The following is a 144179-nucleotide window of genomic DNA, read 5'->3' as shown; positions in this document are numbered from 1 at the left end:
TGACTGCTGTTGTCCATGTTGTTGCATGGCTTGCTGTAGGTATTCCTCGATGTCTTTATCACCACACAACTCTGTCACCTGACTTACTTCTGGGAAAACGTCAAGATCGATGTCCTCAACAGGAAATCCACAATCTCTTGAATCATATCTGCAAAGTCAGAATATAATTATTAATAGAAATGTGACACATATGTCACAATTACTTGTACTATATTTAGTACAAGTAATTGGAATTGTCTGGGTTTTTTTTTTTTTGCTGGCTATATGACACAGTATAAATGAGCACTATCAGTGACAGCTTATACAGTGTATCACAAATGTGAGTACACCCCTCACATTATATATCTTTTCATGGGATAACACCGACAAAATGACACTTTGACACAATGAAAAGTAGCCTGAGTGCAGCTTAACAGTGTAAATATTATTCTTCCCACAAACTAACTATATACAGCCATTAATGTCTAAACTACTGGCCACTAAAGTGAGTACACCCCTAAATGTCCAAATTGAGCACTGCTTGTCATTTTCCCTCCAAAATATCACGTGACGAGTTATTATGTGTAAGGCGTGCATGGGGAGCAGGTGTGTTAGATTTTGTAGTACAGCTCTCACACTTGAATACCTGCAGAAATGTGAGGGGCAGGGGCAGTTCTAGACAGGGGCCAGTGCCCCTATAGAACTGGTCTTGGCCCCTGTACTAAAGACATATTATATTTCTGAGGATGATAAATGATGACAAAGATACCATGACTGATTGGTCACTTGGACCAGTTGTATTTTTTTACGTTTACGGCTTTACTCTAACAATGATTAAAAAATGAAGCTGCAGGTCTGCAACCTGCAGTTCCACAGCCAAATTTGGCTCTTTGGTTTACTTAATAGATTAAACGATGAAATATTGACCTGTTTAGTTTTGTTCTTCTCAATCATTAGTTCTGTGCCCCCATGAGAAAACACTGGTCCCCCTAATACATTTGGTGTAGAACCACCACTGGTGAGGGATGTACTTACTTTATTTATTTATTTATTTATTTAATCAGGACAGTGCACATTAATGAACAATCATATACTCTTGTACAGATTGTAAATGAGCCAGATTATAGCATAGATGCTAATTTACATCTGTCGTCCTGAGGCAGGAACAATAAAAAAACAACAACACAAGATAACAAAATACAATATCAGTCAAAATACATAGACACATATTCAAACAATGATATTACAAAAAATAAAATTAGTGAGTGCATGACTGAGAACTTTTAAGAAACTGTTTAAGGTGCTTTTTAAATGTGATACACTTTTGTGATACACTGTACATTAACAGCTATAGGTTACTTGTACATAGATCATAGAGGTCCCAACTTGTACTAACAGCACTTCTGCATTATTGTGTAATGCCAAGCATTATTTCTGTTTATGAAGATGTCAATTACCTGTGAGGTAAGAGATAGAGTTCGTTTGGAATCCCACCAGGGCATGATGCAAATCTGCTTGGCCGGATCCTGTGGTTATTCCAGAGATCTTTACATTCATCCATGTCTTTCTGCAGAACTTTGGTGAAGCAGAATCTGAGTAAGCACTGGTGCTCGTGGCTTCCGTTGAAGTTTCCGGAGTCTCTTAAATCTCCAAACAGGTCCATCCAAAACTGAGACCTGAAGATACATTGAATTAGAAACGGTTCTGTTCTTTTTCATATTAAAATGATTAAAAGATTGTCTGTCCTACTCCATGTTCATAACATTGAAAGCATGTGTTAATGTTTCACCGTGTCCCGTCTACGGTGAAGCACCCTCGGTGGACCCAGTTCGTTTTACCCAGTCAGGCGACCCCCACTTACTTATTACCTTGAATGTAGGACGCATAAAACAGACAAGTATGCTTTTAGTTATATTTTATCTACGTAAAGACAGAGAAATAGTTACAGTCACACCAGCGCTGATGGGCCCCTGATCGGCAGGAGGCCTCGAGTGCTCATCACACAGACATTATAAAGGGATCTCGGGACACACCCATACAGGGGCGGTACACATCCGAACTGTGACATCAGCAGGGAAACTGTGTCACCTCCGGGGTGGTATCTGATAGATATGTGCCAATCTTTTGGGTCAGTGCCATCTAAGTGTGCCATGCAGTTCTGTGATAAACAGCTCGTTCCACTTGACCTCGTTGATATCCTAACAGACCCCCTGATGATGTGTCATTATGGCACATCACCAAAGATGATCAACCAGTGGAACGACAGCTCTCAGTCTGTCCCTCTCCCAGAACAGTCGGTCATTCCGTCCAGTCCAAGCAATCCAAGCACGTCAGCTTCCGGCTTCCAGAGTCCATCCATCCGTGTTCTCCATGGCAGTCGATAGTGCGGCTCAGTCTCTGGGGTCACACAATCTCTGCTGGTGTGCCTGAAAGGCACTTTGTAAAAACCAGTCCAGTTGTCCGTTAGCCCCCCCTGTTGGTGTGCCCCAAAGGCACATCACAACGAAAACAGTTCCAAGGAATGGGCCGGACAAACCACAATGGAAACATCTTAGCATCAATCAGCATTAATACTTCATAATTCAGCATTTTTTACTCAACACCACAGTCCAAGCATTTTAACTACAATTTAGGGTTCAACCTCACAAATCCAAGAGTAGCAGTAGGGGGCATCAGAGGGCGGGCTGAGCCTCCAGCAGGAAAACCCCATCTCTCTAAGAAATGGTAAAAAACCCGATAGAGCCCAGTCTAGGGGAATCCCACTCTGGGCCAATCTGAGCGAGAAGACACCCTGTATTGAATCTAAAAATTAGCCTTACCAAGTAATTTATGGATCTGTGATAGCCATCAGATCCTGGTTCTCTATATAACAAAGCAAAAAGATTGCAAGAACTGCAGGTCTAGGTGTGTGTGTCTGTAACAGAGAGTTTTCATTCTTAGTCATAAAACCATAGCGATCAACTTAAGGCAACATCACAGTATAAACGTCATAACACATAAAATCAAACATGGAAGTCAGTCGAAAACAGAAAGGAGAAAAAAAAGAGAAAAAAACAGTTTTGTGATATAAAAAGAGTCTGTACGTCAATAACGCAAGTAAAAAAAAAAACGTCAGGCCAGTCTGAGCACGTGGCAGAGATGAATCTATTCGCGCATAAGTGGTCAGCTCAGAGTTCTCAGGCAACTGCTCCTTCATGGCAAACAGAAAGAAGAAAACGTAAAAAAAATCATAGGTCTCTGGCATGTTACTCCCAAACTTCTTAAGTCCTCTTCTTGTTCCTCAGCATGGACAAAAACGATTTAGTTGGATGGTAAAGAGTGTTCTGTCCTTTTTTAGGCAATAAGAATTTTATCTCCAGTAAAATGCTCTGTTGAGATGGTTGGCAGACACCAGGCCTTGTTTACTGTTGAATAACAGAAACAAGATGTAATTAGTGTTCTTATCAAGACTCCCAATCCTTCTGTCATTTACCTTCTTCAAACACTTTCACATCCAGATATTTCCGTTCACAATTATTGTGCTCTTAGCTTAACCTCCTTTACTGTAATCAGTAGATCTTGCATTACTCTTATATAAAAGGAGAAATCTGAAAGTTCAACATTATCTGCAGCAGCATTTCTCTATAATTGTTTCCCATGTGTGTCTCACCTTACAATGTCCAACAGTTGAAAAGATCTCTGCAATAGCAATTTATCATCATATGTTTCATGGCTACTGTGACACGGTTCATCTCAATTTATCTAGCACACAGAGAATTGTACAAAGACCTTTCAGAAACTTCTTACTGAACCAGCTCTAAAATACTTAACATTTTTCCAAAAAGCCCAACAGAAAAACCCTTAAGTTTGTAAAAGAAAGCTCCACTATATATATTTGCAGAATAATGTTGTGATATTAATCAGAAGCAGCCCTATGTACTTCTTGTCTTATTTTGAAAAGCTCAGCTAAGAGAGAGGAAGTGTGTGCATGCCCCTCGCCCACACGGAGTTGTGATTGGTTGCTATTCAGGAAGTGGGTGTAGCCCAGGGTGAAGTCAGGAAGTAGTTCTGTGAATCAGTTTCAGCTTGACATGCATCAAACCAAAAGACTTGTAGTTGAATGCGCACTTCACTTGACACGAAGAGCAATTCTAACCCCATTAATTCTTGATTTTTTAATCACTTCTGCTTGTTTTAACAGACAGCTTTTTTAAACAACCCTGGTTTTATCGTATGTCCCCCTGTTTGAATCTTGTTTGAAACAAACCTTTAAAATGCAGTATGCTGTGAGCAGTAACTCATTGTTGCTTATCGCCCCCTGACCATGTAAGAAGCTCCATACTGCTCTAGATCTTTAAACCTTTTTCAGTCATTCAACATTAGTTTAATTGATAATACATCCAAGCATAATTATATCCCCAAGTAAATCAACCCTTTAACAAGTATCTAGTTCTTGTTCTCATGTGTTTAGTTTATCCTTGAAAAACTTTAAGCAGACATTACTCCGAGTGATTTTCTTACAGTTTCATTCATTTATTATTATTATCGTTGTGATCTTATATCACCCAGTGATCTATAAATCCTTATTTTATGTTTGCACCGTCTTGTCCCAGCAGATTAAAAATTCCCATTCTAGAATTTGCTTTTTTGTTTCATCAATCACTGTCTGTTGTAATTATTCAAGAAATTGTGCAGTTCCTTTAAACCCCCTTAAATATTGACCACCCATTGGTAAATGATCAGCTTTAAGTTTTGCCCTTTAATAGTTCTTTGTTTAGCCTTAGTATCTGCACCTTAAATTGACAAATAGTGGAATTCTTTGTATAAACACTTCTCTGTGTCCGTATTTGTTTTGGCCTCTATAATTTTGTTCTTTGCATTTTAAGTGTGAACCTGGTCAGGATAGAGAAAGTCATCTCCGATGCTCCTTTTGGCAACCCCAGCAAACCCAAACATAAAATTGTTCACAGTCAGTGTTAGGTTACAGGTAATCCCTGTGGGAACACGACGTCGTTTCCTTGGTCCAACCTGGTTCCAAGCGCCTGGGTCATCGAAACACTCCACCACCTGCGACAAATCTCTGACATTTCCAAACCCCAGCAGCCATTCCTGTGTGTCCCACACCCCCTGTCTGTGAACTGTCTCTCGTCGTAAGCCCAGGCTTTCAGTTTCTCTCCTGTTAAGTGGCCCCCTTTAGAGCCTATTTACCCCAAAGAGTCCAAGAGCGTGTTCTAGGTGCGTTTCCTGAACGCCAACCTCTCCATGTCATGTTCGTGAAACCTTGTAGTTGAATTCCATCACCTGTGAAGCAAAGCAGTCATGCACAGTCCTGTTCAAGATGTTTTCAGCACAGCAGGAGTTTCACTGTTTTGTGCCAATCGCGGCTCTGATGTTCCTCAGAGCCAACCTTCATGCATCGATATCACGTTGAAGCTGTTATCCTCCTATCATCATCTTGTGTCCAGGAGTCACTTCTGCTGTCCTGACCAGATACCAAATGTCCAACTAATCTAATTGACCTCATTACTTTTCTGCATGTACAAGAGGACGATCGTTAGATTATCCTGGTCTAAAAGACCACTAGGTTAATAGATGGCTAAACTATGTTTATGTGGGTTCTTTTCTTCTGGATGTTTTAACATTTAGTTAAAGAACAACTATTGTGCTATTTTGTGTTCAAACAGATAGTTGTTAAGTCTCCTCAAACCTTTTAGGTAACTGCGTACAATTCCAAACTATTTACACTGGTGCTTTAATCCCTAATTTACCCATGTTATTTAGTAGAATAAGGCATTATTCTAAACTTGCAGTTTTATCCATTTAAGTCCTTAACCTTTGTGGTGCTTTATTGATGTCTGCCAGAGTGGCAGATTTTACAGGCATCCTAATTATTTGCTCCTTATTTGCGCCTCTGCTTACTTTAAAACACCCAGTAAATGTTGTGCTCACAACTTCTCCTTCGCTTGAACAAGGTTAAAAGGTTTAGAGTTTATTCTGCTTATATTGAAAAATTAGCTTGCTCACTCGTTCGTTAATTCGTTTATGCTATTAACTGTTGCTGTAATGCTTACTTTAACTTTTTCGCCCACTAGTTTTTTCATGATCATAATTATTTCTCATTGATGTAGATGTATATATATATATTTTTTTCATGTCGTCTAAATTGCATACATTGTTCTTATCCATTTTCCTTTTACGATTAAACGGCCCCTCTATGTATCCCACTTGTTGCTTTAGTCACCAATATTCATACGTTGTCGAACCTGTTTAGGTTTAGCATAATTTCTTAAGCTGCTCCATGCTTTCATCGCGTAACTCAATATTTTGGTGCAAAATGGATGTCTTTTAGCGGTTTCCCCCTATTTCTTCTCATGCATCTTGTGTTATATGGAGCTTATTGTATCTTAAAGCGCCTCTTTGAATCTTATTCAAAACCCCTTGTGGGGTTAATAAAATTCCAAAACATATCTATATATGTTTTAGATGATTTAAATAAAAACTTTGTTAGAAAAGTAAAAGAAAATCCTTCTTATCTTTGCGAACTCTACCAGCTTTGTTTCCAGACCAGTACCACTTGTCCGAATGCGTTTGACCCTCTTATCGCTCGCTAATATCAACTCTGACTTAAAACAATTAACATCCTAGGGGTTTAATAATAATCTTGATTGCTTTTAATCTTTAAGTTTTTCTTCTAAGCGCATCCGCCAATGTGTATGTTTCTAATGTGTGTTTTGTGTTTTAATTATGTGCAGGAAAATCTGATGTGAAATGCAGAAGAGGTGTCTGCCAACTCATCTTTGTTTCGTGTTGCGGTCCATTGAAGGTTATCCAATGCCTCTGTCTTTGCCCCCGCAATTAGTTGTCCATTTTCAGTCCTCATGTCTCAGTTCAGCACCACAACATCGTTCCAGGACGAGCATTGTCCATGAATCTTCTTTCTCCAATCGTTGTGTCTGAAACCACAAGGAATTCTGCCAGCATTTTGCCAATATGGATTTTGTCCAAAATCAAATTGTCTAATACAAGAATTGTCCATCTTCATCCGTAGTGTAGTGTAAATAAGTTGAAAAGAAAAAATCAAAACAAAAATTACAAGAAAACTGTCTCAAAACAAAATCAACCACATCGTTCCCTCTAAAACAAAATTATTCTTGAAGTTCTTCACCTTTACCCCAGATCTTGATCCCTTAAAAATGTATCCAAGCAAAATATTTTACAGACAGTTCAACCTCTTTGTATAAGTTCAATATTAAAAAACATTTCTCTTAACCTTGTAGCATCCCATTCCCCATTAAACCTCTATGCAGCGTCTGTAAAAATCACTGCTTTTTTATCCAAAATTTGATTAAAAACTGGATTAGGCAGGAGTCAAGTACATCACCTTTTTCTCTCCGTCCCCTGGACCACTGTGGCACCGCTTGGTACTAACTTGTCTCTGAGAATGCCTAAGAAAAGAGACTAAAATCTCTCCGTTAGCACATTCCAATTATATATGACCAGGTTTCCTTGCAAGAAAAAGGCAGAAAACAGGATAGAAATGTTAATGTGAGTCAGTAGAGAGGGCAGCAATGGGAAGGGGTACATGAACAATTTCCAAAGCCACCTTCTTACCGCTAGAAGGATACTGAATACTGAATTGTACTTTATAACTAAATTTGCCTTGCCTTGCCTAGAAGGTCTCAATATTACCTGTCATAAGTTTGTTAAACTTAGCATAATTTAGTCACTTTTGTCAATCCCTGCACGTCCATTTTAGATCATGACTTCTTACCATACGGCCTGAAAGAGCTCACTTTCCAGAGTCTTCTGTTGGAACAAAGGTGGCTTTACAGTTTCATCTCACATCATCTGAAAGAAGTAACTCAGAGAAAAACAATTCTGTTAGTGTATTAGGTGACAAAAGAAAACCTGGTCTTTTTAGTGTCTCGGTCTTTTTAGTGTCTTGGTTCTTAATGTGATGTGTCTTGGTTGGTCCAGGGGAGGTAGGAATCTCTCGTTCCTTTTCTTTCAGCGTTTTGTATTAAAACTTCTCATTTTCTTAAACTATCTGCTGAGCAACCTCAAATGTTGTTACTTTTTTGCCGCTGGTGATGCAAAAATTAATGCAAAGGAATCATTTAACAAAGAAATAATCAAAATACACAAAACGATAAAAACCCGAAAGTAAAAAGTCTCCCAAGGAGTGCAATCTGTGTGTTTCAATATCTTATAGCATTGTTTTGATTTCTTTCTAGCCCTTTTGATCATGCAAACTTAGTTATTAATGCTTTTCAATCTTAATTGGTCAAGGGTGAAACTTTAAAGCAACCATTTTCTCTTTCAGGCTTTTGAGCTTCTAGTGTTTTTCTATACATGATAAGAGTTTTCCCCGTAATTCAGCACATTGAGAAGGCTACCCAAAAACAAAGAGATTAGAAGTAGAATCTAACCCTTCACAAGCTGGCTTTATTTTATTTTTTCCCTCTGACATACTTTTCGTGCCCCCAGGCCAGAACACACAGACCCAGCCTTGCCATAAACATTCAGATGTTTACATCATGGTCAGATTTGTTTATCATATCTATTGTCCTGTTTCAGGTTAAACTGACCCTCTGAGGCTTGCCTCAGCTCAGCATAACTAATAACATCAGATGCTTTTGTAACTGGTGACATGCTTAATGTGGCCTTGTGATATCTTGACACTTTTCAAAATTTCTCATTAGTTGCATTCAAATCCCAAGTAAAAAATAAATAAAATAAATGAATAGAAAACCCTTAGGAAAGCAATTCATATTTAGTTCCATACAGTTTGTTCAAAGCACAGTTTTTTCTCATCTATTTAAATCAAAAAAATCATCTATATCTAAACTTCTTTCGCATGGACTGGTTTGTGATGAATTATTATTATAAGAAATGAGATCTCAGTAATTTTAAATTACTTTAGGGCTAAAAAACAAGTGATAGGATCTCAGCCTAAATCTGTAAAACAGTAAACTTAACAAGCTTATGTAAAGCTTATTACCAGTTCCAATTTCTAACAAAGCTGAAATATTTCCGTTCAAGCCATGTTAATCTCTCCGTGTATCAATTTAATTTGGTCCTGATATTTAATGTTAAAAAACAAACTTTGTTATTTAAATCTCTCTTTTACTTTACCTTTTTGTTAACATAGTCCATGCTTAAAAATGTCATTTGAATTACGGAGCTGCAGTTCTCCCAAAACAAATGAACATTCTGAAACCATGAACATTACTTCACACAGACGAACGTTTAGTTACATATGATACACAAATACATACATACAGTAACATAGAACTGATGACATTCAGACAAACAAACACACGCAGGCCTTTACTTCGGACAGGGAGGGAGGGCTGTTCAGATCCGAGCGACGGTTATGGCAGCCTCTTTCAAAATGGCCTGGCGAACCACACGCCCAGCACAACAGCACATCATAATCTTTGGTTGGTCCCTTTCTATGATTTCTGTACTGCTGTGTATCCCTACTGGGCATTTGACCTCATGGAGGACTCTGATACATTTGAAATGAGACATCTGGAGGGAGGGATCCCACAAACTGGTCTGAACCAAACACAGGTGTCGGGGCCATAACCATCTGAGCTTTTGCAACATTCTTCTTCTTCCTCCTTTTACTTTGATTGTCTCTCAGCTGTTTTAGCTGTTCAGCTAAGAGTTGTTGTTCTAACTTCTCTAAATCACTGCTAAGTTGCTTCATGTTCTTTTTATCCATATTCAGCTGATGTACCAAAGCAGCCATCCATTGATCTAAAGGCATATCATAACTCGCAACCATTCTGTCCATGTACATCCTAACAATTTCTGTTTGACCTTCTAACATTGCCTGTTTAAAGAGTTGCTGCAGCGTGACTGATAACGGGCAAGAGCCCGTCTGGTCTTCCCATACTTTCAACATTCTGTTCACATATGCTGAAGCCGTCTCCCCTGCATAACGTGTAGTGTCATTTAAAAGGCCAGAATCCGTACTTACTGGATAAAACGTCCTCAGTGTGCTCCAAAGTTGCCGTGCCACTGGGGCCAAAGGAGCAGCTGCTCCTAGTTCGTCAGTTCCAGCAGAAACTTCAACCGCACGTACCTCATGTGGTTCCAGGTATGCTGATAAGCCGGTCCTCACATCACCAATAGCCAAAACATACCCGCTTAAAATCTTCAAGAATACTTTGATCCAAAGGTGCGCCCCTTTTCTTGGATCGGGGAGCATGTGCCTCAGATGAACGTTGTCTGCACATGAAAGAGGGTTATAAAAAGCTGCATTCACCTGTCCTGTAGCACTGTGAGTCTGAAACAATGGCAGTTGCACACTTTGTTTTGTTGCAGGTAAAGAAAGATCAGTTTCGCTAGAATGCAGGTTACATCTGGGTCTTACGTCACAGCTTATCTGTCCCCCACATAACACCATACCAGGCACCTGCACCGAAGGGTCTGATGAAGTCACCACATTCCTGGACTTGGATAACAGTTCTCCACTTTGGAGAGTTGTGTACTTACCTTCTTGTTTGAAAGAAGATTATTCCCTTAACCCCCTGCAGATTTTCACTCTCTTGTTGTTTGTCGAGGCCTGAGAAGCACATGCTGAAATACAGTTCAGTTAGTTTTATCAAGCCTGCTATTTTGATTTCCTCTTTTTGGTATTTTTCTCGAGCAAACTCACCTGCATCAGCCGTTTCTACTTGTGCTTGGGCTAGTCTATTTTTTAACATTTGCAAATAGTAAGTGCACATTTGGGCTTCTGGTGGTGGGCCTTCTGTATCACCAAAAACCCTGTCTCTCCTCATTTTTTCACACCACTCCTCAAATTGTTTTAAATGGTTTTCAGCATCTTTGTGTGGAAAGCTTGCCATTATGCTCCCTTTTCCTGCCTCCAGCAGTGTTCCTAAAGAACACCCCTGGAGCTAATTTTCTACCTGATTCTCAGCCATTCCAGCACTCACACGTCTTGGCCAACCTGCTGGGACAGCGTCCTGTCCCCGGTCCAATGAGAGCTTATTTTTTATCTCTCAGACACCAAAACTTATTATGTTCCTATATGCCTTATTATTATGTTTTTACACGGCAATTTCAATGAGCCCGTGTACTCAGGATGAGCAGGTTATATGTCACCTGAACAGGTGCACCCTTCACTCTTCACTTCCAATTGGCTCAATGATAGTAACGTGTCTCACACACACGCACACACACTCACACTTTCTGGCCAAGCTTCAGTTAACTCTGTACGTACCTTTTTACTTATCTTCTTGGGCTGTAATTGGACTGCCCCCTTTTTAAAGTTCTTTAAGAGAACTTATGGAACCATCGAAACCAAACAAGTCCAAGTGTTACGCACTCTGTAGGTACCTTTTTACTTACCTTCTTGGGCTGTAATTGGACTGCCCCCTTTTTAAAGTTCTTTAAGAGAACTTATGGAACCATCGAAACCAAAAAAGTCCAAGTGTTACGCGCTCTATGATCTTGTAAAAGCCACGCGTAATGGCGTGCCTGTCAGAATGGCTGCTTTTATGTTAAACACAGAGGAACACGCATTTTCCACCGTGCCTAACAAGGGGACCTTTTAAACCCTAATTCTCCACATTCACAGTATTTTCAGACACCTGGCCAAGGTCTCCCGGACTTTCACCGCTGTGAGCGCACGCAGATCCCAAGTTCTTATCGACACGTTTGCAAACAATTCTCCTCAACTTTTCTCTGCCTTTAGGAGTACAAAAAGTCGGCCCTCCAGGAAGAAAAAGACACTAGGAGATGAATGAAATCTCCTTACCTTATTGTGCGGCCGCAGGCTGTGTATTTTTCTTCCGGAATGACGTCCTGGCCGAAAAACGGAAGGTGTATGCCGCCTTTTGGGTCCGGGTGGAAACACCAATTTGTTAATGTTTCACCGTGTCCCGTCTACGGTGAAGCACCCTCGGTGGACCCAGTTCGTTTTACCCAGTCAGGCGACCCCCACTTACTTATTACCTTGAATGTAGGACGCATAAAACAGACAAGTATGCTTTTAGTTATATTTTATCTACGTAAAGACAGAGAAATAGTTACAGTCACACCAGCGCTGATGGGCCCCTGATCGGCAGGAGGCCTCGAGTGCTCATCACACAAACATTATAAAGGGATCTCGGGACACACCCATACAGGGGCGGTACACATCCAAACTGTGACATCAGCAGGGAAACTGTGTCACCTCCGGGGTGGTATCTGATAGATATGTGCCAATCTTTTGGGTCAGTGCCATCTAAGTGTGCCATGCAGTTCTGTGATAAACAGCTCGTTCCACTTGACTTCGTTGATATCCTAACACATGCTATAAATGTATGTCAAACAATACCGCATCCTACTTTTCCACGTACAAAATAAAACTGTATTGGCTCTGTTACCAAAAAAATTCTAATTTGTAAACAAAACAAACTAAACAAAAAGTCCTATGAAAATAAATGTTTGAGACAAATTCAATATGGCATGTTAACTGGCAATACGACAGCCATGTGACTGGCAACTTCATAGGCACTACCTATGGAGTTGGCATGACAACAACAAACAAACAAGCTTAGAACTAGCTTTTACCTCATCCCTCATCATAGGACAAATCTATCAGTAAAATTCTGTTTATAATAGTATTCATCTCTGTATTTATACAGTAAAAAACAATGTCCTGTACTTATGGAACCATTGTTTATCCTGCAATTGTTGCTATTGCACTTCTGGTTAGACCTAAACTGCATTTCGTTGCCTTGTACCTGTGTAATGACAATAAAGTTGAATCTAATCTAATCCCTAATTTATAAACAATAGAAGTATGTTACATCTATTACTCCGTTACGATTTTGAGTGCTCTACCCACCTCTGTGTAATACTAAAATTAATATCATAAATATGTATTTTCGTACTTAGAGCCGAAACCAGCAAAAGTTGCTTAACTAGCATATAGTTTAGGTGTACGTTACAAAGTCAACAGAACCTTGTTTTTCACACGAAGAGTGTGGACGTAAAGTACGTCCACACTCTTCGTACTTTTAGCTTTCGCTGTACTTCACATTTGGAAAAAACAAATATGTACCCACCTTCCTCTTCTGAAAATAGAACAACCATGAGTCGATGCGTTGATTCCCTGTGGATGATCCGTAACTGTGGCTTGATGACCCAGCATAATAATCCGTACGCGCATGGCGGAGGGTACACTGTATTGCTGCCACAGTCCCGTTCTCTGTGCCGAGGTCTGTTCGTAGTCTCATTGATATCACTCCAAGATTCTTGACACAGTTTATATCATGCTGGGCAATGACAGAAGGATTGTTGTTTGTGTCCCCACAAACAAGCCACATCATTCTTCTCGAAAAACCATCAACGCATCCTGAGATGGTCAAGCCGAATGGCTTCAGTTTGTCATAGCCGTCTACATGCCATATGTAATTGGGTCCCATAGAGTGGTACGTGCGTCTTGTAAATCTCTTGCGAGTCCTCAGAGCGATGCCTTGAGGATTCAGCTGCCTTAGCAGTCTCATTACAACATCACGTTTGACACGCAGGTTGTGTTTTTATTTAACTTGCCACATGGTTCGGTAGCCAAATAATTGCCCTGGTCCTCTCAGCTCGGTCATAATGGCACGCCTCACTTCCAGAAGTGGAGAGTAGTTGCCTCTTCTATGCAGCCCTCCTTCTTTCAAATGAGTCTTTAGTGAACGCATACTAACTGACACTCCGTGGTTGGTCCGGAGCATGTCCAGTATCACGTCATATGTATGTTCTGACTCAAAATACTCTCGAATAGTAGTAGAAAGGTTTGGATCACCAAGAATGTTCATGTTTTAAAAAAACACGTTAAAGCCAGAATAACTTCCGGTTCAAAAGTAAAACGAGCTGTCGTCCAATCAGCGACTTCCTAGGTCTCCCACTGGGACGTACCTCTTCCGTTTTGGTTATGTTGTAGGTGTTTCGTTAATTTTGTAGTGCTTTTGTTAATGTTGTAGGGGTTTCGTTAATGTTGTAGTGCTTTTGTAATTTGTAATTGTGCTTCATTAAAGTTTGTAGTGCTTTCGTTAATGTTGTAGTGCTTTTGTAATTTGTAATTGTGCTTCATTAAAGTTTGTAGTGTTTTCGTTAATGTTGTAGTGCTTTTGTTAATGTTGTAGGGGTTTTGTTAATGTTGTAGTGCTTTTGTAATTTGTAATTGTGCTTCATTAAAGTTTGTAGTGCTTTTGTTAATGTTGTAGTGCTTTTGTTAATGTTCTAGGGGTTTCATTAATGTTGTAGTGCTTTTGTAATTTTTAATTGTGCATCATTAAAGTTTGTAGTGCTTTCGTTAATGTTGTAGTGCTTTGTAATTTGTAATTGTGCTTCATTAAAGTTTGTAGTGCTTTCATTAATGTTGTAGTGCTTTTGTTAATGTTGTAGGGGTTTCGTTAATGTTGTAGGTGTTTCGGTAAATTTGTAGTGCTTTTGTTAATGTTGTAGTGCTTTCGTTAATGTAGTGCTTTTGTTAATGTTGTAGGGGTTTCTTTAATGTTGTAGTGCTTTTGTAATTTGTAATTGTGCTTTATTAAAGTTTGTAGTGCTTTCGTTAATGTTGTAGTGCTTTTGTTAATGTTGTAGTGCTTTTGTTAATGTTGTTGTGCTTTCGTAAATGTTATAGTGCATTGCACTTCAGTGCCACCATAGTTTTAACTGTCATTTTTTGTCACCTCTGAAATTCCAAAACACTTTGCTATTTTCCACACATGTGTAGAGCACCTGTTCTTAAGTAACTTACATCACAAACAAAGCTTTATCACTTAATTACTGGCCGAAAGGTTAGTGGTCCATGTCACTCACAGTTAATATTCTGAAAGTTAAACAAACATATTAAACGTTCCTAAACATAGGAGTTGTAAGTCACAGGGTTGATTTTCCCCTGCGCAGCCGGATAAAACCCACGTATTTGAAGACACTTACTGCAGTAAAGTGTCAGTCATAGTGCGTGTTGCTGTTAACAGTTAAAGTGAAACTACTTAACAGGTTAGCAGTTTGTTGTTTGGCGCTGAGCTAAACTACAGTGTTGTGTTCGTTGTTGTTTAGTGCTAAGCTAAAATACAACGTTCTTATTTGTTGTAGCACCAAACTAGGCTACAGTGTTGTTGTTGTGTAGTGCTAAGCTATGGTTGTTGTGTTGCTATCCATTGCTGGGACAAAGAATGGATAGTAAAGGTTCTTCAGTCAAAGAAGCTGAAGGCTCAGAACCCTCCGTTGGAACGGAGGCCCAAGGTGTCATTAGCTCTTTACTTAAAATGACGCCAGAGGAACAAAATCGTTTGAATCAGTTTGACATAGAGGACAGTGAAAAGAGGATTCAGGAGTTGGTTGATGAGGTCCAGAGCAGGCCAAAGGATAGATTGGTAGCAGATGTCCTAGGTGAGTTCACTGCGCTATACCACCAAAGGTTATTGCTAGAGACTGAGCTGAGTCACAGAGAGACTGAGAGGCGTGTTTTAGCTGAGAAAGGAATCAGAGAGCTAGAACAGGGCAGCTGTCATCTCAAGGAGGAGGAGCGAGAGGAAGATCTCGCTAGCTTACGAACAGAAGGATCTGAGTGTGAGAACCCCAAAGGAAAGCATGGGGGTCACACCTGGAAGACACTGGATGAATTGAGCCCTCAGACGTCTTCTGAACGAAGGGTAAGCGAAGGAGGTCAGGACAGATGTAGCAGTGTGGTACGGAAGGAAGTGCCTAAACAACTTAGGGCGGGAAACAGGACTGATTCGCATGATGTAAATCATGAGACAACACCTGCTTCCCACCTGACCCCTGGCACTGTCTGCTATGATCTTCACCAGGGCGAAGGGAGCACCGTTCCTGGGACTCAGGTGAACCCCACTTCTCTGAACTGCGTCCACAGACAAGAGTTCATGACAGGGAGGGTCTCCCGGCGTCCCACAAACGGCCACCGATGCCAGGTAGGTGGTTAGAACTGGAGCCTCCCTCCTATCGTGGTTACCGCAGGCAGGAGTCATCAGGGGAGGACTCAGATGGACCGGCCCCGATCCCTGAACAGGGACTGCGGATGCATCAGCTCAAGTCTCTGGCCCGAGACATAGAGCTCTACAGAATCCACCATTAATGACTATCTCAGAGAGGTAGAGCGCAGTCTGCTAGACTTATATAATCCCTCTGCTCGGAAAAAGTTGAGACTTATCTCAAAAACCACATCCAGAAGTGTCCATGTTTTCATAGAAAGCCTTCCTCCAGCTACACGTGACCGCTATTCAGCCCTTTGTCAGGCTTTAAGGGAAGAATATTCTGTATTCAGTGACCCAGCCTCTGCGACTCTTGGAGCTTTTGCTATTCAGCAAACCGTCGCTTGAGAGCTGCTTATTTTCAGGGACGACATGCTCCCAGCTTGGAGGAAGACCACACTTTCAAATCTTTGTTCCTCCACAACCTTCATGAAAACGTGCATTATGAAGTTACCATGCATTGTAGAACCAAGAGACTTACCATGCAGGAAATCAGGAAATATGCACAGGTTGCATGGGAAACACGTGTGCGGCCCAACAAAGGAGCCGACAGTGATAAAAAGGGTTGTACAGATTCAGACCGAACCAGAAAAGAGGTTAGGTCTGGAGGGACAGGAGATGCCTCCTTTCAAACCTAAAACTAGATTTGGGTCCAAGAAGCAACATGGTTTTGAGCTGCAGCAGAAGAAAGCTTCTCAGGATAGGAGAGGTCAGCATGACAGCATGGAAGTTGAGAGGTTTATAAAATGGCACAGGCCGGACCCAGCCTGATACGGTAAGCAAACTGACAGGTCGGAAAAGCCGAAAAGCACACATGACAACAAAGGTTGGAACCTGCGCATGGAAGAGTCAATGAGAAAGGAGATGGAGGGGACTTTTCGCAGGTTGCTAGCTGAAACAGTGCGTCAGATTGCGCCGCAGCCGTCCCCGCCATCATCCAATCCTGCTGACCCTCCAGGGAAGCCAGGCCCAAAACCCCCGTCAGCATGACTAGACGTGGACCAGGCTCCCCCCTCTAACAGAGTTTATCTGATTAAGTGGGGGGACCAACCGAAAAATCACCAACAACCTTCTAAAATCCCATCAGCAGGTGATCAGAAAACCCCTTTTCTAAGGTTTCTAGGTGAGCTAAACCATCGTGAAAACGCACAACGCTTATACTGCTCTACAGTTATAGGAGGATGTGTAACTGTGTAACCCCCATAAATGTGTGTAATATTGTCAGTATTATTTTATATTTTGTTTTTATTGGATTTTGTCTGGTAATTTAATGCACCAGCAAATAGGTTTCTATTTTAATTTTGGGTTTCTTTAGCTACCAGAAACGGCCAGTAGGTGGCTTGTGAGTTTACACTCTAGTTTAGACAGCAGAGAAAAAAATAGTAGAAGAAGAAAATGTAGCTGGTTGCAGCCACAGACATGAATACGTAGACGCCGCGTCCTCGGGTGAGAGGCGTGCCGACAGAGCGGCCATCTTAGGTCAGACCTAGCTGCGCTCAGAGAATACAAGTCAATTCAGAAAAATTTACTTTATGTTTTCAGACACTCTGAATCCGGTGAATTCTCACCCGATTTCCAGATAAATCAACTGACTGAAAACGTCACCCCTTTAGGGGCTACATGGGACCAATTGATTGAATTAAATTATTGTCTAACTTAATATATAATTTCAATTTTGTATTGAAAGTAAGCAAACTTCCAGAGCTACGTCCCAGGAAGCCCGACTTTTACTCCACTTATGGGCGCGCAAATAAAAGGATACTAGAAACCAGATCCTGGGGAATTACCTTCCATAAGTAAGATTTTATGATAGATAATCCCCATGCTTTACGGTCACAGTTTTTCCGGCATAAACACAATATGTGCTAATGGGTAGCAGGGATGGAAGTAGAGAAAAGTACATTAAACACCAAAAACAAACAAAATGGTCCTAAATTACTGGATAGACATGATTTGTGGTGGGGGGGGGGGGGGTATTATACAGTTTTTGCTATGATTTTGTAATGTATTTGATTCTTAGATGCGTTAGGTTTTTTGTTGATTTTTTTTCCCACGAGATTGTGGTTTGTAATATATCATTTTTAAATGCTGTTATGAGCACCTCTGCTCTCACTTGTCTGTATATAGTTTTGCTCCTATGTAGATCAGTGCTGTTGTCTGTAGATCAGTGTCTGTGTATATAGCCTATACATACAGTATATATATATATATATATATATTGGAAGAAAAAGAGAGAGATTTATGTGTGTATTGTCAGGATTTGTTCTGATGAACCCGAACACCACCACACACAGAGCTGCGTTTTAAGGAGTTTTATTGAAGGCTTTGAGTAATGGAGATGGAGACCAGAGACTGTACCAGACAGGAGCAGACGAGTGATGGAGAAGATGGCTGACGGTAGAGACACAGTAAAGCTAGAGCAGGCAGTTGGCTGAGCAAGGCGTCAGAGGTAGGGCTCTCAGGCTAGAAGGCGTGAGACTCAGGCAGGCAACAAGGAGTGAATGCAGATGACCCAGCGACGAGGAGCAGACTGAAGAGGGCTTATATAGGAGAGCTGGCAGGTGTATTGAGTCCGGACTTGATTATTGCAGCAGGTGAAACTGATCCAGCATGGAGTGAAGCAGGGCAGAGTGGATGGTGGAAGGATCTGGAACTGTCCATGGTGCAGAAGGGAGACCTGCACCCTGACATGTATAAATTGTGTGTATATTAGATTAATATATAACTGCAAAATATGTAAGTGCATGTACATTTTTCATCCAGTTTGACTTCAATTTAAATAGTTTTGGTTCTGAATAAATATATGTAATCTGTCTGAAAGGTCACGAGCATTGTGAACATATGATTAAAATGAGATCTGAGCTGCCTCCTATTCATTTTGACAGCAGATGTCTGATCTGTGGTCTGACCCAAGATGGCCGCCCTGTAGGCACGTCGGCCCAGCGGCCGGCAGCGTACAATGGGGCGTCTACGTATATGATGTCTATGGTTGCAGCATGTTGTGCTGAGCTATAGAACCCTGAAAAAAGAAAGAGAAGAAAGTACTTTATATGATAAATTCTGTTGAATTCTGGTAACGGTTCACAGAAGAGAAGACAAGTGACCAGGATTCTTGCAGTTAAATCTGTTTCTGCTGTGATTTTCTCCGGTTGTTTTTTTTAGAACCACATTCAACTTGGAACATTGTCCAGCTGCATACCACCTCCAGGAGGTGCTCCAGGTTTTCACCCAAGACCTGGGACTGCTGGATCCCCTGCCCACTTTGCACTGGATTAACATAAGATTTTGGATCCAAATAAACACATGACCATTACATTTGACAAAGACTTGACTGACTGACTTAAATTTAAAGTATTGAACTAAAGAAAGGAACTGAACAATAAGGAATCCGGACTAAAAGAAACACACTGCTTGTTATAATAAGAGTGGACTGTTTAAAAAAAATGTTAAAATAATATTCTGTTTAATTTTTTGTATTAAACAGTCTCTTATTTTTCTTGACCATATGGTTGTTTGTGCTTATTATCCTCCTTTTCGAAGTTAGCAAGATTAATTGTAACTACAACATTTGGAATATAAAATTCTCAACTTATCCATTCGTAAGTTACACAAAATTTGGTTACAACTGCAAATGCTCTTTTAGACACAGGTTCCGAGATCAGTCTGATGTGCTCAGATTTGTTTGATGAGGTGACCAGCTATGGTGTCTCTTGGGAAACTGTTCCAGGTGGAGACCTGTAACGTGGGCATCACCAGCTACACTCAGGATCAGTCATGCATCACCAAACAAGTGTGGTTAGACATCACTTTCCGTGACATGACCTTAGTGCACCCCATCTACATCTGCATGTTAGACACAGAACCATTTCTTGTGGGTCAGGATCTGTTGAACAGGTTAGCTCCACTCATCGACTGCCATCATGGTCATCTTTGGGCCCAAGTGGGGACCCCCAAGCCTCTTACTTCTGGAAGTGTACCGTCCGTCCCTATCCACCAGGTGACCTGCTCAAAAGAGCCCAAAGAACTCTTGGCACCGTTCCTGCCTTCAACAGAGCCGATTTCCAAATCCTCTGACACACCACCGCTTCTCGGCGATCAGAGAACATCTCTCTGCAGCCACACATCCTTCCTTTGCTCACTTAAACACTCTGGGGTTGAACAACAAATGTGCTAATACCACCACAGACTGCAGGTGTACCTATCAGATTAGTCATCCTGAAAGGATAACAATTACAGAGCACGCAGGTTTTCTTTCACCCACTTTCTTACTTCCAGGACTCAAACCTGGTAATCCGGGGCACACCCCTGCTTGAGCTGAACAACCGCTCAGCTTACCTTCTGGTGGAGAATCCAGCCCACATGCCGATCCAAGTGGTGGCGAAGAAACCTCTTGGGGTGCTCATTGAAAGGTCCTTCCACGACTTTGAGCTGAGCATTCCCGTCATTGGAGAACTGCCCTTATGCTTGACCAGCAGACAGGACTCTCCAGACACCGTGTTTACTTTTCCTTCCAACATGATCCAAATCAGGCGACATGAAGCTCTGCCTGCTGGATCGCTTTGTGGTGCAACACTTAAAGCTGAAGGAAACCTGTTGGTGTATGCGATAGCAACCAACCCAACAGAACCAGCACCAAATCAACCAGAGAACTGGGACTCACCCACTGAGTCCTACCCTGGTTTTAAAGCAGAAATCATGCAACAGCTGGAAAAGCTGATGAGCTGACCACTGAAACGGAGAGAACAGCACTTAAGGAGCTGTTTCATGAGTTTCAGTCGATTCTGTCCAAAGATTTTAATGATTGTGGGGTCACAGATTTGCACACGGTACGGATCCCAACAAACCCAAACTCACCCCCTACTTTTGTGCGTCAATACAAAATTCCACTGGCAGCTTATGAGTCGATACAGGAAATCCTCGATAAACTGCTGGAAAAACAGATAATCCGGGAATGTAACTCAACATACAACTCCCCCATCTGGCCGGTGTTAAAAACAACTGGGAAATGGCGTCTGACAATCGACTACCGCGCTCTTAATAAACAAGTGTCTCTTTCGCGTTGGCCTATGATTCATTTAGACCATGAACTAGCGAAGGTGAAAGACGCGCATTTCTTTGGTTGTGGCAAATGGCTTTTGGACAATGAGGGTGGATCAGGCTGACCAGTACAAACTGGCGTTCTCTTTCGGAAGTCGCCAGTACACCTGGAACAGATGCCCGTTTTGGGTACTCTAACTCCCCAGCCAAGTTCAATATCTTTCTCCACAAAGCAAAGTCAGATGCTGCAGCACGCGGAAACCTCATTTATGTTGACGACATCCTTATGAGGAGCCGAACATATGAAGAACATTTGGCAGAACTCAGACACGCCCTAAGACAATTGGCTGCTGCAGGAGCTAAGCTAGCTCTGACCAAAGGCCAGTGGTGTAGGACGAAAGTCGACTATGTGGGTCTAACAGTAGGTCCGAATGGCATTGAACCCCAAGCTAATAGGATCCGAGCCATCCAAGACATAACCGCTCCAGGAAATGTCTCCGAGCTCCGGAGCTTCTTAGGGGTCTGTAACTACTCACGTCAGTTCATTGACGACTATGCCGACATGGCTAAGCCGCTCACTGAACTGCTACGTAAAGACATGCCGTTCAACTGGGGGCTGCCTCAAGAACTGGCATTCTAGCTCTTAAAGCAAAAGCTTGTTTCTGCCCCCTGCCTGGCATACCCAGACAAATACAAAAAGTTTTATCTGGAAGCCAGTTTCTCTTCACAGTGCCTGAGCAGCGCGCTAAAACAGAAATACGCGAGTAAACCGCTGAGCAATGTGGAAGTCAAGTTCTCAGACTGTGAGAAAGCACTTCTATCAACAGTTTGGGCAGTGGAACATTTCCGCAGCTACATCGAAAGGTCAGAAAATGATCATCGAGACATGTCATCAGCCAGCTACCTTCCTGAACAGCGAACGTTTAAGAGAAGGCAGAGTCGCATTGCAAACAGTCGCATTGCAACATGGATGATGGCACTCCAAGGCTACAACATTGAGGTAAAGTACAGCCAGAACAACAGAATGGTGCTGGGGCAGGGGTTGGCGGAGTGCAAACACTGCAAGTGTGACACAGAAGCCATGACCCTCAGCGTTCCAGCCACCATTGGGAGCCCTCCATCAACCCACTGTTACTTCAACGATGTGTCACGGGCTACCAAGAGTCTACAGAGATGGCTGTGCTTACATGCATGAACACCAACTCCGAGCCGGAGTAGGGATCGTCTGGGTGGGACGCAACTCCACCGAACCTAACCACTACCTATTGGGACCCAAAACCAGCCAGTATGCTGAAGTCACAGCAGTGCTCATTACCATCCAGCAGGCACCCGCCATGGATGTGAAACAATTGGTGATCTGCTCCGACTCCAACTATGCTCGGCTCAGTTTTGTATCCCACGTCCCATTGTGGAAAGGAAACGGGATGAAAAACGCCAGAAACAAGGAGGTGAGGCACTCGAAACTCTTCCTGGCGTGTGACCATCTCACCACCAACAAAGACATGGTCGTTTACTGGAAGAAGGTAAAGGGACAATCCCACACTCTGGGAACAGACAAAGACGGAAGCGATGAAGCTGACCATCTGGCCAGATTGGGAGCCAAAAGCGGAACCCCCTGGGAATTCCGAGAAGATGTCAGCTCTCCTCCAGATCCCCAGACCGTCTGCGCCATCACCAGGTGACAGACCAGGGTAAGGCAGGAGAACCCCCAAAACTCTGGGGAAATCCTCTGCCTGGGACGCAAACCAGACGACAAGGACCTGTATATGATGCAGGACCAGGACCCGAGCCTCCACTTCCTCCGAGGTCTGGTGGCTAACGGTCCATCAACAGGAATAACTCCGTCACCAAACGGAGGAACCAAAGAACTGAAGGCGTTCTGCCGCAGCTTACCTCACCTGAAGCTGGAGAAAAACCTATTGGTTTACTCCCAAAACGGAAATGGCCCACCCCGATGGGTTGTTCCGGTGAACCATCGCAGGATCATATTGGCACACGCCCACGACTCACCAGTAAGAGGACACAGAGGCTACAAAGCTACTCTAAAAACTCTCCAACAGGTGGCGTACTGGCCTTCAATGGCACAGGACACTCATGAGTACGTACAGGGTTGTTTGACCTGCTGCCAATTTCAACCTACACGACCGCTCAACCGAGCTCCGCTTCAGCGAAGGGGGGTTACATTTCCGTGGTCACATTTGCAGATTGACTGGATCGGTCCAGTTCTCAAATCGTCAAGAGGTAACAAATATCTTCTGACAATAACATGCGGCTTCACAAAATGGGTCGAATGCTTGCCGGCACCGAATGACACCGCTGTCACCACAGCAGTCCATCTGCTAAATCACGTTTTCAGCCGGTGGGGCCTTCCCCTGTCCATCGACTCGGACAGAGGAACGCATTTCACATCAAACGCTTTTCGACATGTTGGGCGTGGAAGTTAAATTCCACATCCCCTACCACCCACAGTCATCGGGATATCAGTGTTGTAATACTCGAGTCCGAGATTCGAACTCGAGTCAGAGTCATTAGCTAAATTTAGAGACTCGTGACTTGACTTGGACTTGAGCACTGATGACTCGAACTTGGACACGGACTCCTACATTCAGATCATTCTTACTCGGAAATTGAGAAAAAGACTCAACTTTTTTTTATATCATTAGGCTATAATTTTAATATGTCATTAGAATATTATTTGGTGTATGATTTTAATATCTAAATGACGTACCGCGCACGTGACGTCACCATCTCATGAGCAACGCCCCTTGCCGCTAAGGTAGGGCAAATAGTGTGAGAGCGCACGTAGCAACCAGCCATTACACAACAGATACAACGATATGACCGACTTTTCCGCTGTTAAACTTTCACAAGAGGATGTCCAGGTGCCCAGTTTACTGGTAGAACTGTGGAACAACATACCAACATTCAGCTCAAACGATGGCTTGAGTGTCGAGGTCTTAGAAAGACTGAAAAACGGGCCGAGTTGATAGAAAGGTAAGTCAATGTTTTTCTCCCGCTCGGCGTTCATGGCGTCATCGGCCGTTTTTTTTCTGTTTGTAGTCACCGTCTGGGAATTGGTATAAATTGTCTGGCCCGCCGAACAATTTAGTCCGGTCCGGTGGCCATGCATTATCATTATCCAACGGCTGTATCTCCTCGCTGCATCGACCGGTCTGCACCAGACTTTTTGTGTTGTTGCACGTTCCATAACAACAATGTTTAAAAACCATGGTTAGTACTTGCTTAGACTTGGAAAAAGCAGTCGTTTTACCGAGTAAAACCAAGGGTAACTACAGCGAAAGAGTGGAGGAAAACTATTTGCCTTACCTGTACCACGTGATATGACGTCACATTCTAAAAATAGCTCGCTCGCGGAACACCATTATTAGTGCAATGGAATGTTACTGCTTCATGTCATACATCACACATCACGGCATGTTCCTACAAGAACTTGGATCAATAGTGACTCGACTCGGACTTGACTCGGATGAGTAGTGGACTTGACTCGGATTCGACTCAGATTTTTTTTAATGACTTGGACTTGACTCGGACTTGAACACTGGAGACTCGAACCTGGACTCGGACTCGAGGCATAGTGACTTGACTACAACACTGGTCAACAGCCATGGCAGGGACTGGGACATAAAGCTTCCCCTGGTCCTAATGGCCATCCACTCAACCCCACAATGCTCCACAGGGGTGACACCTTTCGAGATGATGACAAGGAGACAAATGACCCTTCCCCTGCATCTCATCTACCAGCCCGAAGATGTCAGTGTGACAACAGCCTACACGGCACACCAGTACGTCACCAATTTAAAAGACCATCTCCGAACGACTTTCGCGTGGGCTCAACAGAACCTAGAAGCCAGCGTGCAAGGTGCCAAAGCCTACTACGATCGGAAAACGTCCCATAGGGAATATGAAATAGGAGACAAGGTTTTCTATTTCCGTTTTACCCAGCCATCCGGTCAGTCCAGGAAGTTTCTTCCAAGCTGGTCCTTTCGAAATCGTTGGAAAACTCTCACCGGTAGCTTACCGGATTAGAATCCCAAAGTCCAGAGTACAAATGGGTTCATGCGAACCAAATTAAACCATCCACCAAACTCTCCTCACAGGGAACGGAGCCTAACTCCGCCCTCGCTGAAGAGAACAATGCATAGCATTAAATAGGACAAGTGCATGTTCAACCAGGGCATTTTAAATGTGCACTAATAGATAAATAACCGCCCATATACAATTTCACGTCTGTACATCAGATCTCTCTGTTGCAGGATGGAGATCATCTGGATGATTATTATCCTTGTCGGATCATCAGTGAGCCAATCGACTAATGTGGTGGAAATGGGACCCCAGATCGATACTGCCCTCCAGGACACGCCCGGGCTCCTTATTACCAACTGTAGATTTTACACTCAAAGAGTTTTTGTGAGACTAGATCCTGGGATGTGTACAGAAAACACGTACAACTCCCTCCACAGCTCAGTGAAGGAAGACCGCGTGGAACTCAGGTCCACGACGTTATAGAACACACCAAACAGGTTACCATCCATATTCTCAGACAACTGCAGAAATTCATGGTAACCGAAGAAGACCTTGGTGGCAGTAAACGCCCTATAAGATTTTTAGGAGGACTGATATATTCCGTAGCCGCGATTGGATCGCTTTTCTCAGTTGGTCTTTCAGCAGCGAATTACGTCAGCTTGAAGACCGTCCAGAGACACGTACAAGAACTAGATGAAGAAATGCCAGAAATCCAACAGAGACTCCTCCTACAACAGACATTGTTAAATATCCAAACCAAAACACTTCAGGGTACAATGGTTACTGTACATCTACACTCTGCACTCCTCAATAACACCATGCATGCTTTGGAAACGCTCACAGAAGTGGTAAAGAATGACATGATGTATACTCAGGTTGTTAGAGATTTAATGCAGGACCTCACTCGAGAGGTTAGTTAATCTGTAAATAGCCTTGCTGAAGGACGGATTCCTCCATACCTGGTACCAGTAGATGTGGTTGAAAAGGTTCTCAAATCTGCCTCTAGTGAAACCCTGCAACCACCACAAACACACCTGGCGTACAGCCTAGGTAGCGCAATTCCAATATTTCTAAATCCTGACAACTTGGAGATAGGATTTATGCTAAACCTTCCCATCATTGAAAGAGCTAACGTGTATAGGCTTAAATCAGTATTGAATGTCAGTTTTTGGCAAGGTGAGACCCACTTACACCTACAAACCCCCTCAATATAGCCTATCATGATGGTGACCCCAAACTTTATTTCGTCCCTAATTTGGATTTGTGTACCAAAACCAAGGACATCCATTGGGTATGTCCAAGCAATCCATTTATCAGAGACGTTACCAATTACCTGTGTGGTATGAATCCCTGAACAAAACTGTCAGGCTAGAATGACCCTTAAAGATGCAGGCTAGAATGACCCTTAAAGATGCAGGTGTGGAAACCAAAATTGAATGGGCTGGTAACCGCTGGCTCGTTAGCACCCCAGAGGCAGAAGCCCTGTTATCTTACGAGCAGCATGACACAGTTACTAGACTACAACTGCCCAACCAAACCATTTTCTGTTCCCCACCTCAAGGTTCTGTAGTCCACATTGGAAACATGGTTCTGCATCACCTTGACGTTGACAAATATGACTCAGAGATTGAAATAATAGATGTCTTTAAGGGATACAATTTCATAATTGATGTCGGCATTGAAAGACAGCTTTTACTTGAAGGCACCCAGCTGATTAAATTCAGTCTCACTCCATCAGAGTTCAGCTCGGTCCCTCTGCTTCGCTTCCCCAGAGCTACAGAGTCGACAGACTCTCACATTTAATCTTTTACCCTGACCTGTTTCTTGGGAGTTTACTGAAATAATATTGAGGCCCTGGGAAATGTTTTTAAAAACACTATCTGCTCCACAAGGCTCTCATAAATTTCCCGTTCTGTCCTGCAGCTGGCACCCTTACTGAAATCGGAATGTACCCATTGTATTCTGAAAAACCTCCCCATCCCAAGTTACTGTGTTAAAGGTTAATATCTGTATAACTTTTAAATACACTATTATCATATAAATGATTATATATTTTCATAACACTATCTAAGGAAACCCAGTAGATTGCATCAAGTCTTGACAAGCACCATTCACTCCTCCTGAAAGAGCATAGATCCACAGGGACAGTCGTCTACATTGTCCATGGCCTTGCAGCAATCCCTCATGAAGCGACAGTAGAGAGGAAAACCCCCCTTCAATGGGAAGCCTACTCTTAAAAGTAGACAGGGTGTCTGCCTCATGGACCAAAACTGGGAGTTGGTTCCACAGGAGAGAGCCTGATCTGCCTCCCGTTCTACTTTTAGAGACTCTAGGAACCACCAGTCTGAGAAAAAGTGCTCTGTTAGGAACATACAGGGTAATCAGAGCTCTGATATATGATGGAGCTTGATTATTAAGGGCTTTATACGTGAGAAGGAGAATTTTAAATTCTGTTCTTGATTTAACAGAAAGCCAATAAAGGGAAGCTAAAACAGGAGAAATATGATCCCTCTTGTTAATTTTCATCAGAACTCTTGCTGCAGTATTTTGGATCAGCTGAATGCTTTGAACTAACCTGACTCCGCCAGATGTATTTCGTTCCGCTTAGCTTCACTCACATACATCTGGGACATCGCCCATTGAAAGTGATTTCTCCAACCAATTTTATGGTCTGGCCAATCAGGACGCAGGGCTGGAGTTTCATAGATGTGACGTAGTGGAGACGCGACCATGACGTGAGACTGTTTTGATAGCAATGGTGGCTCGTCGAGGAAGCAAGCGTTAACATTGATGCTGCTTTTCTTCCGTATTGTCCAATCTACCTAATATTGTTTCTTTAAAAGAACATCAGAGAACGGCTCTGAAGGCTTTTGTTGGTGGAAACCATGTTTTCGCCCCTCTCCCGACCGCATTTGGCAAGTTTTGTTTTCCAGGGCGCGTCCACGGCAGACGCGGACGCGCCCCGGAGCGGTTAGCACGAACCATGTTAGGAGGCCTTTAGTCCTCGACGCAATCGGCCCGGGATCGACTCCGACCCGCGGCGCTTTGCCGCTTGTCTTTCCCCCTCTTCCTATCAGCTCACTGTCAATAAAACGCGTGCATATCCATTTTTTTTTCCTGCATCGCTCTCATCAGCATCACGGGTTAGCTTCGGTGTGAGTGGTTGAAATAGCACGTCGATAAAGATGACAGACAAGTGGCTTATCCAATCATATGCAATAATTTTTTTTAAGGCCCAGCCTTCAATAAAGGCAATTCCTGTGGCGGTGTCCCAGATGTATGTGAGTGAAGCTAGGCGGAACGAAATACATCTGGCGGAGTCAGGTTAGCTTTGAACTGCATTTTGTGGACTTATAGTAAAGAATTACAATAGTTCAGCCTAGAAGTAATAAATGCATGGACTAGTTTTTCAGCGTCACCCCTTGTTTTATGAAATCTTTATTCAGGTTCGGAGGAGATCGGCAACACTCAAATAAAAACACTGTTTCTGTTAGGATAATAGTGCCCATATTTATTATTCCGCACAGAATACAGCAACACAAAACAGCAAGCACTTCTTAAACACTATTTCTGCTGGAATAACTATGTCCTTTATTATTCCCCACAAAATATAGCAAAGTAGCAAGCATTAACAAACACTATTTCTGCTAGAATAACTATGTCCTTCATTATTCCCCACAGAATATAGCAACACAAACAACAAGCACTTCGCACAAGCAAAGTAGCAAGCATCAAAGCCGACAAGCTTTCAAACAGGTGTGATGTTCAACAGATTATCAGAATCAGCTCTTACCATTGACACGGAACTGGGAGCCCTCAGTCCAGGTTAGAGAAAACACACACGTGGTCAGGTGTCCTCAAACCCACGGCAGACTCACCGGGCTGAGGGCAGTCTCCTCTTTATATATGTAACGAGTACTGAAACAACGGCACCTTGGCTATAGATACATTCCTGAAAACAGGAGAGAGATGAGGGCATGGCCTGTCAATATTGAGGATCTTGCAGCAATTTATTAAAATGTTATCTTTTGCAATACATTCCTTACGTTCAGTTTCTTTTCTTATGTTCAACATATTCAGCAGTTCAATGTCCTTTGAACATTCTCAATGAATTTCACTGTCCATGTCAACACAAAAACCACAATGTCTTCTATTCAAAATCCATGACAAAATAAATCTCTTTTCTCCAAAATACATGTTTACTTACTCTTCAGCTTAATGTTTTAACCTATTTATCCAAAAATTAAATTAATTGACAATAGTATTGTCATGATGCAGCCTGAAGACTGCATTCTGAACACTTCCTCGTCCCTTCCTCAGTGCAGTCCTGATTGGGAACACCTGACAGGACTGCAATCAGCCACGGACTCACTCCACCTGCTCTCACCACTATAAGACTCACCTTCAGTTTGTCCTCGTTGCCGATTCGTCTCAGTCTCCTGAACACCATGCCTGTCTCGTTCATGCTCGTCTCCTGGTTCTGTTCCTGTCTGCTCCGGTCTGTTCTCGCCTGCCAGTTTCCTGTACCCCTGCAACCTCCGTCTGGTAAATGACTTTGGCTTCATCATCCACTACCTGCTGTCTCAATAAACCTTGGAAACCAGCTCTGTGTGTGTGTGTGTGCTGTGTCCGGATTCATCCAAGATAAAATCGTGACAGGTATTATTAACCAGCATAATGTTGAGGTTACTTTTAAATTCCCTCAAAGTAATTTACTTCATTTTTAATCATTACAATACTGCATTTTACCCTCCTAAACCTAAACACTTAATGTAGACAAAACTCGTTTTTAACAGTCATCTTTTTTTTCTTCATTTACCCATTTAGCAAAAACACAATTTAAACTAATGGTGGGGACATTACAGACAGCAAAATAAACAATAGACATCGAGGTTACCAATTTAGGTGTATACATTAAACCGAGTGAGTTTTATACTACCATTCAGGTCATGCGTAGTCACTACCCTGTTGAACGGCAAATCTTCACCTCCATGTTTCAAACTTACTTTTAACAAATTCAACATGAGGCTCGTTCGAAAATTACAGCATAAAAACTGTTCACAAACATCCCTAATACACTTCAACATAGCTTATCCCTAATTTCAAAGCATATTTGGATATTTACAAACCTGAAAACAGGAGAGGGATGAGGACACGGCCTGTCAATATTGAGGATCTTGCAGCAATGAGGGAAAGCGCAAGGCAAGACACCTAGACCAGAACCCACCCTCGCCCCCTGCTGGCATGGAGTGGACATTACAAAAATAAATTACAAGAATTTGTATTCAAAATAACAGAATTATTGTCTTTTTACTATTATATTTTCTTTCTACATCAACACAAAATGTGACACTTTTGTGGTCGTCACATATACTTATAAACAAAGAGTCAGATGTGGAGCGAGAATGGCCATTTCTCCCTTCACAGCCGCCCGTTTCCCAAAACATGTTTCCAAAACAAAAACCGTTCACAGCATCTCAGCAGTGTGCAAAGCAAAATAACATGAGCGCAATCGATGTGAGAGATAAAATAACATAGCGCAAATCAGTGTGTGAAGCACAATATAATTGTAGTTTCATATGAAATCAGTTTGGGAATATAAACAAAATAAGGGATACAGAGCGCAAATCTGTGTGTGAAATGAGACATGTTGCACCCAGTTTCCTGTGAACCCAGGTGCGAACAGTCCTTCTGACACATCGTCAGAAATTCCCAACACAAGTTAAAAACAAGTTATAACAAAATAACACGTGTTGTTCTTAGTTTTATGTGAGAAACATAATAACAGGCAAAACTCAGAGCATGAGTATATATGTTGCTCTTACTTTATGTGAACTCAAAAACAAGTACCAGTTCTTCCCATAATATAAGTAAAACAAGTTATATAACTGAGCAGGTCATATAACTTTAAATCAGATTTAAACCAGCCTAATGCTTTCCCCTTAATCCCTACAGTATGTTCCAAGTCTTTCTAGGAGAATAGGACACAAGTCCATTATCTGAGGTCATGAGAATATAATTAGTGACCTTGACAAGAGCTGTTTCAGTGCTATGATGAGCTCTGAAGCCTCACTGAAGCTCTTCAAATAGGTTGTTACTTTGTAAATGTTCAAATAGTTAATTAGAAACTACTTAATCATGAATTTTATATAGGAAAAGAAGATTAGATATAGGTCTGTAATTTATTAACTCATCTTGATCAAGAGAGGTTTAATAACAGCTACTGCCTGTGCTGCATATCCATTTACTAAGGATAGATTAATCTTGTCTAAAATAGGGGCATTGATCAAAGAGAATACCTTCTTAAATAACTTGGTTGGGATTGGGTCTTACATACAAGTAGAAGGTTTAAATGAAGCTAAAATTTTAGATAGCTCAGAAAGCTTTACTGCTTATAAACAGTTCAAACACCAATCAACTTCTAAATATTCCTCCAACGCTGCCTCACTTACTAAGGATGAGGTAATCATGTTTGGGAGAATGCCCATTATTTTATTTTTAATGGAATCAAATTTATTTATGAAGAATCGCGTGAAGTCATTCCTGCTGAGAGCTAAGGGAATGGATGGATCAACAGAGGTATGACTCTGGGTATGTTCGGAAACTGTACTAAAGAGAAATCTTAAATTATTTTTATTCTCCTCTATTAATGATGTAAAATATGCTGCTCTAACTCTGCGAAGGGTCTTTTTATACAACAGTAAACCGTTTTTCCAGATTAGGTAGGATTCCTCAGGGTGTGTAGATCACCATTTTCTCTCCATTTTCCTAACATTGTGCTTCAAAGAACGCAGCTCTAAATTAAATCAGGGAGCCAGCTTCCTGTGAATAATCACCTTTTTTTCAAGGTAGCTACATTGTCTAATGCAAAATGTAACGAAAAGTATAAAAATATAAGTAAGATATTGACAGTAAAATAAACAAATCATTCTCATTTGTCATCAGGTATGGAAGTAACATTCCCTATAAACAATTGGTCCTCTCCATCAACAATGTCTTAGTCAGTTTTTTCTCTGTTCAAACCTAGAGGTATGATCCTGAACTTCTTCAGTTCAGACTAGTGTAGCCCATGTTTACTGCCAGGCTCCTGAATCAATCATTTGAGAGTTCCCAGTGTTCCCAAAACAGAGCGCAGCATTTAGTTTTTTATTTTGGCTAAAGAGCAGCAGCCTGCAAACATGGAAACCAGTAAAAGAAGCAGACCAGATTTTGAACAGAATACATCATATACCTATATTGTGGAAGTAAAAATTCAGTGCAGTTTTACAGCAGCAACTAACTATTGACCCAATGGCTAGTCTCCGTGAAAGGCATTGTGTATGTGTTGTTCGGATTTTAACCACTAAGTTACTTATAGCTCCTTTAAGTCTTTCAAATGTTTCATACAGTAGTTATGAGATACCATCCACCTCTATCAGCCAATTATTCCAGAAGATCATGATCTGGTTTTCCACCCTCCTCTTGTTTCTCCCTGGCAGAGAAAATTGCACGCAAATAAAGTTTTGCATGTCCTGGAGGCTCTCACTTTTAAATTCTCCAACAAAAAGCGGTTTTATTGCCTCATGGTGGTTTTTAATGGCATTGCTGACACTCAATGTGTCAGGACTCAGTCAGCTGAGCCAGGCTGTTCTGGCTCGGCCTCTCTCCGCAGGTGTTTCCAGTTGACTGGTGGGCGGGGCACACACACCGGGATTGGTCCAGCAGCGTCTTGCCACGGTACAAGAACTGCGTGCGGACAGCAGGAGGATGCCAGAATGTTATCAGACTTCAGGCCGCTGTCTCAGTCCCGAGACAGATCTCTTGAGTTATTCGAGTGTTTTTGTGTCTCCCAGGCTTTGGTTCTCTGACTAATTCCTTGAAGATCACCTTGAGAAATTGCCTCTTTGAGTCTCCCTCTAAGTGTACACCTGTCGTCACGAACCCATCTGGTTCCTCCTGCTGTCCTGGACCGAGGGTCGGCGACGCTGCTCGGACCCCCGTTCCTCTCACGCCCCTCATCACTTCGCTGGAGCACCTGCGTCCGTTCCGACATCACACTGAGTCCTTACCGTCCTCCCCAAGTCCGGTTGCCGCGTCCGGTGGTAAGCTCACGCACTTCAGATCGTACCTTCCCCCCCCCCCGAGTCTTTCCTTATCTAACCGTCTTCCCTTCCCTTTCAGCGATTCTTCGGGTCGTGGTCTCGCTGCTCTCCAATCTCCTCGTGGGTCGTCCGACCATCTCTGCTGCCGAGTGGGTTTCTGCATGTGGGCCAAACATAAGACCTATCATGACACAATGTTTGTAACCCATCCATAAATCTGTACAAAGATACTTAAGCTTTATTTAGAAACACAAAATAACCTAAAGCAGTTTAATGTTAGACTGGAGACAGCCCTGCATAACTTACAGTGCACATAATGTTTCTGTACATTTAAAATGCCTTTGGTTCGCCCCTACATTCCTAACAAATATTGGTACCACTTTACAATAAGGCTACCTTTTAATACATGGTTAATATATAGTTTATACATATGTCATTAATTAATCTGTTAACACTATATCTCATTCAAAAGTGTTTATTATGCATCAAGGACATAAAAAGAAACAAAACTGACTGGTTTTGCTTACAAGGCAGTATCTTAGCCTGAAATGTTTAACATAACCAATTCTGGATTAAATATATAGTTGAACAAATTAGGCTCACTATTCGGCAAGAAACTGTTTTCTCTTGCTCACCCTTAATTCATAATAAACTCTGAGCTATAAAGTGTTTACTGCTTAATTAAAGCATGGTGCTGATATCATGACAATCATCAGCAGGCATGCTTTATAAAAGATGTGCAAAGCCTGATTGAGATCCATCCAAAACATTATGTGTTATTTGGAAGTCAGTAGGGCAGGTTATTGATTCAAATTTCAAGAATAGATTTGATTCCAACTCTCAGGATGTGGGGCCACGCCCCCCTGTCAAACTACCGCCACCTGTGGAGAAGAAAAGGCAGGGCCGGCAGCAGCATGACAGGCTCAGGCAGGATCCTGACATGCACAACTTTTTAAATACATTTATGCATCCTTTTTTAACTGTCCAAGCTGACTGTTAATTCAACTTTTTTATATCACGTGACTTAACTGGACATTAAAACACAAATATTTACATCACCTCTAATCCTCAAATAAAACAGCATTTTTGAAAAGTTTTTTGTGTTTTTCATACCTAACTTCTGGCCCGACCTTCATCTGCTGCGAAGCTAAAGTCCATTGAGGTGGTGGTGTCCGCCAAAATATTGAGCATGCACTGTTTCACCCCTTCTTCGTCTTGATTTTTTTATGGAGGTTGCAAATGAACCTGGTGCATTACCACCAACAACCGGAAACGAGTGTGAATAAGGACGATGGTGATGGGACCATAGATGTACCAGAGACACCTGAGCGTCTGAAAAATCTAGTGTTTTCACCTCTGAATGGCAGAATTGATCCTCTTTGCCTAAATTTGTGCTTTGGAATAGAGATTTTGTTGGAAGCTTTGGATGCTGCACATCACTTATTTCCTGATGTTGAACTTTATGACTGTGTCAAAGGTCCCGCTGATTGTGGTGAAGGAGGAAAAGTTTTAAATATTTGACTCATTGAAAATGTGAAGGTGTTTTGCATGCTACTGTTTAATTAGTCACTTTTAGCTTGGCATTTATTAAACAAAGGCAGATGGGTTTACTTCGGAGTTCATTATGTGTTTAAAACGTTGGTGCAATCCAAAAAAGGGATTTATAAAAAAGAGAAAAGAAATATCAGGCAAAAGGTACTCAAAGCAAGCAAAATTATGTATACATGCAGGAATATTATCCCAGTTACTAAGATTTCTTGAATTTACATTCAATTACCCTACAAAAAACTTGTTCCTGTGGTGCTCATTTCCTGTGGTTTCTTTTTTTTTTTTTTTTTTTTACCTCCTGTATGGGTTTATCTAATAGTAAGCTGTTATATAGGAGTTCTCTGAATGTATTTATTTGTAATGAATCAGAGGCAGGGGACCCAGAATTCAGCCAGACCAGCAGAGGTTCAGATCAGGTTCTTTATTAACAAAAATCAAAGACTGGGGCAAAAACCAAAAAGACCTCACAACCAAAAGACGGCACAAAAATAAACAGACTTGCTGGACAGGCAGGGGAACAGACAGAAACAGGATGGCTCAGATCACTGGAGACAAGGAGTCAAAAATCCAAATGCAAACCAATAAACAGAAACTTGCAGGAGGAGACTCACCCATACTCAAACAGACGACCTGGCACTGATGTCTGGTCTCAACAGTTTATATGGAGGTGGAAGCAGGTGAAACCGGTAAGAGGTGATTGCTGCAGGGGTGGAGTTAGGCAGGTGTGCAGAGTAAGTAATTAGACCAGACATCAGTGCAGAGGCTCAAAACAAGAAATAATTCAGAAACCAAACCTAAACTAAGCTGACAGAACAAGACAAAACTCAAAGTAGCCAGAAAACCAAAGACAGGGGAGTAAAATCACATTACCATTCTTTAGGTTGTGTTTTCTTCCTGAAAGTAAGGGTAGCATTTTACTAAGTATGGTGAAGTCTAAACATGGGTGGTTCAATCTCCCCATTTATTTTTAGAGATAAAATATATACGGTTTAAAATTAAATACATAAAGCATGGTTTGGGAGCACTAATGCCTCATGGGGTAGGACATCATCCTGTAACCAGTGGTTTGCTGGTTTTATCCCTCTTTTTGTGTCCTCTAAGTGGACAAGTGTGCAACCTACTGCTCCCTATGCAGAGGGACCCATCCATCCATCCATTTTCTGACCCTCATGGGGTCGCGGGGGTTGCTAGTGCCTATCTCCAGCATTCACCGGGCGAGAGGCGGGGTACACCCAGGACAAACAACCATATTTCTTAAAACTATATTTTCTTTCCACTGTATAATTAAGCACCATCAGACGTTGGGATTGCTAATATCAACAGACGAGAAATTTAGAAATTACACATTTGGTGGTGCTCATTTTAATAGCATTGAAGCACAATTTTGCAGCAAAAGGAGGCGATTGTGTCAAGAACTCTTATTTTGAAATCTCTGTTGAACCAGAAGTAGTGTGAACGTAGTTTTATCATGACCGCATTGACCAGTAAGTGAAGAACAAAGGTGTTTTCATGAGCTAATTGGTGTGAACAGTCAGATTTGAAGGAAGTTATTACTGTTGTGACATTAAAAATAAAAAATAAATAAAGATGAAACAGCCGACCACTGGCAAATGGCACCAGGTGACAGCACAGGCAGACGGCAGCAGTCACCGGCAGCAGTGCATGACGACGTCATGTGACAACATGGCCAGATAACGGGGAGAACGACAGGTTGTAACAGCAGAGGAGATGACGGGGAAGAACGACAGGTTGTAACAGCATAATAAGATCACGTGATGACAGGTTCAACAACATGGTCAAACAACATAACATGAGGACAAAGAGAGCAAGTCATGATATGCATATGATACCTCATGTAGACACAATACATATGCTCACAGCATATGGACACAACATATGGATCTGACATACACACTTTAACCCACTACATATACAGCTTCCATTGCATAGGCACGATACATACACAACTTACATAGACACATAAACACATCACAAGACGAATGAACATATTTGTGGCACAAATGGAACCCCATAGGAGAGGTTCAGCGATACAGAATTCACCAGAGTCAGATTAGATATGAATATGCTGTTACTATTATGTGTTTAACTGTTCACCTGTTCTGTCATGGTTTGAGTTCTGGTTTGACTTCATTTTTCTGTTATTTTCATTTTTCATCTCATGTGGGTTTTGGGGTTTTAGAGTTATTTAGGGGGTTCTTTGTTTTTCTTAGAGTACTTGAGTTTCTATTTTTCTTTTTGTTCACCTCTGTTCTGGGGTTCCAGGTGTGCCTTTAGCCTTCCGGTTTTTGCTTTGGTTATTTCTGTTTTAGAATCCTAGTTTTTTGCCTTGTTCTCTCAGTTTTTGTTCTAGCTTTAGTTATCTAGTGTTACATTAGTTTACCCGTTCATACCCTAGATTCTTTGTTTTGGTTTTTGCATTAGTTTTATAGCTTTGCTTTAATGTCTTGTTCTTTTCCTAGTGTTGTTTTGATTTTTTTTTGGATTTTTTTTTTGCTTCGGTTTTTCTTTTGTTATCCCTACCCTAGTGTGATGTTTCTTATCCAAATAAAGAAACTTGGGTTCGTAACTGAGCTTATTTTATTAGTATAACGAGTCAGGAGGCTACAGGTACACCGTCATATATTCTTCTTCTGTTGATGACTTGCAACACACAGACACACATCCTGAGGGTACATCACATCTGTAGCCATCTGGTGGCAGGAGGTAAAACTGCAACTCTTTAACTTATCACTACATCCCCCTTTTTCTAGAGATGAAAACATTGCACAGACACTATTTTGCCGTCAATCATATAACTAGCAATTTTATCTAGCAATCTTTATACTTATTATGAGCAGTTTGTATCGGTGTATTATTATTTTCTTTTAGCACTCATATATGACTATGAACTCATTTTTTTCTCTTCTTTTCAACTTAACGTTACCTCCTAAACAACATAAACATTAACTCAAATTCCAATGAAAAGGATACAGCGCATAGTCCTTATAGATTCAGCCTGTCAGGTGCTTTGACAGTTCGCGATGACCTTCTCAACACTGGCAAGTCAGTCTCTACGGCTCTCTGATGATCATCCAGCGGTGGATCATCTGATGCGGTGGAGCCTGGATCTCGCAGCGGCTCTTCATCAGCCTGTTCTTGCCAGGTGTCTTGAGTTTTGAGTAGACTCCTTCGATTTCTCCTGAGGACTTGACCATCTTCTGTTTCAACGTTGTAAGATCTTGGACTCACTTCCTCAAGAACAGTTGCTTTCTTGCTCCAGGTGTTGGAATCATGTACTCTTACTGTGTCATGCCTAGCCAGTGGTACTAAGCTCTTTGTTGACTTGTCATAATTTGCTTTTTGTCTCTTTTGTAGAAGTTTTTGTTTTTGTTTCACTTCCTTCTGTTTTTGTTCAGAGGTGTATGGAAGTGTGGTGCGTAGTTTGCGTCCCATAAGAATTTCTGCAGGGGACAGGCCATGCTCAAGAGGCGAAGCTCGATAACTCAGCAGAGCTAAGTATGGATCTGAATGACTTTCTTGTGCTTTCTTGAGCAGCTGCTTGACTATGTGCACACCTTTCTCTGCCTTTCCGTTTGATTGAGCATACAGGGGACTAGAAGTCACATTATGAAAGTCATATTCTTTTGCAAAATCCTGAAACTCTTTGCAGCCATAGGATGGGCCATTGTCACTGTACACAACTTGAGCAATCCCATGCCTGGCAAAGATAGATTTCATGTGCTTAATCACACATGCCACTGACATGTTGGGGAGCAATGCAATCTCTGGATAGTTGGATAGGTAGTCGATTACAAGCAGGTAATTCTTTCCATCCAAGTAGAACAAATCAGTCCCAACTTTTTGCCAGGGCTCGTCTGGTATTTCTGTGATTACCATGGGCTCTTTTGGCTGCTTTGCTTGATGTTTTAGACATGTGGCACATCTTGACACCATTTTGTCTATATCCGCATTTATGCTTAGCCAATAGATTGCACTTTTCCATGCCATGTCCTTCATGTAATCTTTTCAGCATGTCTGGTCTCAGAGACTGAGGAATGACTACTCTGTTCTTTCGCAGCAGCAGTCTTCTTTTATCAGCTGGATGACTCTCTGCAGGATGACATCCTTCTTGGTTTCCTCAGCGATGAGCTTGGATTTCATGTCGGACATGGGCAGTGTCTCAGTGATCAGGTTCACGTGAAGATTCACTTCGTTTTCCGTGGAAACCTCGGCCTGCTCCACCCTCTGTGTGGTTGCCCTAGACAGAGCATCAGCTACCACTATGTGCTTTCCAGGTGTATAAATCAGGTCGAAATCATAGCGCTGTAACTTCATCATGAGCCTTTGAATGCGTGGTGACATTTCACTGAGGTTTTTCTTGATGATGGCTATTAGCGGTTTGTGGTCTGTCTCTGCTACAAACTTTGGCAGGCCATACACATAGCCATGGAACTTCTGGAACCCGTACACCAGCCCCAAACACTCTTTTTCAATTTGAGCGTAGCGGCACTCTGCACTTGTCATCGTTCTCGACGCATAGGCGACAGGCTTCCAGTCTTCTCCACATGCCTGTAGTAGAACAGCTCCAATGCCATCCTTTGATGAGTCGGTGGATATCTTTATCCTTTTTGATGGATCAAAAAACGTCAACACTGGCTCTGTTGTGAGAGTTGTTTTCAGACGGGACCATTCTGCCTCATGTTCAGCTGTCCACTCGAACTCACACCTGTCACGCAGTAGCTCTCTTAAGTGCACAGTCTTGGAGGATAAATTTGGAATGAATTTTCCAATGAAATTTATCATGCCTAATGCACGCAGCACACCTTTTTTGTATTCAGGTCTTGGCATTTCCAGTATTGCTTTAATTTTGCTTTTGTCTGGTTCAACACCGGCTGGTGACAGCTTGTCACCCAGAAAGGTGATTTCCTTCACTCCAAACTGACACTTGGATCTGTTCAGCTTCAGCTGGTACTTTTGGACTCTCTGGAGTACTTTGATGAGCCTTTCATTGTGTTGCTCAAGTGTGGATCCCCATAAAATCAGATCATCAACATATACACGTACACCTTCAATGCCCTCTATGATGTGCTCCATCGTTCTGTGGAATACTTCTGGAGCGGAGCATATGCCAAAAGGCATTCTCTGGAAGCAGTAGCGCCCATACGGTGTATTGAAAGTGCAGTACTTTGTGCTGTCCTCGTGCAGTTTTAACTGCCAGAAGCCTTGAGAGGCGTCCAATTTACTGAAGTATTTGGCACCGGCCATCTCGCTTGTTATCTCATCTCTGGTAGGTGTTTGATAATGTTCTCTTTTTATGTTGTTATTCAGATCTTTTGGGTCCATGCACACACGTAATTCTCCATTCGATTTTCTGACACACACCATCGAATTGACCCATTCAGTGGGCTCTTCCACTTTCTTTATCACACCCAGTGACATCATTCTATCCAGTTCTTGTTTCAGCTTTTCTCGTAGGGGAGCTGGAACGCACCTGGGAGCATGGACGACTGGCTGTGCATCATCCTTCAACTGTATCTTGTAGGTGAATGGTAAAACTCCAAACCCCTTAAAGATGTCTGGGTACTGGTTCACTATTGACTCAACGCTGGTCTGGCTATTAACATTGTTAATACAGTAAACCCTCTTCACTAAGCCTAAATTTTCACATGCAGTGTCACCTAATAATGAGTCATGTCCATCCGGAACAACTACAAACATCAGGTGGTGCTCTTTTCCTTTAACTTGCACTTTCAGTTTGCATGCGCCTTTTATGTCAATGTTATGTCCATTGTAGGCTTTAAGCTTCACTGAGCTGGGGTAGATGCGTGGTTTCACCTTCATTGCTCTGATGTCACACTCACTGATTAAGTTTGCCTTTGCCCCTGTGTCTAACTTCAGCGGAATGACTGCACCGTTTATCTCCAGTGGCACAATCCACTTGTCCTTTTTAGCACAGGCTGCATTTGTGCACTGTTCAATGTCTTTTGGCTGTGCTGCTATGCTATCTTCAGCTTGCGCTACCATCCCGACAAAGAACGAATCAGCAAGCTCTGTTTCCTCCACTGTGTGGACTTGATCACTGCCACTCTGTTTCCCTTTGGAAAAGCATTGCTTAGCAAAGTGATTCTTCCCTTTACATTTGCTACATGTATTGCCACATCTTTTACATGAAAATGTCCCCGTGACATTTTGTTGTTTATTCGTTTTTCTTGATTTCTGCATTTGCTTTACTGCTGCTACGGGCACCGTTGCACTCTCCTGTTCCTTCTGTGCACTAAATGTTTTTGCATGCAGCTTAGCCAGCTCACTGGCGTTGCCAATTTTAATAGCCTCAGCCAACTTTAATTCAGGCTCTCTCAGTAACCTCTCTCTCACTTTTTTATCGTGCACTCCAAACACTATTTGGTCACGAATCATTGAGTCTTTCAGTTCTCCGAAGTTACATGTTCTTGCTTTCAATTTCAAGTCCGTCACAAAAGCATCAAAACTTTCAGTTTGCGATTGCATGCGGGATCGAAACACATACCGTTCGAAGGTCTCGTTCCTCTTTGGTGAACAGTGGTCATCAAACTTTTCCACTACTTTGTCAAACTGATCCTTGTGATCCCTTTCAGCAAACACAAACGTATTAAATACCTCCACAGCCTGAGGTCCCGTGACGGTGAGAAGCAGTGCTATTTTCCGCGCGTCTGGCTTTGTGTCCAGTCGCAGTGCTTGCAGGTACAAGTTGAAACGTTGCTTGAACGTTCGCCATTCACAGTCCACATTTCCCGTCCAATTCAGAGGTTCAGGCGGTTTCACACTTTCCATGACTTCTGTTGAGCCACTCCTGGTGCCATGTGATGTTTCTTATCCAAATAAAGAAACTTGGGTTCGTAACTGAACTTATTTTATTAGTATAACGAGTCAGGAGGCTACAGGTACACCGTCATATATTCTTCTTCTGTTGATGACTTGCAACACACAGACACACATCCTGAGGGTACATCACATCTGTAGCCATCTGGTGGCAGGAGGTAAAACTGCAACTCTTTAACTTATCACTACACCTAGTTCTTCTGGTTTTGCTTTATAGTTTAGTGCATGCCTTTTGTTTTCCAGTTCTTGGTTAGATCCTTATTTTGTATAGCGCTCTTTAGGTCCCAGCGCTCCTTAGGCTTCTTATCCCTGGTTTTGAGCCTTAGGCTCCTTTACTTTGTCTGATTCGTGCTCCCTTAGTTTTTGTCCGAGTTCTTTCATTCCCCAGCGTGTTAGAACGCCCTTCGTATTTGATTCTCTCGGTTCTCTGGCGTGTTAGAACGCCCTCCATCTCCTGATATTTAGATTTCATGGTTCCTGGCGTGCTAGGATGCCCTCTGTTCTTGTTCCCTGGTGTTTAGACGCCCTCTGTTCTTGTTCCCTGGTGTTTAGACGCCCTCTGTTCTTGTTCCCTGGTGTTTTAACGCCCTCTGTTCTTGTTCCCTGGTCTTTAGACGCCCTCTGTTCTTGTTCCCTGGTGTTTAGACGCCCTCTGTTCTAGTTCCCTGGTGTTTAGGTTTCTTGGTTCCCTGGTGTTAGATTCCTGGCGTTTAGATTTAGTGTTCCCTGGTGTTTTAGAAGTTCCTGCTTCCCTTGCGCACCAGCGTTTCCCTTGTGCCCCGGCGATCTCCTTCCTCTCGCCCCGGCGTTTCCCTCACGCCCCGGCGGGTTTCCCCTGGCGTTTCTGTACGCCAGTCGTGCTCCAGCGTGTGTTGTTGAGCCCTGGTGTTTTCAGTACGCCTGTTCTTCCCTTTTGGCGCTGTCGTGCGCCCGTTCCTCCCCTTTGGCACTGTCGTGCGCCCGTTCCTTCCCTTTGGCGTTAGATACGCCCGTTCCTTCCCTTTTGGCGCTGTTGTGCGTCCGTTCCTTCCCTTTGGCGCTGTCGTGCGCCCGTTCCTTCCCTTTGGCGCTGTCGTGCGCCCGTTCCTTCCCTTTGGCGTTAGATACGCCCGTTCCTTCCCTTTTGGCGCTGTCGTGCGCCCGTTCCTTCCCTTTTGGCACTGTCGTGCGCCCGTTCCTTCCCTTTGGCACTGTCGTGCACCTGTTCCTTTCCTTTGACACTAAGTGTGCCCCATCTTTCCCTTTTGGCGCTGTCGTGCACCCGTTCCTTCCCTTTGGCGCTGTCGTGCGCCCGTTCCTTCCCTTTGGCGCTGTCGTGCACCCCATCCTTCCCTTTGGCGTTGTCGTTCGCCTGTTCTTTCCCTCTGGCGTTGTCGTTCGCCTGTTCTTTCCCTCTGGCGTTGTCGTTCGCCTGTTCTTTCCCTCTGGCGTTGTCGGACGCCTGTGCTTTCCCTCTGGCGTTGTCGTACGCCTGTTCTTTCCCTCTGGCTTTGGTTCTCCTGTCGTGCCCGTTTTGCCTTGTGGCGATGTTCGCCTGTCAGCATCGGTTAGATACCTTTTGTTTTTCCTACCAGCATCTGTTAGATGCCCTTTGTTTGGTTTACCAGGGGTTGTTAGAAACCCCTTTTAGTTCGCCCTAGTGGGCAGTTTTGGTTTGATTTTAGCCCACCATCCTACCTTCCCTCCACCCACCCAGGTTAGATCAGCTTGGTTTTGACCCTAGCCCTCCATCCTGCCTTCCCTCCGCCCACCCTGGCTCGGTCACTGTTTAGTTTTGTTTTTGTTTTTTGTTTTTTTTTGTTTTTTTCTTTTCTTTTTAGACCGTCTGGAGACCGGCCTTGAGGGGGGGGTTAATGTCATGGTTGAGTTCTGGTTTGACTTCATTTTTCTGTTATTTTCATTTTTCATCTCATGTGGGTTTGGTTTGACTTTATTTATTGTTAGTTTTCATTGTCATCAGTTATTTTCTGTCATCTTCACCTCCTCTGCAGTTAATCACACCTGCCAGCCACTAATTAGCCAGACTCACTTCACCTGCCAGCCTCCCTACTTCACCTGCCAGCCTCCCTAGTGACATTTACTCACACTATTTTTAGTGTGTTTAATTTTATAGGTTCAATTTTCACAGTACTAAAGTTACAAGACAAGACTCATTGAACGCCCCACAGAGAAAGAGGGGAGCAGGGTTAAGTGTGTCGAGCTAAAAGAGAAATAAAAGTTTCTGCACAAAGACAACTCCCGACATCATCTGAACGAACGATATGGTAACAGCGTTCTTCTTCTTTCCCTTTTTACCAAAGTTGAACATCTGTATTTCAGCATCTAGTGAGTAACACTTGCATCTAGTTGGTTGAAAATAGGCGAAGTCAACTGAATCGCTCATCCTGCCGAATGCCTGCTCCCAACGCAAGAGCTTCAATTTCTGTCGACATCTATCGGCACCTTTCGACATCTACCTGAAATTTTTTGGTCAGAGCGCCCACACAACAAATATTAAGGTCAGGAATTACTGACCTTACTCTCAGCAGATGGATGTAGTTCCGCCGAGCTCCACACGGCGTTAGGGTGGAGGTGTGTGGAGCTCGGCGGAACTAGATCTATCTGGCAAAAGTCAAGTTAAGGAATTACAACACTGTTTTTAAATAAGGTTGGTAAATGCCTCAGCTCACTGATAACCTGGTCATTTTGACAGTGACCGGTGGCGGTATACATTGATTCCAGTGTCAGCAGCATAGATTCGAGCGATGCAGTCTAACCTATGTGTGATTTGCCAGGGGGGATTTACCCCCCCCCCTCTGTTTGTGACGTCACCCTCTCTGGTCATTCATGTTTTATCCCTGGGGTGGGATACATTCCTCCCCCCCTCTGGTCTGAATAAGTAATATTATGGATTTTTAAAAATGTATATAAAGTAAGGCTGTCAAATTTAACGCGTTAACTTTGTTAACCACAACGGCGACATTTTTTTTTTTGTCACCGTTAATTGCGAATCAAAACACACACACACCATTCCCTAATGTTTTTTCCCCGCCGTGCTCTCCGGACTGTGTTTCTTTTATCCTCAGCGCTTTCCGTAGTTTCAAGACCGCTAGAGACTGTAGCAAAACAGACCCGCGCTCACTGTTGTACAGACTGTTTATTTCATGCGACTTTGGGCTTGTTTTATTCAAAAGGCGCTTGTAAATTTCATGAGTCACGGGTTGCGGTTTTTTTGGGACGTTTCTGAAAGTGAAATCGCTTATTTGGGCTCTAAAATTCTGCCTCCCATTCTACTCTAAAAGTAGAATGGGAGGCAGATCCTTTAGCTATCAGGCTCCTCTCCTGTGGAACCAACTCCCAGTTTTGGTCCGTGAGGCAGACACGGGAAAGTTTTTAAGACTAATCTTAAAACTTTCCTTTTTGACAAAGCTTATAGTTAGAGTGGCTCGTGTTACCCTGAGCTATCTCTATAGTTGTGCTGTGATAGGCCTAGGCTGCTGGAGGACATCAGGGTCTAATTTTCTCACTCTACTGATTTCTACTGTTCTTCAGTCTACTGTTCTCCAGTTTTGCATTGTATTACATTGAAATGACTGTCATTATTTCAGCTTTTAACTTTTGCTCTCTCTCTTTTTCTTCATAGTAGGTACACCTGGTCTGGCGTTCTGTTAACTGTGACATCATCCAGAGAAGACGGCTCACCCGCTACTACCATCTAATGTAGAACAGATTACTAGATCAATGTGTGCTTCTGTGCTTTTTTGTCTTCTGTAACCCCAGTCGGTCGAGGCAGATGACCGTTCATACTGAGCCAGGTTCTGCCGGAGGTTTTCCTTCCCGTTAATGGGGAGTTTTTCTTCCCACTGTCGCTTCATGCTTGCTCAGTATGAGGGATTGCAGCAAAGCCATGTACAATGCAGACGACTCTCCCTGTGGCTCTACGGTTCCCCAGGAGTGAATGCTGCTTGTCGGGACTTTGATGCAATCAACTGGTTTCCTTATATAGGACATTTATGACCAATCTGTATAATCTGACCCAATCTGTATAATATGATTGAACTTGATTTTGTAAAGTGCCTTGAGATGACATGTTTCATGATTTGGCGCTATATAAATAAATTTAATTGAATTGAATTAAAATAAGTGACGAAAACAGCGGTTATTAAGAGACCTGCCTGGACTAGACACTTTGTATCCAGCTGAAATATCCCTCCGCCATAGGAGCCGACAGTAGTAAAGGCAGACAGAGCAACTCTGCTCGTATTTTCTGCAGTTTACGGTGCAATAACCGGTGATAACTGCTGAAAGTAGATTACTTGGTGCAGATCACCATTTTGAGCAGACATTGGCTCTGAAGATGAGTTTTTAACATGCTGATTACATTGCAGAAACCCAACCCATAAACCGTACTTTAATGCTCATTAATTTGTTTTCTCTGTATTTGACAAACTAAGGCTGAATTACGTTGCCAAACAAAGGACCTGGAGTTACTAAACAGTTGCTAAACAGTCTCTGCCAAGTTGCAAGCAAAGTGTAAGACTGGAATGACCTGGAAATTTAAAACCTTTTTCCAGGCTTAAACTCTATGAATACGGATATAAACAGCAAGCAAAAATATTGTTCTTTGTGTGAAAGCTCAGAATTAGATGTGTGTGAGAGAGAGTGAAAAAACGAACAATAAAACGTATGACTTTATTAAAATGTAAATGTAATGTTTTTTATTCATTTATATGTATATGCCTAATACCATGTCTATCTTTGTTTAAGAGGCAAAAAAATATATTGGCATGGTATTTATTTACAAATTTATTTACACATTATGTAAACATCAGGGTGTCATGATTAGTAATTTAGCCATTATAGTCCAGAGTTTAACATTTGGCACTAGGATGTTTTCATTCCAATTCTCAAAAATATTGTACAAAAAATATTTTTGTACAAGCATGTATTTTATTAGTGTCATTTATTACAAAATTGTATATTAAAATGCCCAAACAGGCTATTACACTATCAGAAATAAAAGGATAAAACATACAATTAATTTGTAATTAATATCGAGTTAACTATCGACATTATGTGATTAATCGATTCAAATTAAAACTTTTAATCCTTTGACAGCCCTAATCTCCTTCACATTTGTTAGTTTAATTTTTGTTGTCTGTTTTTAAAGAGTATTAATATGTTTTCTGCTCGAAACGGTTAAAGTAAACTAATACCCACTCCCAAAGTATTTTGTCATATTTCGGCCCAAAAAATCAACAGAAAAGGTCAAGAGTAGATGACGGGACAAACAGCCATGGTATTGTTACAGGACGAACTTTGGTGGATGATGAAGATTTGCAGGCAGCGACACAAGACAAGAAGCAGCAGCAGCAGCCGATTTCTCCACCCTCCCGCCCAGGACAGGTTACATGCTGTATTTTTGTGCACCATACAGATGAACCAGGAGGAGGCGGTAATGCAACCTAATGAATAGCAGTAGGCACAAAACACACGAAGAAGACGTACGAGGAGGAGGAAGAGGAGGAGGAAGTAGAAGACGATAGAGGCTCGTTTGTTGCCGAGGCCTGCTGATGTCATACATTGTATTCTTTACTTTATCCGGTCTGTACCTAGAATAAAGTAAGAATACAGACAAATATCGCAAGATGCCTTTGCCTGTGCAAGTGTTTAACTTCCAGGTAAGTAAATGTTCAAAGTTGCGGTTAGATGCCGAAACATGGTTGCGGATAATGCTGAGCTCCAATGTACGCCACTATTCTTCATGCTATGTAACATTCGGATTAAGTTTTATTTATATGTTTTGTAAAACATCCAAATTTTTTGTTACTGCAAGTATAACAACGTGGCGTAAGGGAGATAGTTACTGACTTTTGGTGCTTTGGGTTGAGCTAATTACCTTAAAATGGCAGCTACATTGAAATACTGGGTCATTTTTTTAAACTGTTTTTGCAGCATTCTCGTTGGTATTAAAGATGTTTACAATGTACTGTTCAGACTCTATTTTAAACCCCAAAAAAGAAGCATGAGTAATTTTAGATTTGTGTATATGATATTTCCCTAATAGTATTATTATATCAATAATTACGGCTGCAACGGTTATTCAACATTAATGTCGACAATGAAAAATTGTAGACGCAAATATGAATGCGCCGACCCGTCGTTTAAAAATATATAAACATTGCTGCGGTCTCAAATTTTCACTTTTTGTGGTAAACAGCTTAAATCACATGCAGTTTACTAGGGCTGCAGCAAAAGGCAATCACATGACCTTCTCACATGTCTGCAGCTCCATGCACTAATGGCTGAAAGAAGAAGGCACTGAAGTTAGTAGTTTTGTTAATTACGCGTAATTTTATACAACATTTACTTTTAGATTAAAACCGAAATATAATATAATAAGATAAGAATTCCTTAATTGTCCCGCAGTTTGGAAATTCGGACACTACGGTGGTAAACACAGTTACACACAATTATCAGCAATGACAGAATAAAAAAGCGAGTGTAGCTAATGTGTTTTGGGTGGTTTATAACAGATCTGATGCATGTTCAAGAGCTTTACTTACTTTTATTGCTCTCAAGAAACCATGTCACCCAGTGTTGTGTCGTACTGACCGGTATGCTCATAAAAAATGTGCGCAATGGTCTAACTTCAGCGTATCTTTCACAACTTTCAGTGCGACGGTCCATTACGCTGAAATACGCTAGTGCAAAGCCTGGATCACTTTTTCCCAGAAGGTGGCAGTAGTGTGACAGTTCCAGAGCACAAGCATAGACATTATATACGTAAACGCCTCATTATGTGCTGGATGCATTTTGCGTTCCCGCCATATTGGATGGGTCTCTTAAGATAAGAGATAAGATAGTCTTTATTGATCTCACAATGGAGAAATTCACTCGTCACATCGGCTCATACAAGAAGGTGCAGAGTAGGGAAGGTGCATTCAATTATATACAGTGAATCTTCATATATACAATGGATCAGAAAGAATACCAAAAAAAGGAAAGGAAATAGGAATGGGCATATGATGTCTCATTTACATTCTTAGTGGTCTATATATATATATATATATATATATATATATATATATATATATATATATATATATATATATATATATATATATATATATATATATATATATATATATATATATATATATAAACATATCTATATACTCAAATATATACATATATCTATGCGCCTACTTACATACGCACCTACGCGTATGTATGTGCATATACATTGTATACATTTGTACATACATACATACATGTGGGCTGACTTATGTTCAGGTGATGATAGCAGCAGAAGTCACTACATCAGGATTATTGCACGGGTTGTAGGACAGTGTATTAAATAGATTATTGCACCTTGGTTATTGCACATTAATTGTTACAGTTATGGTCACAGTTGCAGTTACAGTGCAGCATTGTAAAATCTTATAGCAGCAGGAATAAATGACCTGCGGTAGCGCTCCTTTTTACAGACAGGATGTCTAAGTCTTGCACTGAAGGAGCTGCTCAGCTCCTCTACAGTCTGGTGCAGGGGGTGGAAGGTGTTGTCCATGATGGATGTGAACTTGGACAACACCCTCCTCTCAGCTACTTCCTCCACAGAGTGCAGAGGGCAGCCCAGGACAGAAGTGGCCTTCCTCACCAGCTTGTTCAGTCTCTTTCTGTCCCGCTCTGCGCTGCCAGGAGCCCAGCAGACGACAGCGTAGAGGAGGGCTGAGGCCACCACAGAGTCATAAAAGGTCTTAAGCAGAGGCCGGCTCACTCCAAAGGACCTCAGCCTCCTCAGGAGGTGGAGCCGGCTCTGGCCCTTCTTATACAGGGCGTCGGTGTTATGTGTCCAGTCCAGCTTATTGTTGACGTGAACACCCAGGTATTTGAAACTCTCCACAGTTTCTATGTCATGCCCCTGGATGTTCACAGGTGAGTGAGGTGGGGGTCTTCTCCTGAAGTCGATCACCATCTCCTTGGTCTTACTGGTGTTTAAGCACAGATGGTTCTTCTCACACCAGTCCACAAAGTCCATGATGACCGACCGGTACTCCAGCTCGTTCCCCTCAGACACACAGCCCACAATGGCCGAGTCGTCGGAGAACTTCTGAAGGTGGCAGCTGTTTGTGTTGTAGGTGAAGTCTGAGGTGTAGAGGGTGAAGAGAAACGGAGACAGGACGGTGCCCTGGGGGGCCCCGGTGCTGCAGAGTGCCACCTCTGACTGACAGCCGTGCAGCCGCACGTACTGAGGGCGGTCAGTGAGGTAGTCCATGGTCCAGTCAGCCAGATGTTTGTCCACCCCAGCGTCCTCCAGCTTCCCCCTCAGCAGCACCGGCCTGATGGTGTTGAAAGCGCTGGAGAAGTCAAAGAACATGACTCTCACAGCGCTCCAGGTGGGTGAGCGCCCGCTGCAGCAGGTAGATGATGGCATCCTCTACTCCGATGTTGGGCTGGTAGGCAAACTGCAGCGGGTCCAGGGTGGGGCTCACCACAGTGCGCAGGTGAGCTAGGATGAGGCGCTCCATGGTCTTCATCAGGTGGGAGGTCAGGGAGACTGGTCTGAAGTCGGCCGGTTCCCTGGCGTGCGGCGTTTTGGGAACCGGTACCACACAGGAGGTCTTCCACAGGGTGGGCACCACCCCCAGGCTGAGGCTCAGGTTGTAGATGTAGCTGAGGACCTCACAGAGCTCATCTGCACAGGTCCTCAGCAGCCTGGGGGGGATGCCGTCCGGTCCTGAGGCTTTCCTTTGTTTCAGCCTCGTCAGCTGTCCTCTCACCTGCATTGGTGTGACTGTGAGGGGGGAGGAAGGTAGGGCTGAAGGTGTGGATGGGTCAGTCGTTGATCGGAGTGGCGGTGGGGGGGATGGTAGGTCTCTGGAGCGCTGGTGGTTGGAGACATGTGGAGAGTTGAGGGCAAGGAGGGGGCCAGTGTGGGGGGAGTCGAACCGAGTGAAGAATGGGTTCAACTCATCTGCAGTCTTGGTGTCTCCATCTGCAGCCCTGCTGGTCCTCTGCCCTACTGTAGGCTGGCATTGGAGCCTGCAGAAGTAAATGCAGAGGGAGCAACTTTGCCCGTATTATCTGCATCTTACCGTTGCAATAACTGGCAATAATCCACCATTTTGGGCTGAGATTTGTTCCGAGGATGGGTTTTTTACTTGGTGAGAACATTGCAGAATCCCAACCGATAGACCATCATTTCATGCTTATTAATTTGTTATCTCTGTATTTCACAAACTTAGGCTGAATCAAATTCGACTATAAAAATAATCATTAGTTGCAGCCCTAGAGTAGACAACAATGCACCATACTGAAACATTTTGTCATCCAGTCTCAGGGAGAGAAGAAAACACAAGGGGGAAATTGTTTATCGTGAAAGCCCTAGGGCAGCTGCAAAACCAGTTGGGCTTTCTCCATCTTGTTTTGCAAGAACCAATCTCTGCTCAAAATGGTGACCTGCACCGCCTAATCTACTTTCAGCAGTTATCATCAGTTATTACAGCCGTGAACTGCAGAAAATACGGGCACATCGGCTCTTTCTGAGTTTTCTCTCTGCTGCCGTCAGGATGAGCCGCAGTGCGTTATGAGGCGGAGGGATATTACGGCGTCACTTAGTTTAGACCCCAAACAATCGACTTCACTTTCAGAAACAAGCCCAAAAAACCTGCAACCCACAACTCATGAAATTTACAAGTGACTTAAGAAAAAATAAGACCAAAGTTGCATAAAATAAGTGGGTTTTGCAGCAGTGAGCATGCTTTCTAAGTGTGTCGTATCCCTCCGCTGCTCGGTAAACAAATGTTTCAGCAAATTCTACATTAAAAGAAAGAATAACCTACCAAAAATCCTCGCTCTCATGTCATGTTCAAAACATTCTTCTTTGAAATGTTGGCTGCATATGACGTTGTTTCTCTCTGGCCAGAAGTTGGATGGCAAATCCTCTCTCTTCAGGTAGGTATTCCAACAAAAGAACCCGGTGGATCATGAATGGGAAAAGTGAAAAAACAGTTTTTTCCACTTTTACGCGATGTATTGTTACATCCAACTGCCATGCACGTGTGCATTGTTGCTTCAACAATAGCTCTCGCGAATTTCAATGGTGAAGTCCTCTGGAAATCCAAAGTAATTGTTGTTAATCGCAGCTGTTTACAACAGCTCCTATTGATTTAGCTGGTAAAGCGCAGTGCCTCACCGCACAGAGACGTCACAGGATGTTATGTCAGGCTAGCCTGGGTGCCATTCCGAACTTAGTCCCGCCCACAACGTTTGAGGTCGGGAAGTTCGGTCTGGCATTGCTCAAAAGTAGCGCGAGAATGCTCGCCCAATATCTGGCGGGCCAATCAAATTGTCAGGGTGGGCTTTATACGATGATGGACAGATGATCAACAGTAACGTAATCAACCACGTCAACAAAGCGCGCTTGGGTTGAATTCGTTTACCACAACGATGGCTGCCGCTGGAGAGTTGAGGTGTGTAGATTCTGCTATTAGGTCTGTTCTAGAAGATATCGACAGCAAATTAATTTTAAAAGAGGAACAGAGAGACGCGATCAAGGCATTTGTTAAAAAGAAAGATGTTTTTGGCGTCCTTCCTACAGGATTCGGCAAAAGTTTAATTTATCAGCTGGTTCCGTTGGTCAGATGAAGATGGTTCTTCATGCTGGTCTCCTTCGTCGTCTGCCCATTTTTTTTAACACAAGCATGTTGTGTTCCAACCGTGTTATAACGTTCTGACAGGACCGACAAATGCGATGCGATTTATTTGACGTTTTGTAAAGTTGTAATCCTAAACGGAGAACTTGTTCGTATGTGCATTCGCCTTTATTGTTTTTCTGAAAAATGAGGTTTGTGTGTTGAATGACTCCTTGTATCCTTACATTCTTTTTGCAACACCGGCAAAAATCGTTCACGCTCATCTTCTTATTCTAGGCTACTTCTTTTCCAGCGTGCAGTTGAGTTCTGTTGACAACAACTATGCGTCTCCTAACATACGTCACACACTCTGTTGCTCTGATTGGTTGTAGGTCTATCCGATTGAGTGCAGAGGCATTTTTTTTCCTGGTTCGTTCGAAACACGCCCCATAATCACAGCTCCATGGAGCAGTATCAGACTCAAATTTCTAACTAGAATTGAGTATGACTACGTCAGGCTAATGTCAGGTGGCCATTACTACCCATATTTGGGCAGTAATGGCCGCCCCCATACACAGTGATCCAGACGACAATTTATGCTTTTATTGATTAACGCTAAATTCATTAAAATAACCACAAAAATATTTGTTGTAGTTATAGCTAATGAGCCACTGATTTTTCCTTGTTTTTTTTGGGGTTTTTTTATACTTTATTTTTAATTGTTTTTCTTTTATAACAGACAAAGAACAGAACATTACAGCTCAAAAACAAAACAAAACAGTCCGAGCAATTAGTGTAAACAAAGGACACTACATCAGAAAGAAAACTACAAAGAGTACAGACCAGTAAACAACTGAGTAAATGAGAGCGACAAACACATGGTAAGTGTTAAATTGCAATATATTCCGTTTTAGATAAAGATCCCATTTTGCCCAGTATTTCTTACACTTCTCGACAGCCAGTCTTAATGAGAAAGTCAGTTTTTCCATAATGCATATTTCCTTGATAATATCCCTCCAGTCCAGGATCAAAGGGGGGTCCGCACATAACCATTTGCGGGTTATAGCTTTTTTCGCACCTGCCAATAATATTAATAGGAGGTATCTATCTGATTTCCTCAGTCCTTGAGGTAGATTACATAGGTAAGATACAGTGAAATCGTACGTCAAGTTCAGGTCCATGACATTGTTCATTTCTCTTGTGACTTCTGTCCAGTAGGCTGTGATCCTAGTGCAGTCCCAAAAAATATGGAAATGTCCCGCTGACATATTCCCACAGTTCCTCCAGCACTGAGCCCTGTCAGGGTCCATACATTGTTTGCTCTTAATACTAGGTGTAATGAAAAACCGTACCAAGTTCTTCCATGAAAATTCTCGCCATAAATCTGAGCTGGAAGTAACTGTGACAGCATTGCATATATTTAACCAGTCCTCCTCAGTTATTAATATTTTCGCTTCTTTTTCGCTTCCCATCTAGCCTTAATATATGTTGTATGAAGATTTCTTCCCATTTGTAAACATGAGTATAGTCTGGATATCTGTTTCTTTGGAGCATTTCCTTTACATGAATCCAAAAGGATATTAACTAGGCCCAGGTCCTCCTCTCCTACAAACTTTATATTTCTGTCATAGTGGTGTCTTAACTGGAGATATCTGAAAAAGTCCGGTTTTTCCAAATTATAAATTCCCACAAGTTGCTGGTAATCTTTCAGTACATTTCTGTCTAAAATCTTCCAGTAACCCGTTAGGCCAGTATGTGTCCATTGTGTGAATCTCTTATCTATATTTGCAGGTAGGAAATTTGTGTCGTATGCTGGCCACCTCAAAATGCGGGCGCTTCTTTCGATTTTATCGTCTTTAAGTAATTTATACCATGTGTCTAATGGTACTTTTTGCCATGTAGGGATTTGGTCTGCATCTAAAAGTTTTTAATTTGAGATAGGTCTACAAGCAGTGATTGAAGGGGTATCTCACAGTAGGACCGATCTATCTCTTTCCATTTAGCCTCACAAGCAGGATCACACCACCCAATCAGAACCCGCAGCTGAGCTGCTCGATAATAATCTTCCAAGCATGGTAAGCCCAGTCCACCCTTGTCCTTTCTCAATTGTAATGTCTGAAATTTTACTCTCGGTTTTTGTTTACCCCATATAAACTTCGAAATTATCCTGTTCCAATCATTGAATTGCTTGGGGGGTACATAAACAGGGAGTGACTGAAATACGTAAAGAAACCTAAAAGATTAATTTTTATTATATCTATCCGATTGTACATATTCATAGGCAATAATGACCAGCGTTGCAAATCAGCCTTAATTTCTGATGTTAATGAGACATAATTGTATTCGTATAGGGTAGATAAATCTTTGGGTATTTGCACGCCTAAATATTTTATACAAATATTGTATTGGTTAGATAACGTTAGGAAAACATCATCTGCATACAAACATATAATGTGTGCCGTATCGCCAATAGTTATACCTGAAATGTCTTTGTGCTTACCGTACTTGCAATTGCAAGAGCCCTCGGCCCGCACCCACAGGCTCAGAAGTCTCGTGCAAGACCGCGAGAGTCGGTCCTGCTTTACGGCGAGAGCTTCATGTGTTTTTGCCCTGCCATTCACTATATGCACGCGCGAAAGCAACAAAGAACCGCGTGTTAACATCAAATAAACATGCAAGCATATCGAATTTTTATTATTATAATTTTTTTTTTTTATGTTGGCGAGGCGGTAGTGTGAGTTTGGTGAGGCGGCCGCCTCGCCAAGATAGCGCTGCGGGAAACCCTGATGTTCATACTTTCACTGTTAGTCATTGTTTGTACTGCCGTTTTTTAGACTTTTCGTTGCGTTCGCCTGTCTGCTAAGCTCAAAACAACCACGCCTGGCTTCACGGAGAAACCAGAACAGCTGAGCATCTTAATGACAGTGCACTTTTACTTTCGCCCTCTGGGCGGAGCCTCGCTGGAAAATCAACCCCGGTTGCATACTATACCTTTAACGTCCCTCTAACAACAGCTTTTGCTGTGTCCCATAAAATACTTGGAGAAATATCATTTTTGTTATTGTGATCCATGTATTCTTTGAATTCTTTTTCTACAAAGTTATCAAATTTAATATCATTCATTAAACTACTATTGAGCCTCCACAGGATTTTTCCTTGTTGACCGGACTTCTTCAAGTTCTGGGGCTATCAATGGAAAATGGGCTGATGTCAGATTCCATCCGACTGGTCAAATGCATTATTCTCATAGCATTGCTGTGGTCCCATGCTTTAACTGGTAAACAGTCTATTGACTGGAATTTTCTGCATCGACATGGAGAGGGTGAATAGTGCGTTTAGGATGTCCAAGAGAAACCAAACTTGAAGCAAATTGGATACAGATGACAATGGGTACTATCAGTGGCGGCTGGCCCATAGGGGGCTCTCGGGCGCTGCCCTCCCTAGATGTGGAGGGTGAAAGTCAAAATATATATAGATTTTAAAAGTATTATTAATGTCAGTTTTTACTTAATAGTACGTGGCTACATTTAATAAGAATTATTAAAACACTTCTACTAATTGACTCTCATTTAACAGTGCATTTCCACCGACAGAACGTATCATTTCTCTTGTGGGGCTATCACTCAAAGAGCCCCACAAGTGTAGCGAAATAACCAATCGTATACTGTTGCTAGGGAAAATTTATAAATATTCGGCCAATCAGCATCGGCAAAATGAATGGCTTTGGGGCTACTGGAATCTTTGCCCCTGCTACACAGTGATAGGTGTATAGACCAGTTCACGCGTGACGTCACAAGCTACATCCGGGTCACGCTGGTAGGCAAAAACAGTACTGTTTTTGCCTACCAGCGTGACAAAATGGGTGAATTAGAGCGAACTTTTAGTTTATTTTTGGAATCTAAACAATGCCTACGACTTGTTGTGCTCCCGGTTGCACACAGAGGCATTCAAAATTGTCGGATGTACGTTTCTTTCGTTTACTGAAGGACGAAGAAAGAAGAAAGAAATGGATAATTTCAATGAAAAGGATGCAGTCAGACAATCCCAATCAACTGTGGGAGCCATCATACCACAACAGAATTTGCAGTCTACACTTCACCTCTGGTAAATACAACTTAATTTTGCACTAGTCATTGTTCTACCTAAATAATTATATGAATAAAAAATTAGGATATATATTTAAGTCAAGACGTAAACGTTCGTTTCGTAATAATATACGTACATGTATAATGTATGCAAACCCTCTGGCATGAGTCTGTGAAAAGGATTAATAAGACAAAAACACCAAAATAATACTTTGTGAACAATGTTTTTTTTAATTAATTAAATGCTTATTGTGGAATCGTAGTAATTTTCCGACTTTTAATTTGAATGCATGTAATGGGTTAGGCAGGGAAATCTATTGGCCAGCTCCACCAAGATTTTTTTTTTACCAGCCGCCACTGGGTACTATAGAAATGTACGATAATTTCTGGATTATAAGGCGCACTTAAAATCCTTACATTTTCTCAAAAATTGATGGTGCGGCTTTATATATGATTACCATTGTGCTTACTGTCCGATTTTATGTAAAGTCTGTTAAAATGTGTAAGTAGGACTTTGGTTAGCAACGAAGCCACTCCGCTAAATGGATATTTGGAGAATTACGCAAACAACAAAAAAATCAAGTAAGTTAATTCAATATAAAAGTTCTGTTTATTTTGGCCTTATGTTAAAAACAGAGCAGTGTAGTCCCACTCCTTTGTTCTCCCGGCAGAGACGGATAGCTCTCCCTTCTCAGAGGAGAGCGGTGTTGAGGAGGAAACACACTGGATACATTGTGGTGCGTAAGCCCAGTAAAGGAGCATTCGCGAGTCCTACGCTTAGATTAGGTTTTCATTTTAATCAATAAACGTACACCAGAGGTATAGTACGCTTGTACAACATGCATATTCATGGTACGCAACGCCTAAATTAGATTGAAGTTCTAATTTCAGATGCGTAAACGCTCCTGTTTGGCAGGGAATAAATGGGAAAACAAAATCCTGTGTCAAAGTTCACTTCCGAAAGTATCCCAAAATAAAAATGTTAGAAAATAAAGCGCCATAGATGCTGTAGTTGTGACAAGCTAAATGTTGTCAGATATGATCAAGACACTGAATTTTAGGTGATCAAAACAAGATAAATTACCATATATTACTTGTAACTAATTTTTCTTAAATTACTTACCAATGACTCAAATTCTTCTCTCCGCAGAATCACACAGATGTGAAGCGCACTTTGCAGCATCTGGTGTAAATTTACCCTTTTAAAAACATGCCCTTAAGCCGCGTCACTTGCGTTATTTTCTCCTATATTTTCTCCTTAAACGGAGCCAGATTTGATTTCTCTAATGAAAGCTGGGGACGTCTCTGATTTTGCTAGGCACAGAATCTCTGACTGGAGGTTGTTTTGTTTTGTTTGAACTGCTGATGGGGCATGGAAGGTTCCGTTCGGCAAAGCTCTACTATGTCGGGACAGCAGCAAGACCGGGATAAATACTGCTCCATCATGATACACTGAAATCGGGTACAGCTTTCAACGGCATCCAAATGGGATCAGTCACCGGAAATCTGGGACATCTGGCAGGGCAGTCAAAAGTAGCCGGTCAACGGCGGCAAATCGGCATCTATAGCAGCTCTTGCCGCCGCCTACATTTTCCCGATTATACATTTCAAAAATCACCTTTGCATCTGTCTCCACTGAGAGCAACATTAACGAGTGATTGGGTTCCTTGTTCCGACCGAGATGCTACTTTTCCGATCAAAACACAGACCAGTGTTATGAAGTGCATCCCTGTCGAGATATGCATCCCCTGTCGCGGGAGCGCGCCTCGCTCTGTACAACTGAATATCGACGAAGAAAACTGATTAAAATGTGACCAGCGCAGTTACTTGTTCTTAAATTAATAGGCACCAGCAAGGGGGGTTGCTGGTGCCTATCTCCAGCATTCACCGGGTGAGAGGCCGGGTTCACCCTGGACAGGTCGCCAGTCTGTCGCAGGGTGATATGAACAACATTAAATCCAAAGTTTTTATCCGAGGTACGGCTGATTTAGTTGTTGTGGTCTCCTGTCATTCACACACAACAATAAGCTGAGAGAGCCGACGTGAGTTTTGAAACTGCAAAGCTTTGTCTTAAGCGGAAGATCAAACGTGCATCTACACAGCACAGCGTTCATAGACCAGTGTCATACCTTCGCGAGCGTCAGAAAGCTATGGTGCATTCAGGAGCATGGGACATTTCAAACCTACAAGGAAAGAGGCATAAAACGGAATAGAACTTAACTCATACAGTAATGTATTTATCCAGAAACAGCGTTTCTGGATAAATACAAAATGCTGAATGCTCTATAATTGTATTTCTGATACTTTTTGATTATGCACATCTGTTAGCTTTTTATTCTGAAAAATCTATAATGGTACATATAATATAATATTACAGCAGCAAATTATCAAAGTTTTTCAGGGAATGCATTTTGTGTTCGTCTCTAGAATCCTCGCCGTCGCCGATGATATATCGTGTGTGTGATGAGAGCAAGTGAAATTAAACTGAGATAAGAGATTTCGAAAGAGCGATTTGACTAAAATAAATTCAACATGTAAATTCAATTTAAAATTACAACCCTGTATTTTTATCATAAAAATTCGACTTTGTTCGTGAAAAAATGTTACGATCGTTTTTAGAACAGAACTGTGAATAATAATAATAAGATGAATAGACCTCACCTAATCTGATCTGTTTTATGTGGTGCTAGTAATTCAAATTAAACTAATTTTATGCAAATGGAGATTACCGTACCTTGTTAAAACATAATGATAACATCATGTGAAAAAATAATGTTTTAAGAATGATAATAAAAAACAATGGTTGTTTTTGAAGAATTAATCTTTCACATTTTTTGCCTTTTTATTCAATTTGAAACATGCACTCTGACTCTATTGTTTAAATAATCACCTGTCTTGAAAGCTTCCAAAATACATCAGGGAGACTGTATTTTTCAAAATTCTCCCCTCCGGGGCTCGGGCACCGGCATAAGTGCATCCTCCTACCTGATAGTGTGTGGCCTGCTAATGTAAAAAAGTTGGACTGCCCTGATCTGGTCACCCTACTGGAGAGGTGGAGTGATATTACACACTTGGGAAGAATATGTATTGTGCCTTATGGTCCAAAAAATACGGTATACTCGAGTGATTAGCATACAGTACTATATTCTATATACTACCCAGCCCTATCCCCAGCTCATCATATTGCTACCATGTGTTACAGTGTTGAGGGTGATGTGCTGTCTAGGTTTTCCTCCAAACAGCATTTAAGCTGTTGGGCAAAATGTTGACTTTTTAATTCTAACTAGTCACCGTTGTTTGCCGTGTTCCCATCATGCCTTGCAGCAAACCATAAATGGGACTTCTTATGGCTTTAATTTTTTTCATTCTTTCATAAAGGCCAGGGGTCTCATTTATAAAGCTTTGCTTATGCACAAATCTGGGATAAGATTTTGCGTATGTCACTTTAGACACAAAGATTGTAATGTTGTTGTTGTTGTGTTTTTTTAACAAAAACCTAATCATTTTTGAGCTGTAAATTGGAAACTGTCAAACAAAACTAGGGCTGTCATAAACATTTATTTTGGCAATGGATTATTCTATCGATTAGTCGAGTAATCTGATAAAAAAAGATTGACAATCTGACCAGTCTATTTAATAGAAATAAAGGAAGAAAATGCAAATTAGCCAATAATCCATTTCTCTTTTGAATAAAGAGATATATTAGATAAAAATTAAGTGTTCAAGTTAAAAATAGTTGATTTACAGTTGTGATATGTCTCTTCAGGTTTTTAGTGGAACCTGCTTTTAAAATTATTTTCATTCTACAGTGAAGGAGCTCTGCTTTGTTGGTCCAAACATATTTAAACTGCAACCAGATGCTTTGTTTTCTCGTCACTTGTAGATATTTCACAGGAAAACCTAACAAACTCACGCTCTACCCACAGCTACACTTGCTACACCCCGCTCTGTTTTCATGTGATGGTCTGGTCCTGCTGCCCCCCTTTCTGTTTTTGACATAATGTTATGGTCCTTATGTTGGGAGGCATGTTGACCAATGAAAACGAGTCCCGTTGTGAGAGAGGAAAGGTGGGGGCCGAGCAGCGAGTAGAATCACTAATCTTGGATCGCTATAAGATCAGTTGATACCAGCCAGCTGGTATAATACAGTTGGAGTTAAAACGGAGAATTTATCACTCAGAAGCTCCCGAAATGGAAGTTATATGCACCATACTGTCGCTAAGCAAAGCAAGTTATCCGAAATTGTCTGATTCGTTTCCATGGTAACCACTGACTCGCAAACCTAAAATGCAATGTTTCTCTCTTCACAGGGTTAACAAACTTGAAGTTGTCAGTAAACCCACTCTCTGGCATAGCGGTACACCTGTACCATATATAACAAAAAAAAAATGTTTTACTTACTTATCAAACGGGCAATATTTGCTTGTGAGTCCACAAGCAAAGCTCCTTCTTCTTTGTTTTTTTTTTGCCTTGTCAGCTTCTTCTTCTTCTGCCGTCATGTATAACGACCAACTGTTGCGTCATTTCCGTTGTGGCTTTTGTAATTGCACTGACTGTCTCTGTAGTTGTGTCCTTGGCAAGACACTTCACCCGCATTGCCTGCTGGCGGTGGTCAGAGGGCCCGGTGGTGGCGGTGCATGGCAGTCTCGCCTCTGTCAGACTGCCCCAGGGCAGCTGTAGCTACTAACATAGCTCACCACCGTCAGGGTGTGAATGTGTGTGTGAATGACTGAACTGTAGTGTGAAGCGCTTTGGAGGTCGTCAAGACTAGTTAAAAAGCGCTATACAAGTACAAGCCATTTACCATTTAATTGTGTTGCGGCTTTTAAAATTGTGTTGTGGCTTTTTTATTTGTGTTGCGGCTCTTGTATTTGTGTTGCGGCTTTTGTATTTGTGTTGCGGCTTTTGTATTTGTGTTGCAGCTTTTGTATTTGTGTTGTGGCTCTTGTATTTGTGTTGCGGCTTTTGTCTTAGCAGTGACACCTCTGGGCCACTGTAGTTTTCTTCTGTGCTAAATTTAGAGTGTCCCTAAATCTTTAAAACTGTTGTCCCGCAAACTGAAACAATGTCCCGCATTTTGGTCAGATTCGGAAATTGTGACAGATTGTTGTCAATGAAAGCTGCTTTGGCTGTCAATCAATATGCAGCAGCGTCCACTTTATGACCAGCTGCGCTCCAGGACGTTGATAGAATAAAATGACAAGGATTTTGATGCACACAGATTATTAAGGAAACTATGTAAAAAAAAAAAAAACTGCAGGGAACAGTTTCTAACTGGCTGAGGCCAGAGCGGCAATTCCCAAAGAGCTTTTTATGATGTTTGCCAAAGTTATTTTTTATTTTTACACTGAGTGGAGCGCGATGTGAAGCAACACTGTAGAAGAGAGTCGCACAAGAAACACAGCTGAAAAACCCTCCTTTCAATTCATGGAATAATTTTTATCCAACACAAAAACACCTGCCAGGCAGACAAGCTACAGCAGGCTAGATTAACTGCAACAATATTGAACTTTATGCAAAAGTTAATTAACATTTTTCTAATTAAACAGTGTTCATCTTATAAAGCTAGTTAAGTATTTTTCTGATCAACTTAGAGCAACTTTTAAACTTTTTTTTAAAGTTTAACATCCGTGCAGGTGTTACTTAAAGTCTAACTCTTGGACTGAATGTATTTTAACGCAGATGCATTCAAATAGTCACCAGAGTAAAGAAATGTATATTATATGTAAATTATGTGCGCCGTTTGGAAGTAATTTCGATAAAACCTGCTGTATAAGCGAAAAAGCCCAAACATTCCTCAATCGGGCTGCTCCAGAATGTAACTAGTACCGTGCATCCGGCTGCTAACACTACGACTTTCGGTACCGATTTTTTAAATTTAATTAATAACTCTTACTCTACGTACAAAAAAATTATTTAAAAAAATGTCTGATACATCTACAAACTCCACCTCAAGCATCGGTGACTCTGATACCCAATATATATACGAAGAAACGGAGTTTGAACAAGGTGAACCTGAGGAGACTATATCTAACGCTGCCCATTGTAAGTACCCCTCAAAATCCTCCCTCGTGAAGTGTGAATTGCATAAAACACTTTTGTCATTGCCGGCAATCCAGTCCTTTCGCATTTCTTTTACGAATTTATCCCATTTCTTTCGGATCCTTCGGCCAAGTATGTAGCGCTACTTTCTGGCCTGCACTAGACCGTGGTGAAGTTGACTCCGCGGAGCTTGAATGTCCAATGTCAAACCAACTTTACCGCGGTTTGCACTACAGCCACCAACTATGCACCTAGAAGGCATTTTATTGTGGACTTAGTTCGGCAATTTTTTTTTTTTTAAAAAAGCGTTTGCTCAAAGTAGACGTGGATCAGCAGATTTGGTGTGTAAAAGAAGATACTGGAAAACATTCATATATATCCTTGTTCGCCGTACCGGTTGTACGGAGGCAGCACTCAAACGTGGAATACCATTTTCTGTGTAAAAAAATTGCAATATTTCATATTTAAAATTTATTTGAACACTTTTTAACATTAATATTCAAAGTTTACCTTGTTCTGGAAGTTATTCAACGGTTTTCAAGATTTTTTTTCAGTCCAGGAGTTAGACTTTAAAGCCGTATATGATGGGGAAACAAGGCTCGACGTAACACAGGGTCATAGGGAGGGGGGCTGGTGACTACCTCAAGCAGTTATCACCCCCCCTAAAAAACGGGTTAAAGAAGTCATTGAGGAAATCCTGAACTGTATCCTGTTTTACCTTCAATGTTAAAATGTTTAGCCATCTCTGACTTTTTAATTGTTAAATTCACCTCCATTATCACTGAATAATCTGTATGGTGGACCGTGCACACTTATCCAGCAGTGAATAAAGTGCTTCACTATCTCTTTGGGTCTTTTTGTGGTGGTAAAACTCCCTGCATTGAACCTTGTGAAATGATTGATGGCATGTTGATACCACACTCCTGGCTCAAGCTTGTGCAGGTCGACAGTAACAGTTTTTTATATGTTGCGGTTTGCTGTGTCAGATGTATGTTTCAGTTTTTTTGTTCTTCAGGATTGCAATGCTCTCATCATCACTGTTACCTTAAGTTGGGCATACACTGTACGGGCATACACTGTACGAGTGTCCTGCTGTTGATGCAGAGTTACGAGCCGATTTTTTTCCCCCGATCTCGCGCACTACGCACGCGCAAATAAGGAAATTCTTCTTCGTCTTCTCAAACGAAAAGATAGGAGTGGAGAGAAGCATGACGGCGATATGTGTGACATGGAGGCAAACTACGGAGGAGAAACTCGTAGAATTGCCAAGACAGTGTGTTTTGTTCTAGTAAGCCTCATATTTAACAGTGAGAATTGACACTTTCGCCTCTTCTTCTACTGTTGACATTTGGCCTCCAGGTAGACGAGTCCGAGTAGCGCCATCTCTCTACAGGGCTGATTCCGACGTGTGGTTTTTGAACGCACTGTGTGAGCAGTCAGGTCGTATCAGAGCGTCGGGCTGCACAGTGTGAGAACATATATCATGAGCTGTGAACTTTTAAACCCTGCAGTTCCGTCGTATAGTTTGAGCTGTGTATGAGTACAACTATTGCAAATATCGTACAGTGTATGCCTGGCTTTGGCAAGGAAGGAGTTTTTGCAGCTTCTCAACTGAAGCATGTCCAAGTTATTTATGCTGCTTCAATAGGACTTCCTTTTTTTTCCCTTTGCCGTCATGTTTACTTTCACCATGAGTATTTCATCTTCCTCATTTGGTATCCCCCCCACCCCACCCTTTTTTTTTTTGCTGGCTTTCACTTAAGTTCCAATCATTTCTAAGGTTTACACAATAATGTGCCGGTTCGAGTTTTGCAGGTTGGTCAAACATTGTTGTCTTGAGCAATGTCCAGAACTGCACCTGCTTTCTTCAATGAAATCTTACTTAAAAGCATCGGTATATCTGCTGGAACCACTTCTGTTTTTATTTTGGGTCTCGTTTCTCCTATATTTGCCAGAATGATAACTATTCTTGTGGACTCAATAATTTTCCATCTCCAAAACGGAAAGGTTTTGCGCTCTTTTTTTTGCACTTTTTTCATCTGTCATTTTCAGCAACTCTCTGAGGTAGTGTTATAGCACACAATTCTGGTACAGATAGTGTCAATCATAGCTGATCCTAAAGTTCCACCATGAAAATGTGTGGGAGATTAATTCAATAACAGAGTAATATTGCATCCTTTAATGTTATCTTTTGATTCCTCAACATTAGTTAGCTTCACGTGTTTTCTTTTGTTTGGACAGTCCTTTGCCCAGTGATAAATGCTTTGGATTATGGCACATTTAGTTCTTCTGGTGTATCTGTCGAGTGGATTAATTCTTGCAGCCGTTCTATGAGGTTGCCCTGGATGATGACACAGCTAACAGAACGGCAGACCAGGTCTACCTACTATGAAGAAAAAAGAGAGAACAAAATGTTAAAAGCTGAAATGACGACAAGCAATGCAAATTGGAGAGCAGTAGGATAACTCAGCAGAGTGAGGAAAATAGACCCTGATGTCCTCCAGTAGCCTAAGCCTACAGCAGCATAACTATAGAGATGGCTTAGGGTAACATTAGCCACTCTAATTATAAGCTTTGTCAAAAAGGAACGTTTTAAGCTTAGTCTTAAAAGTAGACGGGCTGTCTGCCTCAAGGACCAAAACTGGGAGTTGGTTCCACAGGAGAGGAGCCTGATAGCTAAAAGATCTGCCTCCCATTCTGCTTTTAGAGACTCTAGGAACCAACAGTAGACCTGCAGTCTGAGAGCGACGTGCTCTGTTAGGAACATACGGGGTAATCAGAGCTCTGATAGATGATGGAGCTTGATTATTAAGTGCTTAATGCGTTACAAGAAGAATTTTAAATTCTATTCTTGATTTAACAGGAAGCCAATGAAGGGAAGCTAAAATTGGAGAAATATGATCCGTCTTGTTGATTTTCATCAGAACTCTTGCTGCAGCATTTTGGATCAGCTGAAGACTTCAAACTGCATAGTGTGGACTCCCTGATAGTAAAGCATAGCAACAGTTCAGCCTTGAAGTAACAAATGCGTTGACTAGTTTTTCAGCATCACCTCTGGACAGAATATTCCTAATTATGGCAATATGCCGGAGGTGAAAAAAAAAGGAAACCCAGGAAACCTGTTTAATATGGGATTTAAATGACATTGGTTAGCTCCATGTGTTTAAAAACACAATGTACACATTACACAGGCTTCCCAAGCAAACCATGTAACTCTCCCTTCTCATCCAGCTCATCTGCCAAACCTGTTGGTGCCTCGTGTGAGTTCGGTTCACTTTGGCCATCCAAGGAAGAGCAGTGGAAACCAGGGGCTACGTTGGTGCTTTCAGCAGTGGGCTAGCCTGCGGCTCTGCGGCCTAGCCGACACATGAGGCCTGTTTACACTACACTTTTTTAACCGAACCGAGACCAGTCCGAGCTCGGTAACCGAGATAACTCTTGTGTGTAAACGGTCAGCAGACTGAACTGGACCGCACTAAACATAACCGGACCGCGCTAACTGCAGACCAGTTCCTGAATAAGTCTCGGCCTGTTTTTTTTTTTCTGGCCCGGTTATCTGATAAAGAGCGCATGAGCAGACCACGTCATCCCCTTACAGTCAGCTGACTGTCCGCGTTTTTTCCGCCGTGTCTGGCTGCACGTCCCGATTCACACTCCATTCAAATTTCAGACATTCATAATAATACTAGCTTCCTTACCGTGCCACACGGTTTCCAGAGATGATTCTGCTTAGCAGTGTGATGGACCTCAGCGTCTGTTGTTTCCTGCGTCTGTAAATCCTTATTAGACGTTCGTTTGTCTTATCCACGTCCCAAAAGTCGACTCTGTCTAACCATAACATCCTGAATGTTACGGGTGCTGCCGTTTTGTTTTGCTTGGTCCCGCCTTCAATCCCAGAGAGCGGTAGTCCCGCATATCGTCACTAGGAGGCGAGGAGCAACCAAGGAACTGGGATAGTGTGGTGTGTAAACGGTCGTCTTGGCTTGGTTAACTGATCCAAGCTTAGACTGGTCTCGGCTCGGCTCAGTTAAAAAAGTGTAGTGTAAACAGGCCTTATCTGGCTGCAAACATAAGGAGACAGGCCGGAAGGAACCGCGCTAGCGTGATGTGTAAACGGTTGTCAGAAACAAGCTCGGCACGGTTAACTGATCTAAGCTCGGTCCAAGCTCGGCATGGATCGGTTTAACAAGGGTAGTGTAAATGGGGCTATGGTCAGGGTGCCAGTCCAAAGTCATACATGCCGTCCCTGAGGCCTCAGCTTGTCTAGCGAGGGCAGTCGACCAATCCACATTGTCTCGAGTCAGCTTTTTTGTTTTGGCATTCTTTACTTCAGTGGCTGGTTGCGCAGAAGAAAGACTCCAAACTTAGCTACTGATTCTGGTCGGGGAATCTCCGAATTCAGTCGGGTCCTCTGCAGAGCAGAGGACTTAGTCGAGTGACAAAATCTGAGTCCTCTTTTGTCACTCCATTGAAGCGAGGGGGAGATGAGTTTCACAGAAGGCCTGTTTTGTGCGATTTGTGAACGTTCGAGCCTTGTGAGGCCCGCATGGTGGCTGGTCAGCATGGCTTGCTTCCCCAGCCAGCTGCTCCTCCAGGGTCCCAGGCAGAAGTGAAGTGTGTGAGAAGTTGTCTGTGGGGGCAAAGCTTTTCAGCAATGATTGCACCCTGCTGAGAGGGTGGATCCTTGGTGGCTGTGAAAGTCCCATCTTCTGTTTACAATCCACTTTGATTCCTTCCCCATGTCACATGCTGTTCAAAATTCACTCTGAATTTTGCCAAGGCGCGATGGCATAACACTGTTGATCTGATCAAACTCTGTGTAAGAGCCGTACTGTCGCTCCTTCTCTCCTTTCAAAAACACCGAGCCCAGCTTGGTTGAAAGGACAGCAATCCCTGCATCGATGTTAAGGTCTTCCGCTGTGATTTCCAGCGCAGTCTCCCTCGCTCTTCCTGATGGCGATGAGGTAACCACCACAAACTTTGTTCTTTCTGTCTATATTGGTAACTATTCTCCAGAGATCAATCTCATTTTTCCTATTTTAATAAGGTGGAGGAACTTTGTATTTCCCAGCAGCGGCCATCCTCTGCTACCAATGTTACTCCAATAACCACATCTGTTATGATGGAACTTGCACTTTAATGGTCACCATTAAAAAACCCATGGAAATGCAACCCCATAATAGGGACACTCTTCTCTTCCACTTTCCCGCCTGCACATCCTATTTTTTCATCTAACACATGTGCAGTAAATTACATGCAACTTAACATCTTTACCACCTGTGGTAGTTTTGTAATCCCAGTTTGTAAAGGGCCATTCACACAGGACGCAGTATGTGCAGTGCTCTGAAACCCATTAAGGGCGAGATCCACTCACTGTGCAGTAAAGTTCAACTATGCTGAACTTTTATCGCGGCACAAGGTGACATATACAGAGTGGCCAGTAGAAACTGGATAGTGAGCTGGAAAGACCAGGAAGCAAAATGGGGGGGAATTCCCTGAACTGTATGATACAAGTTTGAGGTCGTATCGCTGTGGAACCGGAGCTCATTAACAAGCTCCCTGGACCCTAGGGTCTCGTACACCCACAACCTCTTTGTCCTTGCTGTTCTTTCTCCTCACTCGCAGAGCTTGCTTCTTAGCATGGGACAGATGCATATTTGCTACTGACAACAAAACAAATGACTGCCAGCCCAAACGGCGCTGAGCCAGCATTGGTACTGCGCTGAACCCCACGGCAAGTGCAGTGCACACCGCGTCCTGTGTGGAAGGCTCATGACGGACTTTCATTCTCTGCTGCTGTGTGCACAGTGACACACTGGCAGTTTCTCATGAGCTGCAGCTGTGACCAATTAACAATGTAACATTCTGAGGCGCTGTCCCCTCTCAACGTCTATCACCATAGCAATGCAGAGGTGTGAACAGGTCATTCTAGAAGTTTCTTAAAAAGACACAAGTTATGATTTCTGGTGTTTCTCTTCATTTTATTGATTTATACTGTGCTGACAGGAGGGGGGGGACAAACGGGTCAATTGTCCCTTGGCTCAGGACGGGGGGTCAAAACTGACACTCTGACCATTAAAATACAGGTAGAAGTATTTTTTCAGAAAATATTTGTGTGAAAATTATTTAATATTAGAATAACTAAATCAGGGTTAAAGTACTCTGTCGCTGCGACTGATTTACGTCATTTGGAAAATGAGCGCAAATTGTTCCGTCTAGCATTTTTTTTCAAGGTTTTAAAGTGAAGCTGCTCTCAACCAATGAAGCCTGGCAGAGCCTGGACATTAGCCAATCAGAAAGAGAGTAGGGCGGGTCTTTGCAAAGCGGACATCTGCCAGTCTGAGTTTTATCGGTGTTCAGTCATTTTAACTTTTGGAAGAGCGTCTCAAACTGACCACAGATGGTATGAATGAAAGTAGTGGTGGTCAAAGGTTTTCTTTGGATTTATGAACCAGCAGGTCAGAAAGTTCAGCAGATTGAACATCTGACAACAACTTCCCTGGTAAGCGTGTCTGTCGCTGCCCCTGCAGTTACTGAGTTATTTCTACCTGTGGCCATGCCACCTGTCAGCGTTTATTCCCTCGCTTCCAGTAACTTGGCTGATAAACGCGGGCGACCAACCAGGGATCTCCCCATGATTCACTGTTATGGTTTTTTTTAAACTCAAAGAGTAACGCGCTATCACAGGCTAATTTACCGTGACGCACTTTTTTTTTTCGGAAGGGTCGGAAAGTGAAACAATGTTCTGCATTTGACTGGGTCCGATTTGGAAAAAGTAAAAAAATTTAATAAATTCCACCTGCGCTTGTCTGAAGAAAGAAGGCAGAGCTGCAGTCAGAGCAGCTATCAGTCAATATGCAGCAGCTCCACCTGATGAGCCGCTGCGCACCAGGACACTCCTTAAATGATGAGGATTTAGATGCTGGTGACTCTCCAGCAGTCAGTGAGCGAGAGGCGGGGACACTGGGTCCATCCTGGATAGGTTTCCAGTCACAGGGCTAAAAGTTAGCAGTGTTATTACACTTTAAAATAGTTAAGTGATGCCTTTTTATAAACTCAGGAGTTTTGATAATTAATTGTTCCACATCTTAACGATTTTCATGTAGTTTTGATGTTTATTTTGAAAAATATTCAGGCTATGCTCAGAAAATTAGATTTCTCCTTAGTTTAATCACCTCCTTGGTTTAATCACCTATAAATCGGATATAGTGACATTTGTAATAGTGGTTCCATTTGAAAAGTATTGTTTAATATGTTAGTGTCACAAAGTTACTAAAATTTACACTTTATAACTTTGTTTGCAACTATTAACAAGAGTATATCTAATCTGTTATGTTGTCATTTCCAACGTCCATTGTGTTAGGCTATTTAGAAGAATGTAAATCCTCTGTATTTGGTCTTCTTTTTTCCAGGGGTCTGTGGAACCCATGCAGATTGATGCAGATCCTCAAGACGATCCCCAGAATGCCCCAGATATTGGCTACATAGTAGAAAACCCAACACTGGTATTGATCTATACTTTTTTTGTATGCTTGCTTTTAAGCAGTGGAAGCTTTCATTACTAGTAGGAAGTCATTTTGGTTATTTGTGGTTTGGAAAAATGCATTACTATCCTTAACTACCAAGAAAGAGAAGGTGGCCTCATTCTATTAGTATTTATCAAATTCTAATTAGACACACTGTCTTGTCTTATGAAAGTCTTATGATGCTACCTTATCTCATACGGAAAGCCTGGAAACTTCAGCTTGGAACAATGTCAAAGACTCTTTCATTCTTGCTCAACAATTAAGACGCAAAGTGAATAAGAAATTCATAGGCACATTGTGCATACAATATTCCAACTTTGTGGAGAGTCAATGCCCACAGACCATCAAACTTTACGTTTTTACTTCTACTTGAGTAAAATTATTTTGAGAAAAGAAAAACCCACGTGAATAAGTTCTTGTGGCTACAGCAAACAGAATTAAATCGGAGGCAATCAGACTTTCGCTCAGTTCTTTGTGAAAAAGTTTTGACACCTATCCAGGAATTTTTGTCAATTTTGATGGCTTGCTCTTCTATGGCTACTTTACCTACATCTGGTTACATCACCGAGTGAAGAACAAGCATTGAGCATGCTGTTATTTGGGAAAATACATGTATAGTTTGTAATGTTTAAACATCATTTCACTCCCAACTGTAGTTATTGATTTAAAAAGATTTCTGTTGTAAAAAGTATAATTTTACTTCCTCAACTTTTAAGACTTCTGCTTTTACTGAAGTATTGCATGTAGAAATAATGCTACTCTTGAGTAAAAGCTTTCTGCTTCAGATTAGCTCAAGAACAGTGACTGAGCACAGCTTCATGAAATGGGCTTCCATGGCAGAGCAGCTGCATCCAAGTTAGGGCTACAACGATTAGTCTCTATCAATTATGAGAAAACGTAGACTCAAAATTTAATGCATCAAAGCGTTGTTTAAAAATATATATAAACATTAATTTGTCTTTCAATATACCTTTCTCAGTAGTCCAATTTAAATCACGTGGTTCGTTTAGGCAGCTGCAGTATATCATCAGTTCCCTGGTGAGCAAGAGCACTCAATCACATGATACACTGTGGCTCTGTTGCAGTTACAACAACACAACCATCATAACAAAGTTTATAGAAATAAAATTAGAACATCATTTGAATTAAATTGCAATAAAGTTACACAAAACATCCCCAATAGAATCCTGAAGATTTGCAGGTTGTCACGATTACGGCTTTGAACTAAAACCCCACTTCCCCCACATCCTTCCTATTTTGGGTTAAAGCTCAGACTAGCTGGGGTTCTGAAAACCTCTGAATCTAACGAGTATTACCCTGTTTAGAAATCCTGTGAGACCTTTTCAGCTAGATAAGTAGGACACGACTGATCTACTAACCACCTCCGTCCTAGGGCCACACCCTTCTTCAGTGGACAGGTCAGGCAACCTAGTAGCCTGAAGCCACCTGTACCCCGACCACCGCCCTAGTTAATGGTGGCTCCTACTTCTATAAATCGGCACTTGTTACACGATCAGTATTTTTTAAAGACTCAAAAGTCCCTAAGGGTGTTGTTTTAAAGTTTGGGCTACAGGTAACCTTTTAAGACCCCTCAAAATATTTCTAGAACCATGCACCATGACTGTTTTACAATCATAGAAGAACTCAGAAAAATGTTGGCTCAATAAGAGAATGTCCACAACTTCTAATAAAATTTTATATGCTTCTTTAATTAGTATGCTTTAGCATGGGATTAGAAACAGCATTAAGCAATTTAACAGATTACAAATTAATATTTAATCAACGTCCTATCTCTTATCTAAGGCTGCTTACTAATACGTTCAGGAGAGGATTTTAACTTTAGAGGAGCAAACTGACCCGAACCCCAGATGGAATCCCAAAGTGTCTTTGATTGCTGGATAAGGAGTTGTTCAGCCGAACGACGTGCCTTCTCTTGATGGCGACCCCGATGTCCCACTAATGTCCCATTCACAAAGACTCATGCCTGGAGCCCTTTGCCTTGATGTCTGTGTCTGAGGTCCGTCTCTTCTGCTTGACGCGTTGTTCAGCTTCAGAACTAACATCTCATGGGTGCAACTCACATCTTCTGGACATCTAGGATCTTCTCATCAACCAGGTCAAAACCACAGCAGTTCTTCTTGACAGGATTTGCAGATTGTTGGCCCCGAATTGTGGAAAAACACAAAAAATAGATAATCGGACTCAGTCTCGGCGGTTCTCAGAGACAGGGGCACCGTGTTCTTCCTTTGGCTCAACGATCGTCCTTCCGTCTTGGGTCTTCTTTTCTTCTGCTCCGCGCTGCATGTCTTCTGAGATGAAAACTGAGCAACGAGTACACAAATTACCTTTCCTTTATCTGGTGATAGAACCGCTGGGAGGTTGCAGCGCTTCACACCCTCCCTCTGCATCGAACAGCATCACCTCTTTCATCTCCGTTTGACTGTGACCCTAGGCAGCGAGTTCCTCTTTTGTCGTTTGAGCTCGAGGTCTAGTTCCCTTTTTCTGACCATTGCAAGGGCCCTTCGACCCTTTTACCCTACTCACCAGTGTGGGTTGAATCAAAGGTCTGGTTCCTCTTCAGCTATAGATGGACAACATCCTTCTCACTGAATATGATAATTCTATTTTCTACTCATCCTGTCTGCACTAAGACACTTATTGCTTATTTATTTAATACATAAGTGTCATGTTTGGCTTTAAATGTTTGGCCCACATGCAGAACCACTCAGGGAAAACAGGTCAGATCACAAGAGTTTTATTTAACTGAACCACGGGGTCACGAGGAAGATCTGTCACCGCAGATCGGGGAGCAGCGGGGAACCAAAGCCTGGTGATCGGGTCAGTCTGAAGGAGAGGAAGACACGGTTAATTGTGGGAGAAGCTAAGGTAACTCTACGGGGAATCGTAAGCTTACCACAGAGCACGGGAACCGAACCGAGGAGGAAGGGGTGTGGACTCAGCCCGGCCTACGGATGGGTGACAGGCGTCCAGGAGAACTGTGGGCGGAGGCGGATGGGGTCCGAGCAGCACTGGCGGGTCCAGGGATCCGGAATGAACAGAGGAAGGAACCAGGAGAGTCCGGGGTGACCAGGGTGAATCCGGGGAGGGGAAACTCGCGCCCAACTTGGTACCGCCAAGGGAGTTTGAGGAGGGGATCGCCAGAGCAGAATCTGAGCGGTTGTGGATTCGGGAGCCTGGTCTTCACAGCGCAGAGTCACACGAGAGAAGGGTTCCAAAGACACGAGTGCACTGGAGAAAACACAGGAAACAAGGATTAGATCCAAAAACGGGGATCGAAAAACTCACGGGTCTGAAGCTCAGGTGGTGGTTTCTGGCCTTTAGGCATACCGCGACAAGGTAACACTCTGGCATCCTCCCTCTGTTCGAGCACGGTTCTTATAGTGCGGCCCGGTGCTGCTGAAGTGTCTGCAGGTGTGTGCACTCCGCCCACCCGTTAACCACGAACACCTGTGGAGAGAGCGGAGGCAGCAGAGCCAGCAGCAAGCTGCACGGCCCTGCCGACTGAGTCCTGACAATAAGTACTTGATCCTTTTTAGAAAGAGAAAAACAATCAGACAATCATATAATTCAACACTGAAACCACAATCAGTTAAAACATACAATTACAGAGCTCTCTATGTTGCTTTCTTAACTTAAGACATTTAATGTCCAAATTAATTCTTAATTTGTTAATGATAGAGAATATGGTTGAGCTCACCACACCACCGATTTTAGAGGTATTTTGACAAGGTGCATCGGTGGTTCTGCCTGGAGTGAGAGAAAGAGACGAAAGAGGCGCTCCGATCGGTCACACCTCCACAACCTGAAACATCACTGAAGCGGCCATCCAGGTGGAATTACGTATTAAACTCTGATCTACCGGCAGGTGTTCTCACTTTCTTAATTTCCTGTACCAGCTTCTAAATCTGAGTGATTCAATTTACACCGCAAAATATAAACACAAAGACATTTAATTTGATTTGTGTCCGATACCAGCGAGCGAGAGAGAACACTTTGGTAGAGCAGTACAGAGTAACAATAGCAGAGTAATCCTTAAAGCTGTTATTACATCAGAGAAATAAAAACTTTCACAGCGGTTACATTCAGCAGGTAGACACGGCCATGGAAACACACTCAGCTCCCCGCAGCCCCACCACCGGTTGCCGGTTTCTCTGTTCCTGTTAGAACATGCTAAAACTGCCTCTTTAAAAAGAACTGGACCTGTCTGAATCACAATGAGAAGTATTGCAGCTCTGGCAGCAGCAGTCTGGGCGTGTCATGGGCATCAGTGCTTGTAGTGATTCAGAGTCACAGCACCATGGGCAGCGCTGTTTGTAGGCGCAACGCGATCGAAAGAGAGACTGTCACTCAATCTAATCTTGCAAATAAAAACTTTCGGCCCAAATTAAATTTTCCCTCTACAGACGTAAATGACGTGAAGCAAGGATAGATGGAAATTTTGTGATTCCCACTCATTGTCTTTTCCCAGATCCATTGCAATTCTCTCGTCTGTTGCCTCGGATTCCTTACTCTGTTGATTCATCTCTTCCTTCATCACTAACATAAGACGTCTGACATGCCTGATAGTTTCCCTGGTTCTAGCCAATTGAGCATATTTGCAAGAATGAATGAAGTAGAGGGCACAAGCTAGGTGTGCATATACAGTACAATGCGTAGAAGAAGATAACTTCCTCTGTATTTCATCTTAAAATGAGGTGTAGAAGACTTTTTCTAAATAGATTTTCATGTCAATACATTTTATTTGTTAAATTTAGTTTTTGATTTTAATTTTTACATAGGAAATGTTTATTTATGTCTTAATGGTGTGGGAAAAAAACCCTGTCAGACCACCATTACATTTTTTACTTCGTGCACCCCCTAGCTATCTCGAGTTTTCCTCCACGCGATGGTTAAAATTACCACCATTACATTTTTTACTACGTGCACCCCCTAGCGGCAGCTTGCGCACCACACTTTGGGAATCCCTGTTCTAAACAATCATATAAAGCTGAACAGGTGTCTCTTCAGTCCAATCCTGAACTGTTCTGATGACGAGTTAGATCAGGGGTTTCTAGATAGGAATCGGGTCCACAGGGATATGATCTAAAAATACAAAATGGGGAGATTTTTTTTTTTTTTTTTTTGGTTAAACAATGCCAGGGGAGCAGTCTAGGGTTAATGGTGTTGTTCAGTGGTACTCAGTTCAATCCTCACAGACTGCCACTATGGGTCTCTGAGCAAGACCCTTAGCCACAAATCACTCTGTTACAGTGAACAGACTGCATTGTCGATTGCTTTGCAGCAATCCTTCATACTGAGCATCCCAGAACCAGGGTCAATGTGAACGGTCATCTGCCTTGACCGACTGGGGGTTAGAGAAGACTGAGCAGAGACATAAAAAGCACACAACCACACATTGATCCAGGAATCCTCTGACTTTACATAGCCAGCTGAAACATGCATAATTTTAATGCTTTCTATACATCGCTTATCGTGTATATAATATTTATATATTATATCGTGTCGAGGCCCTGGTAAGGCTCTGGTAAGTCAATGCTAGTAAGTCAATGCTAGTTCCAGCTTTCCATGGAAAGCTGGAACTAGCATTGACTTACCCGGTACATGTCGGGGTGGGGGGCATTTGAGAAGTCTTGGGCTTTTGAGTGGCAATGGAAAAGGGGATATTATTGTGTCTTACTATACCCAAATAAGGAAACATTTTAAATGCTAGATGTGACCAGTATAGCATTTATTTTCTGCATTCCCGTCATGTTATCTTACCTATATTTAAAACTAAAGTTTATTTTGTGTTCAAAATTTTAAATATAGGGCATTTCTGTAAACTATTTTTTAATATATTAAACGGTTAAGTTATTCAGGCAGCTGTCTTGCAGTCAGAAGGGAAAATATGTAAATTCTAATATTTGACTTTTGAGTATAGCTGTTTTGATGAGGTAATTTTTGTGTGCATTTTTTTTAGGACCTGGAACAATATACTACTAGCTATAGTGGATTAATGCGCATCGAGAGACTGCAGTTCATTGCTGAGCATTGTCCTCAACTTCGTGTCGAGGCCCTGAAGATGGCCCTCACCTTTGTCCAGAGAACATTCAATGTTGACACATATGAAGAGATCCACCGCAAGCTTACAGAGTCTACAAGGTAAAAAGCAAAATGCAAAAATTGCATTTTGCCATTTGAGTTTTTTTCTTGTCAAGAATATATGTACTGAAACAAAAACCGTTACAGTAGGGATGGGTACCTTTCACATCTGAACCGATGCGATATTGATACCCAGTACTTTGGAATTGTACTTAACGGTACCTATTTTTAGTACCTTTGTGTGTTTATGTAGTAAATAGATGTGTATTAATATTTAAATTTAACATATTTCTTAATATGTAAACTTGTTTGGATCTACAAATGAACCTTATTAAATAATTTATGAATTTTAATACATTGCCTCAACAGCACATAAAACATTTTTTTTTTTTACCAAAACATCAGAGGCACACAGTGAACAAGGTGAATAAGGAATGAAGCTGTGTGTGAATAAAATTCAGAAATTTATTATAGCGCAACAGCTACAGAATGGGGGGAAAAAAACAACCTAGCATATTTTTCTGACTATATGTCGCACTTTTTTTCCTATTTTCTTCGGTCCTGCAACTTATTAATCAGGTGCAACACAGGGGTAGGTGATATATCAAATATACTCGATGTATCTCGAGTTTTCATCCACACGATGGTTAAAATTACTTTATTGCAACCATCAGGTGCAAATTTTCATGACGAGATTTAGCCGTTGTACTTAATTCACTGTGAGTTTAGTTTCTCCCACGTGCTATGAACGCATCACTTGCTCCTCCTCCAAACCAGAAAGCGCTCTGGCACACACACAATGAGCACATGCGCTTACGTCGACGAGACAGCGAGAACTATGGTGACAGCAGGAGTTTCATCTAAACAAGAAAATCAGTCTGAAGAGGACTCAGGCGAGCTGGTTCCAAAGAGAAACATCACTGGATCAATAATATGGGAGTGGCTTGGATTTCACAAAAAGGATGTCAAACAAAATGCGGTAATTTGCAAAACATGCCATAAAACCATTGCCACAAAAGATAGCAGTACCACAAATTTATTTCCCCACCTAAAAAGTCATTCAGTGCAAAATTAAGACTGTTGTAAACTCTGCATGTCGACATCCCCCACACACCGAAGAAAACTTGAAATAAACCAGCCGTAAAACAGTTGACACTGACACTTGATGCCAAATCCGAAATAAGCTGTAATTATTTTGCCAAAAAAGCGTTACCATAGTTGTACATTTCAGTAAGAGAAAATGTATCCCAGCAGCTAGCAAACGCTTCCTTCTTCTCAACAACGGATCTGTGGACCAGCCGCACTAGTGAGCCATATCGTCACCTAACTGTACATTACATCGACCACTGGTTTCTGCCTCCAAACAAGTTTTTCCCCAGAAGATCACTCAGCAGAGCTAATTGCACAAGGATTGCAAGATTCTCTCACGTCCTGGAAGTTGTCAGAAAGTCGTCAGGTGTGCATCACCACGGATTTTGGGAGTAACATCATTAAAGCAACGAGCCTTAACAGGTGGACAAGGCTGCAGTGTTTTTGCCATCGGTTGCATCTTGTAATTGGTTAGTACACATTACAAACAAAATTCCCATCAAATAAAAATTAAACATTTATTTTTGATTTTCTTGTTTAAAACCAAACATGGAAAAATATATATTTTCAATTATCTTTTATTTGAACATGTAGAACATTTGTTTCAAGTAGAAAACTTTGTTAGTGTTTTCAACCTTTTAAATGGTTATCTTCTGCATAATTAATCATTTAATATATAAACACGAATAGCATTAGCTATGTTTACATGCACAAAATTTCACGATTGAATTAATATGTATTCGGATTAAATCAGATTGTACCATTTATATGGGCACACAATCAATTAATCGGTCATAATGTGCATGTATATGTACCTGGCTTTATTCAGAATACAACCACTCTGACATGTGCAGTTATCAAATTCCCCTCAAGAAATACCACAGAAGAAGTCGTTGCTAAACTACAAAATAGTAAGCAAAGCAGTATTATACGAGTTTGTTTGTCTTCTGAGCGCCCAGGCTGGACTTGCATAATGTTCCAATTACAGTTGAAACTTACTGAGTTAGCAACAATTTTGAGCTCTTTTATTTTTTTGAACAGAAAGTTTTTTTCGGGAGCCCCGATAGTTTTGCCTCCCGGTGTATTTCCGCTACTCATCAACGCAGAAATGCGTCACGTTTACGTCGGGCGAACATTGCCACTCGGGTCAATTTGCCGGAATAACTTGAGCCCGACAATGTTTATATCCACATTGATCGGATTATCAATCAGCATAAACCACCCCTCTAATTCGGACTACAATTTCATTCCGATTGAGCTTAATCCAATCATTGTATTCCCATTGGCTTGTTTACGCAATGCATTTTTTTCCATGTAAACCTAGCTATTGTCAAGAACAGTTTGTTCAAAGCTGGTTTAAAAATGTTAATTATTTACGATTATATACATAAATATATGCACAACAATATTTTTGAGTGTGAGGCAGGTGACTAATATGATGAATTTGCTTAATTATATAGTAATTGTATTTTGCTTTTAATTTTAGAGAGAAGCAGGAAGCTTTTTGCCAAAAGATTGAGCAGTTTTTCATTCAGCTGGAAGAAGAGGAGAGATCTGGGTACTGCGCAGAGAGAACTTAAGATTCCAACACATCAGCTGATCAGCGAGTCTCCAACTAGATTGGGATCCCGTTACAAAATTATTGACCTAGTGCTGGAGCAAGAGCGAGCTATTTCTCAGGTCTTGGCCTCAGAAAAAAAACACATCTTGTTCTAACATGGCAAGACGTTGAAGTACTTGAGTCTGTGCAAAAGGCTTTAAAACCACTGGTGGTTTTAAAGGCCTGATACCCTGCTAGACATGGCATCATTAGTGGATCCCAGATTTAAAACAACGTATATCACAACAGAGAAGCTGGAGGAAATCAAGCACAGAGCCATAATGGAGATGGAAGCAGGCGTCATGCTGCCTGACCAGGTTGCAGCAGACTTATCTGCTTTACAGCTGAGTGAAACAGCTGCAGTATCAGATCCCGATGCATCAAAAAAGGAAACACTTGGAAGTTTCTTTAAAAAGGCAAAAACCTCCTCTTCTCAAGCGACATCATCAGTCAGACAGTTGATAAATGCAGAACTGTCTGCATACCGACAGTCTGTGAATGCTGACAGTGAATCTGATCCCCTGCAGTCGTGGCAGGTCCATGAAGAAATATTTCCAAATGTGAAGACTTTGGCAAAAAAGTATCTGTGTGTTCCTGCAACTAGTTCCCCATCAGAAAGGGTATTTAGTAACCTGACTCATGCCAGACGTATGTTGCTCCGCCTAGCTCCACTCACATACATCTGGGACATCGCTCATAGAAAGTGATTTCTCCAACCAATTTTATGGTCTGGCCAATCAGGATGCAGGGCTGGAATTTCTTAGATGTGACGTAGTGGAGACGCGACCATGACGTGAGACTGTTTTGATAGCAATGGCGGCTTGTCGAGGAAGCAAGCGTTAACATTGATGCTATTTCTTCGGTGTTGTCCAATCTACCTAATATTGTTTCATTAAAAGAACATCAGAGAACGGCTCTGAAGGCTTTTGTTGGTGGAAACCATGTTTTCGCCCTTGTTTTCCGACCGGATTTGGCAAGTTTTGTTTTCCGGGGCGCGTCCGCGTCTGCAGCGGGCGCGCCCTGGAGCGGTTAGCGTGAACCATATTAGGAGGCCTTTAGTCCTCAACGCGGTCGGCCCGGGATCGACTCCGACCCGCGGCGCTTTGCCGCCGGTCTTCCCCCCTGTTCCTGTCAGCTCACTGTTAATAAAACGCGTGTCACTAGAGCCGCAAAAACATAAAAGAAAAAAGTTTTTTTTTTTCCTGCGTCGCTCTCATCAGCGTCACGGGTTAGCTTCGGTGTGAGTGGTTGAAATAGCACGTCAATAAAGATGACAGACAAGTGACTTATCCAATCATATGCAAGAATTTTTGATAAGGCCCAGCCTTTAATAAAGGCAATTCCTATGGCGGTGTCCCAGATGTATGTGAGTGGAGCTAGGCGGAGCGACATGCGTCTGGCTTGAGTCAGGTTAGGTATTTAGTACTAGTGTAGTCACATGTCACCTGGCTTCACTTAGACCTGAAGCTGTTGACAGGCTTGTATTTTTGGCACAGGTTTTATGTAGAAACTTGTGCACCTTTTGCATTAATAGCACCGTTCAGGGTTATTTAAGACAGAATCTGGGCTTTGGCTTCTGTGATTACAACTTTCCTGTTTTACTACACTGCATGTGGTGTTTTAAAATCTAGCACATAAAGAGCAATCGTTATTTAAATAATTTTGAGATGCTCTAATACCACCCATTTGTTCTGGGGTTTTCCAGACATTGGCTAAACTTCATTTTGCAATCTTTAGTGGTTTATTGTATAATTTTTTGGCAGTACCTAGAGAGCAATAGAAATATTTTTGAGATGCTCTGAATATGTAGCTGCGCCTGGTCAATTGATTTTACATTCACTGTATAAGCTTTTGTTTGTGGGATTGTCACATTTTTAGTATACACATTTGTATGTCTTAAGCACAAAAGAGCACCTTTTTATTTCAGGTTTATTTGTGTCAGATTTCTCCTTGGTGTTCCTTTTGGCCACTGGAATGTTCTGTTTTTAAGGTCCAGTGTTGACCACGAAAGAGCTCTAATGTGCCAATATGGTAATTTGTGAAAAGCTATCGTTAAAAATGTTTCAAATAAAACATTTTAAATTCATTTTTATTTTGCAAGCAATTTTTCAAACAAAAAAATTTACATATTAATGTGAGATATACCAATGCAACTTTTATTTTTCGAGGTTATTTGAGCATATCGTTATATGTATCGTGGCATAGATGTATAGTGACAAAGATGTTGTGATATTAGATTTTCTTCATATCGCCCTAGTGCATCTTATATATTTTAAATGGTAAATGACATTGACCAACATGAACCAAGTAATAAATATTACCCTCTATAGGTGCAAGAGGGAGCTCTAGGCTTATGAAAACTTTATACTGCACCTTTACCACTTAAAAATTAATTGGAACATTAAGTTATAGACAGCAAAGAGAGAACAGTGTATCCTTCACTGTTCTGTATGCATTCATGCAGTGGAGTGTTGCAGCTTGTATAGCCCAGATCGATACAGAACCCTGTTATTTGGCTGTCAGTGAAGCTAATAATGGCTAGCGCTAGCTTACAGGTCTGTTGCCCGGGAATTTTACACCTTCGCTGATGCACGTGAGCTTTATGTTGCTCTGAAACATCAATCTTATTCTATTAGCATGTGGCCTACCTTCGCTCACGGTCATATTTCAGCGTGATCTTGGCAGCTTTCAGCTTGACACTGATGTGAACTTTCTTGTTATGCTAATTTACCCCAAAGGTCACTGGATGGGTATGAAAAGTTGTGAAATCGCCGCTAGCCTTGCACTTCACGTCACAAATATTACAGTGAGCGTAATCTGCATTCGCATTTTGAACAGTAGAGCCATACTTTTGAGCACTTTCTATTAGCCATGCTTTCTTTGTTTACTGGACCAGCAGCAACGGACGTCAATACGCTCTTGTGTGTTCAATGTTGTCCATGGCATGGAAAATCGGCCAGTCTCCCACTCCCTCAGTGTCACAATGATGCGTTTAGGCACCAAAACGTGGTACTGTTCGATTATATGTGAATTGGTACCAACGGGATTAATGGTTTCCCCCAGTGTTGTGTGACCCCCCCCTTCCCCCCATTGTTTATTTTAAATGCCTCAATGTTTGAGAGCAACATTAACGTTCTCGCCTAGGAGAAAATCTTCTGGTGTAAGTAAGCTAATACGCTAGCTGTTATTAGCTCTTGCAAGCTCGACACACACTATGTTCATGCAGCCACCCTGCTCCACAGTTATGCGAGCACCTCCCGCAACCCACCACGACATCTATTGCCAGGGATTACCCCATATTTTGGAGCAAACCCTGCAGTCGGTACCTATAAAAATACAGAATTTGGCACCCAGCCCTACGTTACAGTAATTTGAGCAACCTAGTAATGACTTAATTGACAGTCTAAATTAGGTCATATAACACGGTTCTGCATGTCTTGTACCAATGTCAGACTGAGGAAGAAGCTTGTGTTTAGAAACTCTGAATCTCATCGCAGAGAAGGTTCATGTGCCGCGTAAAAACTCCGTGCTTTTTCCCATCATCGCAGCTGCCCCGTCCGTGCAACAGGCGACTAGGTTTTCATAGGGCAGATTTTTGGCTTTGAGATAGGAGTCAACAGCCAAAAATATATCCACACCTGTTGTTGTTGTTGTTTCTAGATTTGTAGACATGAGGATATCTTGTTTCAAATCATCGTTATCAATGTATTGTACATAAACGATGAGCACGGCCTCGTCTGCCACTGTTGTCGTCTCATCCAGCTGAATCGCAAAAAGAGTACGACGAAGCGTCTCGTCGAGCTGGTTTTGGCAATCTCCAGCCATTTTGTCGATTCTGTCCTTGATGGTGTTATCCGAGAGTGGGACACTTTTAACTTTGTCCACCGCGTGTGGGCCACACATCCTCTCCACAATTTTTATGCAGGCTGGCTTGATGAGCTGCTCTCCGATATTGTGCGGCTTTTTTGCCTTAGCAATTAATAGTGCGCATTCAAAAGACGCCTCAGTGGCTCTGTGTAAGTCGCCCCCTATTTTCTCAAACTTTTCTGATGTCACCTGATCTTCTTGATAGTGCAAGCCGCTTTTTCCTCTCAAAATATTCCTGAGCTTCACCAATAGTTTCATAGTGTCTGGTCTCCTGATGTCGTTTCAGTTTGCTCGGCTTCATGCTGTCATTAGCTAGCTTCTCACCACAAATTACACATTCTGGTCTGGATTTGTCCGGTCCCTCCATAAAACCAAAGTCCAAGTAACAATTAAGGTATTGCCTTTTCTTTTTAGACCCCGCTGATGAGTCATCTGCACTTCTATGTTTTTGAGCCATATTTAGACATTTGAAGCTAAGATGCTGAGAGCAGGTACACAACCGAGTGCCGCTAGCATAGCCAGTCAGAAGTTCAGAGATCAAAGACGTGCTGGTCATAAATAGCCAAAAATTATTCAACCTTGGACCAAAATATTTAATACAATTTATAAATATTGTAAAATCGATTTGGGTGTGCAGATTTTTTAAATATGATCACAACCATAATTTACTTTTCTTTTTTTTCTTTTTTTTTTAACCATAATTTTCATCACCTCAAAGCAGAGAAAGCTCTGCGCCCTCCCTGTGATCTCTGGGAATCACTGGTTTAAGATATGTAAAGGCCTATATTAAATTAATTTTGCGACCACATCAACAGATTAAATAATTTTTACTTTTTTGGTGTACCAAATTACCCGCGTAATGATGAAATATGTTGTGGACTAAATCCCTGGTGGTGAGAATGTTTAGCTCGGCCTCTGGTTTGTACTAATTTACTAATGGACAGTGTTGAAACCTTTGTACGATAAAACCAATGTAAATGGTGTTCCTCTGTTTTATTTGTCTTTATTCTAATTCTAGAAGTAGAAATTGTGAAATAAATAGCACTATTATTATGTGAAATCGTAATCAGTCTAAACAAAATATAGCAGTTGTTTAGGCGGCACCTAGTGTTCTTATGCTGTATATTATGTAAAAGAAATAACATCTGCTATTTATGCCTGCCTGAATTGCCTCAAATGGTCAACAATCAATGAAAGGAACAATAACAACGAAATATGGTAAAAAGGAAACCCTCACCTTTTCTTTTTCAGACGGCTGTGACTAAGAATCTGAATTTTTAATATCCTACAGTCTTTGCTTTTTCATCTTTCCAGTAGTCTTCAGAACTCCTGCCTGGTACAGAATATTTAGTTTTATAAGAGATTAGGTTTTTGATGATAAATGCATTATACTTCAGAATTAGATGCTATTTTGAGAAGCTAACGTTGGTTACTTACATTTCTCAAGTTCCACAAATCCAAACAGTCTCTCCTGCTTCTTTACAGAACTGCACTCAGAAGCTTTCACCTATTTTAGTGCAGATAATATTTAGTTTCTTAACTGGGACTAGTTTTGTTAAGTATTAATTGTGGTAACGGCAGTATCCCAGTATGAATCGAAATTTAAATCTTGCGCTCCAAGCAAACAGGCACGCACACACGCACCAGAAATCAGAAAGAGGGCGAAATTTAAGGCACTACAATCAATGAGAGTGGAGTTTAAAAAAAAATGCACAGAGCACAGTCACTTGTGCTGCCGATTTAAAGGGGCAGGCAGTCAGACAGCGACAGCAGCAGCCGCTGCGAGAGGAGAAGAAGGGAAGAGTGAGGCACGTTATGTGGATCATGTAACCGGCCACGGTTACCGTGGCACGGTAGATCTAAATTATTATTATTTTGGACATGCACACACACACAAACGCACATACACACACATAAAAAAGAGAGAAAAAAAAACACAGACAAAAGGGCACTTTGGGCATCAAGGGGCAAAGGGGCAGCTGCTCAACCCCCACCCCCACTCCCCCCCTCTGCACGTCCCTGCTTGCAGTATTGTATTACTTGAAAAAGGTCTCTAAATGACAATATTATTTATTGCAATAATTTTTTGAAAGGTTTATCGTCTAGAAAAATGTGTTATCATGACAGGCCTAGGTCTGAATTGAATTGAATTGAACTGTTGAGCCCCAAATTTAAGCTGTTATTCCACTTAGGCAGTTCACTACAAAATGTGGATTCTGATATGGGGACATGGGCAGCCACCCAAGGCGGCTTCTCATCTAGGGCAGCATGAGATCCTCCCCCAGACTGACGATGTTCATAGCGCCTAATGCACTACTCTACCTGTGGGTATTTGGCACCTTCTGCCTGCAGCAATGCATGTAGCTTTCTGCCATGGTTGTCTAGTAAGAGAAGGGAGTGGGAGATGGGAGGACCCTACGCTGGTTCAGTGCCAAAGCACGTTCACCATGGCCAGATTGGATAGTTTACTTGTATGTGGTTGAGTGACTCGTGGCATGATTGTATAGAGGGAGTTTTTTTTCATTGAATTTTCAAAACCCCAAAGAATTTCAGAGAAATGCCAGTTTTGGATACAAGCTTGTAACCAAGAGCACTTTACTGTGGAATCTGAGCAAAGATACCTAAATATGCGCTACATTTCCTCTGTGGTAATGAGCCAACAGTTGAATATGCAGACCTGACAGCAGCGACTGCAGCATCTGTAGTAGGCTACGTTTATTTGGCTTTTTCTCAGTGGAATGAACACATACAGTGCATGAGGGATGTTCATGTGAGCTTCAGTATTGCATAGTCCGCTTATTATAAGCAACTTTTGAGGGTTTTTTTTATTGTGAAGTTGCTTTTTTGGGCTTTGTTTTTTTCCGGCAGAACCCATCTTAAGGCCCATTCATACCTCACGTAAAAGACGGATACGGATACGTGTGGAGTGTTTCATACGTTCTAACCGTCGATTTCGTCCGTATTTTGACACGAAAATTGGGAGCTTACGATTACGGACGAAACGGATCAATACGTAGCAATACTACCGGAAACGGTGGGGGCGCTATTGAGTTTGTAGTACAAAATGTCAACAAAATCACGAAGAAGGTTAGGATTCTGGGCTTTAAACAATGGCGGGATTCGAGGAACGACTTGCGGAGCTTGTCCGCAACTACCCACACATATGATGTGTCGTGTCCGGGGCACAGGGACAAACAAAAAGTTTACTTACGGAGCAAATACAACAAAATCACGTCTTGGACAGTGACGAATCATTGGCGGCCAGCACTGCCACCTAGAGGAAATATTGGTTATTGCGCACCTCAACGGACGGAGGTATGAAGGAGTCAATGGATAGAACGTACGGACAGAAATACGGACGTGTTGGCCAAACGTAGGGTATGAATGGGCCTTTAAAGCCTTAACTGGTTATTGCACTGCGCAACAAGAGCAATAAGAGGGGCTAATATCAACCCCCCCCCCCCCCTCCCATCTTCCTGTACAAATATTTTATTCAGGAAAGGTCTCAGTGTGTATAAGTACCAGCTAAATACATGCATTTGTTATGATCAAAAGCAACCTTTGTATTGCAGTATGGTGGTTTGCTTGTTGGGCTTGTTTTGGGCTTGTTTTCATGGGTCAAGTGGCTTGTTTCTCTCACGAGTGATCGTGTGTGTGTGTAAAGGTGAGAATGTATGTAAGTGTCTGATTACAGTGAGACTAATTACTTTACAGCTTCAAAAAAGAAACAGTTTTTAAGTCTGTTTTTTCAATAAACCCTTAAAATAGGCCTATAATAACAGTATTAGCTGTCATTTTACACGGGTTTAGTGGGGATCTTCCTCAGGTTTGAGCCATTGGGCGAGAGGAGACAACAGTCTTTCTTACCTTTCTGTTAATACTGTTCATTTTGAAGCCTCTACATTTCAACCAACATTTATACTTTTGTACAGTTTAATCTGCATTTCTTGTTTAAAACACAATAGTGTAGTTAGTAGCCACTTATTTGAAGACAGATTGGACTTTACACCAGTTGTGCAATTTATCTTCATTAATCTCTAAATTGTTCTAGAAATAAAGTTCAGACGTTCCTTCAGTTGTGCAGTGAGATTTCTTTATCAAAGTGCCATTATACAAATATTTCCACAAATGTTTTTGTATTGGTACCATTTAGAAATTGTATTTTTTTTAATTTAATTGAATATTTATTTTTTTATTTCTATATTTATTTGTATTTTATACTTTTAACTTGAACAGTATTAATGTGTGTTTGTGTCTTGACGCGTTTGTTTATAGTAATATTTCAAGTGTCTTTAATTTTTCTATGATGTCTGTGGAGATGGTGTTTGTCTGTGTGTGTGGGAGGGTGGGGTTGTTTGCACAGGACGCCAAACAGGCTAGGACCGAACCTGCTTCACAGCTGCCTCAATCTTAAATAGCACTGTTGCAATATGTGAGCAGAATTTAGCCACTCCAGCCATGGAAGTGCAATGGGCAGAATCAACCTTTCCACTTGCATCAAGAATAACCCAGGGCTTTAGTGGAACCTCCCTCAGCTGCTGAGTGCAAAACCTGGACATGAATAGATTTGCAATTAGCACAGGAAAAAAAGGACAACAGCCATAAAACAGGGTAAAATGCAAGTAATGAATGCACCTCCTAGGTGCACTTATGTCCTAGTGAAAGGAGAAAAACTTTACTAAGACTTTGTTAATGGAGAGGACCGACTGTTTATAGGGAATGTTAACTTCCATCCTGGGTGAGAAATGCTTTTTGACTGATTTTACAGTACATTTCTTACCTATTGCTTCTTTAAGCACATTTCACAGAAAATAAATCAAGTGCTGTACAGAAAACCAATTAAAACACTATCAAAATTAAGTGCAGATTAGGAAAAGATAACATTTGTGAGAACTCAATAAAAGTAATATCTCTTCCCTTTTTCTAACTTTAGGGATGTTCAGGGCGTGCCGGACACTGTTCCTGATGGAGGAGTTGTACCTCCATTGGACTCAGCCTGGGCAGAATCTACAAGAAAAAAGGCTCTGCTCAAACTGGAGAAGCTGGATACAGATCTAAAGAACTATAAAGGCAACTCAATCAAAGAGAGCATCAGGTGAGCATTGCTATTATTGATGGGGCTCTTTTAATGTTCTATCACATAATCTAAATACCTATGTGGAGGTAACAGGGAATGGGCACTGACTTTATAACATAAGTACACTACTGTATTTATAGGTAAATACACTATATAAATTCAAAGACAACCGGCTAACTACAACAATCTACTATTACGTCAGAAAAAAAATATTAGAACAGCCCTAAACAGAATGTACAGCTCAAAAAATTTGAATGTCGTGAAAAACTAGATTTTTTTTAAATTAATTAATTTATTTTATTTATATTTTTTGTCACCAATTTCAGAAAGTGAAACGGATACATAAATTTACTTATGTATTTTTTGCACTTTAAAGCACACCTAAAATCCTTAAATTTTCTGAAAAATTTACAGTGCGCCTTATAATCCGGTGCACTTTATATATGATTTCCGTTGTGCTTACTGACTTTTATGTGGTACAATGCACTCAAAAATGAGTTTTAAAATGTGTAAGTATGACTTTCGTAAGCAACAACTCCGCTCAATAGATATTTGGAGCATTACGCTACACTGTGTCACTACCTGATCGGCCCCATAACGGGACCCTTGAAACCTTAATTTGTCGCAAAAAAGTTTTTTTAAGATGTTTTTAGGCAAGAAAGTCAGTTCATTAGTATTATGTAAATAAATTCTGCTTGGCAGTAAATTCTGCTTGGACTTGTCGGAAGCAGCAGAGACCAGCTGACAGGCTGCTTGGCGCATATAGCCTATGTAAAAATGATTTTGCTGTGATCAAAAGTCCATGATACTGTCCTACTCGTTCACAGAGGAAAAATTATACTCATAAAACTCTAAAGGTGTCGTCTGCCCTCCACTTCCATCACCAATCCTTACAGCTCATACTTTTATGGTAAGCCAGACTTTCTCAAACAATACTACGGCTACTCTCTCGGCACCCTGTCTTATGCTTTCTCTAGATCTACAACAACATAAGGCCCATTTACACTACACTTTTTTTAACCGAGCAGAGACCAGTCCGAGCTCTGTAACCGAGATAACTCTTGTGTGTAAACGGTCAGCAGACTGAACTGGACCGCACTAAACATAACCGGACCGTGCTAACTGCAGACCAGTTCCTGAGTAGGTCTCGGCCTGTTTTTTTTTTTTTTTTTTTCTGGCCCGTTTATCTGATAAAGAGCGCATGAGCAGACCGCGTCATCACCTTACAGTCAGCTGACTGTCCGCGTTTTTTCCGCCGTGTCTGGCTGCACGTCCCGATTCACACTCCATTCAGACAATTTTTTTTTTACAGAATCCAAGGACTATTTGCATGCTTTTAGCTTCACAGGAGGTGCTGTTGATATATTCAGCTTCAGCATTATGTCTTGATTTGTGTCTGTGTGTTATGTGAATTCCAAGCTAGTGTCTTACCAAAATTGTATTATGGTTACATGATGACAATAAAGACTTTTGATTCTTGATGCTTTTATTGGCATGAAACCATACTACTAATCATAGATGTTCACTTCTGACCTCAGTCTAGCTTCCACTACTCGTTACCATAACTTCATTGCATGACTCATCAACTTTATTCCCCTGTAGTTGCCACAAATCTGCACATCTCCCTTGTTCTTGAAAATTGGTATTGGTACACACTTCTCCATTCCTCGGGCATGTTCTTGCTCTCTAAGATCTTATTGAACTGCCTAGTAAAAAACTCTGCTGGTTTTTTTTCTTAGTTCCGTACCTCTACATGTACATCACCAGGACCGTCTGACTTTCCACTCATCGTTTTCAATGCTTTCCTTTATTGTTCGTCACTTCCTGATCCACAGTGGTCACTTCTTTTGCGCTTTGTTCTCTCATTTTCCTCATTGATTTACTCTTCAAAGTACTCCTTACATCTTCCTATTACACTTAAACTCACAATTTCCTTTTTCAGCTTCCACCCCTATTCCTCTGCTCTGCCTTTTTCCTCTTCTTCTGTCTCGCTATCAGTCATTTTACACACTTCCATCCTGTGCTGTCTGGCAGCACACTTAGCAACTACTACCTTGGTGATGGCCTTGTGGTTAGAGAGCCAGGTGTCCTGGAGAGGCCCTAAAGGTTGGCAGTTCGAAACTCGGTATGTCACTCTGGGTCCCTGAGCAAGACCTTTGACTACAGAATGCTCCCCCGTCACCACTCAGTTTTGGCAGTACTTTGCTCTCTAAAGCCCGAGGCTCCATCAGAATACCCTTAATAATGGCTTCTAGCTCCCGTTCCTGGCTCCTGTTTCTTGACCTTTCACAGGTTCAACAGTAGGAACACCAGGGAGGAAAGGGGAAGAACACTGGGGAGAAAAGGATCTTGGGACAGTTGTGCCAAATTTGGACAGCCTTTAACTCTGACGTCATTACGTGATGGAAATGCACACGAATGATGTGTGTCCAATCCGGGCCTACAGCCTTCCGAAAATCAACTACAACGTGCGTGCTCTCTTCTTTCCGGACATTTTCATTGATTTCTGTGAGAGGGGCTGTACGTCATGTCATGACTAGGATTGTGGGACCGCACCGGTAATGGACGCTGCAGGGTTCCTAGGCAAAACTAGCTACGGGAGGAAGCTTACAGGATCCTTTTCCTATCTCATTTCTTACTGACTGCACTATTCGGACACTACTTATCTAGGCGACGGCTGACACGCTTCCGCTTTGGGTAAAGAGTCCTTAATCAGATTGAGTCCTATTGTGTAAGATTTTGACACTGGGGGGCACTATCTAGTCGTGCACTAAATGAATTACAAACAACCTCGCTGTTAAGCGCTTAATAATTACTACAGAAGCCGTGGGGTATCATAAATGTAAACATGTCCTCAATGTATTCGGTACCAAGCTACTGGTAATAGCGACGGTCATCATGTGAAATGATTTTTGGCACTTTTGCCAAGTCCACTTGTTTTTTTTTTTTGTTTTTTTTAAGTCGCTTGTAAATTTTTTGGGCTTGCTTATTTGAGATGATTATTGTAATGTGCAATTTGTGTTAAAATGTATGACCTCATCATAGTGTTTGTGTCCCACATTGTCCTTCACAAGCATTCTATTGTCCCACATTTAGTCATTTGAGAGCTGGTCACCCTATATGAAACAGCTACAGAACGGAGGCACCTGTATCCATGGCCGACTGTGTGTGTAACCAGAAATCGTGCATGTGTTTTTATTCAATTCAACTAAAAAATACTTTATTTATCCAAAAGGAAATTAAATATTGATGTAGCTAATTTGGTCAAGAAAGTATTATAGCAGGTGATGATTGTGGGCAGGAATGATCTCCTGTAGCGGTCCGTTTTACAAACAATCTGAAGAAGCCTTTGACTGAAGAGACTGTTTTGCAATGACAATATCATGGAAAGGATGTTCAGGATTGTCCATAATTCTCTTGATTTTATGCTAAATCCATGCATCATCGTCTCCAGGGGGTCAATAATTGTCCCCAGAACAGAAGCCTACTTTTTCATGTTTTTTAGCCTTTTTAGGAGCCTGGCTCTGATGCTGCTGCCCCAACAGATTATAGCAGAGGAGATGACACTCTCAAAAACAGGCTTATAGAAGACATGCAGCATCTTGTTGTAAACCTTGAAGGATCTTAGCTTCCTTAAAATGTACAGTCTGCTCTGTCCATTCTTGTAGATGGCTTCGCAGTTGATTCTCCGGTCCAGTCTGTTGTCAAGATGAACACAGGTGTATTTATATTCCTCAACCACCTCCACTTCTTCTCCCATGGTGGAAATTGGGTTTGATCTAATCCTTTTTCTCCTGAAATCTACAGTCATATCCTTTTTGTTTACATTCAAGATGCTGGATGATTGCTTTCACACCATGCCACCAAGCAGTCCACCAGCTCTCTCTACTCAGTTTCTTGTCCATATCTGAAGTGTAAAGATCAAAAAGGAATGGTGAGAGTACAGTCCCCTGTGGTGCTCCTGTGCTGCTGACCACCTGATTAGACACAGTCTTTCAGTCTCTCAAACCGTGGTCTGTTTGTGAGGTAGTCTATGATCCAGGCGATTGCTGAGGCCTCGACCTGAGTCTTCTGAAATTTCTAACAAAGCAAATCAGGCTGAATTGTGTTAAATGCACTGGAGAAATCAAATAACACGATCCTCACAGTGCTGCCTGCTTTGTCCAGATGTCAGTGGGTTTGTTGAAGCAGGTAAATCAGATCAGAAATACTTTAATAATCCCAGAGATAATTATGATGGTGTCTTCAACTCTATGGCGATAAGCAAACTGTTGGGAGTCCTGATATGTGGTGGTTTGCTTACACTGGTGGGCCGACAGGAGTCTCTCCAGGATCTTCATGATGTGGAATGTCAGGGCAATGGGTCAGTCGTCTTCGTGGATGATGGATGGGTTAGTTTTCTTTGGTACCAGAACCAGACTGGAAGACTTCCACAACAGCGGTACCTTCTCTTGGGTCATGCTTAGATTAAAGAGGTACCGCAGAATCCCACAGAGCTGCTCTGCACAGACCTTCAGGACTCTGGGGATGACACCATCTGGACCTGCAGCCTTGTTCCGGTTCAGTCTCTCCAGCTGCCTTTTCACCTGACTTCTAGAAACAGAAAAGTGGGAGGGGGAGGGAACAGCAGCATCTCCTGATTTGGTTGAAGACAAACTGGTGGAAGCAGAAGAGATGGTTTGAACTTCCTCCTTTTCTCTCTCCTCTATGCTCCTGCTCTGCAGCCATGACTCCTCCTTTTCAACTCCTGTGGGATTTTTGGCTTCAGTTGTCATGTTATTTCTTGTTTTGCGATGTTAATCAGCTGCTCCCTGTTGTAAACCACCATGTTGCTAAGGTTATGCATCATAACAAAAGAGCAAAATATATAAAAGTCCTGCTGCACAGCATCAAATACAAAAATAAATGGTTGTCCAAGAAAAAGCAATTGTTTCCAAGAAAAGCAGGAATGAAGTTGTGAATAAAAAGAAAAAATCTCAATCAAAGTTACAGAGCTACCTCAATGTGCTGCCACCCTGAGTGGTGCAATTCTAGATTTGTCACATAACAACTTGTGTTCACTTGGATAGATATGAACGTCAGAAATTTACAAAAGGACATGGTTGTAGTTGGCCTTGTATGTTCATAGGATGATTTATATTGAATGTGACAGGGAGCCAGTGGAGTTAATGTATAGGTGTTATGTAATTATGCAAGCTGCTGTCTTTTGTACTAGTTGCAGTTTATGGAGGGTTTTCTGTGGGACAGGGAAGGAAGGGAGTTGAAAATGGGAAGTCGAGAGATGAGCGGACTGTGAACCAGTTTGGCAAAAGTGTGAAGGAAGGACTGGCTTGATGCTGCAAAGATGTAAGTAAGTTAACCTGGGTATTTTATGGATGTGGAGAGAGGCTGGAGAGGGCTAACCAGGATGACGCCAAGGCTCTTAAGCTGAAAGATGGGAGAGATACTGGAATTGTCTGCATATTTTGAAACTGACATTTGGTTCAAGTTGACTTTGCACAATACGCAAATGTGGTACACAATGTGGCATGGTATCCATGGCCCCCGCGTTATATGGGCTATATCCTAGAAAAATCCTTTAATCAAATTGATTGGTTTTGCTTTAATTCCTTTACTATGTCCACCTTCCTCCTTTCCATGATGTCAGCCAACTCTCTAGCTTGTCCTATCGTCCCAACATTCAAAGTCCTTATTCTCATCAGACTCTTGCCTGACTCTTTTCTCTCTACCTTAGCCCGGCCAGCCAGATTGATTTATGCCTTAAACACAGCATACCTGTCTGACAAGCCGCCAGTAGAGCTGGATTTTAAAGGCGGGACTAACACTGTCAGCGGAAATGGGTTAGAACCAATCAGATAACAACGGTTATGATGCAAACTCCAAACACACTTTTTTCTTGCTGCCAGAGCAGCCAATCTTTCAGTTCTTAAAGATATATCCAGCTCATTCAGGACAGAGTAATGGGCATAATCAAAACATCTTTCAGTTGCAGCCACCATCCTGACTGTTATGGTTACAGAAAAGCTCTGCTTCATTATGGGTAAAGAGTAACACATTGTAAACTCTCACCTCTTGTGCTGTGATTGATCTGTCAAGTTTAAGACCAGAGAGTCTTAAGTCTGGCCAGACTGACAAGCTGTGTATTGAATACATATGGCCTAAATATGGCTGGCCAGACTGCCTTTGCCTACCAATACATCTTCCTCCTCTCCTTCTTTGTTGACCAACAGTAGCCCAGTTTCCACCGGCACTCTGTCTGTCACGAGCACCCGAAGTGGTCATGGCAGGTAGTCGTTGTTAACCTGGGCCTGGTTGATCTGGTATAAAGAATGACTTGCGTGGAAAATTTGTCAAAGGTTTATTGCCAGATGCCCTTCTTGACGCAAACCTCCGGGCTTGGGACTGGGTCAAAATACAACACAGGACAGTCTGCTCCCTTTAAGGCTGCATTACTTTTACTTTCTGGAATAAATTGCAAAAAAATTGACCTTTTCACGACATTCAAATTTGTTCTTTTCTTTGTTCAAAATGTAAATTATGTTTATCCTCAAAGGAGATTAAATAACCACCGCTTAATTTACACTGGAGTTAGTTTTTTTGTCATGTGATGTCCATTACTTATGCTTTTGTTTCTTTCCTTTTCACAATTTAGAAGAGGCCACGATGATTTGGGGGATCACTATCTGGACTGTGGTGACCTCAGCAATGCCCTAAAATGCTACTCCCGTGCCAGAGATTACTGCACCAGCGCTAAACATGTTATTAACATGTGTCTGAATGTCATTAAGGTATAGCAGAATGGGATTGTAATTCAGTACTGCTGCATTAACATTGTAGACAATAGGTCTGCAAATAACGATTATTTTAATAGTCGACTAACCTATTGATTATTTTTCTGATTAGTCCTCTAATCACTATTATATAACCTCCATTATCGCATTATTAAAAATTACACTGTAGTTGCTTGTAAATATATTTTCTCTCACTAATTGTAGTCTAAACTCCTATGAATGTCCCTTTATTCCGTTGTGTTGCCACTATCCTTTATTTATTACCTTTTTATAAATTAAAAATCAGAAAATATTAATTTTAATTGGGCTGGATGATATGGCTTAATCTCCGATTTTATTTTACCAAATCTGATTAATTCTTTTGCTTTTCTTCCTTTTCATTTCTCAAAAAGAAATTAAAGAAGTTATTTTAAAAACTTGATTTTATTTCAAGCATTTCGTCTGGGAGTTGACCTGAATTCAAAGTGCAACTACAAGCTGGAAAACATGCTTGTGAACAAGATCACAGGTCCAGCCATTGTAAACAATGAAAATATAACGAAGTGCTTGTGATATTACACAATGAGCTAACAGCAGTCGCCACTTCACTTGTGTAACCTTAAAGTAACTTGAAAAAAGTAAATTAATAAATTAAAGTGTCTCGTCTTATGTTAAAACAAATTTCCTCTTTTCAATGTTTTGACAATATGTTTTCCTAAACATATATTCAGCATTGCATGCTATTCTCTTCATGGAAGTCCAATGAGTGCATTTACAAAATAAAATCCAGATTTTCCAAAATATTTAAAGGAGCAATGAGTGAGAAATTTACTGCAAAATGAACCAAAATCATTCTCTCTTTTCACCCGTGATGGAAGCATCGTTCTTTTTAAACAATCGGTTCTCTTGATCAACAATGTCTTAGTCACATTTTTCTCCTTTCAAACCTAGAGGTACGGTGCGGAACTCCTGGGCACAGCGTGTTCATGTTTACTTCCTGGTTCCTGAGCCAATCATATGAAAGTTCCCAAGGGAGCCAATCATATGACAGTTCCCCGGTGTTCCCAAAACAGAGCCCAGCATTTGGTATTTTATCTTGGCAAATGAGCAGCAGCCTGCAAACATGGAAGCCAGTAAGAGAAATGGAACAGAATACATCATACACCTATACTGTGTAAATAAAAAATTTTGTGAGTTTCACATCGTTGAAAGCAAGGCGTTGTGTCTGTGTTGTTCAGATGTGCGACACAAGGTGTCAATATTACTTGCTCCTTTTATCTTAATAAATGGTACATTTGAATTATTCGATTTATCGTCCAATCCTAATTTTAAATTTAACTCGTAATTTGTATTTAATATTCTATCAAAATATATTTGTTACTGTTAAAATGTCAAAAATCTTTTGACCTTCAAGCTTTTAACAATGCTTTGTTTACAAGGATTATGATGTTTGCAGTCAGGCTTGTTCTCTTTTATTAGGTAATATTCCCAGTATAAACATTAAAGAAAGAAGACCGAATTGTTAATTTCCAAATATACTTTCCATTAATCTAGTTGGACATTAAAGTTAAATAAAACTATCCCGTAATGTATCTTCACATTAACTAAACAATTAATCTGAGTGATAAACGACACACTAAAATAAGATGAACATTAACCATTATATCATCTAACTGAGTTAATTGTGTTCAACTTGGGTAAATTAAAAACAGTCTCCCCCAGAGGCACCCAAACTCTGCAGCTGACGGAGCTTGATTCCCCCGCTCAACTGACGACTGGGTGTAGCACATCAAGAACAGGGATAACAATGCAAAGAAATCCTTCTGAGTAACTTAAGCCATATTTTGATAATTCAAGCAGATATTTCAACTTTACACAGCCACATACTTGCCTTAAATCACGCTGAAAGTTAATTTTGCGTTAAAGAAAGTGTGATTTATAAAACTTGGCTCTCACTGTGTTATCTCCTTTCGGCTATGATTACTGATGCAGTCATGTGATGGGGTACCCTTGAGCTGGTGATATACTGCCCTCTCCAGCCGCCTAAGTGAACTGCATGTGATTTGAACTGTCTACCACTGAGTGAAATACAGACATGGATATATATATATATATATATATATATATATATATATATATATATATATATATATATATATATAGATAGATAGATAGATAGATAGATAGATAGATAGATAGATAGATATATATACAAACTACTCCACTAGTTCACAAACTTTCAAGCAGCACTGTATGTATATGTGTGTGGATGTTCATCGATTTCAAAGATACTTTCAGATTTTGAGGGCTTTTTCTCAAGGCAGTGTGATTTTTAAGAAACAATCTATTTTATGTAAACTTGATACATTTTAGCTTGATTCACCTAATTTAATATCACAAAGTAAAATCTTGTTTTTTTTGTTTTGTTTTTTTTTGCCAGGTAAGTGTTTACCTCCAAAACTGGTCGCATGTGCTGAGCTATGTGAACAAGGCAGAATCCACACCGGAAATTGCAGAGGTAAGCAACATTCTTTAGACGGCTATTTCATTATCGCTGGTACTATGATGTGTTTTAATTTGGCAGTTAACATGGGACAAACGTACTAAGATTTTGTGAGTCAAATATTTTTATGCATTATGCTGTACATGTTTCTTTGACAGAAGCTAAATCTTTGCAAAGCAGTTTTTTTCCAACATATTATCAGTTCACTTTAAAAGTTCCTGCCTATTCCAAATGCCCTTATTTAATGGTCTACTTTCTTTTTTGTAGCAAAGAGGGGAGCGAGACAGCCAGAATCAAGCAGTCCTAACCAAATTAAAGTGTTCTGCAGGTATTAAAATGTATAGTTGAATATTCTTAATTGAAATATATTTATTTATATCATGGTTGCCAAACATCTACACATAATGCATGTATACATGGAGCTAAAATCTTATTTTGAGCTATAGAAAAGTCCACTATTTCTTTGTTTTCAAACACATTGACCCCTGATTCCTGGAATAACTCTTGGAGCCCTCCCACTGGGAAGTTATTTTCTAACATCATAATTCCTTAGCAGATCACAAGTTACTTGGAAAGTAAATTCAAACTTTTTAACTGTGCTGTGTGCTTTATTTGGGTGTCAGATTTAAGGCCAATTTTCTATTCTACTTGCTTATTTAAAGTAGAGTTCATTATCTTCTTTTTGTTATTTTCTTTAAGGACTGGCTGAATTGGCCTCCAGAAAATACAAACCAGCTGCTAAGTGCTTTCTTCAGGCGTCATTCGACCACTGCGACTGTCCAGAGGTGAGGTGGTTCTTAAAATTCTAACAGTGCAGAGATTAGGAGTTGCACAGTTTACAAGGTCAGTTGCCAAGAATCAAATCATTTAGTTAAAAATGAAGTATGACTGTACTCTCTGATCATGCCCCAGTTATTTTATCAATAAATTACCAAATTATTGCCGGTCTTCAACCCCATTTCGTTTTCAAACTGAATAGTTTAAGTCCCAGGAGTTTGAGGAATTTCTTGAAGAGAAAATAACTGAGCATTTCAATCTTAATACAACCTGTCATGTTTTTTAAGGATCTAGTCCACATGCAGGAATAGTTCGGGAAGCCAACACACAGTTTAAGATGTTTATTAAAGGAGCAGGAAGCAAAACAAGACGGAGACTGCTAGACACCGGGATCGAGGCCTGAACGTCTGGGCGGGGTTCACTGCAAGGGAAGAGGGAATAATGAGTCATGTGTCATAACCAGAGATGGAGCCAGATAGTGCGCAGCTTACCCTTAGTCGGAGAACAATGAACTGGGAAGAGTAAGTGCCGAGGGAGCTAGTGTCTACTCTGGTGTGTGGGTGGTGACTGGAGGGCGGCTGATGGAAACTGGGGAGGAACCCGAGGCAACCTCCACAGGCGGTAGTAGACAGATGGATTGACCAGAGTGCAGGAAGTGAAGAGCGTCCGTGGAACACCACCTGTGGGAACAGACCCAGAACCAGAGCAAACACAGCACCCTGACACAACCCAAACCAGTTCATCAATAAAATGGGAAGCCTTTAAAGCCTATATTAGGGAGGAAATAATGAGCTATACTAGCCATAAATCAAGACTACATTTGAATAAACTAAAAAATATTGAACACAAGAACAACTATATCATTCTAGTGACGCTGACAAATATAGAAGACTTCTTTTACTAAAATCGGAATATAATGAGCTCACTACCAACAAAATAGCAACTAATTTACTGTGGTTAAAACTATCATATTACGATCAGGGTGAGAAGGCAGGTAAACTCTTAGCTTGGAGGCTTAAAAAGTTACAGACAAATCGGGCCATAAATTCAATCAAATTAAATAATGGTGAAAATCTGGTAGATCCAAAAAGTATAAATGATGCATTTGCAAAATATTATGAAAACTTATATACATCCTAATACCTAGACAGCACAAATAAACAGAAACAGTTTCTGGGCCAACTTCAATTTCCAACTCTGTCAGAAGAGAGTAAGAATAATTTTGATGAAAAGCTGAGTATTGAAGAACTTAAAATGGCCTTAAGCCGCATGAATTCGGGCAAAGCACCTGGCCCCGATGGCCTTCCAATTGAACTTTACAAGTTCAATTGCCCCATCTACTTAAAGCATTCAGTGAATCGTATGAAAAAGGCATCCTGCCTCCACCATTACGCTTGGCAACTATTTCTCTCTTGTAAAAGCTAGGTAAACCCCCAACAAAAAAGGGGTTCATATAGGCCCATTTCTTTAATGTCCTGTGACACAAAAATTCTATGAAAAGCTTTGGCTCAAAGGATTGAAACTCATATTCCTAACTTAATCTCAAATAACCAAAATTAATTTATAATTGAGCGCCAAGCCTTTCACAATACCCACCGATCGCTAAATATATTATATGCAAAACAGTCTGCTATGGACCATGCCTTTCTATCATTAGATGCTGAGAAAGCTTTTGACAGGATCGAATGGACTTGTCTCTTTGATACCCTTAAGAGATTCGGCCTAGTAGAAAAATATTTAAAATGGATTCAACTACTATATACTGAGCCAGTAGCTAAAATTGCAACAAACGGTCAAGTTTCAACATGTATTGGCCTCTGTAGATCAACGCGACAGGGATGCCCCCTGTCCCCCTCCTTTTCGTGTTTGCCATCGAGCCGCTTGCCATGGCAATACGAAAATCCCCTGAAATCACCGGCATTCAAATTGGAGATGTGGAACACCGGTTGTCTCTTTTTGCAGATGATATTGTTCTGTTTTTAGCTAATCTGAAAGATTCTATTCAGGCTGTTGATAAAATTCTCAAGTAATTTGGTGAATTCTCAGGTTACAAAATTAACCAAAAGAAAAGCTCCTTATTACTGCTTAACAGAAATAACCCTCCAATACAAACACAATTTGATTTACCTACCTAGGAATTAAGATTAACCCAGATTTAGAGAAAATAGTCTCTATAAACTATGATCAATTAGTGCAGAAAATATTAGATTCCGTAGATAGATGGAATGAGATGCCAATTTCAAGGATAGGCCGTATTAATGTCATTAAAATGTCCATTCTCCCGAAGTTCTTATACCTTTTTCAGTCTATCCCCTTACACATTCCAGCTTCCTTCTTTTCTTCGATGGATAAAGCCTTTACCAAATTTATATGGAACAATAAACGCCCCAGACTGCGACTCTCTCTTTATCTGCCCTATGAATGAGGTGGGCTTAGTGCCAAACATTAAGCTGTACTATTGTGCAGCACAGCTGTGTGCTGCCACTTGTTATTTTTGCACTGGTGACATACACTTGTGGGTACAAATAGAGAACATCCTATCTTTACTCAGCAGAATTTAAATATCTATTAAAAAACACAAAAAATCCTTTTCTCAAAAACACAATATCAGTTTGGCACCACTCACATTCGGTTTTGGATGAGGTATCCGAGCTCTCATGCCTATAACCTATTTGGGGAAATAATAGATTCAAACCAGGAATGGCAGACAGAGGGTTTAGAATATGGTTGGATAAAGGCTTAAATAAAATAGGGGACCTTTATAGCGAAGGAGTTTTGACATCCTTTGAACAACTGGCAAATAAGTATAGTGTGCCTCGGAAGCATTTTTTTTAGTATTTACAGATTAGAAGCTTTGTTTATGCATCACTGAAATCTACTGCTAAACCTCCACTCTCTAGCATAGAAAATATAGCCACTCACCACAATCAGAGTGGGGGTCTATTTTCCAAATTTTATAATAGCTTACTTTTAGCTTTGAAAGAAAATAGTTTCCCATATTTACAAGCATGGAAAAAATATTTGCAAACTGATATCTCTGAAGATGAATGGAATAACTTATGTTTACTGGCACAAACGCAAACTATCAACACAAGGTTTAGACTATTACAATACAAGTGGTTGTTTAGGACATATATCACTCCTATAAAACTTCACCATTTCAATTCAAATATTCCTGATGTGTGTGTTAAATGTAATACAGATAAGGGTACTATTTTCCATTGTATATGGCAATGTATAGAACTTCAAACTTTCTGGAAGGAGGTTATTATGTTCACCTCTCGTTTGATTGAACAGGATGTTTTTAATGGGCAGTAAACTTTGCCTACTGCACATTTTTCTGGATGGACTTAAAGTACCTTTAAAGAGGCAGAAGCTTGTGAGTTTTTGCCTTTTGCAGGCTAAACATTTGGTTGCTCTTATAAATGAATGGCTCAAACTACTAAGCTACAACCTGGCAATGGAAAAACTGACTTGTATAACAAAAGGAAAACTTGAAGACTTTAATGATATTTGGTCCCCCTTCCTATATTTTGTTGAACATTGTGACATGTAAACTTAATTTTTCCTTTCTATTTGTATAGATAGTGAGCCCTGGGGTTTAGTGTGTTTTTCTTCTTTATTATTATTATTCATGGGGTGAGGGGAGGGACGGCATTGTTAATTGATTAATTAATTTATCTTTTCATGTTCTTTTTTTGTATGTCTATATAGCAGAAAATTCTAATAAAAATATTTGTTAAAAAAAATTAAGTATGACTGTGTATGTGGTTGGTATAGCAATACGGATTCGAAATTCAATTCAAGACCACGTTTAACCCAAGGAGGACGTCGCAATGACGATATTGGACACAAATGCAGGATTTCAACAAATATGCACTAATTTATGAAATAATGACCGGGTTATGTAGACAATGCTATAAGACAACCATGTTAGCAGTTTATTAGTTGATTTGGGGGTGAGTTACCCTTTAAAAGCCACCAGCTTTCATTTACCTGGGTAAACCAAATCCCAGGGCTTTAAATCCTGGGGATTTAAATGGAAAAGAGATTTTGATTCACAAATAAGTGTTGGAGAATGAGTATTTTCCAACTAGTGTAGCATTATGAAACGCTACACTGGTTCTATAGTGTGCAGTTCTTTTCAAAAAGCATGTAGTAAAATAATGAGCTTTAACTAAATGACCAAGATGAGCCACTAAAGTTGCTCAATTAGTTACAGCTGAATAAGCATCTGTTTAATAAAATGCTTCTGTTTTACATTGTATTTCAGCTCTTGTCACCCAGTAACGTAGCTGTATATGGAGGCTTGTGTGCTTTGGCCAGTTTTGATCGACAGGAACTTCAACGTAATGTCATCTCTAGCAGGTAGGCTGTTATTGGTGTTTATCTAAAAACATCCTGATGAATTTGATGAAAATTTGTATTTTTTTCTGTCACCAGCTCCTTTAAGCTTTTTCTAGAATTAGAACCTCAGATCCGTGATATCATCTTCAAGTTCTACGAGTCAAAGTACGCATCCTGTCTCAAACTACTGGATGAAATAAAGGTTAGAAAACACACTCATGTTTTAAACAGCTGCTTTCAGAAATGAAGTATTCGTGCAAAATCAAGATTCTCAAAACTCCTGGTTTTGTAAGAATATGTTGACATTATGCAAAAAGTATTATTTCAAGCTCAAGAGTATTGCAATGGAGCCAGTAGTTATTACTCTAGTAATAATTAGCACTAGTGAAACTAGTAAAACTAGTATGTCTTTGATTACATTACAAAAATCTTATATATGTGTATAGCACTTATTTTTTCTCTTAACTTCAATTCGTTCAACTTAACTCCCTTTGTTCTTATCAATCCCCTTTCACGACCAGCGTGTCCCAGGGCTTTGTCCTGGGACCCCTACTTTTTATTATTTACATTCTTCCTATCAGCAATATTTTCTAGAAATTCAACATCCAGTTTCACTTTTTGCGGACACCCAGCTCAATCCTTCATGTAATCCAAGTTCCACACTCCTTCCCTCTTCCCTTTCCTCCTGCCTATCCAAAATAATATCTTGGTTCACCTTAGCAATATGGCTTATAATTTTAATTATTTTAATCTCTTCACAAATGAAAGTGGGACTATTTTATAACGTGAATTTCTCCACCATGAACAAGAAAGTATTATTGTAAAGATGAACAGCTTATCAACATTAGCACAAAATTATTTGAATAACTTTTGTAGTTCAGTTAAATTTTCAATGAGAAAAGTCTAATCTCTCCTGTGCTTCAACAAGTGCATTGAAATCTGGTTCTATGTCTACAGCTATGCGCAGGACAGCTGCAAGGGGGTCATCTGTAATGGAAGACCAATATCTTGATTTTTTTAAACTTCATCAATGAAAATGTTAGCTCACATAATTATGTAGATCCAAAAAGTGCAAGGATCTTTTGAGCATGTCGCCTCATGTGTGGAAAGGGAAAGTTCTCTTCTTTTAGTGAAGAGTAAAACTGAAGCAGTGAGACTAACTTAAAGTGCTCTGCCAAAATACTGCAGATCAATAAGTTCCATCTGAACATCACTACATGCACCATCAACACTACAAGTGAAGGGAGAAGAAACCATGTTCATCTCACTCTCAACTATTTTGTAGTCTTGAAATCGCCTTGAAAACTCATCATGCAGTGCATCTAACATGGATGAGTACCTGAGGAGCTGATCTGCTGATGGTGTAGCTTGCCTTAGTGTTGGCATGTGAGTGAGAGCATTATCTCTCAATTGGCTTGAAAGAAGCTGCAACTTCCTACTGAAAGCCTTGACTGCACTGTACATTTGAAATACAAAAAGTCCCTTGCTTTGCAGTTTGACATTTAGGTCATTCATTTGAGCAGTCACATCTACAGTAAAAGCAAGATCTTCCTCTGAAAGCTGGGGAATGTCTTTCCCCTTCCTGTCACAGAACTCCTGGATCTCACCTCTCAGGTCCCAGAAGCCTCTCAGCCCTTTTCCCAAACTGACCATCTCACAGCTGTATGGTAGCTAATGTCACGGTGCTCAGTCTCAGATTCTTCTAAAAGTGAAAGAAATGGTCTGTGATTAAGAGCTCTTGCTCTTATGAAGTTTACAGTTTTTGTTACAACTTCAACAACGTGATTCACATACAACACAGATTTGCATTACACTTTCTGACTTATTATATAATGCAAAAAAGTTAACTTTTGTTCAGGGTTAATTTCTCCCACTTTATTTTGTATTCTCTTTAATAAACCAATGTTTTTTCCTGTCAGATTTGGGCAGCCGTCTGTTGTCACGCCCACCAGTTTGTCCCATTTCAGTCCCAAGTTTTCCAGACATGCATTTACCTCCGTAAAGAGATCACTCCCATTGTTTTCCCTTTCATTGATCGCATGCCCGCCAGCTCCTCTGTCACTCCAAACCCTGCGTGGATCCCGCGCACCAAGAGGAGCAGCTGGGCAGTGTCCCATACATCGCTGCTCTCATCCAGAGCCAGGGAGAAGCAGTCAAAGACCTTCATGATCTCCTTTAGTTGTTCCTCCAGGTTTTTGCGATGTCCTCAATCCTTCGTGTCACAGTGCGGTGCGTTCTCAAAGCGCCCTTTTTGTCTGGGCAAATTATCACATTCTTTAATGAACTCCCCATCTGAAAGGGGTTTACTCTTTCTTTCTATCCTGTGAGAGATAACAAAACTTGTCTTAACGGCAGCAGCTCTAGATGCCAAGCGTTTTTTAAAAAGTGTTTGAGATTGCAGCTTGGCTAGCAAAACTGACGACTCAATGGCGCACTCTTTATCAAAAAAGTTCTTGTATTTCACCTCGTACTTGGTCACATAGTGACGATTCAGATTGTAATCCTTTAACGCAGCCACTTGTGTGCCACAAACTAAACAGAAGGCTTTACCTTTGACTTCTGGGAACAAATATTTCTCTGTCCATGCCTTGTTGAATACACGACAGTCAGAATCAACTTTTTGATGTAACCAAAAATCATTTGGCCATTTCAGCCAGCCGCTGTAGAACAGAAATGTTTTAAAGGGTAACTCACCCCCAAATTAACTTTTTTTTGTCAATAAACTGTTAACATGGTGTAACGCCAGTTCAGGACGTGACAGACTGCATTTCCCATGATGCAATGTGGTCAAAATGGCCACCAACTCCCATCATGCAACACGGTCAAAATGGTCACGGACCCTGACAAACAGTTAACGTTGCTATGGAAAGGTATATAACCCAGCTGCACTCATTCTTCTATTTGGCACAACGCCATCCTGAGAAGACACCACAGCTGTTTCACTCCGTGGGATTCAACCCCCACACGCCACGTGCTCGATAGTTCTTCGCTGGACCGAAGATTTTCGAAGCAAACTCCATCCCTGCTCAGATGTGCAGGAGGTCGACTTTAAAACTACTTTCTGAACCCACTTCGATCGAAGACTGAGAGCCGTTATCTCCCGGTGATCGTAAAAGGCACTACGCTTTTGTTTTGGCCAAACAAAGCATCTGAAAAGCCCAGAGAGAGACGAAGGGATTTCTCCTCCCGTTCCCCGCTGTCCGATGCACCGGCCCGCCGAATCTGAACCAGATTCACGGACTCGAATCGCCCCAGGACATCCGCCGAGGCAACGTCAAGAGTAAAGAAAGATTTCCCCCTTTTTTTTATGTCTCTTTTCACCCATAAGGTGATCTAATTGTGCCTGGGCAGTATTATTAGGATTTAGTTTAATGCTTTAAGGCCCTCATGCTGTAACGAGGAGACGAAACTCTCCCTCTGAACCCCCTCTCCCACTGGGGTTAATCAGGATCGCCAATATGATCCCACTTTTGGAGGGTAAAAATTTTTAATTATTTTACTTACCTGTTCAAGGCAGTTTAAGGGGTTATTCATGAAGCAAAATTTTAACTAAATTAAAAGGGGTTAATACTGGAATAGCATTCTTACAGGAAACTCCTTTTTCTGAAACAGAACACAAAACTATCTAGAATGGGTTTTAAATATCAATATTCATCTTCTTTCTCAGTGGGTCATAGGAGGGGAGTGTCAACTTTAATATCAAATAAAATTACATTATATTACATTTAAAATATTATTAGAAAATAAAGATAAAGAAGGTAAATATGTCTGTCTGATCCACTTTTTAGGCAGACCTGTGAAAACACCGTTGCAGTAATCAATTCTACTAAATATAAACGCATGGATTAGTTTTTCCAGATCCTTCTGAGTCATTAGTCCTTTAATCCTGGAAATGTTCCTCAGGTGATAGAAAGCCGACCTTGTAATTGTCTTTTGATGCTTTTGAAGGTTCAGGTCTGAGTCCATCACTACACCCAGATTTCGGGCCTGATCAGTGGTTTTTAGCTGAAGCGACTGAAGCTGTGTGCTAACTTTTGATCTCTCCTCTATTGGTCCAAAGATGATTACTTCAGTTTTATTTTTATTCAATAGAAGAAAGTTTTGACACATCCAGGCATTGATTTCTTCTAGGCATTTACTCAGTGCCTGAACTGGTTTATAGTCACCTGGTGACATGGTGATGTAAAGCTGTGTGTCGTCTGCATAGTTATGGTAGCTGATGTTGTTATTTTTTATTATCTGAGCTAGAGGGAGCATCTAGATATTGAAGAGGAGGGGACCCAGGATGGACCCTTGGGGAACCCCACATGTGATTTTTGTTGTCTTTGATGTAAAGTTACCTACTGATACAAAAAGGTCCCTGTCTTTTAAGTAGGATTTAAACCAGTTGAGAGCTGTACCAGAGAGGCTGACCCAGTTCTCCAGGCGTTCTAACAGGATGGAGTGATGGACAGTATCAAATGCTGCACTGAGGTCCAATAGTACCAGCACGGTGGTTCTTCCACAATCTGTATTTATATGGATGTCATTTAACACCTTGCTAAGTGCGGTCTCTGTACTGTGGTGAGCACGGAAGCCAGACTGGAAAACGTCAAAGCGGCTGGTCGTTGTTAAAAAGGTGTTTAATTGTTGAAACACAGCTTTTTCAATAATCTTACTGATAAAGGGGAGGTTTGAGATGGGCCTATAGTTCTGGAGTACAAGTTTGTCTAAGTTTTTCTTTTTCAGCAGTGGTTTGATATTTGCTGTTTTTAGGGACTGGCGGAAAACACCTGACAGAAGGGACGTGTTTATTATCTGAGTCAAATCAGACACTATGACAGGCAAAACTTTTTTTAAAGAAAGCTGTGGGTAGAACATCAAGGCAGCAAGAGGAGGAACTTAGCTGCTGAATGATCTGTTCTAAGCTTTTGTGGTTTATTTGGCTGAATTGGGACATTTTGTCAGAAGTAGTTCCAGCTGAATACAGCATTGGTTCTGGTGTTGATATGGTAGTACAAAGTGATCCTCTGATTTTTAGGATTTTCTCAGTAAAGAAGTTAGCAAATTCATCGCAGGCTCTGGTGGAGTGGAGTTCGGAAGCCACGAACACAGGAAGATTTGTTAACCTGTCAACTGTGGAAAATAAGACACAAGCATTATTAATGTTTTTCTTAATGATCTCAGAGAAGAAAGATTCTCTTGCATTTTTCAGTTGTGAGTTATATCTATAAATTTCATAGTGAACCTGCAGCCTGTTCTTTCTCCACCTGCGTTCAGCTTTTCGATATTCCCTTTTTTCACCTCTAACTGCTAGAGCATTTGTCCAAGGAGATTTTTTCTTCCCGGAAAAAACTTTCACTTTAACTGGAGCAATGCAGTCAATGATGTCTGAGACTTTAGACTGAAAGTTATCTACTAGCTCATCTACTGAGTTGCAGCCCAAGGTTGAAGTAGCAGAGTAAGCTTGAATAAAAGCTTCCGTGGCATTGTCCTTAAAGGTGCGTTTTCTTACGATGTCCCTTTGGCTAAATGAGTCACTGGTAATTATGCTTTCAAAGGTAACAGAAAAGTGATCAGATAGGGCAACATCAGTTACATTGACGTTAGAAATCTTTAGACTTTTAGTGATGATTAAGTCTAATATGTGTCCCTGTTTGTGTGTTGGCTGTTTAACATGTTGAGTTAAACCAAAGTTTCTAAGTGTGTCACACAGTTCTTTTGCACTTCTGTCTTCAGGGTTGTCAACATGAAAGTTGAAGTCTCCCACAATAATTAAACAGTCATAATCAACACATATCACAGACAGGAGGTCACTAAAATCCTTAAAAAAGTTTGATGTGGACTTAGGAGGCCTGTACACATTCAGAAACATAGTTTGTACCAGGCTCTTTACCTGGAGAGCCAAATGTTCAAAAGAGTCGAATTTTCCCAAAAACACCTTTTTACACTTTAGTGAATCATTAAACAATGTTGCTACTCCTCCACCTTTTCTTTGCTGTCTCCTCTCACAAAGAAAATTGTAATTTGGAGGTGTCGACTCCATCAGTATAGCTGCTTCACTAAATTCATGCAGCCATGTTTCTGTTAAAAACTTTACATCAAGATTATTGTCAATAATGAAGTCATTAATTAAAAGGGATTTTCCTGACAGAGATCTAATATTTAATAAACCCAGTTTATATGACTTAGTCGTTGATGATGTCTCTGTGACAGGTTGCATCTGACAGTTTATGACTTTTAAGTATTTGTTCCTGTTTATCTGCCACGTATTATCACAGATATTCCATAATCTCCGGCAAAAGGCCCAGGCTGATGCTGGAAACTGTCATGTCTGATAAACGTGCGGTCAGGGCCCAATCTGTATCACAGCGAAGTAATTTGGAGTTCCTCAGTACCAGAGTGTTCTGTGATACGTAGAGGAGGAGGATATGAGGCTCTGAGGCCTTTGGAAAATCCTGGTTTAGTCACAGCAGAATGGCTATGTGGAGAGGATGTCATCTGTAGGCCAATCTTAAATACTTTGTTCATGTTGTGAGAAAATTCCAGAAAATGAACTTCTGGGCTTTGTGGAGAAGAAGGGGAGGTAGGTCCAGTCTGGACCGGTGTTCATGACGATGGAGGTTCTTGGTCCTCTCTTTGTCCTGCTGAGATCTGGGATGAATCCTCCTGTAGTTCTGACATAGCCTCTTTCTGTGTCATCTTTCTGGCCATCTTTATCTTGGCTTGTTCGGGCTGCACTGGGCTTATTATTTGTTTTGGCACTGGATGTACTTTGTTTTGGAACAAAACTGATGGTGCATGGTTCACAGAGTAGAAGCTGTTTGAAATAAGCCGTTTTGCACCTGACCTATTTAGAGAGAAACCATTGTCGCTGAACAGATGTCTCCTCTCCCAAAAGATGTTAAAGTTGCCTATGAAGGTTACAGTTGTTTGTTTGCATTTTCTTTCCAACCATTTGTTTAGCATCAGAATTCTGGAAAAAAATCTCATCTCCACAATTAACGGGCGCATGAGGGCCGCTGAGCAACACCTTGATATTAAGCCCATCAACTAAGTTCAACAAACAAATGTAATCCTCTTTCAATACTTCTGATTTTCTTATCCGGATCACGTCCTTCAGGGCTTCAGCTTGGATTATGAGTTTTTCCAAGGTCGGCGTTCTTTCAAGACCCTTGGAAGGATGTCTGAAACATCAGACACCAGGCCACAGTTCCTGTCGTTATAAATCAACACCTCTGTGTTTTTTTGTTACAGAAATATTTAATCCCCCTTACAGATCCATTGCATAATATCAGGGTCCTTGGCCCTGTGGCATGTCTTTTCTCTGACGCCTTAGAATGAAAATCGTTGACATACCTCTGATTTTTGTTCTCCTGGGTCACATTTTGGAGCGGAGCGAATCTGTTTAGTAACACAATTCCAGCATTTCCAGCAGGTTTACTCCTATCATTTGCTTTGAGAAAGGCCCGCTGTTGTTTCACTTGTCTTGGGACATCTCTCTGCAGTCTCTGCCAGTTTTCTTTGTCTAGGTGTGGGGTTCATTGATCCTTTGGTCTTGCACCCAGAGTGGTCCAGGGATTCTCATTTTCCTTAGGGAACTGTTTGTTCGCTGAGTCGCTGGGCTGGTGGTCACCGTTCGGAATCACAGGCAGGGTTGTTTCATTTCCATGCGTGGCGTTTAAATCATAATTTACTTCGAGTCGACAGATATCAGCTAGTTTAACATCTGCACGGATGTTGAAACTTTAAAAAAGTGTAACAAAATTGGTCCAAGTTTATCAGAAAAATTTTTAATTAGCTTTTAAAAATGAACACTTCATAGTTGTAAAATATTTATTAAACTTTTTCGTAAAGTTAAATATTGTTGAAGTTAATCTTTGCTGCTGCTGTCTGTCTGGCAGGTGTTTTTGGGTTGGTGTAAAAATTCGTCCATAGATTGACAGGAGGCTTTTTCGGCTGTGTTTCTAGTGCGACTCGCTTCTACAGTGTTGCATTACAATGCGCTCCACTCTGTGTAAAAATAAAAATCAACTTTGGCAAACTTCATAAAAAGCTCTTTGAGAATTGGCTTTCTCTGGGCGCCATTTAGAAAGCATTCTCTGCATTTTTTTTTACATAGTTGGTTTAATAATCTACATGCATCAAAATCCTTATTTAATTGTACGAGCGTCCTGGTGCGTAGCTGTTATGATATGGAGCGCTGCTGCATATTGATTGACAGCCGATTGCAGCTCTAACTGCCGATTAAAGCAGCTCTGCGTTCTTTGTTTCAGAAATGTGCGATTGGATTATTATTTCATTTTTTTTTACTTTTTCCAAATCTGACCCAGTCAAATGTGGGACATTGTTTCAATTTGCGGGACAAAAGTTAAGAATGCGGTACAGTCCCACACAATCTAGTCCCCCTAGTTTTGCAGGTTAAGAAGAGGTGTGGTGCAGAAAACGTGTGGTATTTGTTATGCACATAAACACGCCTGGCATCACGACAAACTATCTTCCCATTCTTGTCCCTTTCTCTCAGCCAAGCCTCCATTTAAACTTAACACCACCGTCATCAATCAATATCCGACCCGTAATAGTGTATCACTAGGAGATCCGTAATTGGTCGTCTGCGTTTATCAGCTAAATTGCTGGAAGCGAGGGAATAATGATAACTGACATGGCCACAGGTGGAAATACCATCAATGACAGGGACCAACAGAGATAGATACAGATGTTCAATCTGCTGAACTTTGAGTTGCTGGTTTGCATAAATCCAAAGAAAATGTTTGATCACCACTACTTTCACTCATGCCATCTGTGGTCAGTTTGAGATGTTCTTCCAAAAATTAAAATTATGGAACTCCGACAAACCTCAGACTGGCAGACGTCCACTTTGCAAAGACCCGCCCTACTGTCTTTCTGATTGGCTAATGTCCCAGCTGTGCCAGTTTTCATTAGTTGAGAACAGCTTCATTTTAAAATCTTGAATAAAAAGTCTAAACGGAACCAATTGGCTCTATTTTTAGCTTTAATTTTCCAATTGACAGAAATCCGTCACATCTACGGAAAACATTAACCCTTGGTATACACACACACACACACACATTGGTAAATATTGGTTATCGGACATAACAGCAATATTAATATTGAATGTCAATATTAGCCCAAATTTTCTTATCAGTGCATCTCTTAATATGGAATTAATCCAGACCTCACTGCTAGTGAAAATGTGTTGTCTATATTTAAAGGCTTGTCCATTTCAGAAAACCACACAATATAAATGATTTGTTTCTGGTGAAAATAGTCAAATACAAGAGTTGCATTGGTAAATGTGCAAATGTCTATCTAAGGCTTAGAGAACTTGGACAAGACTTACTTTAGAAATTAGAAGAGTCTGTATCCGTTAGATAATTTTGCTCAAACTACTACACCTATAATTGTTTTTTAACACATACTGTTTCAATGTTGGTGTTTCTTTCAGGATAACCTGCTGTTGGACATGTACTTGGCACCGCACATCAAAACTTTGTACAGTCAGATCAGAAACAGAGCCCTAATCCAGGTGAGATATAACAGCATGTGCACTCTTTGTTGAGTGGCTCATTTGTTTAAATCTGGTGAGATCCATTATACATCGGGGGCAGTTCCCCTGGATTGGCAGACTGGGGTGGTGGTTCCCCTATTTAAAAAGGGGGACCGGAGGGTGTGTTCCAACTACAGAGGGATCACACTCTTACGCCTCCCTGGTAAGGTCTATTCAGGGGTTCTGGAAAGGAGGGTCCGTCGGATAGTCGAATCTCGGATTCAGGAAGAGCAGTGTAGTTTTCGTCCTGGCAGTGGAACACTGGACCAGCTCTACACCCTCAGCAGGATGCTGGAGGGGGCATGGGAGTTTGCCCAACCAGTCTACATGTGCTTTGTGGATCTGGAGAAGGCATTCGACCGTGTCCCCCGAGGGATCCTGTGGGGGGTACTCCGGGAGTATGGAGTACCGGACCCTTTAATAAGGGCTGTCAGGTCTCTGTACGACCGGTGCCAGAGTCTGGTCCGCATTGCCGGCTGTAAGTCGGACTCGTTTCCGGTAAGAGTTGGACTCCGCCAAGGTTGCCCTTTGTCACCGATTCGATTTTATGGTTCATAACTTTTATGGACAGAATTTCTAGGTGCAGCCAAGGTGTTGAGGGGATCCGTTTTGGTGGCCTTAGGATTGCGTCTCTGCTATTCGCGGATGACGTGGTCCTATTGGCTTCATCAGGGCGTGATCTACAGCTCTCACTGGAGCGGTTCGCAGCCGAGTGCGAAGCGGCCGGGATGAAAATCAGTGCCTCCAAATCCGAGACCATGGTCTTGAACCGGAAAAGGGTAGAGTGCCTTCTCCGGGTTGGGGAGGATGTGCTGCCCCTAGTGGAGGAGTTCAAGTATCTTGGGGTCTTGTTCACGAATGGGGGGAAGATGGAGCGGGAGATCGACAGGCGGATTGGTGCAGCGTCTGCTGTGAAGCGGGCGTTGTACCGATCCGTTGTGGTGAAGAGAGAGCTGAGCCAAAAGGCAAAACTCTCGATTTACCGGTCGATCTACGTTCCTACCCTCATCTATGGTCACGAGCTTTGGGTCGTGACCAAAAGAACGAGATCCCGGATACAAGCGGCTGAAATGAGTTTTCTCCGTAGTGTGTCTGGGCTCTCGCTTAGAGATAGGGTGAGGAGCTCAGCCATCCGGGGAGGACTCAGAGTAGAGCCGCTGCTCCTCCACGTTGAGAGGAGCCAGTTGAGGTGGCTCGGGCATCTGGTCAGGATGCCACCTGGACGCCTCCCTGGTGAGGTGTTCCGGGCACGTCCCACCGGGAGGAGGCCCAGGGGAAGACCCAGGACACGCTGGAGGGACTATGTCTCCCGGCTGGCCTGGGAACGCCTTGGGATTCCTCCTGAGGAGCTGGCCCAAGTGGCCGGGGAGAGGGACGTCTGGGCCTCCCTACTGAAGCTGCTGCCCCCGCGACCCGACCCCGGATAAGCGGAAGAAGACGGACGGACGGACGGAGATCCATTATATTCAAATGAAGAAATCTGTGAAGTCTGTTTTTTCTACCAAAATGCCCCCAAGAACTAAAACAACTTTTACAGGAGTTCACAAAAGAAGACAGAGCAAGATCTAAAGCCTTGCGTTAGCTGGTAAACACCAGTTAATCAGTGTTTACCAGCTAACAATACAAAACAAACACAAAAATGGCATCAAAGGGATAGTTCAAATTCCAAACCACTGCTGAACCTAAAGGCCTATATCACAGTTGCCAAAAGACATCTTGACAATACCAAATAATTTTATGAAATATGTGAACTGACGAGATTCGAGTGGAACTTTTTAGGTGGTGCATGTTACATGCGTGGCATGCAAGTGACAGCAGTTTAGCGGAAAAAACAACAACATGGCTGCTTTACAGCTTCAGGATATGGGCAGCTTGCTGCAATTGATGGAAATATGAATTGTGCTCACTAGCATTGGTTTGTCATTAAGATCAAACACATTTGGACAATGGAGTTGGACAATGATCTGCCACAAACGTGCAACTCCATCTATGAATTGCTCAAATTAAAACAACAAAGTATTTGGATCAGCCTAGTATAAACACCTAGACACCTAATTGCATTGCTTTGGCAGGACCTTGAATATATCTTTACACCCAAATATCTTGCATTTCATACATGCTTGATGACAAGCTGTTGCCACCTAGGAGAACAACCAGTTAGCCAGGCTGTGTTTGCTTGTAGTTTCATTTGAAAAACAATAGTTTTGTATTTTCTCAAGTTATATTTGCCTGATATTAAAATAAAAAGGCAACTAATTTTCACACATTCTTTGTGTTCAGTATTTCAGTCCCTACGTATCAGCTGACATGACAAAGATGGCTCAGGCTTTCAATACCACAGTAGCAGCTTTGGAAGATGAACTTACCCAACTAATACTTGAGGGCCTTGTCAACGCACGTATTGACTCCCATAGCAAGGTGAGATATCCATGAAGACAAAATTTTTAGTTTTCAGTTTTTTGTTTAAATGCTGATAATCTGCTGCTTTTGACAGATTCTATATGCGAGGGATGTGGATCAGAGGAGCACCACATTTGAAAAATCTCTCCACATGGGAAAAGAGTTCCAGAGACGAGCAAAGGCTATGATCCTCCGTGCTGCTGTGCTTCGTAACCAGATCCATGTCAAGGTAAATTTTTAAAGATTATATTTTTACACATTCAAGTCTCAAACTTAAATTAATATAAAGTAAACCATTTATTAAAAAGATTGGAGAGTATAGTTGCTCATTGCAGTTTCGGTCATTCCATTGCACTAATCTTTTCTTGTGAAATAAAAAAAACCTGTTAGCAGCAGCTCCAAAAGCTCTCCCTTCTCAATTTTATTGGACTTCATCCTAGTCGGTAAAATTGAACAAATTCAAGGACAATTGCTCACAGACACACCAGACATAGGCAGCATGAGACAATAGTCTTGGTCAGGGATTCCATGTGGATTTTTTCCCCCCTGCCATTCACTTTATGCACGCGCGAAAGCAACAACAAAAAAACGCGTGTTAACGTCAAATAAACATGCAAGCATATCGAGTTAGGTTTTTTTTTTTTTTTTTTGGAATGTTGGCGAGGCGGTAACGTGAGTTTGGCGAGGTGGCCGCCTCGCCAAGATAGCGCTGCTGGAAACCCTGGACATAAATATCTATTTATTTTAAAAAGTCTTGTTTTAAGATGAGTCTTCATTTTAAGATGAAGTTATCTTCTACGCATTGTGCTTCATATGTGCACCTAGTTTGTGCCTTCTACTTCATTCATTCCCGCAAATATGCTCAGTTGGCTGAAATCAGAGGCAACAGAAGAGAGAATTGCAACGGATCTGGGAGAAGACAAATGTCTCTCCATCTCTCTCCTCTCTTCACGTCGTTTACGACAGTAGATGGAAAATTTAATTTGGGCCGAAGGGTTTATTTACGAGATTAAATTGAGTGACACGGTCTCTCTATCGATTGCGCAACACCTACAAACAGCGCCATGAGTCTGAACCTCTACCAGCACGGACGTACATGACCCACACCGCTGCAGCCTCCGCCGCTGCTGGGGGGCAGATATTAGTGGTAGAGGATTTCTTCACGGTGTTCACGCACAGAGCTGCAATACTCTTTATTGTGATTCAGACAGGCGCAGTTTATTTTAAAGATGCGGGTTTTGCGCATAGTGAGGGCTGAAGGAAGCTGATGTGTGTTGCCATGGACGTGTCTACCTGCTGAATGTAACCGCTGTAAAAGTTTTTATTTCTCTGATTAAAAACATCTTTATGGAGCGCTCTGTTATGGTTACTCTACCGCTCTACCAAAGTTCTCTCTCTCTCACTCGCTCGTCATGAGACACAAATCAAAGTTCTTTGTGTTGGTATTTTGTGAAGTAAATTATGAGTCAGACTCAGATTTGGAAGCTGGTACATGAAATAAATATAGTGAGAACACACACATCTAGATTATCAGAGTTTAGTCCGTAATTCTACCAGGATGGTCGCCTCAGAGACGTTTCAGATTGTGGAGGTGTGACCGATCTGAGCGTCTCTTTCTTTCTCTGGATTCACGCTGAGCCACTGATGCACCTGAAAACTATCAGGATTCTGTTGTGGATGTTGTATGTAACTTTATTGCAATTTAATTCAAATTATGTTCTAATTTTATTTCTGAAACCTTTGTTGCAATGGTTGTGTTGCCTACCGCAGTCTGTGCTTCTCAACCTTGGGTCTCTCTCTGAAACTAAACAGAATTAGGTCTTCAACTGCACAACATAGATTGAATTGTTTTGTCAGGCTATTGGCATTTATTAAACAAGGCTAAGAAAAAAAATTTTTTTATAGTATACCTTTAATGCATATTCATTTGTTGTCTTTGTATTTGACAAACCAAGGCTGAAGCACATTGCCAAACAAAGTATCCTGGAGTTACAGTGTCAGCACACCCAAGCTAAACCGTTTTCTTTCAAGGGTATTAAGCTCCTTCCCAGTTGCAAGCAAAGTGTAAGACTCTAGAAATTTAAAACCTTTGTCCAGGCTTTTAAAGGAAAATTGTGCGTATGAATGTTGCTATAAACAGCATACAAAAATTATTGTTGTTGATGTGAAAGCTCAGAATTAGATGTGTCAAAGTGAAAAAATTAACAATAGAACTTGTGACTCTATTGAAATGTAAAATTTGTATTAATGTATATGTATATGCGTAATACCATGTCCATCATGTTTAAGAGGCAAAAAAATATTTTGGCATGAAAACAGGTATTTATTTACGCACTGTGTAAACATCAGGGCGTTATGATTAGCGATTTATCCATTATTGGCCAGAGTTTAACATTTTATGGCACCAGGATGTTTTCATTCCTATTCTGAAAAGTGCTACTATGTCTGACAAACTCTAAATCATGTTCCCTTTTCTCCTTAGTCTCCACCAAGAGAAGGCAACCAGGGTGAGCTGACACCAGCCAACAGCCAGACCAGGATGAGCACCAACATGTGAGGAAGGAGGTTAAAATCATTTTGCAGATTGGAGAATGGTCATTCTTTATGTGAACCTTCCCCATTCCACCTCTTCCCATTAAAACAATACATAAGTAGGCTTAAATTACAAGTTATCTTTTCAATCAATATGGAAAGTTAAAAATTTGGTGTGAATTGGAAATTTGTTGTAATCACTGTTCAAAAATACTTAAGCAAATCAGCTGTCAATTATTAGTGAGGGAAATTTCTCTGGTCATTTTTGATGTAAAATCTCATCAGAAACTATGTTTAAAAATAAACCCATAAAAAACTGAGTCCCGTGTTGTCTGTAATTTGCAATATTTAGTTTGTAAAATAACTAATAAAATAATTTTAGCTGTAGTTACATTAACTACTGCTGTCCACGCGTGCTTAAAACCTGTTTTGTGTGAGCTCAACTCTGATAAACCCACTATGAACCCACTATCCTCACACTCGGTTCCGTGTCTGCTCACGCGCTCGACCTGATCCTTCCACGCTCAACACCAGCTGTGTGCTCGCTCGACTGTGCGCTCGTGACTTCAAAAACTGTCCACCTCACCAGCCAATCACAGACAGGTTTCTTTCCATCCAATCAGAGTATGGCTTGCAAATACTGCACTCAGATGGATTAAATCAAAATGCTGCAGCTTTAGGCAGAAATTACTAAACATAATGGTGGGATTTAAAAAAAATAATAAAAAAATAAACAGTTTAATATTTTAGCCTAACATTTAGTTTAAAATAATTCCTTGAGTTACTAAGTCAGGTGTGAAAATTTGTTTTGTCTCTTTTCTTTCCAGCTTCTGGGAGGTGATGCAGAAGTTTCTTGTGATCATTATTTAAATAGCAACACGAGGTAAAACAAAATAACATCTAATAAAATTACTTGGGTAAAGACTCAACAGTTTGAAACAAGTAAAAATAGTAATAATTAAAGCCGCAAGCGGCGTCTATCGGCCCTCGCAGCCAAGCGCCGCTCTGGCCTATTGGCCACCGTGGGGGTTCGCGCAATGCCAGCCGCCAGCCACCGCAGAAGCTGTCACGCATTTTTCCCGCCCGTCTACCGGCCGATTCGCAAGAACGCGTTGGGCAGCGCTCCCCCACGACTCACAAAAAATCTGGTGCAGATCGCTCGATGCAGCGAGGAGATACAGCCGTTGAATAATGATAATGCAGTTGGCGACCGGACTAAAGCGTTGGGCGGGCTGGTTTGACACCCCTGGTTTAAACATTAGTATACCAATTTAATTAAAGGTATTAAAGGCTGTTAATCCAGCTTCATGTGAAAAGTTAACAAAACCTTTTTAGGTATTTAAAGTTAATTGTTATTTCATGTGTTTAAGGGTTTCATTTCTTGCATTAAGAAAGCTTTTATGAAAGTTTGACATCTAAATTGGTGGATACACACCCAAAAGTAATAATTTAAAAGTAACACTTTAGCAATTGGAATATTGCTAAAGTAACACTTTAGCAATATTCCACATGCGTATGTTGTGTACCAACTTTCGTAATTCCTAACAGAGCACTTCACTCTCAGACTGCAGGTCTTCTGGTGGTTCCTAAAGTCTCTAAAAGCAGAATGGGAGGCAGATCTTTTAGCTATCAGGCTCTTCTCCTGTGGAACCAACTCCCAGTTTTGTTCCGTGAGGCAGACACCCTGTCTACTAATCTTAAAACTTTCCTTTTTCCATCCATCTATCCATCGTCTTCCGCTTATCCTGGGTCGGGTCGCTGGGGTAGCAGCTTCAGTAGGGAGGCCCAGACGTCCCTCTCCCCAGCCACTTGGGCCACCTCCTCCGGGGGAATCTCAAGGCGTTCCCAGGCCAGCCCAGAGACATAGTCCCTCCAGCGTGTCCTGGGTCATTCACTGGGCCTCCTCCCGGTGGGACATGCCCAGAACACCTCACCAGGGAGGCATCCAGGAGGGATCCTGACCAGATGCCCGAGCCACCTCAACTGGCTTCACAGTAGACGCCGCACCAATCGGCCTGTCGATCTCCCGCTCCATCTTCCCCTCATTCGTGAACAAGACCCCAAGATATTTGAACTCCTCCACTGGAAGTTGGCTCTTGGGACTTTCCTTTTTGACAAAGCTTATAGTTAGAGTGGCTCATGTTACCCTGAGCTACCTCTATAGTTATGCTACTATAGGCTTAGGCTACTGGAGGACATCAGGGTCTATTGTTCTTCAATTTTGCATGACTGTTGTCATTTCAGCTTTTAACTTTTGTTTTTTTCTCTTTTTTCTTTATAGTAGGTACACCTGGTCTGGCGTTCTGTTAGCTGTGGCATCATCCAGGGAAGACATATGACCCGCTACTACCATCTAATGTAGAACAGATTACTGGATCAATATGTGCTTCTGTGCTTTTTTGCCTGTCTTGTTGTGTCTCTTCTCTGTCTTTTGTAACCCCCAGTCGGTCAAGGCAGATGACCATTCACACTGAGCCCGGTTCTGCTGGAGTTTTTTCCTTCCCGTTAATGGGGAGTTTTTCTTTTTGCTGTCACTTCATGCTTGCTCAGTATGAGTGATTGCTGCAAAGCCATGTACAATGCAGACGATACTCCCTGTGGCTCTACGCTTCTTCAGGAGTGAATGCTTCTTGTTATGACTTTGATGCGATCAACTGGTTCCCTTATATAGGAATTTATTTTACCAATCTGTATAATCTGATTTAATATGTATAATCTGATTGATTTTAACATTGTAAAGTGCCTTGAGATGACCTGTTTCATGATTTGGTGCTATATAAGTAAAAACTGAAATGTATTGAACAAGAGTATTTTGTCAGTTTTCAAGCAGGATTTGTATATCTGTTCAACTTAAATATATAAAGAAACCAAAGAGTTAAGATCACTTACTTAGCAAGAGAAATTGGTTTGGGGTGTTTTTGTGGTCTCTTGCTGCCACCTGCTGGACAAGTTTGATCAAATACCAAGGCCTTAAATGTCAAAATGGGGTCAAAATTCAGATCTTCAATCTAAAATGGCTTACTTCCTGTGATACTTGCACTATGATATTAATTGTAAATTCTGAGCGTCTTGCTGAGATATACAACTGTACAAAATTTCATTACTCTACGATGAAGTAACAAGTGCGGATCCAGACGGGGGCGCGGGGGCGCGCACACCCCCTTTTGGAGACCAAAGTATTTTTTTAGAGACAGAAATTTTAAACATCCTTCATAGAATTAAGATTAATTCATCACTATGCCGCACCGGTCATCGCCATCTTGGATTATTATTATTATTATTATTATTATTATTATTATTATTATTATTATTATTATTATTCTTTTTCTTCTTCTTCTTCTTCTTCTTTTTTTTGTGTTTATTGGCAGTTGGCAAACAAAACCGCCACCAACCAGTATGGAGTGTGGATCAGGACAAACATGCTAAAAAAACAAACAAAAAAAAACCTGATATTCTTTCGCTAAACCTGTTACCAATAAATAATGCATCATAATTCTATAACCTGAATCATAAATGTTTTTCCTTAAAATATTTATCAGACAATACTGCTCTTCAGATTGGAGTATGGATCAACCTTAATCTTATATTCTCCCCACACTGGAAAACCACTTCAGAACTTTAAAACGCCTATATTGATTTAAATTTTTTTGAGAACTAATGCCTCATTGTTTTTTTTATTTTTTATTTGTTTGCTTGTCATTTGTCTTTTCTGTTTGCTTTTGTCATTTCTGATTTATTGTTATCTTCTAATATGTGTGCCTTAAGATTGTAAGACCTCATTTCTTTATATTTGTACATGCCATGTGATATTGTACGTTTGTTCAAATCTTGAATAAAAAAATAAATAAAAAATGTTCTCCCCACAGAAAAAAGGTATGATGATCGCTAAAAAATGTTGATAATGAGAAAACTTGGGGTTCTCGCAAGTTGTTTAAAGTTGTAAAGTGATGCAATTTTAGGGAAACTTTTTCAAGTAACGGGAAAGTTATAAAAATGTTATTTTTGTTGCACGGTTTTTGAAAAATAATGAAGAGTGTAAAGTTAAAAAAAAATAGTGGACATTGACACGCACACAATAATTATTGTGTTGTGTGTATTGTCTGGTCTAAACCTGTTGGTGCCACATGTGTTTTATTATTAAAACTAAGAATGGTCTCCTTTATGAAAGCATACTAGGCTTAAAAACTATTGCATCCTGGTGTCCTCTGAAGTGCTAATATGTTTTTCTACCTCTCTGGTTCTCTTTTCAGGTTTGGTAATTTTTCCTTTGAGTTCTTGTATGGAGGATTCAAATTTAGTCAGCGACTGCCTGGTCTGCTTGTGTCTTTTCTTCCCTTAGTTTCTCCAAATCAGCTAGTATTTTAGAGTCATGGTTGCTAGGGCTATCACTTGCTGCGCCACTCGAGGTCTGCCTTAAAGTTAGTTGCCTCAAGTTTTCGTTTTTGTCGCCTGTGAGATCCTGTTTTGAGCCTTTGCCTCTCAAAGAACTTGCCATATTGAGTTTGTATAAATTTGCCGAGTTTTAAGTAGTTTTGTTAGGAAATTAGCAATTAGCCGGCAGAGCCTTGTTTTATGCTACTGTCTGCAGCATGACGTCACCGGAAGTCCCTTCCCTGAAATTCTATGGATAACAAATATGAAGTGCTACCCAAACATTTCTATGATTCTTCACCTTCTGTCAGTTCTAACTCGGGCCTTAAAGCAGTCAAAACTTTGCTAAGGTCGACTATGGGACAGGAAAGGTTTGTGGCTTTGCTACTTATGTATGTCCACAAGGACATTGTTGATGTCTAATTGAATGTCCACAAGGACATTCATTTAGACATCAACAAAATCATTGACATATTTGCTCAGAAGGTTGACATTTGTAAACCCATTATCATCGTCATCATAAAGTTGAAGGTGTCGTAGAAGAGAACAATATTATTTGTTAAGTCTTACAGTTCTATTATAGGCTTATAGCTTAACCTCACCATACATGTTCATTGATTTAACTTACTTTAAAGTTGTTTTTTCTCTTAACATAGTTTATCTTGTTAAACTATATTCAAAAATCCTTTATCACTTGAACCATACCAAACTGTTCTTAAGTCCTTGGGTCTTTTTTATCTAATTTTCTGTATAAATATCCTTTCTGGAAATAAAGAAAATCTTTGTTTGATTAATTGTTGATAAGAATAATTTTTTTCTTCAAACTACATTTTAACCTTGTGCATGCTGTAAAAGCCAAGAGATTTTGGCTTAAAAATCCTTTTTCAATTACAATAATGTAATCTTGCTAATTCCACTTATTTTCATCCATTAAAGTGATTATCAATTTAAAAAACCTTTAGATGAATAATTACGGTAGAGTAGAAGAGTAAAGATGGCATTCTTTGGTCATTTAGTCTCACATTGCCTTGACATGACCCTTACGTGCGCATCCCCCTTTGAAAAATCCTGGATCTGCCCCTGAGTAAGTGAATAGCAAAGGGTCCTTTGAAAATTGCTAGGTGGCGCCATAGAGAAACTAAGTCCCGCCCACTAAAGTTTGTTATGGATTCCTGTTGGGGGGTGGATAGGGATGCATCCAAGTGAGTTTTAAGCAGCTCGGCCCAAAACTGTGGAATTCAGAACCAAACATATGACAGCGGCGTTTGAGGTGACTTCGCCACGCCGCCACGCCCCCCTGCTCCATCGAATCCACTTGGGGCTGGAATCCACAACACACCAACATGTCTTCTGTCTCTGGACACAGTTTCATGTTGATTAGCTCAGAGGGGTAACATAGACCGTTTACAGCAAAACATGACACTTCCTGTTGTCAGGGGGCGTGGCCTAAATTATGTCATTATTTGACAATTGGATATTGTAGAAGACCCGATGATGATCAATCATGGAAAGTTTGGTCCCCCTGTGTGTTTCTGTGTAGGAGATATAACACTTTTATTTTTTGTGGCGAATAGGTGAACTTTGACCCCTGCTAACGACCCTTCAGCATGCTCAAAAACTCACTGTTTTGATAACTTTTAATTGGCCATGCCTTATGATCAGACTGCCCAAGTTTCAAGCCGCTCGCTCAAAATCTCTGGGAGGAGTTAATCAAATACCAATGCTGTAAACGTGAAAAATTAGGTCAAATTACGACCTTAAATCTAAAATGGCCAACTTCCTCTGATACTTGCACTATGACATTAATTGTAAATTCTGAGTGTCTTGTTGAGCTCTACAACTGTACCAAATTTCATGTTTCTACGATTAAGTAAGTGAATAGCAAAGAGTCCTTTGAAAATTTCTAGGTGGCGCCGTTGAGGCATTTTTCTTTAGATTTTTGTGACGACCTTAAAATACAACATTTTTTATTAAATAATCGCTATGCATCTGCAAAGTTTGGTGAGTTTTTGAAAATGATAAAGCCCCCAAAAAGGCCCCTCTTTAGGGGGGCAGAATAATAATAAACACTACAGATACAATAGGCCTTCGCAGCGCTTCGCTGCTCGGGCCTAATAATAATTTACAATACAGATACAATAGGCCTTCGCAGTGCTTCGCTGCTTGGGCCTAATAATTTACAATACAGATACAATAGGCCTTTGCAGCGCTTAGCTGCTCAGGCCTAATTAACACTACAGATACAATAGGCATTCGCAGCGCTTCACTGTTCGGGCCTAATAATAACTTGATATCAAACATAGAACCAGCCGGCACAGCAGAAATACAAGTACCAAGAAAAGTTGAGAAAGATAAAATTTCAGTAAGGCTAAAGGTCAATGACTAAAAATAGTTTTTTTTAGACAGGTTTTAAATCTTGGCAGGGGAGGGGCCTGTCAAATGTACAAAGGTAAGTTCTATAACTTAGGGGGTCCCAATAGAGAAGGCCCTATTCCCTCTAAGCTTCTGCTCAGAACTGTGAATGACCATGAGCAGTTGGTCAGCTGACGTGAATGAGCAAGCAGGGGTGTAAACTCTAAGCTAAAGAGGCAACCAGTGAAGGGAGGCCAGGATGTGGTAATGTGCTTTATTTTAGTTTTTCCATTAAAAGGTGTGCAGCAGCATTTGAACCAGCTGCAGACATCTGAGTGAGGACTGACCGATTCAGAGATAAAAGAGAATTAAAACCGCAAGCGGTGATGAGCGGCCCTCGCAGCAAAGCGCCGCTCTGGCCTATTGGCCACCGCTGGGATTTGCGCACCGCCGGCCGCCCGCCACCGCAGATGCTGTCACGCATTTTGCCCGCCCGTCCACTGGCCGATTCACACGAACGTGTTCGGCAGCGCTCCCCCACGACTCACAAAAAATCTGGTGCAGATTGCTCGATGCAGCGAGGAGATACAGCCATTGAATAATGATAATGCATTTGGCCATCGGACCGGACTAAATCGTTCGGCGGGCCGAATTCGGCCCGCGGGCCGTAGCTTTGACACCCCTGGTTTAAACATTAGTATACAAATTTAATCAAAGGTATCTTACTAGCTGTTAATCCAGCTTAATGTGAAAAGTTAACAAAACCATTTTAGTTTTTTAAAGTTACTTGCTATTTCATGTGTCTAAGGGTTTTGTTTCTTGCATTAAGACAGCTTTTATGAAAGTTTAACATCTAAATTGGTGGATACACACCCAAAAGTAATGTAAAAGTAACACTTTAGCAATTGGACTATTGCCAAAGGAACACTTTAGCAATATCGCGGGGGTAGCAGCTTTATAAAGGAGGCCCAGACATTCCTCTCCCCAGCCACTTGGGCCAGCTTCTCTGGGGGAATCCCAAGGCGTTCGCAGGCCAGCCGAGAGACATAGTCCCTCCAGCGTGTCCTGGGTCTTTCCCTGGGCCTCCTCCCGGTGGGACGTGCCCAGAACACCTCACCAGGGAGGCATCCAGGAGGCATCCTAACCAGATGCACAAGCCACCTCAACTGGCTCCTCTCGACATGAAGAAGCAGTGGCTCTACTCTGAGTCCTCCCCAGATGACTGAGCTCCTCACCCTATCTCTAAGGGAGAGCTCACACACACTATGGAGAAAACTCATTTCGGGATCTTGTATCCGGGATCTCGTTCTTTCGGTCACGACCCAAAGCTCGTGACCATAGATGAGGGTAGGAACGTAGATCGACCGGTAAATCGAGAGCTTCGCCTTTTGGCTCAGCTCTCTCTTCACCACAATGGACCGGTACAGCGCCCGCTTCACAGCAGACGCCGCACCAATCCGCCTGTCGATCTCCCGCTCCATCTTCCCCTCATTCGTGAACAAGACCCCAAGATACTTGAACTTCTCCACTAGAAGCTGGCTCTTTGGACTTTCCTTTTTTAAAAAGCTTATAGTTAGAGTGGCTCATGTTACCCTGAGCTACCTCTATAGTTATGCTGCTATACGTTTAGGCTACTGCAGGACATCAGGGTCTATTGTTCTTCAATTTTGAATGACTGTTGTCATTTCAGCTTTTAACTTTTTGATTTTTCTTTTTTCTTCATAGTAGGTACACCTGGTCCGGCGTTCTGTTAGCTGTGGCATCATCCAGGGAAGACAGATCACCCGCTACTACCATCTAATGTAGAACTTCTGTGCTTTTTTGTCTGTCTTGTTCTGTCTCTGCTCTGTCTTCTGTAACCCCCAGTCTGTCGAGGCAGATGACCGTTCATACTGAGCCCGGTTCTGCTGGAGGTTTTCCTTCCCGTTAATGGGGAGTTTTTTTTCCCGCTGTTGCTTCATGCTTGCTCAGTAGGTAGGATTGCTGCAAAGCCATGGACAATGTAGACGACTCTCCCTGTGGCTCTACGCTTCTTTAAGAGAGAATGCTACTTGTCAAGACTTTGATGCAATGAATTGGTTCCCTTATATAGGAATTTTTTTGACCAATGTGTATAATCTGACCCAATCTGTATAATCTGATTGATTTTGACTTTGTAAAGTGCCTTGAGATTACATATTTCATGAATTGGCGCTATATAAATAACATTGAATTGAATCATCTCTTTAGACCAAGTAAACTATGACATTTTATGAGACAGTTATCTCATTTTAAAGATATAATCATCTAACGTTATTACTCTTAGCAAGTTAAAGCTCCATAAAAATTTTAGACCAGCTTTTAGTTCCACTCTTTTATTATGCACATCTAGGCTACCTATAAATATAAAGTATGGCATGCCAAAAAACATTTTCAAGAAACGGCAATTTTAGTAATTGCCTTGCAATTTTATATCTAAGCATTAAAAATGTAAAAATGATAATATTTCACCAATTTTCACAGCAAGATGGAAATAACAACTATCCAACATTTTAAGATTTTGTAAAAACTTTTTTCCTCTTTTACCTACCTTTTGAAATTAATACTTGTTTCTACTTCTCCAAAATTATACTTCAAGAAAACTATTGTGCTGTCCTGGGGCCAAATGCAGCTAGACAGCTGGGACAAAAGTTCCCCACACAAAGCTTCCTTTTCTTGCGTTCTCTGAATAACCTTTATTCACAAATCTGGCTTTAAACATTCTTTTTGTAAAAAGACGAATATTTTCCAAGGCAGAAGCGTGTAGAACAAATTCAACTTCAACATTAGCAGTTTCCCTAGCTTCATCGCTGAAAAGCAGCTTTTACCAGAGCAAAATACGTCAAAGATCTTTTATTTAAGGTGAAAGCACTAACTATCTCACGTAATTCACATAGAGATCTAACAAAGTTGTGATGTCTCACTCTGATTAAATATGAACCCAAAACGTTTCTAACTGTTTTTACCATGGATTTCCTCTGACTAATAATTAATTTATATCTTATTTATGTAATGTATTCACGACATGAATTCGTTGCTGTCTTAACAAAAGGCAGAACAACTATAACGTTACTTTCTATAATTATTACAGGCTCTGCTGAGATGTCAAATTCTGGAGAGTGCTTAGACACCCTGACACACAAATATGTATTAACTTCATTTCATGTGCACTCGTGAACTTGTTTTAGTTGATTTAGTTTTCTTGATGTACTGTAGAGCGTGATGAGGTCTGTTGTGGTATTGTGTGCACTGGATTGAGGGGACAGTTGGTGTTGTCTGTCAAACCCAATCTTCTTAAACTGCAAATTCAGTAAAGTTACAAGTTTTCTTGCAACCTCTCATATGGAACTAGTCTAAAAAATAAATAAACTGATAATTAGAAGATCAGTTTGTACATCCACACCAACTCTAGAACCAAAGCTGTATTCAGCTGGATCTTATCCTGACAAAATGTCCCAATTCAGCCAAATAAACTCCAAAAGCTTAGAGGAGATCATTCAGCAGCTAAGTTCCTCCTCATGCTGTCTTGATGCTCTACCCACAGTTTTCCTTAAGAAAGTTTTGCCTGTCGTAGCGTCTGATTTGACTCAGATAATAAACACGTCCCTTCTGTCAGGTGTTCCCCCCAGTCCCTAAAAACAGCAATTATCAAACCACTGTTAAAAAAGAACAATTTAGACAAACTACTACTCCAGAACTACAGGCCCATCTCAAACCTCCCCTTTATCAGTAAGATTATTGAAAAAGCTGTGTTTCAACAATTAAACACCTTCTTAACAACAACCAGCCGCTTTGACGTTTTCCAGTCTGGCTTCCGTGCTCACCACAGTACAGAGACCGCCCTTATCAAGGTGTTTAATGACATCCATATAAATACAGACTGCGGAAAAACCACCATGCTGGTTCTGTTGGACCTCAGTGCAGCATTTGATACTGTTGATCACTCCATTCTGTTAGAGCGCCTGGAGAACTGGGTCGGCCTCTGTGGTACAGCTCTCCACTGGTTTAAATCCTACTTAAAGGACAGGGACTTTTTTGTATCAGTAGGTAACTTTACATCGAAGATTACAAAAATCACATGTGGGGTTCCCCAAGGGTCCATCCTGGGTCCCCTCCTATTCAATATCTACCTAGAAGAAATCAATACGTAGATGTGCCAAAATTTTCTTCAGTTGAATAAAAACAAAACAGAAGTAATCATTTTTGGACCAATAGAGGAGAGATCAAAGGTTAGCACACAGCTTCAGTCGCTTCAGCTAGGAACCACTGATCAGGCCCGAAATCTTGGAGTAGTAATGGTCTCAGACCTGAACCTCCAAAAGCATCTAAAGACACTTACAAGGTCAGCTTTCTATCACCTGAAAAACATTTCCAGGATTAAAGGACTAATGTCTCAGCAGGATCTGGAAAAACTAATCCATGCGTTTATATTTGCAACAGTGTTTTCACAGGCCTGCCTAAAAAGTGGATCAGACAGCTGCAGCTGATCCAGAACGCTGCTCCCCGCGTCCTCACTAAGACTAAGAAAGTAGAGCACATCACCCCAGTTCTAAAGTCCTTCCATGGCTCCCTGTATATCAGAGAATAGACTTTAAAAACTTCTGTTCGTCTATAAATCCCTGAATGGCTTAGCACCTAAATACATCAGACTTGTTATCAGTGTATTAACCATCCAGGCCATTAAGGTCTTCTGGCTCTAGCCTACTCTGCATACCTAGAACCAGAACTAAACAAGGAGAAGCAGCATTTAGTTCCTATGCTCCACTGATCTGGAACAAACTACCAGAAAATTGTAAAGGTGCGGAAAGCCTGAGTTCCTTTAAATCAAGATTAAAAACACATTTGTTTTGGATTGCCTTCAACTGTTCTAGTTAACTGAATCACCACTTTTTTGTTCTTTTTTCTATCTACATTTTATCCCTACTTGCTTTTATTTCTGTTTTATTTTGCTATATTTTAATCATGTAAAGCACTTTGCATTGTCTTTGTACTGAATTGTGCTATATAAATAAATTTGCCTTGCCTTGCCTTACTGAACAAGACAACTTGGTTTGTGGTTTATTTGTGGTCTCTTGCTGCCACCTGGTGGACAGGTTTGAGCAAATAATGCTGTCAAAAGATTAAAAATATATGGTTTGATGTGACTTCCCCACGCCACCACGCCGCCCTGCTCCATGGAATCCACTTAGGGCTGGAATCCACAACACACCAATATGTCTTCTGTCTCTTGACACAGTTTCATGTTGATTAGCTCAGAGGGGTAACATAGCGACCGCTTACAACAAAACATGACACTTCCTGTTGTCAGGGGGCGTGGCCTAAGCAATGTCATCATTTGACCATTGGATATTAAAGAAGACCTAGTGGTGATCAACTACTGAAAGTTTGGTGGCTCTGTGAGTTTTTGTGTATGAAATGTAACAGTTTTGTGTTTCATGGCGAGTAGGTGAACTTTGACCCCTGCCAACGACCCTTCAGCATGCTCAAAAACTCACCGTTTTGATAACTTTTAATTGGCCATGCCTTATGATCAGACTGACCGAGTTTCAAGCCGCTCGCTCAAAATCCCTAGGAGGAGTTCGATCAAATACCAATGCTGTAAACGTCAAAAATCGGGTCAAAATCAGACCTTCAATCTAAAATGGCCGACTTCCTGTGATATTTGCACTATGACATTAATTTTAAATTCTGAGCGTCTTGGTGAGCTCTACCACTGTACCAAATCTCATGTCTCTACGATGAAGTAAGTGAATAGAAGAGGGTCCTTTGAAAATTGCTAGGTGGTGCCGTTGAGGCATTTTTCTTTTGATTTTTGTGACGACCTTAAAATACAAAATTTTTAATTCGTCACCATGCATCTGCAAAGTTTGGTGAGTTTTTGAGTATGATAAAGCCCCCAAAAAGCCCCCTCTTTAGGGGGGCAGAATAAAAAAAAATAAGAAGAAACAACACAGAAACAATAGGCCTTTGCAGCGCTTCGCTGCTCGGGCCTAATTACACTAATCTAGTCATGATGAAATGAAGGCTTGGAGTAGTGTTTCCAAATTTTTGCTTTGAAATAGGTTTTACCTTTGCTTGGTTCCTTAAATGATAAAAATGACTTAACTGAGGTCCGTTTTTTGACTGTCAAGTTTAAAATCCCCATCCATTTTAAAATCGAGGTTCAGAAATTGTGGCCAAACATTAATTTTCAGGGGGTCTAAATCAACAGGATCAACACTTCTTTGGGTGTTTCAACTGGTATATTTGACAATTCATGATTTGTAAAGATAAAATTATTTGAGTTTTGATGGTCTCCTCTTCATCTCCTCTCTTTCTATAGATTATCTTTCTCATTCAATTCAGGACTTTCCATATGCCTTATCATCTAGGTCTTTATTGAAAAACCTACAGTAAAGTAATGAAATGTTGATTCTGGATGTAGTGTAGGACAACATGAACCAAAGAAAATTTTACATTACCTGCCAGAAGCTGGAAAAAATCTTTAAAAAAGAGACAACGGTATTTTCACACATCACATAGCTCAAGGAAATACTTTAAATATTTTAGGCTAAAATGAGTGAATGCTTCTGATGTATTTTTGGGTAAGCTAAATAGAGCATTGTTACATGTCATTGTTTCTAAAACAAAATTTTTCTGAGCTGCGTCTAAAAGAGCAAACATTGAGAGTACAGTATACCCATTTCTCCAGGGACCACTACTCACTGCGAACAGCCACATATCAGCTGCAAGGGGCAGACAACAGCTAACAATGTCAAATTACTTTTCTGTAACCAACGCAGTCACATCCGCATTAGCTACCGCAAACCACACAGCAGCAGCTGGAGCAAGCTTTACTGCCACTGACGTCGGGATGGTCTTCGAACAACATTTGGATCCAATGCAACACTGCGTGCGGAGGTGCTCTGGTGTCTGAACACAGCCATCAGCAAGTACCATTATATATATATATATATATATATATATATATATATATATATATATATATATATATATATATATATATATATATATATATATATATAAAATTATTTCTAAGAGCATTAAGAAGCATTTAATTAGAGTTACTCATTCCTGTATAAACCCTGTGTACATTAGCTCCACTGGCTCTATGTCACATTCAATATAAATCGATCCTATGAACATACAAGGCCAACTACAACCTTTTCCTTTTCTAGGTCAAAAAACATTTATTTAGAAGAACCCATGCGTAGCGACCACAACATGTAGTAGTGCACAAGCGCTGCTGCCTGCTCCCACCGGATTCCATCTGGAGGCCAAACCAAGCAGGGCGTGACTGGCTTGGAACCAGCCTTTTAACAGCAGCCAGGTGTGCTCAATCAGGCAGCCCAGCCATCTGACTACTTCCTGAAAGGAAAAAGCAGAGAGCCCTAGTTGACTGACGGGGTCATCATAAGAGTAACACTTTTTAATTAGAACAATGTTATTAAACTTTTGCGTAAAGTTCAATATTGTTGAAGGTATCTTGGCTGCTATAGCTTATGTCTGGCAGTTGTTTTTGGGTTGGCGTAAAATGAGTCCATCGATCGACAGGCGGCCAGCTGTTTCTTGTGCAACCTGCTTCCACAGTGTTGCTTAACATCACTCTCCATTCTGTGTAAAAATAAAAAATAACTTGATAAAAAGCTCTCTCAGAATCGCCTTTCTCTGGCCTCACCCAGTTAGAATCCGTTCTCCAATCTATGTTGTAACTGCAGTTTGTTTTGTTATCTAAATAATCTGTAAGCATCAAAATCCTTGTCATTTTCGTTAACGAGTGTCCTGCTGCTCATGAGGTGGACGACGCTGCATTATTGACTGATAGCCGATGCAGCGCTCACTGATTATGACTGCAGCTCTGCGTTCTTTATTTCAGAAAAGCACAAGTGATTTTTTTTTTTTACTGTTTAATGAATGGAAATGCCACTCATTAATTTATCTGCAAGAGCAGCGACAGACACACTTACCGAGAGAGTTTCTTTCAGATGTTTCTTTCTAACTTGCTGGTTCGCATAATTCCAAGGAAAACTTCTGACCACCACTACTTTCATTCATGCATCTGTGGCCAGTTTGAGATGTTTTTCCAAAAGTAAATGTTATGGAACACCGACAAACCTCAGACTTGAAGATGCTGCTTTGCAAAGACCCATCCTACTCTCTTTCTGATTGGCCAATGTCCTGACTATGCCAGGTTGATTGATTGAGCACAGTTTCAGTTTAAAACCTTGAATACAAAGTCTAAACGGAACCAAGTGGATCCATTTTTTTGCTCGTTTTCCAATTGATTGAAATCTGTCGCAGCGATGGAGAACTTTAACCCATGTGCTATGTGAGATGATACATTCCCATCTCCTCCAGAACTGCACATCACACAGCTGGACCCCAGCATGCAGCACAATGACCACCTCGTCTTTTTATTCTTGCTTTCCATCAGTACCGGGAGAAAGAAGCAGCTATGAGATGGTCCAGACAGCACAAAGTATCAGGGGAACACCTTAAAGGGTCAGTGTGTAACTAATTTGGCTTTTAATTAACAAAAAACAAGTATTGCTTTTATAAATACATATTCCGGCAAAGTCTAATAACCTCACACCTAAAATGGAAGTGTTCTCATACATTAGAATTAGTAGTTTATAAATGCATAGGTGCACCCCCTGGGGGCGCCATGTTGCATCGCTGTTTCTGATTTCAGTAGCCAAAAAGTGACAAACTTGTCAGCCATACGCGTCTTTCCTATCTTTCTTCTATATGAAGACATCCTGTCGGGGGACGAGGAGCATAAATGACCAAAGATGACCGTAGATCATTCTATTTGCTGTTTTCTATTGAAATGGAGGACCATCCATACTCTTTGCCCAGCAAGAGGGAAGAGAAAATAACCAAGAAAAGAAATAAAGTAATAACTGGGAGAAAATTAGTATATCAGCTATTATTACCTTGTGGAGATGATTCAAGAGGGAGTGGATGCCGGGGTGTCAGACTTTCTGCTGGACAGGTAAGTTGATTCAATATAAATGAGAAGTTAACTTTTTGGCATTTTGTTAGAAAAGTTAATAAGATGGGGAACCCTGGCCAGCCAGCCCGCACGGGCCATCCTAAACCCCACCCCCCAGGTGAAACCCGCACCGGGAGACTACACGGACCAGGACCGGGACAGGGGGCCGGACACAAGCCCACCAGAACGTCCACCAAACCCCCCCCCCCCCCACCCCACCCCACCCCACCCGTAGATTTAACCCCTCCCCAACACTAACATTCAAACATCTCACCATACATTCGACACTAGACATCCAGGCTGGGTAGGTCACTACTCCCCCTCCCTCCCCTCCCCCCACTAGCAGAATGCCAACCCAAAGAAGGGGAAGAGCATCTGCCCTGAGATGTCAATGACCATGCCCCCCTACCAGCTCAACAGGCCCCGAGGCCCCCCAGCGCACCAGAGGCCCCGTGCAGGGGCGGACACCCGGGCGCACGCCGGCCCAGACCCCAAGCGGCGGGGCCCCCAGACCCACCCAGGACTCACCCAGCGACAGCACAGCTACCAGGTCAGTAACCCACGTCCGTCACCGCGTAGCTCCCCAAGAGCGCCGCAAGCGGTGCTGTGGGCCACCCGTAGGCCTCCCAAGCTCCTCCCAGATGGGGGCAACAGACCCTGGAGTCAGACCCACCAAGCGCCCCACTCCAAGTGCCCCCAGAGTCCCAGGATCCCCTCCACCCAGCCACTGCTCCCTGCAGGAAGCAGCCCACCGCCCCCCATTCCACTAAGTGATAGTGCTAATCAAAGGAGCCCAAAGAGATCAAACAGATGTGGATGCAGATGCTGTCTCAAGATTAATATGATCCAACAAAAGATCTCTATACTGATTGATACTGAGATTCTCCTTACTTTTCCAATTCATGAGGATAGTTAGGCGCCCGCCTATGCATTGAAAATGCATGGCGGAGGCCTTATGTTATGCACCTAATAAGGATTTCTTTATTATTAGGCGCCCGCCTATGCATTGAAAATGCATGGCGGAGGCCTTATGCTATGCACCTAATAAGGGTTTCTTTATTATTAGGCGCCCGCCTATGCATTGAAAATGCATGGCGGAGGCCTTATGTTATGCACCTAATAAGGATTTCTTTATTATTATTGTTTATTAATATTCCGTCACCGTTAATACAGCCCGAACCGTAGGGTCTACCCCCACATACTATATATCGAAACGTTCGTCTCGACGCCGCGATCAGGACTTTTTGTACTTGACGCCATTTCGACTTACGGTTGGAACAAAATTCGCAAAAAACCACCGAAAAATGGTAATTTTCAACCCTCTACTGTGTCGTCATGCTTTCACCTACGAACATCGTTTAGCTTCCAGTTTGTAGATATATCTTTGAACTATTCAGAAGTGAAAACGGAATGTGCATATCTTTTATCGTTTTCTCATCACGCCATTTTCAGTTACCATGGTGACAAAATCTGGATTCAGAAAATGTAAACCTCATTGGTGTAGGACTTATAGATTTTTTTCATCACGCCATTTTCACCTACCGTGGTGACAAAATTGTCTAAAAAACAACAAACAACTTTAGCATACTTGCTCAATTTTCGATCTACGTGCACAAATTATACATCAAAACGTAGGTATTTCTGTCTGGATTCAGGAAATGTAACCCTCATTGGTGTACGATTTATAGATTTAGTAAGCCATAGGCGTACTAAGGGGCCGCTTGGGCCCTATGGTGCAATGGGGGGGGGCCCTCAAATTTTCCTTTTTTTATTTTATTTTTTTTTTACAAGTAACAATTAATTAACTTGAACAATTGATATAAATGAATGATGATAAATGAATTTGTTTAATTTATTTAATTTATTTTGTATTCAGAAGTTTTAAGAAAACATTAAATTATTTATTTATTTCTGTATTTATTTTTAAATATGGAAGACTTGGTCCTCCATACTCCAGGGCTCAACAAGAGTTCATCTAAAGATGTTTTAGAACTGATTGGTGACCTTTAGTTTATATTTCAGAAAGTTTGTTATAAGTAGAGTTATGTGGTTTTATGTTTTTTGGATACAATCCGGGTTAGCACCCGAACATCCCTTTCAGACAGCTTCCTCGTGCGTCCACAGTTAATCATGTTGGATATGGTTCATCCTTCTTGGTGATATGCTGACATTACCCTGGACACCGTGGCTCTTGATACATCACAAACACTTGCTGTCTTGGTCACAGATGCAAGGCAAGGGAAATTTATTTATATAGCACAATTCAGTACAGAGACAATACAAAGTGCTTTACATGATTAAAATATAGCAAAATAAACGCAAGTAGGAATAAAATGTAGCTACAAAATAGAATAAAAGCAAGTAGAGATAGAATGAAGAAACAGTAAAACAGTTTAACTAGAACAGTCAAAGGCAAATGTAAACAAATGTGTTTTTAATCTTGATTCAAAAGAACTCAGGCTTTCCGCACTTTTACAGTTTTCTGGAAGTTTGTTCCAGATAAGCGGAGCATAGGAACTAAATGCTGCTTCTCCTTGTTTAGTTGTGGTTCTAGGTATGCAGAGTAGGCTGGAGCCAGAAGACCTTAGTGGTCTGGAGGGTTCATACACTGATAACAAGTCTGTAATGTATTTAGGTGCTAAGCCATTTAGGGATTTATAGTCTAACAGAAGTATTTTAAAGTCTATTCTCTGAGATACAGGGAGCCAGTGTAAGGACTTCAGAACTGGGTTCATGTTCTCTACTTTCTTAGTCTTAGTGAGGACGCGGGCAGCAGCGTTCTGGATCAGCTGCAGCTGTCTGATCCACTTTTTAGACAAACCTGTGAAAACACCGTTGCAGTAATCAATTCTACTAAATATAAACGCATGGATTAGTTTTTCCAGATCCCGCTGAGACACCAGTCCTTTAATCCTGGAAATATTCTTCAGGTGATAGAAAGCCGACCTTGTCACTTTTATTGGGGTTTCGAGTCACCATGGCAACAAAATTAACGAAAACCCACCCCAAAAAAACCCATAGGAATGAATGGAGTCGGGAAGAAAAAAAGCCTCAAAATGACCATTTTCAACGCTGTACTGTGTCGTCATGCTTTCACCTACGAACACCGTTTAACTTCCAGTTTGTAGATATATCTGTGAACTACTCAGAAGTGAAAACGGGATGTGGATATCTTTTATCGTCTCTTCACAGTTACTCCTCAAAGCTCATGTCCAAAAATCAGCGATATCATCGTTTACAATGAAAGTCAATGACGGAATTCTCCAACCGCTAGAGTGGCCCACTCTAGCTTTTTTAAAGATTTCAAAACTCCGAACAACTTGACCTTACTCGCTCAATTTTCACTCTACGTAGACAAATTATACATCAAAACGTAGGTATTTTTGTCAGGATTTGGGAAATGTAACCCTCATTCATGTGGCATTTATAGATTTTTCGCAAATCACCTCAGACCGACACAAACCCGAAACCTCCCCCATTCATTTCCTATGGAGCAGTTTTGAAAAATGACGTCTAAAAATCCAAAACATCACATGTTTTCGCATCGTCGCTACTCCTAAACCGTTTTATGTACAGGCATGAGACTTTCACACATGAATGTCCCAACCCTTCTGGCACTCAAGAAAAATGAATTTTGTGGATAACTGTTACGGTTTTTCCACAGGAACAATTTGTTCGGGAGTAGCGAATGTGCAAAATCCTGAAATCGCTTTGGAGCTGCATTTTCCCACATCATCCACTTTTTTACATCGTCGCTGTGCCTACACCGATTTTTGTAAAAATATGAAAATGAGCTACATGGTCATCAAAAGCCTGCTGATACTCACAGTGAAAGAATTATTTTTGATATCTCTTATACTTTTTTAGCTAGAGCGATTTGTTCGGGACCATTTTCAGAGGATTTCTGAAATTTCATAAAAATGTCCTTTAGATCATAATTTTTTACGCCCTTATTAAACTTTTTCCAGCAAAAACCGATAGCAAGTCTTCTTCCCCTATCCTTTACGAAATAAACACAGAAAAAATTACGTCTCTACCATTTACGGTTCCGGAGAAATCGTGCGTTGTTCGAGGTAAAGTTCTCCATTATAATCCAATAGGCAGACTTGGACACCAGGTGTCTGCACTTTTTTAGACTGACCCGCTGCAGCTGTGTCAGTGAGTTTCCATGACGACGGAACTCTGAGGGCCAGTGGGAGACGTTCCATTGAGATAGAATGGCAACTTTCGACGCCAGCTGCAGCGGCTGTGATTAATGTAGAAATCTGAAATTCGCACAGTCACTTCCTCTTAACATTTTAAAATTTTCATGTGACTTTCAGCCATGTGTCAATTTTCTGTCCCATTTTGGATTTTACATGCTTTCCTATTGGGTCTTTGCTTCCAACAGGACCTGGCATGATGCCTAGACACGACCCACTTGGCCAATACAGCACAACCCACGTGTGGGAAATGGCACTACACACTATTTTGGTCAAATGTTGAGTTCTGGGCCCAGATGTGGTGAGGCTGAGTTGCTAAAGGAGGCCAATCTGACCAATGAACTTTGGTCACGTTTGGTGACATTAAGTATTGGCACCCCTATTTGAGGCACTTCCCAGTACAGGATTTGGACCAAACTAACAGAGTACACTCACCTAGTGATACCAAACACAACCATGTTAGCGGCTAACGGTTAGCATGTTGCTAACTGGAAATAGCTCTAGGAAGGTCTCACTAACTTCTGCTTCACAGAGTCTGTTCTTACTTTAGAGAGAAACCTCCACAATAAATTTGGGCTACGTCGCATAAAGCATCCCAAAGTTATGAGGTATCAAACATCCAATGCTTTTCAATGGGGGACCAAACCCCTTACGGTCCCAATAATGCATGCCCATATATGGCGCTGCAGTGTAGCTCAGATGGAAAGCGCAAGCTTTGCATGCAAGAGGTCGTGGGATCGATTCCCGGTGTGGAAGACTTGGAGTTTTGTATTATAATCCCCACATTGTGTATATCAAAACATGTGTGCTGATCACATGAAGTATTTTCTTGTACCACCCGCCATTTTGAGTTACCATGGCAACGTTATAAACAACGTTTTTTCTCCCTATTTGAGGCACATCCCAGTACAGGACTTTGACCAAACTGACAGAGTACACTCACCCAGTGATACCATACACAACCATGTTAGCGGCTAACGGTTAGCATGTTGCTAACCGGAAGTAGCTATAAGAAGCTTGTACAAACTCCTGCTTGACAGATTTGGTGAATTTTAGGATTTTCTCCCTTTTTAGGCACTTCTCAGTACAGGATTTCAACCAAACTAACAGAGTAACATCACCCGCTGACACTGAACACAACCATGCTAGCGGCTAACCGTTAGCATGTTGCTGAACGGAAATAGCTTTAGGAAGGTCCTATCAACTTCTACTTAGCCAGAGTTCTTCTGCCTTTACAGACAGAGAGAGGGCTGCAGCTGTTAGTGAGTCTTCATGACAACGCTGCTAGCATTAGGCTCCTAGGAGGTCCATTGACTTAACATGGCACCTTTTGACGGCCGCTGCGGGGGCTGTGAAGACCGTAGGAAGCTGAAATTCGCAGTGTTGCTTCCTGTTGCTATTTCTGACGGTACGGTACGCACCATGTGGCAGGCGCCTTGCTAAATTTCTTCAGAAATTTTTCTAGTTAGGCGCCTGCCATAGCATTTGCAATGAGGAGGCAGTGCTGTGCGAAGCACAGCACTGCCTCCCATGCAAATGCATGGAGGCACCTATTACTATTCACCTCTAAACGGACTATTTATTAGGCGCCTGCCATAGCATTTGCAATGAGGAGGCAGTGCTGTGCGAAGCACAGCACTGCCTCCCATGCAAATGCATGGAGGCACCTATTACTATTCACCTCTAAACGGACTATTTATTAGGCGCCTGCCTTGCATGTGCAATGAGGAGGCAGTGCTGTGCGAAGCACAGCACTGCCTCCCAATGCAAATGCATGGGCAGGGCCTATTACTATTCACCTCTAAACGGCTTCTTTATTATTATTAATATTCTTTATTTTTCTTCCTTCACGATTAATGCGGCCCGAACCGTAGCGTGCACCCCAACAATATAAACATCAAAACCTTCGGCTCGGTCTCGAGATGTGTGCTACTACGTTTTTTGGGGTTTCGAGTTACCATGGCAACAAAATAAGCGAAAAACCACCCCCAAAACAACCCCATAGGAATGAATGGAGTCGGGGAGAAAGAAAGCCTCAAAAAACCCTCAAAAGGACGATTTTCAAAGCTGTACTGTGTCGCCATGCTTTCACCTACAAACACCGTTTAACTTCCAGTTTGTAGATATATCTGTGACCTACTCAGAAGTGAAAACGGGATGTGGATATCTTTTATCGTCTCTTCACAGTTACTCCTCAAAGCTCATGTCCGAAAATCAGCGAAATCATCGTTTACAATGAAAGTCAATGACGGAATTCTCCAACCGCTAGAGTGGCCCACTCTAGCTTTTTTAAAGATTTCAAAACTCCGAACAACTTGACCTTTCTTGCTCAATTTTCACTCTACGTAGACAAATTATACATCAAAACGTAGGTATTTTTGTCAGGATTCGGGAAATGTAACCCTCATTGGTGTGGCATTTATAGATTTTTCGCAAATCACCTCAGAGCGACACAAACCCGAAACCTCCCCCATTCATTTCCTATGGAGCGGTTTTGAAAAATGACGTCTAAAAATCCAAAACATCACATGTTTTCGCATCGTCGCTACTCCTAGACGGTTTTATGTACAGACATGAGACTTTCACACATGAATGTCCCAACACTTCTGGCACTCAAGAAAAATGAATTTTGTGGATAACTGTTACGGTTTTTCCACAGGAACAATTTGTTCGGGAGTAGCGAATGTGCAAAATCCTGAAATCGCTTTGGAGCTGCATTTTCCCACATCATCCACTTTTTTACATCAACGCTGTGCCTACACTGATTTTTGTAAAAATATGAAAATGAGCTACATGGTCATCAAAAGCCTGCTGATACTCACAGTGAAATAATTATTTTGATATCTCTTATACTTTTTTAGCCAGAGCGATTTGTTCGGGATCATTTTCAGAGGATTTCTGAAATTTCATAAAAATGTCCTTTAGATCATAATTTTTTACGCCCTTATTAAACTTTTTCCAGCAAAAACCGATAGCAAGTCTTCTTCCCCTATCCTTTACGAAACAAACACAGAAAAAATTACGTCTCTACCATTTACGGTTCCGGAGAAATCGTGCGTTGTTCGAGGCAAAGTTCTCCATTATAATCCAATAGGCAGACTTGGACACCAAGTGTCTGCACTTTTTTAGACTGGCCCGCTGCAGCTGTGTCAGTGAGTTTCCATGACGACGGAACTCTGAGGGCCAGTGGGAGACGTTCCATTGAGATAGAATGGCAACTTTCGACGCCAGCTGCAGCGGCTGTGATTAATGTAGAAATCTGAAATTCGCACAGTCACTTCCTCTTAACATTTTAAAATTTTCATGTGACTTTCAGCCATGTGTCAGTTTACTGTCCCATTTTGGATTTTACATGCTTTCCTATTGGGTCTTTGCTTCCAACAGGACCTGGCATGATGCCTAGACACGACCCACTTGGCCAATACAGCACCACCCACATGTGGGAAATGGCACTACACACCATTTTGGTCAAATGTTGAGTTCTGGGCCCAGATGTGGTGAGGCTGAGTTGCTAAAAGAGGCCAATCTGACCAATGAACTTTGGTCACGTTTGGTGACATTAAGTATTGGCACCCCTATTTGAGGCACTTCCCAGTACAGGATTTGGACCAAACTGACAGAGTACAATCACCCGGTGATACTGAACACAACCATGTTAGCGGCTAACTGTTAGCATGTTGCTAACCGGAAGTAGCTCTAGAAAGGTCTCACCATCTTCTGCTTCACAGAGTCTGTTCTTACTTTAGAGAGAAAGCTCCACAAGAAATTTGGGCTACGTGGCATAAAGCGTCTCCAAGCTATCAGGTGTCAAACATCCAATGCTTTTCAATGGGGGGACCAAACCCCTTATGGTCCCAATACTGCATGCCCATATATGGCGCTACAGTATAGCTCAGATGGAAAGTGCAGGCTTTGCATGCAAGAGGTCGTGGGATCGAAACCCGGCGTGGCAGACTAAGATTTTTGTATCATAATCCCCACAGTGTGTATATTAAAACATGTGTGCTGATCCCATGAAGTTTTTTTTTGTACCACCCGCCATTTTCAGTTACCATGGCAACGTTATAAACAACGTTTTTTCTCCCTATTTAAGGCTCATCCCAGTACAGGATTTGGATCAAACTAACAGAGTACACTCACCCAGTGATACCAAACACAACCATGTTAGCGGCTAACGTTTAGCATGTTGCTAACCGGAAGTAGCTCTAGGAAGCCTGTACAAACTTCTGCTTGACAGATTTGGTGAATTTTAGCATTTTCTCCCTTTTTAGGCACTTCTCAGTACAGGATTTCAACCAAACTAACAGAGTAACATCACCCGCTGATACTGAACACAGCCATGCTAGCGGCTAACCGTTAGCATGTTGCTAACCGGAAATAGCTTTAGGAAGGTCCTACCAACAGCTGCTTAGCCAGAGTTCTTCTGCCTTTACAGACAGAGAGGGCTGCAGCTCTCACTGAGTCTCCATGACAACGGTGCTAGCAAGAGGCTCCTAGGAGGTCCATTGACTTAACATGGCACCTTTCAACGGCCGCTGCGAGGGCTGTGAAGACCGTAGGAACCTGAAATTTGCAGTGTTACTTCCTCTTGCTATTTCTGACGGTACGGTACGCACCAAGTGGCAGGCGCCTTACTAAATTTCTTCAGAAATTTTTCTAGTTAGGCGCCTGCCATAGCATTTGCAATGAGGAGGCAGTGCTGTGCGAAGCACAGCACTGCCTCCCATGCAAATGCATGGAGGCACCTATTACTATTCACCTCTAAACGGACTCTTTATTAATATTATTCTTTATTATTCCACGATAAATGCGGCCCGAACTGTAGCGTGCACCCCCAAGATATAGGTACCAAAACTTGTGGCTCGGTCGGGAATAGTGTGCTACTACTTTTATTGGGGTTTCGAGTTTCCATGGCAACAAAATTAGCGAAAAACCACCCCCTAAAAAACCCATATTAATCAATGGAGTCGGGTAGAAAGAAAGCCTCAAAAAAGCCTCAAAAGGACCATTTTCAAAGCTGTACTGTGTCGTCATGCTTTCACCTACGAACACCGTTTAACTTCCAGTTTGTAGATATTTCTGTGAACTACTCAGAAGTGAAAACGGGATGTGGATATCTGTAATCGTCTCCTCACAAGTACTCCTCAAAGCTCATGTCCAAAAATCAGCGAAATCATCGTTTACAATGAAAGTCAATGACGGAATTCTCCAACCGCTAGAGTGGCCCACTCTAGCTTTTTTAAAGATTTCAAAACTCCGAACAACTTGACCTTACTCGCTCAATTTTCGCTCTACGCAGACAAATTATACATCAAAACGTAGGTATTTTTGTCAGGATTCGGGAAATGTAACCCTCATTGGTGTGGCATTTATGGATTTTTCGCAAATCACCTCAGACCGACACAAACCCGAAACCTCCCCCATTCATTTCCTAGGGAGCGGTTTTGAAAAATGACGTCTAAAAATCCAAAACATCACATGTTTTCGCATCGTCGCTACTCCTAAACCGTTTTATGTACAGACATGAGACTTTCACACATGAATGTCCCAACCCTTCTGGCACTCACAAAACAGGAATTTTGTGGATAACTGTTACGGTTTTTCCGCAGGAACAATTTGTTCGGGAGTAGCGAATGTGCAAAATCCTAAAAACGCTTTGGAGCTGCATTTTCCCACATCAACCACTTTTTTACATCGTCGCTGTGCCTACACCGATTTTTGTAAAAATATGAAAATGAGCTACATGGTCATCAAAAGCCTGCTGATACTCACAGTGAAAGAATTATTTTGATATCTCTTATACTTTTTTAGCCAGAGCGATTTGTTCGGGACCATTTTCAGAGGATTTCTGAAATTTCATAAAAATGTCCTTTAGATCATAATTTTTTACGCCTTTATTAAACTTTTTCCAGCAAAAACCGATAGCAAGTCTTCTTCCCCTATCCGTTACGAAATAAACACAGAAAAAATTACGTCTCTACCATTTACGGTTCCGGAGAAATCGTGCGTTGTTCGAGGCAAAGTTCTCCATTATAATCCAATAGGCTGACTTGGACAAAAAGTGTCTGCACTTCTTTTAGACTGGCCCGCTGCAGCTGTGTCAGTGAGTTTCCATGACGACGGAACTCTGAGGGCCAGTGGGAGACGTTCCATTGAGATACAATGGCAACTTTCATCGCTCACTGCAGTGGCTGTGATTAATGTAGAAATCTGAAATTCGCACAGTCACTTCCTCTTAACATTTTAAAATTTTCATGTGACTTTCAGTCATGTGTCAGTTTTCTGTGCCATTTTGGATTTCACATGCTTTCCTATTGGGTCTTTGCTTCTAACAGGACCTGGCATGATAACCAGACACGACCCAATTGGCCAATACAGCACCACCCACATGTGAGAAATGGTGCTACACGTCATTTTGGTCAAATGTTGAGTTCTGGGCCCAGATGTGGTGAGGCTGAGTTGCTAAAGGAGGCCAATCTGACCCATGAACTTTGGTCACGTTTGGTGACATTAAGTATTGGCACCCCTATTTGAGGCACTTCCCAGTACAGGATTTGGACCAAACTGACAGAGTACAATCACCCGGTGATACTGAACACAACCATGCTAGCGGCTAACGGTTAGCATGTTGCTAACCGGAAGTAGCTCTAGGAAGGTTTCACCAACTTCTGCTTCTCATAGTCTGTTCTTACTTTAGAGAGAAAGCTCCACAAGAAATTTGGGCTACGTGGCATAAAGCATCTCCAAGCTATGAGGTGTCAAACATCCAATGCTTTTCAATGGAGGACAAAACCCTTATGGTCCCACTAATGCATGCCCATATATGGCGCTACAGTTTAGCTCAGAGAGAAAGTGCAGGCTTTGCATGCAAGAGGTCATGGGATCGATTCCAGGTGTGGTGGACTTAGAGTTTTATATTATAATCCCCACAGTGTGTATATTAAAACATGTGTGCTGATCCCATGAAGTATTTGTTTGTACCACCCGCCATTTTGAGTTACCATGGCAACGTTATAAACTACGTTTTTTTCTCCCTATTTGAGGCTCATCCCAGTATAGGATTTGGACCAAACTAACAGAGTACACTCACCCTGTGATACCATACACAACCATGTTAGCGGCTAATGGTTAGCATGTTGCTAACCGGAAGTAGCTCTAGGAAGCCTGTACAAACTTCTGCTTGACAGATTTGGTGAATTTTAGCATTTTCTCCCTTTTTAGACACTTCTCAGTACAGGATTTCAACCAAACTAACAGAGTAACATCACCCGGTGATACTGAACACAGCCATGCTAGCGGCTAACCGTTAGCATGTTGCTAACTGGAAATAGATTTAGGAAGGTCCTACCAACTGCTGCTTAGCCAGAGTTCTTCTGCCTTTACAGACAGAGAGGGCTGCAGCTGTCAGTGAGTCTCCATGACAACGCTGCTAGCAAGAGGCTCCTAGGAGGTTCATTGACTTAACATGGCACCTTTCAACGGCCGCTGCGAGGGCTGTGAAGACCGTAGGAACCTGAAATTCGCAGTGTTACTTCCTGTTGCTATTTCTGACGGTACGGGACGCACCAAGTGGCAGGCGCCTTGCTAAATTTCTTCAGAAATTTTTCTAGTTATTCTTTACTTCTTCTTCCGTCACGATTAATGCGGCCCGAACCGTAGCGTGGACCCCCACAATATAGGTATCAAAACCTGTGGCTCGATTACGAGATGTGTGCTACTACATTTATTGGGATTTCGAGTTACCATGGCAACAAAATTAGCGAAAAACCACCCCCAAAAAACCCATAGGAATGAATGGAGTCGGGTCGAAAGAAAGCCTCAAAAAAGCCTCCAAATGACAATT

General features: G+C 41.5%; 1 protein-coding gene and 2 long non-coding RNA genes across 3 annotated transcripts; 1 reads left to right on the top strand and 2 right to left on the bottom strand.

Annotated features, from left to right (window-relative positions):
• Positions 1-20: 20 nt before the first annotated feature.
• On the bottom strand, positions 21-1808 carry LOC118558653. The gene is made up of 3 exons (XR_004928415.1): positions 1769-1808; positions 1437-1655; positions 21-148 (listed from the first exon to the last, which is right to left on the bottom strand). It is a non-coding gene; the product is annotated as an uncharacterized LOC118558653 (long non-coding RNA).
• A 45176-nt stretch (positions 1809-46984) lies between these two features.
• Positions 46985-116718, top strand: gps1 (G protein pathway suppressor 1). Its single transcript, XM_012856952.3, has 14 exons — positions 46985-47178; positions 69674-69766; positions 75768-75949; positions 87379-87540; positions 94175-94310; positions 96733-96810; positions 97063-97123; positions 97495-97580; positions 101846-101940; positions 102016-102121; positions 111365-111445; positions 113747-113884; positions 113961-114095; positions 116349-116718. The coding sequence occupies exons 1-14, from the start codon at positions 47146-47148 to the stop codon at positions 116421-116423; spliced, it is 1461 nt and encodes a 486-aa protein (XP_012712406.3). The 5' UTR covers positions 46985-47145; the 3' UTR covers positions 116424-116718.
• LOC118558641 lies at positions 72408-75772 on the bottom strand. The gene is made up of 3 exons (XR_004928405.1): positions 73136-75772; positions 72702-73036; positions 72408-72631 (listed from the first exon to the last, which is right to left on the bottom strand). It is a non-coding gene; the product is annotated as an uncharacterized LOC118558641 (long non-coding RNA).
• Positions 116719-144179: the final 27461 nt, after the last annotated feature.

Source organism: Fundulus heteroclitus, unplaced genomic scaffold, assembly GCF_011125445.2.
Source record: "Fundulus heteroclitus isolate FHET01 unplaced genomic scaffold, MU-UCD_Fhet_4.1 scaffold_139, whole genome shotgun sequence".
NCBI lineage: Eukaryota > Metazoa > Chordata > Actinopteri > Cyprinodontiformes > Fundulidae > Fundulus > Fundulus heteroclitus.
The sequence above is the reverse complement of the archived record's forward strand: the minus strand, read 5'-3'. Positions and strand labels throughout refer to the sequence as shown.

Coding starts and splice junctions, on each gene's coding strand:
- gps1 (XM_012856952.3), top strand. CDS start 47,146: ATGCCTTTGCCTGTGCAAGTGTTTAACTTCCAG. Junction 69,767..75,767: donor TAGTAGAAAACCCAACACTG/GTATTGATCTAT, acceptor CATTTTTTTTAG/GACCTGGAACAATATACTAC. Junction 97,581..101,845: donor ACCACTGCGACTGTCCAGAG/GTGAGGTGGTTC, acceptor ATTGTATTTCAG/CTCTTGTCACCCAGTAACGT.